The sequence below is a fragment of the Cibotium barometz genome, chromosome 56, assembly GCF_041138505.1.
Source record: "Cibotium barometz isolate CiBa-2024 chromosome 56, ASM4113850v1, whole genome shotgun sequence".
NCBI classification, from domain to species: Eukaryota; Viridiplantae; Streptophyta; class Polypodiopsida; order Cyatheales; family Cibotiaceae; genus Cibotium; species Cibotium barometz.
In genome coordinates this window covers 39,718,897-39,852,821 of record NC_141101.1, presented here as the reverse complement: position 1 = coordinate 39,852,821, position 133,925 = coordinate 39,718,897, and the positions used below count along the sequence as shown (strand labels likewise).

At 43.8% G+C, this 133,925-nt stretch overlaps 1 protein-coding gene across 1 annotated transcript; it reads left to right on the top strand.

The window, feature by feature from the left end:
- Positions 1–12,825: 12,825 nt before the first annotated feature.
- On the top strand, positions 12,826–90,205 carry LOC147607213 (Ribosomal protein S24e family protein). The gene is made up of 6 exons (XM_086791371.1): positions 12,826–13,263; positions 54,591–54,723; positions 55,158–55,254; positions 55,343–55,405; positions 89,608–89,708; positions 89,805–90,205. The coding sequence occupies exons 1-6, from the start codon at positions 12,939–12,941 to the stop codon at positions 89,959–89,961; spliced, it is 876 nt and encodes a 291-aa protein (XP_086647497.1). The 5' UTR covers positions 12,826–12,938; the 3' UTR covers positions 89,962–90,205.
- Positions 90,206–133,925: the final 43,720 nt, after the last annotated feature.

The window sequence follows — 133,925 nt, the reverse complement described above, 5'->3', positions numbered from 1 at the left end:
CTTCCATGTGCTAGGTAGAGCAACAAAAATGAAAGGAGCTATGGAAAGCTCAATCTCTACCTCAATACATTTATGTGTGCAAGGAGGGTGAGAGAGAGAGAGAGAGAGAGAGAGAGAGAGAGAGAGAGAGAGAGAGAGAGAGAGATAAAGGAGAAGGGAATGGAGAGGAGACGGAGAGCATAACCTACAAGCACACACACAATCAAGCAAGCATGCATGTATAAGCAAACAATATCACAACCAAGAGATGAGATCTCAAAGTTAAGCAAAGCACAAGACTTGATACATTGGACCCAAATGAAATTAGAGGGTCCTACGAGAGCAATCATGCTATTTCCATAAAAGATTCCTACACTAAAGCCTCTAGAGCCAATCTTAGAAGCATCTCATGAAGGTATCATCTCAAACCAAGAATCATAAAAAGGTCAACTATTAAAGGACCACTTAGGACAACAACATGAAAATAAGGAAGAGTAAAGAGCTTAGGACCAAAAAGGAAGCTAGCCTTTAGAGCTTGAAGGCACAAGAAACCTAAAAGTGCTACATGACCATATCCTGAGGGAATGGGATATTCATGAGAGATAGCTTCTGCTTAGAGTATCTACGATAGGAGAAAACATTGAAGGAAATGAATTAGAGTGGGTGTGGATGTCACACAACCAAAAGGAAACTCCTTGACCATGCATTTATACATAGGCTCAGGCGAAGAGTCACTGACCATAACCAGCATGCCTTTAATAAGGACAAAACTTAAGAAGAAACGGGAGCCTTGAGAGCAATCCTCTTTGCCCCTGTGGATGTCATGACAGTCAGGCGAAGAGTCACTGACCATAACCAGCATGCCTTTAATAAGGACAAAACTTAAGAAGAAACGGGAGCCTTGAGAGCAATCCTCTTTGCCCCTGTGGATGTCATGACAATCAAAAGGAAACTCCTTGACCATGCATTTGTACATTGACTTAGAAGAAGAGTCAATGACCATAGCCAGCATGCCTTTAATAACTTAAACAAGGAATGAGAGCCTTGAGAGCAACCCCTATGGACTACCTCTAACCTTCAAAAATTTCCCTCAAATTAATGGATGGCAATTCAGAAATGCCAATAGGAATCTTGAAAGAAGTGGAAGTAATGCCTTGTGTGGCCTAGCTTATGAGTATACATTTTTGCTATTATTGACTTTGGAAGGCCCATTAATTACATTGTAATTCATGGATAGCCTTTTATGCCATGTTGCCTAGCTTACGAGTATACATTTTTGCTATTATTGACTTCGGAAGGCCCGTTAATTACACTGTTATTCATGGAAGGCCTTTTACGTGCCAAATATAATGTTAATCATGATTGGGGAAGAGATGGCATCTACCTCTACCAAGAGGAAAGTTCCATTAAGGTAAACCTTAAGAACCATTCCTATAGAGATGTGGTCAGGATACATATCAGTGACTTAGACTTAGGTTCCAATATGATAGTGCTCTGCTAGCCTAAACTTATGTCATGTGAATTAGCACAGCTATAAAAGGTGTGAGCATGATACAAAAATTTCTATTGCTTCGCTTTTGTACCCCAAAGAGGAGGAAAATTGGATGTATGATAAGGAAACTTCTATTGCTTCACTTCCATTCCCTGAAAAGGAGGAAAATTGGATGCATCTATTAGCCATACAATGGACATGTGTCCTAGAACCATGGGAAGATGGAAAAAACATTGCTCCTATCACAACCATATCTTCTATACTCTTAAAACTAAAAGGGGTTGGACCAATTGAAAACCACAAAAGAAACAACTCCTAGAAAATGCAATGTTATACCACTCAGAGGTCTTCGTGCAAGCTTTAAACCAAGCTGGGGCCTTAAAGCCAATAGATAATGATGAACGCGATGAGGAGGTGTTAAAAGAACATTAGGCACTCCTCAAAGAATAGCAAAGAAGCTTCTTTGAGGAAGCTGAAAAAATCCCATACAAATCAAAATGAGGGACCCACCTAGCCTCAAGGATGAAGACAATTATTTGTGTTATGTTGAAGCCTTGAGAGCTATAGAGGATTTTTGTTCCAACTAGAAGGATCCAATAAAGAAACCAAGTCATGAAGTTTTGAAAGAGATCTTGAAATTTCTAAAGCTCTAACAAAAGATAATCCCATGGATTCACCCTTCGTTGATCATTGACTCCAAAAGGACTTCCAAGTCAAGACAAAGAAGATGGATCAAAACTAGATGTAAGGGAAAAATCAGGGAAGAAACTCAAGAAGTGAGTTCTAATAATAGTGACCAAGAAGAGGACTAGAGACAAGTCCCTTCACATTACAGGAACTATAATATTGAGAAGAAAGGTATGTGTACAGGAACTATAATATTGAGAAGAAAGGTGTGTGTACAAACACCAAAAAGAAAGAAACAAAAAGAAATGGGGGTGTCTTATGATGGACCAGAAGATGCCAAAACAAATTGACCTAGCACTACTAATGGAAGAGCCTAAAATGGTTTAAATCTCTAATGACTTAACCCATGAGGAGCACTACTAAAGGGAAGATCCCAAAATGGTTTGGATCTCTACTAATTTGACCCCTAAGGAGGAGACTAAATTAATGGAGTTATTCAAGTAGTACAGAGGTATATTTGCTTAGAGATATTCAGATCTCAAGGGAATCCCTCCAAAAGTCTGCCAGTATACAATTACACGAGTGGGCAATGTACGGCTAGTTAAACAAAAGCCTTACAAGTACAACGAAACCTATTCCAAGACCATACAGAAAGAAGTCGATAGACTTATTTTAGTAAGTTTCATATATGAGATTAAACATGTTGATTGGGTATCACTAGTGCTCATAGTAGGAAAAACAAACAGTAATATTCATGTATGCGTGAACTTGAAAAAGGTAAATATAGCCACCGGCGAGAGATCCTTCCACTGCCATATATTGAACATGTGCTTGAAAGGGTAGTAGAAAAAGAAGTTTATAACTTCGTAGATGGATTTTTGGGATATAGCCAAAGTATCCATAGATCCCAAAGAGACCAACATAAAACCGCCTTTGCTACTACAGAGGATGGGACCTTCACATATAAAGTAATATCATTTTGACTCACAAACATGCTAGCTACACTGCATATAAGGATTTTCTCCATAAATTCTTAGAGATATTCAAGTATTACCTTTGTGTGAACTCAAAGTTGAGAAGAGAGCATATCCCTCATCTATGGTGGCAAGTGTTCAATAGATGCTAGTACTATAGGCTATGCAGCATAAACCCAAAAAAGTGTAAGCTCATAGTTAGGCATGGTAGAATCCTAAGACATATAATGTCCAAAAATGGGATCACAACCAATGAAGGAAAGACGTGAGTTATTATAGAACTCAAGAGGCTTGAAAGCCCAAAGGTTTATGGGACACACGAGGTATTATAAAAGATTATTCATGTATATAGAAATTGCAAGAACTCTATTACCCTATTTTTCTACTTCATATTGGATAGAGGAAGCATTCCATAATCTACAACAAGCTTTTATCTCAGCTCTAATTCTGAGAGCATGAAGTTGGGATATTATCTTCCATGTGCACATTGATGCATCAGCTTATGCCATAAGATGCATATTAAGTCAACCTAGAGAAAAGAACATGGATTTCCCAGTTTTTTATGCAATAGATAGTTAAATGAGCTATAGAAGAACTATACGACCACCCAGAGAGAGGGTTTACCAATGGCTTGTGCTGTAAAGAAGTTTCACCATCATAAATAAGTTTGTATTTTATGTTGGTTGACACTCTTTCGATTAATCTTGGCATTAAGATGTTGCTATGCATCAACTATTATGCTAGATAAGCCAAAAAACACCCTGAAAAAACCAAAAACATTATTTTTTTAAAGATTCCCTTTGGAATTTTCAAGTCGTTTACCAGACTAGAAAGAGGGGATTATGTGACACACACTACTTGAGCTAAATAAAGGAGCTATCAAGGGTACAAATTCTCTTGTAAGAGGGTATAAAGTGGAGTGAAAACCCTTGCTACACCTAGAAAGTACACTAAAATCGACGCCAACTACCTTTAATGTGTTTTCAAATTGCGGATCCCGAATTCAAATCACTAATCCCTGTTAGGTTTAAATTGTTAATCCCTATTAGGTTCAAATCGCGTATCCCTATTAGGTTCAAATCATCAATCCAAGCCCACAAATTAGGATCGATTGTTGATCCCAAGACTAGATCATCCTCTAGATCGCACGATCCAAAATCCACATCACTACCTATCCCATATCGTTGACCCCAAAACCAAATCATCCACAAATCCAGATTGATCGATCCCAAATCCAAATCATCCATTTCTAGATCGTGTGATCCAAAATCCACATCATTGCCTATCCCAGATCATCAATCCAATATTCAAATCGTTCTTGGATCGGATCATCCTTGATTCGAATCATTTATTTTGGGACCATCCCAATTTTCAGATGGCCTGTGATCCGAATCATCGATCCAAGATCCAGATCGTTGTTCCAAAAAATCCAGATCTAGATCACAGATCTGATAGAGCTAAGAAACTTGTCAAAACAAAAAGTTCATACTTGCATTGTCCATATGCACCTTGCACCTTTTTCATTTGTACATCTATTTGTTTATAGTTTTGTTGTTGAAAGTTCTTTAAAAAAATACAAAACATCAAAAAACCACCGACAAAAACTTCAAAAACTCACCCCAAAAAAAGACTCAAAAAGCTAAAAACATTGAGAAAGCAATAGAAAACCCTAAGACAAAAAAACAAAAAACATTAAGAAAGCAATAGAAAACATCATGAAATTTAAAGAGAACTAACCAAGTGATTACGATGCTCAATCATGTGCTTATGCATTTATGGTCACAGGCCAAGTCATTACTCAAACCTATTTAAACCTGACCTTCCCATGTTTAGAGTTAACCTCTCTAGTTACGCCAGACACTAGCTGAAAAAAAAGCAGACCAAGAGTCCTTCAAATGGAAGAGACTAGATCAATACTCTAGAGTATAAACCTTGTAGAGCTCCCACTAGTAGGAATGGAATCAAGAGAGCATCAGCTATTCGTCTCAGTGAATCAAGAAGTACTGAAGGGCTCATGTAGTTCGCCAAACCAGAGAAAGATAATTGGTTATTGAGAATGCAAGGGTATGAGGCATAAGTTCAAATACTTGTGAAACCTATGGTGTTATAAATTATGGTCATGAGACTGCTAAAGTTCTTATCTACATTGACCATAATGAGGTACTCTTGGGAACGATGGTCACTTCCGACATTAACAGAGGTTGTAAACCAGAGATCCTTGACAACCCAAAAGTCATTTTTGCTATGTGTGATGTACATGAATTCTATGTAGATACGAAAGGAAGCATGTATATCCCCATCTAAAACTCCTCCAATATCACGTTGTTTTTGGAGTACCAACTGGAGCAGAAGGACCTCATAGAGCCCTTGAAACATTATCTAAACAATAACAAATATACAGATTAATGGAAAGATTAAGGTAGGTTTGGTAAAAATTAAAAAGAAAACTAATGTACACTAATTACCTAATTAACCTGATTAATGGCAAGATTAAGCTAGGTTTGGTAAAAATTAACAAGAATACTAATATACATTAATTACCTAATTAACCTAAGACTTATGCTCATGATAGTGATAAAAATAACCAAAGGCATAGATAACCTACCTCAATCACACTTGGGAGAGCTTGCTCTTCATTGCATCACTCCCTGAGACAAAGAATGGATCAAAATAGTAACAAAAAATAACAAAAACTTGTAAGGGTTAGTAAGAAAACCTAGTCTAATCATATAAATCCACTCATATACACTCAATAAAGCCTAGTCTAATCATGAAAATCCACTCATATACACTCAAATCATACTCAATAAACACTCTAATCAACTTAATGCACTACTTTGGAACTAATTTCCTCAACATTAACCAAGGATTTGCATCCAAGGGCATGATTAAGTGAGAATAATGGAGGACTTTTGAGAAGAAGATGGCTTTACTTCCTTCCCTCATCCAAGATTTACCCTTGTATTTGCATCCAAGGGCATGATTAAGTGAGAATAATGGAAGACTTTTGAGAAGAAGATGGCTCTACTTCCTTCCCTCCTCCAAGATTAGTCCCTCCCAATAGTACCATTTATTCGTGTCAAAGAACCTTCTTGCCCTCATGTAAGTGCCAATCCCTCTTGTTTGAAACCTTCATCTACTCTCAATCCTACATGACAACCCTTCCTATGGCAATGGTTAAGCTAGAAAGCTCAAACCACTCTCCACTCTTCTCTACCTCAATCACTCTCTCACTCAAGCTTTCTATTTACACACCGAAAGCACTCACATAAGCTTGGAAACCACCAAGAGGGTAAGAGTACAAGAGAAGAAGAAGAAAGTTTTTTACAAGTGAGAATACTTGTTCCATTCACATTAACAAAAGTCGTATACATGGGGCTCTGCCCAACCACCCAACTCAAGTGGGTGCCCTCTACTAATATATAGAAGCCTTATGGGGCTAGGCATTTGCTACATCACTTGGGCCAATGCTTATACATGATGAATCAATATTAAGCTAGAGGCAAGGAATTAAAGTACACGAAAAGTGTGAACACTCACCTTTTGGCATAAGCAAAAGGAGTTTTCTGAGGTGTGTACATAAATCTTAAGCCAAGCTTGGCTAAACGCATCCACACAAATCAATCATGTTTAATCACCATGATTGTGCGCATATGAAGTTGAAACAAGATGCTTGAACCATGCACCCCCGAGTACGCATATGAAGTCAAAATAAGGTGCTACTTCTCCCGAACCACGCACCCCCCTAGTGTGCTACTTCTCCCTAACCACGCACCCCCCAGGATTTTATGACACTTTGGAGAAGAATTACTTAAACTCAAATACAAAAATTAATAGAACATAGACTTTGCACAAATTGAAGACCAAAACCTTACGTAAACAATTCAACAAAATAGCATGAACCATGAAAGCTTGAAAATAGAGAAGAAGTCACCCCATCGACACATGGTTGGGTTCAATCTCCCCTGGATGAGTGTGGCCCATCATACCGCTCACCCATATTTGAATATATTGATACTTGCTTTTACAAAAAGCTACTCCAAATATAAAGCCTAATAGCTTTTTGAGTCTTTGAGCGTGCAAGCTCCTTCCAAAAATATTGCAAGTCTAATTATAGAATCTTGGGCCTACCAAAAGCATAAAAATACTATTTGGTATGTATAAAGATTTGAGGCCATCCAAAAATATAAATGCCAAATATGAAAACCTAAGAGGTGATCATGTGTCTTCCAAGATATCTCATTTAGGTCCAACACATGTTCCACCCGTGACTAACGTATAGTCTACCACTGAATCATCGCCAACACCAAAATAATATTAGTCAGTACACACAGTCGATTAAACACATTAATCTTGACTATAACATACCAGCGCACACAACTGATTAAGCACATTAATCCTGGAAAATGATATAAATAAAAGGTGTATCACATACACAAATACTGACCTAATCTACATACTTCACATATAAATAAAAGGCACATCCCATATATAAATATTGACCCAATCTACATACTTCACATATGGAATTAAAATAATGACATCGCCCACATTCTTATGTGAAAGCAATGATTGCATGGGCGTCCCTACTTGACCATAGAGTTCATGAATAACATTCCCTCTTGATCGGGTTACACTTGACCATAGAGTTCATGAATAACATTCCCTCTTGATCGGGTTACAATTGACCTCAATTGTGTGTATGGTATGAGTCAATGAGATTCTAGTAAGAACGGAAAAACCTTTCTGGCATCCATTTAGCATCTTCAAGGGGATGGTTCTTGAAGGTCACAAGATGCTTGACATAAGTGTTGCTAGTGCATGTAGTGGTGGTCTCATGGTCAATAATAGACTCAGGTTCCATACGTTCTCTTCATCTACTAATTTGATAGCTTCTTCTAGTCGATGGTGACTTCTTCTCTATTTTCAAGCTTTCACGGTTTGTGCTATTTTGTTGAATTATTTACATAAGGTTTTGGTCTCTTCAATTTGTGTAAAGTCTATGTTCTATTAATTTTTGTGTTTGTGTTTGAGTAATTCTTCTCCAAAGTGTCATAGAATCCCGATAGCATATGAAGCCGAAATAAGAGGCTACTTCTCTTGAACCATACAACCCCCCAATGTTACATATTTTCCCTCTAAAGGTTGACTCCCAAGCATATTTTCCCTTTAAAGGCTAATTCTTAAGCATATCCAGACACCTTGGTTAAAATCAAGGTCGTGACTTCAAGGGACACCACATAAGAGACATAGAGTTGGAGGTCCGCGTTGAAAAATTGACAACTGATGATGGTCTCAGATAATAGGGTGGATTGTAGATGCAACCAATAAAATCGTGTAGCATGTAGCAAGGCCTCTGTATCGTTTCTTTTAGTGACTTTAAGAAACACACTTTTATATTTGTACACTAGAAATACAGCTGTAGAGATAGAGAGTTGACATGAGATTTTGTCCCAACTACCAGCTTACGGGCCCCCTCTCATAACAAGCAGGAGTATTTGCTTTATCCTTCAAACATACACTATTATTCTCTTAAACAATGATCCTTTCCACTATGTCAAGTTCTTACTCCTCCTTTCAAAGCCTATGCTTCTCCACTTAAACATTAAGTAGATTTCCATGTCACTGTCACAATCCAATGCCTACACATTACCACATGTACTCCCTCCATTTAATAATATGGAGATGAAGAGAGTCCTCTCTCTCTCTCTCTAACATTACCACATGTACTCCCTCCATTTAATAATATGGAGATGAAGAGAGTCCTCTCTCTCTCTCTCTCTAACACACACACACACACATGCACACACGCACACACACACACACACATCTCTTTCTCTCTGGGGCACAACAAGAGTGGAAATTGCTCTCTCTTTGTTGTGTATAGAAGAGAGCCATCTCTCTCTCTCTCTCTCTCTCTCTCTCTCACACACACACACACACACACACACACACACACACACATGCACGCGCACACACACACACACATGCATGCATGTACACATGCACACACACACACACACACACACACACACACATAACATCTCTCTCTGTGGGGCACAACAAGAGTGACAATTTCTCTCTCTCTTTGTTGTGTGTATATAAGAGAGCCATCTCTCTCTCTCTCTCTCTCTCTCTCTCTCTCTCTCTCTCTCTCTCTCTCTCTCTCTCTCTCTCTCTCTCTCTCTGTGAAAGCCATTAAGCTTAAGGGTGCTTTGAGGAAGGTCCCAATTGTGCGATGACCAAGGGTGAGGCAAGGGGGCATCAAATCAAAGAGCAACAATTGGTAAGGCAGGATCATGGCGGTGCTTGGGAAAGTGGCGCACAAAACTAACTGAAGTACCTTATATTAATATGTGATGTCATGCAGTTTTGTGAATATGCAACCTTTAGTAGTTTTGTGAATGCATTATGACACGTAAGAAAGAGACAAAACCTAACTCCATTTAAACCATGTTTAACCTAATACATGTGCCACATAAGAAAGAGACAAAACCTAACTCCATTTAAACCCAGAGTCTAGTCTATGGGTGAGAGTGGGAACGTGGCCTTTCATTTCACTCGTGCATGCATATTGGGACACACAATTGGTGTATGTTGTGCATGCAAAGCTTGTCACCTTAGCAATGGGAGAGAAGTGGATGCAAGGGTTGGGTGAGGCCTTGGCGCTCGAGGAGGTTTGCAATTGGGGAGATTGGGACCTGCAAGATAGCGAAGCCATGAAGCATTCCCGTGAAGCTGAGGAGGAAAGTGTGGATGTGAAGAGGAGGTATATTGACTGGGTAGCGGGTAGAATGGGCCCTAGCGTCTCTGTCGACTAGTCATCTGTGAGACAAAGGTATGTACAAGGGTCCTTGTTTGCTGAACTGGTAAAAAGGCAGGTGAATGTGTTCTCAATATATAGTGTTATTCTGTTTTGTTCAGGTAGACCTCCTTCTAAGGTAGAGCTAGGAAGATGGCTACAGGAAGATGTTTTCCATGAAAAGCTGGCATTGCATATTTTTTTATCTTGGAAAGGGCTTCTTTAATGTGCTATTTTCTAAGGGACAGGCTGTATCTGATCTTTTTGTAAGGGCGCCTTTGTTTATGGGTTTTAAACTTGTGCATGATGTACTTTAGACCCTCTTTTTTATGTAAATAATAGTTTAAAAGAATCCTGCCCGGTGCGGCTTGAATTGGTTGGTCTCCCTCCCTGGCTCCGACTAGTGCTTAGGGATTTAGACAAATCTTTGGCCCCCACTTTGTATATCCCCAAAGAAGAAGAGTCTAGCTGACAAGCGAATAGAGTCTACGTTTCTTGGAACACTAGTATTAAGACTCCTAAGACTATGGAGGTTGAATTGGGAGAATTTGGGAAATTAGTATTGGCTTTAAAGTTTGGTCCCTTTCATGGTGCTTGTTTTAAGTGTGGTGCCATTGGTCACATAGGCGAATTCTATGGGAATGGGCTTTAGGAGAAAACGTACAGTGAGGGTAAAGAGGTTGTGGATTTAGAGGGAGAAATGAAAGTAGACAATGTAGAAACTGCTAATAATCAGAAGAGGATAAGGGGAAAGGTCTATCAGATCCCCAGGGAAGTAGACAAACAGAAGGGGGTGGACCAAGGTTATGGAGAAAATAAAAAATAAATCTAGTCTTAGATTAGCCAAGGAAGTAGACATACAAAAGAGGGGTGGGGACCACCTGGGGATTAGCCTACCAAAAAAGGATGGTGGCCTTGGGATTTTACACCTTCCTACTCGCACTGGCCATAATTTCTCTGCTTCTCCCCAAATGTTTACTTCAGGAGGAAGTTTGGTCTAGAATGCTCAAAGAAGTGGTGGAAGATTCTCATGTCCTCCAGAAAGGCTGCTAGTTGGGATTAAACTAGAAACAAGCTATTCTCTTTTGTTACCCTTAAGATTTCAAACTCCCCCTTTTGTAGATTTTTAAGTAGTAAATGGAAGGAAGCATTGAACTTGTCCTATTGGAATTGTTGCTTCAGAGTCATTGGCAATTATTTTCTCAGCTTGGGGATCTGGTGGTCCCATAACTTTAAGCCTCCCTTGGCCCTCCTTGATGTTCCTCTCAAATAAACTGAATAACATAGGTCTAAGAAGACTGGTTGATTGTTGGGACTGGTCCTTGGTAGGATGGAAAGAGATGGATCAGTTAGTCACAGATTTTGGGCTGCTATCCAGAGAAAGACATCTAGTTGGACAAATGTTGACAAAATTACAGAAAGTGTGGGTATCCATTGCTTTTGATGACTCTTGCTGAATAAAGGACTGGATGTGGTTTAATGGTGTGAAATTGGACAAAGGGTTAGCTAAGTTCCTTTATCTAGAATTGAGGAAAACTGAAGTGAATACTGAATATTGAATAGAGCTTGGAAAGTTAAATGGAAAGCAGGTACTTGGAGGAAGAGTTGGAAGCTTATTTGGGAGTCAAACACTCCCTTGAAATTTTAGGTTTTTCTATGGAGAGTTTGCTTGCTATCCCTTCCCATTGGGACTAAACTCCTTCAAAGAAATTTCACTTTAGGTTGATGTCCCAGGTGCTGATGAGCACTGGAGGATGGAAGGTATGCATTCTAGGAGTGCCTTACTAGGGGAACTAGGGCTAAAATTAGAAAATGGGTTGCTAAGTCCTTAGGTGTTCAAGGTCTCTGGGGGGATTGGGTTCTAGGTAGGGGAGTGGTCTCTGAAGAAGTTACTAACCTACTCTTTAATATTATTAGATATGGCTGCTTATGGGAGATATGGGTTTCTAGAAACAATATTATGTTTTAGAAGAGAGGGAATACTGGTTTTAATGTCACTGAACTGATGTATAAATGTACTCATCTATGCTGGTATGTATACTATGCTAACAAATTAAATAATGCTAACACTTTTTAGGCAATTCACTCTCTGCAGTCTGGGATCAGCTGATCTATTGACTCTTGTACATGAGGTTGCCATGTTGCCTAACATCTGGTTGTAGGATCATTCTGGACTTCATGTGAAGACTATGCCTCCCAAATTTGGGCCAAGAAAAAGATGGTATCTCAAGGTTAAACATCTTGTCTACACATTTGTGACTAACCTACTCTTTAATATTATTAGATATGGCTGCTTATGGGAGATATGGGTTTCTAGAAACAATATTATGTTTTAGAAGAGAGGGAATACTGGTTTTAATGTCACTGAACTGATGTATAAATGTACTCATCTATGCTGGTATGTATACTATGCTAACAAATTAAATAATGCTAACACTTTTTAGGCAATTCACTCTCTGCAGTCTGGGATCAGCTGATCTATTGACTCTTGTACATGAGGTTGCCATGTTGCCTAACATCTGGTTGTAGGATCATTCTGGACTTCATGTGAAGACTATGCCTCCCAAATTTGGGCCAAGAAAAAGATGGTATCTCAAGGTTAAACATCTTGTCTACACATTTGTGGCCTTCATTGAGAATCCCCTCCAGTGGTCAAGGTGTGGACTCGCAGATATGTATTGGAAAAGATGCCTCCTAAAGGCTACACTATTGAAGTAATGATGATTGCCTGCATGCAACTTCGATATCATGTATCTTGGAGCCAATCTTCTTGTGTGTGGGAAGATGATAGATGGGACATGTTATCCAATCTAGGACCCAAGGTCTTTTGAACTTTTTGTAAAGCTATAATTACCTTTCTCCCAAAAAGAAAAAATTAAACCATGTTTAACCTTACAAATTCAAAATAGACGGCCACATAAGAAAGACACAAAACCTAAGTCCATTTCAACCATGTTTAACCTTACAAATCGATGCCCATTAAAGCCCCATTTCCCTGCAGACCTATTTCTCAACAAGAAGGAGAAGACGGGTCCGACAAGTGTACAAGCAGCTGCAGCCGAGAATGTGGGCGACGAAGGCTTCGAGCCTCATTACAACCATCGTCAGCGGCAAGGGTAGCAGGCTAGGGTTACATCCTGCCATCTTGGCATCCCCATTCTCCTCGAAAGGGAGCGACGCATCTCCACCTGCTTCGGGCCCTGCCCCATTTGATCCTCACAGGCCCTGCCATGGCCAGGCTCGAAGCTTCTCCTCTGCCGCAGGCGTCCCGCCCCGACAGCCCCCCGTGAGTGCAGCCGTCCCCGCCGCTGCCCCTGGAACGGATTACCTCTCACTCTTCCAACCCACTTACGGAAACGCCCTCACTGGACTCGGCGCTTTCTCTCCGGGTAAGCTAACTTTCGTTTTCCTCCAAACGCAACGCGTTTGTTGCTCTACACCATGCTGCCGAGCTCTGCATGCTTGCCACCGTACGAAAATACATACCGTACAGTCTCACGGCAGTTGCAAAACTGTATGGCTGCAGTTTCTACATAAGTCGGGCATTTAATAGCAGTTTGTGAGGGCATCTACTTGGTACAAGTCAAATGCATGATTGAAATATCCCTTTTTTTTTTGGATGGGGGTCCACAGCATGGATCATGATCTCTTTTCTCGTACAGTGGGTGGCGATAATTTTCGCCTTCATAGGTGGGGAACTAATTTGTAAGGGACTATACACAACACTGCCGGCCCATCGGACGGGGAAGATATCCGGTCCTTGTGGGTGGCCTTGATGCCATCCTTTTGATGGGTGTGGAGCTAGTCTATAAAGCCCCTTATTGGGTTTCTGTCAAAACAAACTAGCCTAGACACTATGCGCATCAACTAGCCCAATAGGGCAACCTTGTCACGTGGTTTCTCGCATGACTCCTACCTATTCCCATTTAATCATTAGGATTCCAGGGAATATGTGGGTTAGATCTCTCTTTCTCTCTCTCTCTCTCTCTAAGTTGGTTTATTGGTTTAGCTGGCAAGTTGTAACATTGGATTAATTAGCAAGTTTCAAAGGTGGCCTGCCTGGCCATGTGTAGTGCAAACACATCCTTGGCAGCTTTGCAGCGCAATCAGGCATTGTGGCTACTGCCTGCCTGCTTTTCTGTTTGTGTCATGTGCACATATGGACATGGCAGGTTTCCATCCGGGCTAAACCCTGATTAGGCAACAGATAAAACAATAGGATTAGCATTAGCAGCCAAGGACCAGGCCAGGACCCTGTTGGGCCAGCATGAGGAGCAGTTGGCCAGATGGGAAAATTCACATGTGTGAAGGCGCGTCAGTATTGACTGGATACGCAGGTCGTGGGGCAGGCCGTTAGCGTGAAGGACTAAATCTGGCCCTGCCTTTCTATGGGCCGACAACATGCTGTTCCATCAGCCTCATTCATCTCCCCCCTTTTTTGCAGGTCAAAGGGCAAAGATAGGGTCTTTATGTTTCCCTTTTTGGAAAGCCAAAGGCCACAGATTTGTACAGCTTTTGAACTATATAATATACTGAAAATACAGCTCTCTCTCTTTGTCTTTGTTGGTGATTTGCACAGCGTGGTAATAAGGCCCTTTCTCTATCAATTGGCTTGAATTGGTTGTATTTGGTTAGTAGAGGTGAAGTGTGTCTTATTGTCCTCCTATGAGGCTACCTTTTTCCAGTTGCATAGTCTTATGAGCAATAGAACGAATGTGCTTAGTTTCCTAACATGTACACAACTAAAGAAACAGTTCTTTTGTAATCCTGGCAGTTTGTCAAACAAATTGGCCCAACTCGATGGAATTTACATTTCTTTAAAATATGCAGCCCTCATTGCACTCAATGAGGTCAGACGTGGTTGACGCCAGCGTCACCACGAAACGTTTCAAGTCCGAAACGTGGAAGTTCAACCTGAAACGTGTCACTCTGTGACGCACCAACTGAAATGCCGGACCGAAATGCCTTAAAAGTAGTATAAAAATCTCAAAATTACTCACATAATACATTACCACGAGTGATAACACAAGTATAAAAGACATCTCTACTATTAATATTTAAGCTTCAAATCTCAAAACGTTTCACTTTGAAGGTTTTAGTGGGCGTTTCATTGAAACGATTCACGCATTTCAAAGGTTTCAAGCTGCCTGAAACGTGTTTCATGGTGACCATGGTTGACGCATTCAAAGCATCTGTTAAGGCTTCTACATTTTGCCAAAGATGTGCAGCTCACCCGTCTCCCTCCCTCCAATGCCCCACACGACACACACAAAAGTATCTATGTGTAGTTGACAATGGCTATGAAGCAAAATGCAGGTATAAAGAGCCTGTTGATGTCGATGTCGAGGCACAAGACCTTTGATGTCGAGCACACCACGGGGATAACCCACAAGTATCTCTCACCGGGCTAGTACCAGATCCGATATCCAAATCCAATAAATCCCAAGTCCAATGAATCCAAATCCATGTCCAAATTCAAATCCAAATCCCAGTCCAAAATCCAAGCTCCATGTCTAAGCTCTGTGTTCCATGTTCACGTCCAAGCTTCATGCCCAAGCTCTATGTCCAAGTTCTTCATGTCTATGCTCAAGTTCAAGTTTCCATGCCCAAGCTCTATGCCCAAGTTCCATATCCAAGCTCTAAATCCACTCGCTCATCCCATGAATAATCTCCACAATTCCTATAGCCTTGTTGATGATGAAAACCCTAGAGAAGCGCTTTCTGGCAAGAAAATTGATATAAAACCTGTTTGAATGGTTTTCGGGTAATAAAAACCTCCAAAAAGCAGTTTTTAGGGTTTTTTTAGCAGTTTCAGGGTTTCTAGAATTTTCAGGGTTTCTGAAATTTTTTGTTCGTACAGCTGTACGAATCCGTACAGTCACAAAAAGATGGCGACGTGGCACTGCAGCTGCTGGAGGCGCTCTGAAATCAGTGGGGTAGCGATGAAAAACTCCATGATTTGGTTCATAGATGATGAAGAAGATAATCTCCACGCTTGAATGAAGATGGCAATGCGATGAAGAGGTTCTTCTTCAACTTGATGCTCAAGAGAGGCTCATGCTTCTTTTATACTTGGGGAAGCCTTGCTTTTTGCCAAAAAGTAATGCTTTTTCTTTGCTTTTGTCTTTTGTGCTTTTACAACTTCAGGGCCTTGCTTTTTGGCCCTAGAGTTGCTTTTAGGTTTTTGGTTCGGCTTAGTCTCCTCTTTCCAATGGTGCCCTTGGCTCGTGGTCAACCTTGTTTGACTTTTTGCTTTTTGTTGCTTTTTGACCAAGAATGGTGCTTTTTTGTAATCAAACCTTATGGACCCTGTTCCCATGTTTTCTTTCATCTGTCTGGTGTCCGAGCATGGATTTCATCATGTGAAATAGAGCTAGGAGGGCCAAATAGTTACATTCCCTCCCTCTTACATCGGAGTTGTCCTCAACTGGGGACCGCAAGTGTTCCAAGCATATCCATATCTTCTAAGTACATCCATGTCCCTGGTATATCCATATGTTCTTGGTACATCAAGTACATTCATACGTTTCAAGGTTCTAGCCCCATCTAATGAGCTTGTGTATCTGGTCTTTCCCCACATCTGTGGTGTCATCTGCTCATCTGGCAACATCTCAATGCCTTTTCTTTGATCAATAGCTTTGTTCTTGATGGTACTTCTTCATGGCTTGTCATGTGTTAGAAAAAGAAATAAACGCATACTTATCTCTTGCAAAAACTAGACACAAGCTAGTCAACAAACAAGTATGCATCATTCGCGTCTATTGGGTATTCTAGGTACTGGCCAGGTAGTTTGGAGCCCAATGGACTATCGCATGCCATAAATCCAATGTCCATACATCAAAAACAGCACACAAAGTCAAAGAAATTCAAACATACATCAGTATGCAATGCACAAGTAATGATCCTCCTGTTCAAGGATTGTCCTGTCTGGTTTCATCGAAACCGTACTGAGCCATCTGGCTACTAAGACCGCTCAGACTATCCTCAAGGCCATCTGGTGACTAGGACCGCCCGAGAGTTCATCAATAGTCATCTGGGCCATATGGTCACATTGACCGCCCAACTATGAAATCCAGTACAATCATCTGGGCCATCTGGTTGCAATGACCGCCCGACTGTGAAATCCAATAGTCATCTGGGCCATTTGGTCGCAATGACCGACCGACTGCGAAATCCAATACAGTCATCATCTGGGCCATTTGGTCGCAATGACTGCCCGACTACAAAGTCCAATATATCTGGCATCGTTGCCTCTCATATAAAAATCTCGTTTTGGCATCGTTGCCGTCCAATTGATCATCTGGCATCGTTGCCTCCCATATACAAATCTTGCTCCTTGGGCTATCGGGCATTGTTGCCACCCAAACTAGAGCATGTCCAAATAACCATTATAAGCATAATAATGATCAATTTCAGTCCAATATATATACAGTGAGTGAAGAGGGCTAGAGGTATGATCCCTCCCTCTTGAATCTGTCTTGATCGCAAGACGTCTATATCTGTACTTCAAATACATCTCGACCAACCACTTCCTCAATGCTCATAAGCTCGAAGTATATCTGGATAGTCCTAGAAGTACTCCTCTGGCATCCATTTCACGTCCAATAGCAAATAACTCTTGAATTCCAAGAAGAACTCTTTGACCACTGTCTTTTCTTCTTTTCTCACAGAATGAAACACAATTTGTTCTGGCTCTTCCACCCCTGGTGGATTCTTCAAAACAAGTTCCTTTGGGGATAACCTGTACATGGTTTCAATAAATTGTCATGGAAAACATTATATATCTTCCAATGATCTGAAAGGTCCAACTGTTAACATACATGGTTGATCTTCTTGGTATCCTAAAGGGCCATATACCATCATTCCCTGACTTTGGCAATCCAAAGATAAAATCCATAGCAATATTCTACCATAGTCATTCAATGGGTGCAATAATCTTGTTGGTGTTTGTGTCGATCAAACTTGACCTTCTGGCAAAACAAACATTCTCGAAGCATAAGGTTCAATGTCTTTCCTCATAGTAGGCCAATAGAAATAGCTCTCGAAAGCTTGAAGTGTAGTTAAGGTTTCTCTATGTCCCATGTATGAAGGAGCATGGCACTCTTCCATTACTTTGGCCTCAATTCCTTGTGTCACATAAATGGGTTTGTATCATAAGAAAACCCTTCATGATGACATAAAAAGTCACCAAAGTTCTATTCTGCAATCTGTTCCAAAACATCTTTGAAATCCTCTTTGGTAGCATAAGGATTCTTCATCAAAGTGAAATCCATATGGTAACCCATAGAAACCGCATGGCTCAAGGGTCTCCGAGATAATGCATCTGCTTCCTTGTTGGCTTTGACATTCATCGGCCACAACATGGCCTGCTTGGTTCAAGACTGCTCCAATGCAATCTTCTCATGTTCAACCACAAAAAAAAAAGTCTAGAATATCCAACATTGGTCCTTTGCAGTGACAGACTCAACCACGTGTCCAAGAGATAAAAATATAAAGAGAGAGGGGAGAGAGAAAAGGGGACGGGGATCTTGCACAATACACCACATTGAGCAGGGAACAGGCACCGCCTCCTTTCCTGAATTTATTCAGGAACAATCCATGGGCACGTTGGCCAGGATCAATACAATCAATGAATACAAAACAAACAGATATGCCGATGTAAGATATCCAAGTCGATGTCGATGTCGAGGCACAAGATCTCTGATGTCGAGCGCACAACGGGGATGACCCACAAGTATCTCTCATCGGGCTAGTACTAAATCCAATATATCCCAAGTCCAATGAATCCAAATCCAAGTCCAAATTCAAGTCCAAGTCCAAGTCCAAATCCCAGTCCAAAATCCAAGCTCCATGTCTAAGCTCTGTGTTCCATGTTCACGTCCAAGCTTCATGCCCAAGCTCTATGTCCAAGTTCTTCATGTCTATGCTCAAGTTCAAGTTTCCATGTCCAAGCTCTATCCCCAAGTTCCATGTCCAAGCTCTAAATCCACTCGCTCATCCCATGAATAATCTCCACAATTCCTATAGCCTTGTGGATGATGAAAACCCTAGAGAAGCTCTTTCTGGCAAGAAAACTGATATAAAACCTGTTTGAATGGTTTTCGGGCGATAAAAACCTCCAAAAAGCAATTTTTAGGGTTTTTGGAATTTTCAAGGTTTCTGAAATTTTCTGTCTGTACAGCTGTACGGATCCGTATAGTCACACAAAAAGATGGTGATGTGGCATTGCAGTTGCTGCAGGCGCTCTGAAATCAACGGGTAGCGATGAAAAACTCCATGATTTGGTTCATAGATGATGAAGAAGATAATCTCCACGCTTGAACGAAGATGGCAATGCGATGAAGAGGTTCTTCTTCAACTTGATGCTCAAGAGAGGCTCATGCTTCTTTTATACTTGGGGAAGCCTTGCTCTTTACCAAAAAGTAATGCTTTTGCTTTGCTTTTGTTTTTTTATTAAATATTATCAATAATAGCCAAAGTTCTTGATTTATGCTTTTACAACTTCAGGGCCTTGCTTTTTGGTCCTAGAGTTGCTTTTTGAGAAAGCGGCTTTTAGCTTTTGGATTCGGCTTAGTCTCCTCTTTCCAATGGTGCCCTTGGCTCGTGGTTAATCTTGTTTGACTTTTTGCTTTTTCTTGCTTTTTGACCAAGAATGGTGCTTTTTCGCAATCAAACCTTACGGACGCTGTCCCCATGTCTTCTTTCACCTGTCTGGTGTTTGGGTGTCAAAACCCCATAGGATCTCCTCGTAGAACGCTCTTGGTTCGAGACTCGAAACCTGCAAACAAACCAAACAAACAAGGAGGAGGGGCAAGCCTGACTCACCTCCCAACCATGACAGCCGTGGGCAAGCCCACAGACTTGGCTGTCCCCACCGAGCCACGAGTTGAGAGCCACGAGCTGAGCTAACTTGATGGACGTATCGACCAATCTCTACCTCGTGACGTCCCATTCCGCCACCAAGCTACCCTCGCGGGCCTCGAGACTGTTGCCGGCCTGGGCTACATGAAGCAGGTGCATGTCTGCACTAGATCCAGGCTCCAGACCATAGAGCTCTCACAAGTCATGCGAGACTCTATATGACTAATAACTAACCTTGGCCATCCTTTTATAGGCTCTTGGCTGGTCTTCGGGCGTCCACACTTGGGTGCCCGCCCGCCCGTCCATACTTGGGTGCTCGCCCGTTAGTCTATCCCTAACTCAGCTCGCCAATCAGCCTGCCTAGCTCCGAGCTTCCCCAAACCTCGAAGCTAGTCTTGTGTGCGTGTAGCACACGGTAGATACACACTGTGCACATGACATACTCCCCTTCCTCTAAGAGCTCACTCCTGAGATCACTAAAAAGCCAGGGTAATCTCTCTGAAGAGTAGTCAATGTCTCCCATGTAGCGTCCTCCTCAACACGATCCTTCCACTTGATCTTGTATTCCGTGATAAGTGTATTACGCAATCTTCTTTCACGAAATCCAAGAATCTTTTCAGGTTCGTGTGGAACAAATGTCATGTCCTCGACATCTATGATTTCTTGAGGAGTAACTAACCGGTCAGTTCCACCTAGTACTTCCTTAAGTCTACTGATATGAAATATGGGATGAACTTTCACAGGAGAAGGCAAATCCAATTCATATGCAATTGAACCAATTCTTGGTGTAATACGAAATGGTCCACAGTATCTAGGAGATAATTTCGGAGATTGACCTGTCCGTAAAGTCTCGAAATCTTTCGGAACTGGCAAATACACCATCGTTCCTTCAGAGAATTCTCTGGGTGAACGATGTCTATTAGAATAAAATCCATCTCGGTCTTGAGCACTTCTAATAGATTCCTTCGCAACTTGTAACATTTCTTGCATATCTTGCAAAAAATTACGTGCTGCATCATGCTGAAGTTCTGAGAATCCAACTGTAAGAGGTGATCTAGGTGGAAAACCATATATAAGCATGAAAGGACTAAAACCTGTACTCGTATGCTTAGTATTGTTATATGCAAATTCTAACATAGGAAGATAATCCTCCCATAAGCTCTGTCTTTTAGATACATATGCTCGAAGCATATCCTCCAAAATCTAATTCACTCTTTCAGTCTGGCCATCAGATTGAGGATGATCCGAGGAACTTAAATTCAAAGTTGTTTCCAACTTCTCAAAAACAAGTTTCCAAAAATCACTCGTAAACTTGAGTCCCTATCACTGACTATGTCCTGTGGTAACCCGTACAGTCTAAACAATTGCTCGATAAATTGCCGTGCTAATTGCGTAGCTGTAATAGTCTTCCGGGTCGGTAAAAATCTAGCCATTTTTGTCAAGTGATCTACCACAACCCAAATAGAATCGTGGCCTTGATGTGTTCTTGGCAATCCGGTAATAAAATCCATGGAAATACTTTCCCATTTATTACTTCGGATTTGCAAAGGATGCAACAACCCAGCCTGTCTAAAAGCGTTCAGCTTTATTTGCTTGACAAACTTGACACTTGAGAACATAATCTTCTACATACCCTTTCATCTTTGGCCAATAAAAAGTGTGTTTCACTAACGATAGTGTCTTGTGTACCCCAGGATGTCCAGCAGAAGGGGCGTCGTGACACTCCTTAAGAATGTTGGACCTAATGTCCGGGATCTGTGGTACATAAATTTTGTCATTACGGAATAGTAAACCATTCTGAATCATCCACTGGCCTCTTGTAGCCTGAATGGTAGGCTGTTCAGTAATCAAGTCTTGGTCAATCAATGAGCTCCCATCTTGGATCTTCTGCCAAAATGGACCAAAATAACTATCAGTCCTGCAAAGCCCAAATCAGTAGAAATCTCAATGAACGACAAAGTATTCACCTCTCTAATTTGACTAAGCGCATCTGAAACACTATTCATGGATCCTTTTCGATAACGAATCTCAAAATCAAAATCTTGCATTAACTCAGCCCAACGAGCTTTCCTTCCTCTCAAATCATCCGCATCACACACATACTTGATTGACTGATGATCAGTCAATACCACAAACTTGGAGCCATATAAATAATGTCTCCAAACCTTGAGAGCGTGAATCACATCATAAAGCTCCTTCTCAAGGGTTGGCCAACGAGATTGAGTGTCGTCTAGCTTTTTACTGGTCTACCATCTTGAAATAGAGCAGCCCCGATAGCATAGTCACTAGCATCAGTTTCAAGAACATAAGGCCGACTAGGATTGGGTAATGCTAAGATAGGTGCTTCCTTGACTTTATCTTTCAAAAGTTTGAAGGCCATATCCAAATTGTTATTCCAAGTGATAGACTGATTTGACTTACGTCTACGATCTTTCAACAAGTCGGTCATCGGTAGTGTGAGCTGAGAGTACTCCCGCACAGATTTCCAAAGAAAAACAACAAAACCGAGAAAAGAACAAAGTTGTTTCACTGTTTGAGGTATAGGCCAGTCCAGAATCTTCTCAACTCGGTCATAGTCAATGCTCAATCCATCTCTAGTGATCTTGTGTCCCAAGTAAATGATGTTTGTCATGAAAAACTTACATTTACTTAATCTAGCATATAGTCGATTCTGTCTTAAAATAGATAAGACAATCGTGAGGTGTCTAACATGATCCTCAAGAGTACGACTATATATCAAAATATCATCCAAGAACACAATCACAAATTTTTCCAAATGTTCACGAAAAAGATCGTTCATCATTTACTGGATGGAGCATTGGTTAACCCAAAAGGTAATACGAGAAACTCGTAATGGCCATACTTGGTCCGAGAGGCGGTTCTTTCGACATGCCTTTCATGAATACGTATCCGATGATAGTCAGTACGTAAATCTATCTTCGTGAAATATTTCGCTCTTGCTAACCGGTCAATCAGGTCATCTGATCTAGCGAGAGGATAACGGTTCTTAATTGTCAGCTTGTTCAATCTCTTGTAATCTATACACATTCTCCAGGTGTTGTCCTTCTTTCTCCTAAGCAACACAGGTGCACCCCAAGGTGTTTTACTTGGACGGATCTGGCCCATCCTCAAATAATCTTCGAGTTGTTTAGCCAACTTATATTCCTCAGCTTGGCTCATCTTGTAAGGTGGAATACTAACAGGATGAGCACCAGGGATCAGGTCAATACGATGATCTACTGCCCTTTCAGGTGGTAGGCTCTATGGCAGTTCCTCAGGAAACGAATCAAGTATCTTTTGTAATTCTTTGCTTTCAAATACACTTAATTCATTGACATCCATAGAAGGTATGAGAAATGAAGAAAGTGGGATCAATACACAATGGAAAGCGGTATACAAAGAAGAATCCATTATATTCCCAAAATCAACTGTATTTACAAGAGGTCCCTGAGAGGGATGTATACAATCACCTAAAATACTATACTGGGTGTTCCTATGTTGAAAAGAAAAAATATGACTAGACCAATCTATTTGGACTTGAAGAGTCTTAAACCACTCAATCCCTAATAACAAGTCTACATGTTCTAGGTGCATAATATAGCATTCCAGAGTATCTTTGTTGTCCTGAATCCGAATTGGTAGCATCTCCACCTTTTGATCCCATACTTGCCGACCCGCAGGTAGGCGTACCTCATAGGTATGATCGCTGGGTGTCGTATCAAGACCCAATTTCTGCACAAGTTTATAGTTAACAAAGTTGTATGAGCTGCCAAGGTCTAGAAGAATGTGGATTCTATGGCCATTCACTTCTCCATAAACTCGGAGAAGATCATGCAAGCCAAAAACTTTAGAGTTGAACAAACAATCAGAACATGTACTAGGGCGAGAAAGTACAGTAACTGACGTACTTGTCAAAGACAATTGGTTAGTTGTCTTTGGCTTGGGTCTTGCGTTGGTCTTTGCACTCTTTTGCTTCGAGCACTCGTTACGTATGTCTGTCTTTGGCTTGGGTCTTGCGTTGGTCTTTGCACCCTTTTGCTTCGAGCACTCGTTACGTATGTGTCCTTTTTCTTCACAGATGAAGCAACGCCTCTCCTTCTTGAGCTTCAAAGCTTTAAGGAGACGTTTCTTCTTCTCTGGTGTCGAAACTTGAATTCTTCGAAGGTTGGTCCGAAGACTTTCCTTCAGTCGTGTTAGCCATTGGTGCGGAGAATTTTCTTTTGTGCTTGTTCCCCTGCTCGGTAACGGGTTTAGACTTGGAAGAGACCATTGTATCATCATAGATACGAGCTGAATGAATGGCCTCGTCCAAAGTTTTGCATTTGTTATTTCAACCTGTAAACGGTATGAGTCGGGTAAACCGGCTACAAAGAGCCCCAAAAGAGTTGTGGGATCCATCTTCGTAGCTGTCAGCTGCAAGTCCCTAAATTTCTGGAGGTAGACCTCATAAGTGAGGTGCTGCGAGGTCATGGTCAAAGCTGTGAACCGGACAACATCATAATCATCCTCTTTCATGAGGAATTCTTTCTTGAAGACATTTTCGAATTGTGCCCAAGTCGTTGGCTTAGGGTTGAGTTCCTTCCACCAAAGCAAAGCTTTGCTTGAGAGGAAACCTGCTGCTAACTGGATCTTTTTCCCATCGTCATATGGATGGAACTGAAAATGGACTTGCCACTTATGTAGCCAAGTGTCCACTATCTCCTTGGTACACTGCTTTTGCTCGCTCCCGAATTGTTCCGGAGTAATGTTGGGGCCTAAAGCAGAGGCCAAGGTATCCATACCCGAAAGAGTAGATAGGGTAATGGTCAACAGAGAGATGGAGTTCTGCAAAGCCTGCATCTGCGCGGCAATTTGTGCTTGACGTTCCGAAGAAGAAGCTTCGAGAGCCACTTTAAACTCTTGGAAAACTGATTTTGACACATAATCGTCGAAAAGATTAGCATCGATGTCTTCCGTAGCCGACAGGCCTTCGCGTTCGATAAGGGGCTCCAACTCGGATTCTTGGGTCGACATCTTGAAGAGGGCTAGGGGAGAGAAAATTCGATCTTGCACAAGAAAAGTGCTAGAGAACTTGAGAGCTTGAAAACTTGAGAGATGTGTGGCAAGAAGCCCGCTTAAGGGGAATATATAGGCTTCCTCAAAAGCAATCTTGAGCTTTTGCTTTTGTGTTTATATATATATATATATATATATATTTTGTTTTCTTAAAAAAAACACCTTTAATAATTCTTTAAACCTTTTAATAAGGTTTAGTCCAAAAAAACGAAAGCAAAGCGTATGTTTTGTTTTGTTTTTTTTTTCCAAAAAGAAACAAAAACTAAATTCGAACATTGGTATGCTTTCGTGTTTTTTCTGTGCCCACCTGAAAATAGCGCCACCTGCCGCCTGCGTGGCCTGAAGTCGCTTGTGTGGGACTGAAGTCGCCGACGCCTACGCTCGTGCCTTGCCGTCTGCGCAAAGGCGTGGCTGTCTGCACACGGTTGCCTGCGCACGCTGCTGGCTTGCGCACAAGTTTTGTCGACAGTGCATAGGCATGGCTGCCTGCCTGCCTGTGCTGCGTAGGCTTGGCCGCTTGCCTGCGTACGGAGCCTGCTTGCTTGCGCACTAGAGATGCCAACCTATATGCCTGCGCCTAGTGCCTGCGTGCAAGTCCCAGCTAGCAGTACCTAGCATACAACAGCCGGCGATCCTTTCTCACTCTCTCTCTTTTTCTTACAACAATAGCCGACTGGCTTTTTTACTTTTTTTTTTCTCTCTCAACAGTTCATACGACTGCAAAACACTTCTAACCTTTTTCTTGTTAAACAAATCAACCTTACTAGACCACTTTCTCCATCATCACGGGTCTCTTCGATGAAAAAGCAACATACTAATCTGAAAAACAGAAGTATGCATAGACAAAAAACAGCAAGCTTCTTGAACTCATACCTTTTCTTCGACCTCATCTTCTCTACCTACCGACTTGCTCGTTCACGAGGCATGCTCTGATACCATTGTCCTAGCTCTTGTTTATTTGTTAATTGTCTGGACTACATTTGGATAGGTGACTGCTAGTCTACCGCACTTTGGTTTCTACACAAACAAGAAGGGGGTGCAGGCCGCCTGACTCACCTCCCAACCATGATAGCCATGGGCAAGCCCACAGACTCGGCTGTCCCCACCGAGCCACAAGCTGAGCTAACTAGATGGACGTACTGACCAATCTCTACCTCATGACGTCCCATACCGCCACGAAGCTACCCTCGCGGGCCTCAAGACTGCTGCCGGCCTCGGCTGCATGAAGCAAGTGCACGTCTGCACTAGATCCAGGCTCCAGACCATAGAGCTCTCACAAGTCACGCGAGACTCTATATGACTAATGACTAACCTTGGCCACCCTTTTATAGACTCTTGGCCGATCATCGGGTGTCCACACTTGGGTGCCCGCCCGTCCATACTTGGATGCCCGCCCGTTAGTCTATCCCTAACTCAGCTCGCCAATCAGCGTGCCTAGCTCCAAGCTTCCCCAAACCTCGAAGCTAGTCTTGTGTGCGTGCAGCACACGATAGATACACACTGTGCACATGACACTGGGCATGGATTTCATCATGTGAAATAGAGCTAGGAGGGCCAAATAGTTACACTTAATGATGTGATGTATTAGATTGTATTCTTCAATGAAAGTACAAGACCTTTATAGGCCAAATGTTCTTCTCCTGACATCAATGCTTATGTCACATCACACACAAATATCTAGATATTGTGCATGTCCCTCAAGGTGGTTCACACAGATACACACAAAAACATTTAAGTGAGTGTTTACTCCTTGTTAGAGTATGTTCACACACACACACACACACACACACACACACACACACACACACATACGACCCAAGTACATATGAGACAACTAGAGATATGGCTTTGCTTTCAACAAACCCCCTCAAGGGCTATCTCTCTTGCTATTGCAAGGATAAATCAGGACCCATAGTCCTGTTTCACATGCCTGCAGTGGTGCGCCTTGGGTAGAGCAATCAACCATGAAGAAGAACCAAACAAACCATACATTGCACAGGGCCTACATCATAAGTGACTAGAGGTGGTTACAACCAAAATAAGTACTTGATCTAGAGTACCATAGAAACAAACACACAACCAAAACACAAACACAAATAACACATAACTGGATAGAACACAACATATATCTTGGACTTTAATAAGCCTAGACACACATAGTTACTCACTTGACTTGGCGAGTGTGAGAGCCCAAGCTTACCTTCCACACATCACATGTTAGGAGTCATCTCTTGTCTGTATATTTACACGAGGGCCTCTGTTGTGGGTGTGCCCGCTTGATTTAGGTGTTTTCTCATTTTTCCCTTATTTTTTCTAGTGTGGGAGGCTGTCCTATGGCTCTTGAATGACCCAGTTATGATGGCCGACTGCTTCTGCTTCTCCACGACTCACTTTGAGTGCTAGCCGACTGCAAGTTGTTGTCCGATTGGAGATATTGCAGGTCGGGTGTCATCAGAGTGTTGTTGGTTGCTTTATGTGCTGGCCGACTGGATTGTAGGGGCCATATAAAATGGCCCCTAGCCCCCACACGCTTCATATTGTGTATTTCGGGATTCCTAGTGTATATAGTAGAGTTACACGCCTCTCTCTCTCCCTCTCTATTGCTGTATTTTTTCTGCAGTGCACTTGCTCTTGTGTTTTCAGATTTTGTCTTCATCTCCGTTGCATATTCTGACATGGTATCAGAGCTCTAGGCTCTTGATAGATCTTGGGAACTGTGAGAGCAAGAGGGGGGCTCTTTTGTTGATGATTGGTGGACTGTTTGGACCGTTCGGGAAGAGGAGAAGCAAGAGGAAGGTGGGCTGATTTGCTGGACAACCACTTGCAGGTTTAAGTTCTTCTTTTTTCCCACCCACCCACCCTTTTCAGTTACACCCCCGCAATGGCAGATTTACTTGAGATGGCTGAGAAGCATGTGAAGATCCCGACACTCCCCACGTTCCCAGTGGACCGTCAGTTGGATGGGAACAACTACGGCATATGGAAGGTAATGATGGAATCTGTTTTGGAGTCTTACAACCTTGCTGATTTCATTGTTGTTGGGGTTCCATGGCCGGAGTTAGAGGAAGGGGAGTTACCCTCGATTCGGAAGGAACGCGAGGCACATGCACAATTATGGGATCGTGTCAATGCTAGGGTTCGTTCTTTCATTTTCCTCAACTGCACACCGCAGGTAATCAATCATATCAAGCATATGATGCTGGCCAGAGGAATATGGCAGCATTTGCTAGGGTCCGTTCTTTCATTTTGCTCAACTGCACATCGTAGGTAATCAATCATATTAAGCATATGATGCTGGCCAGAGGAATATAGCAGCATTTGGCTTCTCTCTATAACAGGGTATCGCCCATGAAGAGGATCTCCTTGGAAGTACATATGCGGGTGATAAATCCTGCAAAGTCGACGATGATGCGGGAACACATCAACAAGCTGCAGGCTCTTCAGCAGAAAGTTCTCCAGGCTGGGAAAGAGATATCATCAGAGGATATGGCCATTACGTTGTTGTCGCATTTGCCCTCTCAGTACTCAGCATTTTACTCTTCTTTGATTACCAGTGGCAGGCTCAGCACCATCACATGAGAGGAGCTTGTGCCCATGGTCTTGGACCAGGAGGAAAGATTCACGAACCCTCCACAGGGCGGAGGTTCGGAGACCTTAATTGGCCAACGGTCGAAAGGCCGGAATAACAACAAGGCAAAGAGAAGGCTTCATCGGAGAAGTCTTCTGAGCAGAAGCCTGATGTAGATCGAGAGAAACTGAAGGCCGAGAGGACCTGCACTGATTGTGGCGAGAAAGGCCACTATTGGAGGAAGTGTCCTAAGCGGACTGGGAAGAGTGTTGATTCTTTAGCTTCAGTGCACAAAGACTCCAGTCTTTGTGCACTTAGAGATGATGGACTCAGATGCTTCATCTTCTTCGAGTGAGGAGGCAGTTGGCTTCACGGCAAAGGATACTCGGGAGTGGATTCTCAACAGTGGTGCTTCCAGGCACATGACTCCTTCCTGTGACTTCTTTGTGGATCTAAAACGGCAATCAGGTCGCATTTTCATTGGCGACAATTCCACAATTCCGATACATAGTGAGGGTCGGATGGAGATCATTCCTGACGGCAAGGGGGATAAGCATTCCTCTCGTGTTCTTTACGTCCCAGCACTTGGTTTTCATCTATTGTTAGTGCATGAAGTATGCAAGACTGGCTTCTGGGTGGAGTTTGAGGAGCATTTTGTTGCTCTTCGGGACGGCGAGAGTGGCCAGGTTGTTTGGGAAGGCAGTGTGGAGAATGGTATCTACAAACTCTCCGCACTCTCCTCGTTGACAGGTTCTCAAGTTGGTGACTTGTGGCACTTTTGGTTTGGCCACTTAAACGTGGATGCGCTGCGGCGAGCTTTCCGGGACCAGATGGTGGTTGGCTTGCCAGATGTTGGCAGTAGGCAAGGACGTTGTAGTTCTTGCATACGTGGTAAGCGGCACAGGGAATCCTTTACGAAGCAGGCTTCCAGGCGGGCTTCGAAACCGTTGGAGTTGGTACACACCGACTTGTGTGGACCTATGCAGACACCATCCTTGGGAGGTTCTCTATACTTCATGCTGCTTGTGGATGATTGTTCCAGATTCACATGGGTCTATTTCCTTTCTCAGAAGGACCAAGCTTTTGCTCGGTTCAAGGAGTGGCATGTGATGGTGGAGAAAGAATCTGGATTGTAGGTAAAGACTCTTTGGGCTGACAAAGGACGTGAATTCTCTTCAAATGCTTTCGTGAGATTTTGTGCGGATCATGGCATCAAGAGGGAACTGGCCAATACAGGTTCTCCATCAGAGAATGGAGTAGTAGAACGCAAGAATAGGACTGTGGTGGAGATGGCGAGGACGATGCTGGAGCATCGTGATCTTCCTCGTCCACTTTGGGGAGAGGTTGTGGCTACGGCTATCCATATCCTCAACTGGTGTCCGATGACTTCAGTACCTAACATGACTCCCTTTGAGGCATATTTTGGCAGGAAACCTGATGTCTCCCATTTCCGTGTGTTTGGGAGCAATGTGTATGTTCACATTCCGAAGAAGCGCAGGGGAAAGCTCGACTCCAAGTCCCAAAAGCTTATATTTGTGGGATATAACTCTCTTTCCAAGGGATAGAGGTTGTTTGATCTCGAGAGGAATGAGATTATTGTCAGCAGGGATGTGGTCTTTGATGAGCATGTTCCGGTTTCCATTGTTGAGGAGCCGCCACTTCTTGGAGACCCAGAGGATTCTGATGATGATTCCCAGTCTATTGTTCCAGCTGGACAACCACAGTTAGTCTAGGAGGTTGAGCCCGCAGCTGGAGTTGAGCCCCCGCCACAGCAGGAGGCTTCGCGTTGTGTTCGAGTATCCAGGTGGTCAGTGGACACCCTTCGGGAGTCCGGTGTCACGGAGCTTCCCTCCGAATGGACCATAGAGGACGGACCTCGAAGATCGCACAGAGTCCGTGATAAAAGTCATTCAGCGGAGATTTTACAAGTAAATCATGCTTTGATGGCTCGTATCATGCGGGACAAAGAGCCCACTTCCGTCAAGGAAGCCCTTGCACATGATACTTGGAGGAAAGTCATGCAGGTGTAACTGGATGCCATCGAGAAGAACAACACTTGGGAGTTGGTACCGAGGCTATCAAAACGGTCAGTCATTGGTGTCAAATGGGTCTTTAAGACCAAATATGCGTCAAATGGGTTGGTGGACAAACACAAAGCCAGACTTGTGGCTAAGGGTTATGCTCAGCGGCCAGGCATCGACTATGAGAATACCTTTGCACCGACAGCGAAGACGACCACGATTCGAACCGTTCTTGCCCTTGCTTCTTCTCAGAGGTGGCCCGTGTATCAGATGGATGTCAAATCTGCGTTCCTTAATGGTGACCTACAGGAGGAGGTGTATGTTGAGCAGCCTCCAGGCTTCGTGGTTCCAGGATCAGAAGGGATGGTATACAGGTTAAGGAAGGCCTTGTATGGTCTTAAACAGGCTCCCAGGGCTTGGAATCAGAAGATTGATTCCTTCTTTCTCCGGACTGGATTTCAGAGATCGGTTGTAGATCCCAACCTGTATCTCTTTCGGGAACGCGGCATTTTTACGTTAATCATCCTTTATGTGGATGATCTCATTCTCACTGGTGATCATGTGGAGCACATTGGAGTGGCGAAGGCTGCCTTGTCAAAGGAGTTTGAGATGACCGACTTAGGCTTACCCCACTTCTTCTTGGGATTGGAGATCTGGTAGACCCAGAGGGGGTTTTTTGTCTCTCAGCAGCGGTATGTTCATGAGTTGCTTGAGGCCTTTGGGATGGAGAATTGCAAGCCTATTACGTCGTCGATGGACCCAAACACAAAGCTGACAGTGAACGATCCTTGTGAGCCAGCTGATGCCTCTCTATACCGGAAGCTGTTTGGTTCTGGTTGCTGAACACCAGATTGGACTTGAGCTTTTCCGTGGGGTTGTTGAGCTCATTCATGCAGACGCCGTTGAAGTCTCATTGGGATGCACGATTGCGGATCTTGCGGTATCTGCAGGGTACGAAGGATCTTGGACTCTTCTACACAGGAGGGGGATTGATGGATGGAGTCAGACTCCAAGGTTGGAGTGACTCAGATTGGGGAGGAGATCCAGACATGAGGAGATCTACATCAGGCTACAGTTTTTCCCTTGGCTCAGGAGCGGTTTCATGGAGCAGTAAGAGGCAGCCAACTATTGCCTTATCATCGACAGAGGCAGAGTACCAGGTTGCTTGTGGTGCTGCTTGCGAGGTTGTGTGGTTGCGGAGGTTGCTTGGTGAGATTGGGTTTCCACAGAAGGAGCCACAGTCATCCAGTGCGATAACCAGAGCTGTATAGCTATTGCTCGGAACGTGGTCTTCCATGCCCGGACCAAGCATATAGAGATACAAAATCACTTTGTACGTGAGAAGATCTTGGTTGGTGACATCTTGCTTCTTTATTGTTTGACGGAGGACAAAGCGGCGGACCTCTTCACGAAGTCTCTACCTCAGGCTACGCTCCGGCGGCCTGGGGTTGGTTCCACATCCACAAGAGTTGAGAGGGGGTGTTAGCAGTCATCTCCTGTCTATATATTTACATCAGAGCTTCTGTTGTGGGTGTGCCCGTCCGATTTAGGTGTTTTCTCATTTTTCCCCACTCTCCATATTTTTTTCCCTATTTTTCCCTATTTTTCCTGGTGTGGGAGGCTATCTTGTGGCTCTTGGATGACCCAGTCATGATGGCCGACTGCTTCTGCTTCTCCACGACTCACTCTGAGTGTTGGCTGACTGCAAGTTGCTGGCCGACTCGAGATATTGCAGGTCGGGTGTCATCAGAGTGCTGTCGGCTGCTTTATGTGCTGGCCGACTGGATCATAGGGGCCATATAAAATGGCCCCTAGCTCCCACACTTTTCATATTCTGTATTTTGGGATTCCTAGTGTATATAGTAGAGTTACACGCCTCTCTCTCCCCCTCTCTATTGCTGTATTTTTTCTGCAGTGCACTTGCTCTTGTGTTTTCAGATTTTGTCTTCATCTCCGCTGCATATTCTGACATCACAGTGTTCACATACTCGCTTGACTTGGCGAGTGCAAGAGCCCAAGTTGACCTTCCACGCATCACATAACACTGTGTGCTCATACAGGCCGTGTACACATGGTCAATCACACACATTCTTGGTGAAAGTTTTGGTGTTGGTGAAATCTTTCTCTATGTTATTGTTGATGATGGTCTTGGCGATGTCCCTGCTGATGTAGATCTTTATGGTGTAGCCCATGAGAAACTCAAGGAAGCCCATGTCGATGAAGATCTACCTTGACTGGCTCTCAGGAGCTCTGAGAGCACGGTTAACAACACCACACAGGGAAATATACTAGCCACACTAGGAAGAATCTCCTGAACATGGTCAGCATATACATGCCATGCTCTTGCACTAAACTTAAAGCATTCTGTGAATTTAAATTAGCAAATTTCAGATTTACACAAATGAGAAAAATATGAGAGCACCTGGTACGGTGAGTACAATCCAGATACAACCGGTGCAATTTGTAGCAGGTACAATCAAGCACGTTAGGAACTTCACATGTGTGTAGGTACAGCTAGCCAATTAATATTCGGGTTCTGTACTTTGCAGCAGATACACCAAGTACATTAAATGCTTCACACGTGTAGGTACAACAGGTACTATTTGTACAGCTAGTACAGTGGGTTCAGCAGCTAGGTACAGCTGAGCAGCAGGTACACCAAGTACTACAGGCGGGTACAGCCAGGTACATCAGGGGCAGTCAGCACATCCGGTACAAGAAGGCAGCAACACTGTTTTGCAGATACACGTAGGTAGCCAGCAGGTACAACACATTCAGGTGGGCGGATACAGCTCGTACAGGGAGGTGGGTCCAGCATGGCTGCAAAGCCAGTACAGCACGGATAGATAGGGGGCAGGTACAACAGCTCCTTAGGCGGGTACAGCAGGAGCAAGGAGGCGGGTACAGCAGGGCAGTACCAAGCGTGAAGGAGAAAGGAAAAGCCACCAACCCCACACGTGGATAATTTCCAAAAAGGTTTCATGCAAAAGCCTTTATTTTTAAAGGTTATAAAACCTTAAATCAAATTAACACTTTGGGCACCCTCAAAAGAAAATGTCCAGCTCCTTTTTAAAATGTGTGTGAACACATTAGCTTATAAACATTAAAGTTAACCATAGTTTATGGATTTTACCTTTTAAAAAGGCCAAAATGAAAATACTTATCAATTGTTCACACGCCACACCATCAAGTCAGTAAATAGCATTCCACGGTACATTGGGGGCGTCCCCGTCCAGTGTACTGGCACGGCATAACAAGCAGACACACGCAAACAAGTCATGCAAAAACAAATTTATGCATGCATGCATAAATGCATGTATATAAATAATGGACGAAATCTATGAAACTTGTACAAGAGGTTCCTGTCAGGCACAAAACTGGCGCGACAAATATAAATAAATATGTCCTGGTCTTCCTATGGAGTGTCAGCCCCATAGGTAAGACACCATCCTGGCCATACACGGGTGGCACCAACAGGCTCCCGTCCATACAACACGAAGCAAATCACACATGGGTGGCACGGAGCTGGTTCCCGTCCATGTGATGTAGCACTGGTCGCACACGGATGGCACTGATCTGGCTCCCATCCATGTGACACCATAAAACTGGCCCTTTCACTTGGGACACTGGCTTGGCCCCATGTGAACATGGCACAATCTGGCTGCTCTATGGAGTGACAGTCTCATAGAAGTGGCTCCTGAAATGGAGATGGACCAAATGGTGACTCTCTCTCTCTCTCTCTCTCTCTCTCTCTCTCTCTCTCTCTTCTGCATGCATTTTTGCATCAGCATGTCCCAGGATGTGTTGAGGGCTGAAAGAAGACTCCTAGAGCTTTCGCATGTAACATTGGTATCAGAGTATCTTGCTCAGCAAGGCTAAACACTGATTCAGTCCCAGATGAAGGTGCACATATCTATCCAATTTCGCCATTTGACAGGTGATACATGCACGTACATGTGTCTCTATGTCCTTCTGCATACCTAGCCAAAAGAAATACCGCTCAATTAAGTGTGTAGTAAGCATTATGCCTCTATGACCAGCATATGGAGGAGCATGGCCTCATGTCAGACACCACACATAGGCAATTATCTTTCATAAGATATCTCTCTTTGATCACATATGAGGCATGTGCATGACCAGCCATCAAATCAGCGCAAATAGTGGCAAAATCTGTATCCGTATGATACAAATCACGCATGGTAGACAAGTCTCCACGAAAGGCAACCGAGATAGCTACTACATACGGCTTTCGTGACAATGCATCTGCCACTATATTCTTCTTTCCTGGGATGTGTAAGATGTGAAAATTAAACATAGAGAGGAAATTAGCCATCCTCATATGCTTCTTTGACAGTTTAGGTTGGGTAAGAAAATACCTTAAACTTTGGTGATCTGTCGTCATAGTGAAATCAGCCCTAAGAAGGTAATGTTTCCATATGGTTAGTGCATGAATTACAATGAAGAGCTCTTTCTCATAAATGCCAAGAGAGAGCTCTGCATCATGTAATGTATGACTCTCATAAGCCACATCACGTTCCTTTTGATTTTGTTAGCTCCTATGTAATTTCCAGATGCATCACATTCCACACTGAATGGCTTTTGCAATATGCTCCGTGCTACCACAAATAAAGAATTTCCCCTCACTCGTATACTTTTCTTTGTGCTCCATAGTGAGACCATAGTCTTTCACTTTGAAGGGATGTTTCTTAGAATCTTAGTAGACTTATTTTCAGCCTTTGGACCATTTTTATCTTGGCTTTGGTTCTTTTTAGGTGGCTATCCACTATTATGCAGGTTTTGGACAGCTCTCTCTTTGCCTTGGAATGAGGGTTTAGCATTGTTAGATTGACTCAACTCGAGCTTCAATTGCTTGGTGGCAGTGATGTTTGCGATTAGTTGCTGTTAGTTGCGACCAAGATACATTTGTAGTCCTGCTTTATGCACGGGTTGTAATCCCGATTGAAACCTTCTCTTCCTTCCTTTCCACCTCTGGAACATGCATGAATGGAGATACCTCCAAAAGCACTTTTCAAGACTTTGCACATATGCATTCACCGTTTCCCCTTCATTCAGGTTCACCCGATTCCACTTCATTGTTATCTTATTTAATGCATTGGAAGGCAAGAACTCTCCTTGAACTCTTTCCATGATCTAACATGATTTGGAGAGAGCTTCTTAGTAAGTCACCAATGAGCATCAGTTCCTTTAATGAACATGTTCATATGCCGGATCATGGATTTGCGTGAAATCCTCATCACTAAAAGCAATATCAAACTAGGCAATAAAAGCAAGTGCCTTTGACGTATCGTATACCCCATGATATGTATCAAACTTCTCCCTCAACATACATTGGTGTATTCTCACCCATAACTTCTCCTTCACGAGCCCACTTGAGGGCATGAGTAGCGTGAGAGATACACGGAATACCTGCACCAACAGCCTTGGGACATAACATACTTCCCCTCTTAAGAACCATTGATGTCCTTAGCAACGAATCCGGTGAAGCGACTCTTCAAACTACACACTGTCTCCCATGTAGCCCTTCCATTTGATCAAGTACTCATAACAAATGGTATGTCGAGACTGTCTAGTACATTGATCTAGAACCCCATAGGAATATACCTAGGCATGTCTTTGAGGTTAGGGATCTCCTCTAGTGGCACAAATCTGATCACTTTCACCTAGACATTCTTTCAAATGGCTAATGTGAAGTACAGAGTGAAATTTGATTTTAGAAGGTAGTGCTAGGCGATAAGCCACATCACTAATCTTATTTGTGACCTGATAAGGACCACAACACTGAGAAGATAACTTGTAATGCTTTCTAGTCACGATTGTTTAAGAGTATTTGAAACTTTAAGATGCATCCACATGTCCTCTCGTAAAACTCTTGGGGTTCGTAATTGGTTAACGTAATATGGTTTCACGTCGTGGCACATTGCGTTCTTTTGTATCACATGTTGTAGTTTAGAGCCCAAATCACCATGGCTATTGAAGGTCTTCCCAAGCATCTCCACCTTTTCTTTGAAGGGGGGTTTGTTGGGATTGGGAGCATTGTATGTGTGTCGACCTTGTGTATGTGATCCCTTGTTTGTGTGTCATTGCTCGTGTGTGCGCGTGTGTGTAAACATCGCCTAAAAGGGTTATTGTTCTTGTATGTGTGTAAACACTCACTTATGTGTGTAGGTGTGTGTGTGTGTGTGTGAACCCACTCTTGGAGTGATTAGAATAAATATCTAGATATTATACTTGATGATTACGTTGAGCCATGCCTGGACTTTGCAAGTGAATAGCATATGAATAAGTTACCATATACCAACGTAGAGACACAATTCTAGGGGCTAAAATATGACAATAGTGGAAATTCCATTCATGAAGAAAACATGGTGTTCTTTGTCGTTTGATTGGGCCAATGTTGTGCTATGCATTATCATGTGGTGTCATGTGCATGATAAATGCCATGGACATTCTCAGGTGTTGATCCAGAAGAGGCAGCCAGATAAAAGAGTATGAACCAGATAGAATCAGAAATTGGAGCACAGAAGGCTATGGGCAGTGTGGACTGGAGCAAGGCTTGGAGAGCAAGAGGAAAAGCCTGTCGGCTGCCCACAGATGACATAAACTGAAGATCAGAGCCTGTTGGCTGTACCAGAGAAGGTCGGCTGCAAGGAGGCGGTCGAGTACAGGGTGTGGCGCAGCACGACCAGCAAAGGAGAAGACCAAGCATCAGTTGGCTGGTCCGACTGCAGTCGGCCAGCTCCTGCATTATTCCAGAAAGACTATAAATAGCAAGCGTGGCTCTTCATTCTAGCCATTCAGTCTGCTAGGGATCGAGTCCCCTTAGGGTCCAAGTAGGGACCAGAATTTTGGTGTTCTATCACCTTTTTATGAAGACAGCCTAGGGCTGTAGCAAAGTACCTTTTTGTACTATAGTAATATACTGAATTTCCAGCATATCTCCCTCTCTCTACTCTCTCTCTATATCTGTGTTTTTGCATCAGCATGTTGCCAGGAGTGTTTAGGGCTGAAAGAAGACTCCCAGAGCTTCCGCATGTTACATTGGTATCAGAGCATCTGGCTCAGCAAAGCTAAACACTGAATCAGTTCCATATGATGGTGTACAGGTCCAAGGTACACGAAAGTACACGGATTCAAAGCCCAAGGCAAGGAGCACAAAATCGGGAAGAGCTCCCAGGAGGTTTGTTGGTGGTGTTCCACAAAGCCAGAGGGGATTTCAGTCTTGTGAGCCAGATAGGTTCCCAGGCAACGGTCCCAAGGGAGGTTTATTCTCCAAGGGTGATGTGAGAGTGCTAGACTCATTTCTCAGGAATGAAGACCAGACGGTGTTTAGAGTCAGGGAGGAATGGATGGTGGACTAGATGGAACAGATGCATAGATCTTATTCTAAGACAAAGTGGTTTTGGAGACCGGGCCGGGCTTTCAGAGAAAAGGGTTGCCCGGGATGGATGGATGACCGAGGGACTTCGGGAAAAGATTGGGATGATGACAGTCATCCAAGAGCAGGTTGGAATCCCGTCATCAAGTTTAGCAGAGGGGGATGTCATGTGCATGATAAATGCCATGGACATTCTCAGGTGCTGATCCAGAAGAGGCAGCCAGATAAAAGAGTATGAACCAGATAGAATCAAAAATTGGAGCACAGAAGGCTATGGGCAGTGTGGACTGGAGCAAGGCTTGGAGAGCAAGAGGAAAAGCCTGTCGGCTGCCCACAGATGACATAAGCTGAAGATTAGAGCCTGTTGGCTGTACCAGAGAAGGTCGGCTGCAAGGAGGCGGTCTAGTACAGGGTGTGGCGCAACACGACCAGCAAAGGAGAAGACCAAGCATCAGTCGGCTGGTCCGACTACAGTCGGCCAGCTCTTGCATTATTCCAGAAAGACTATAAATAGCAAGCGTGGCTCTTCATTCTAGTCATTCAGTCCTCTAGGGATTGAGTCCCCTTAGGGTCCAAGTAGGGACCAGAATTTTGGTGTTTATCACCTTTTTATGAAGACAGCCTAGGGCTGTAGCAAAGTACCTTTTTGTACTATAGTAATATACTGAATTTCCAGCATCTCTCTCTCTCTACTCTCTCTCTATATCTGCATTTTTGCATCAGCATGTTGCCAGGAGTGTTTAGGGCTGAAAGAAGACTCCTAGAGCTTCCACGTGTTACATGTGGGATGCCATGTTTTTAGTCACTAAATACTTATGTCCACACACTTAGGACTTGTGATATGAGATGCATATTATCTTCATATATGTATACTTTTTTACCGTTGGGACTTGAATCCAAGAGTTTCAACTTGAGGTTTTGATCTATTGCATCTCTAGTGTTGTGTAAGAACTCAGTTCAGCCATGAGAGTCCAAACTTTCTCGGAGTTCTATGAGCAAATTTTTCTTGGGTGCCGATAAGAACATAAGCTTACTATTAGCACTTTTTTGCCTTCAAGGCTCTCTTCTACACAAACATTATTAAAGGGCCATAGAACCTTTAGCCCTCTTAAATAGCAATCGTATTAAGTCGCACATATGTCAGGAGTTAGCATTAGGATGCACATGGGTGACAACACACAAAAATAAAAATCAAAGAAAGTAATAAGAGCTGAAATGGCAGATCTGATCCGAAAACAAAAAGTGTCTAGCTCTCATATCACCCTAAAATATCCCGCATATGACGTTGTAACATGGCACCCAATGTAGTAAAGCTGGGTTGGCGGGAGAAAGTCCTGTGGTGGTGGGAGATGATGGCTTTGATCCTCCTGTAGTGACGCGGGCGTGGACAGGGATCACGAGGTCGAGGGCGCCGGGCACTGCATAGCTCAATGGTTCTGTCTAGTGTCACTCCTCTCTCGGCCGAGCTCCTGCATCAACCTGAAGGTCGGGTGTAGTGGGTGAATCTGCCATCGTCACTCTGGTCTGGAAGAAGTTGGTGAGAGCTCTCTGTACTAGTTCTCTGACAGCTACCGTTGGTCTATGCTGCAAAAGGGACTCCTTGTGGTTGCGAAGCTCTAGGAGGAAAAGTCCCAAGCATCTTTGGTTTGGGAAATCCATGATCTTGGAAAGTGGTCCAAATCCATCTCGGAAGAGGCATTAGAACCTCCCCCTAATCTCATAGTATACTAGGCATCTGCATAGAGAGAGAGAAATGAAATGAAATGAAATGTTATATTAACGTCTTCAAAAGGCCAAAGTGACCTATGAGACCAAAGTTACAACCATGTGACATCTGATACACTGTCTGGAAAAGAAAAGAAAGAACTGAAGGTAAGTATCTAGCCTTACAATACATCAGTAGGGAGCATCCGGAAGCAGCAACTAGGGAGAGAGAGAGAGATTAAGCGTCTACTAAAGACCCAATGGGCCTATGAGACCAAAGTGATACAATAGTGTCCATGGCATATCTCATCATGGAATGGAAAATAAAATAGAAAGAAATCATAAACATAGCTATTGTTGGGGTAAAGGCGTTATGCCCACCCTTATAGTGTGCACTGTGTACAAGCCCATAAGTTATAGTACATAGTACACTTAGTACTTTTAATGTACTAAGTGCACTATGTGTACTAGTGCAATATACATGTGTGATAGGGGAGTCACACACACACTTGATGAGTTGACTTATCCCCACAACTCTCTCTCTCTCTCTCTCCCTTGCTTCTCTGTGTATGTCTCCCATGAATGAACTCTAACCCTAATTCTCATTCTCCCACATGCTCAATTGCAAATCCCCAAAAAAAAAATTGAGGCAAATACCTTGATTTCTGATTTTCTGTTGCAGGAAAGGGGGGTGATGAATTTGGTGCTGCTCTGCAGAAATTTGATGGGCATTGGATGAGGCCAGTTTCAGCCTTGATATGGCCTTGTATATTATCATGTACATGCTGATTTTTCTTTTCCTTTACTTAAGGGCACTTTGCCTTTAAGTGGGAGGTTGTTGGGGTAAAGGCGTTATGCCCACCCTTATAGTGTGTACAAGCCCATAAGTTATAGTACATAGTACACTTAGTACTTTTAATGTACTAAGTGCACTATGTGTACTAGTGCAATATACATGTGTGATAGAATATACATGTGTGATAGGGGAGTCACACACACACTTGATGAGTTGACTTATTCCCACAACTCTCTCTCTCTCTCTCTCTCCCTTGCTTCTCTGTGTATGTCTCCCATATAACCTAACCCTAATTCTGTTTTCTCCCCATCAGCTATTTCATAGGGGTAATACAAAAGTGTCCATGGAAACTGATCATGGAATACTAAGAACATAGAAACATGAGACAGCATCAGCTCTGAGTAGATGGTATACGGTATACCACTCTCTAAAATATCAAGCATGGGGCTAATGAGTATGGTTGAGAGGTCTCCCTTAGCTATGTCATGTGGAAAGGTAGCTCGATGGTGGTGGAGCTATCTTGGATTTGGAGATGATAAGGTGATTGTGGCTGAGGGTTGGGGGTGCTGGGCACGTTGGAGTGCGGAGGCTCGGTCCGAGGAAACTCCTCCTCGGCGAGGTAGGTCTGGAGCATCTTGTGGAGGGTCCACAAGATCCCCTATATCGGTGTCCTCCACCTCCTGGGTCTGGAAGAAATTGGTGATGGTTGGCTTGTGAGGGAGGGGGTGGGGTGGCTGGGGCCGAAGCTCTCTCAAGAAGGTGTCCTTGTGTCTGCGGAGCTCAAGCATGAAGAGGCCTAGGCAACGCTAGTCTTGGAAGTTAATGATCTTGGAGAGTGGAACAAATCCCTCACGAAATAGACAGTGGAACCTCCCGCAGATCATGAAGAGGCATAGGCAACGTTGGTCCTGGAAGTCAATGATCTTGGAGAGAGGAACAAATCCCTCACGAAATAGACAGTGAAACCTCCCGCAGATGTCATTGTATATGGGGCAGCGGCATATGTAATGCTCCTCCGTCTCAACCTCTGTGTGGCATAATCGGCAGATCCTCTCCTCTCTGGGTCCCCGTATGAGCTTCCCGGCGGAGAGAGAGAGAGAGAGAGAGAGAGAGAGAGAGAGAGAGAGAGAGAGAGAGAGAGAGAGAGAGAGAGAATGTGTTGTACGACTCAATACTCTGTTGATTGATTATTAAAGCTTACACCAAGTGGGTGCTTTTATAGGATGAATGTGTTTTCTTTCTCAATACTCTACTCATAGGGCAGTGACACTTGGCTAATTCAATGACATCATTGCTTACACACAAACACACTAGTGGCTATAAGAGGTGGTTCACATGCACTTCCATACTCACATAAGTGAGTGTTCACTCACACAAACAAGCTCACATAGACACAAGCAGGTGCACAAACAGGGGTACACACGTACACGATGGGTACACACATAAGAGTCTCCGAAATACCCAACAAAACCCCCTTTGGAGCGAAGCTGGAGATGTCCCAAGATAGATCTTCAATAACCATTGTGATTTGGGCTCAACATTGTACTCCATCTAAGACATGTTCCTTTGCTACGGGCTCGGAGGCTAATAAGCGTGGTTCAGACGCGAGTGAGCTTGGCACAAAAGGCTGAGAGGCTCAACAAGCATGACTTAGAGAATTAATAAGCATGGATGCGTTGAGACTCAGAGGTCTAGGGAACATGCGCCAAGAGAGCTTGACCACTCATGACTTTCATTTACATCAATCTCTCAGAAAGTCAACCCCTTGGCTAATCCAATGACATCATTGCTTACACACAAACACACTAGTGGCTATAAGAGATGGTTCACATGTACTTCCATACTCACATAAGTGAGTGTTCACTCACACAAACAAGGGCTGTTCACATAGACACAAGTAGGTGCACAAACAGGGGTACACACGTACATGATGGGTACACACACAGAGTCTCCGAAATACCCAACAAAACCCCCTTTGGAGCGAAGCTGGAGATGTCCCAAGATAGATCTTCAATAACCATTGTGATTTGGGCTCAACATTGTACTCCATCTAAGACATGTTCCTTTGCTACGGGCTCAGAGGCTAATTAGCGTGGTTCAGACGTGAGTGAGCTTGGCACAAAAGGCTCAGAGGCTCAACAAGCATGACTTAGAGAATTAATAAGCATGGATGCGCTGAGACTCAGAGGTCTAGGGAACATGTGCCAAGAGAGCTTGACCACTCATGACTTTCATTTACATCAATCTCTCAGAAAGTCAACCCCTTGGCTAATCCAATGACATCATTGCTTACACACAAACACACTAGTGGCTATAAGAGGTGGTTCACATGTACTTCCATACTCAGTGTGGTAGTCAACTCCTGGGGCATCATTTAGGCTCTGAGGCCAGGATAGAGAACTCGAAGTCGTACAAATAGAGAGTTGTGTAGAAGAAATGCATAGTTTTTGTCGACGCCAATTTGATGCAGAGAGCTCAATATTGGACAAGCCCCAAATTTTTGTGTGTGTAGGAGCTCCAATTTGGCGTTTTTCTCAATATTTGAAGTGGCTTCAATTTCGATGCAGGCGCTCAATTTTTGCAAAACCCCCAAATTTTTGCACATATAGGCTTTAATTTAAAGATTTTACCCCAAAATTAGATAAGCTCTAATTTTTTATGGATTGGGAAGATTTAGAGAGAGAGCTGATTTTCACAAAAAACCCCAATTTTTGTAGAAGCATTGTCTTGAATTAGATTATTTTACCATATATTTGATTATCCCAAAATTTTACTGTCCTGGCAGAGACGAATGCAGCTCAGGACGGCATGGAGGTTGTGTAGCTAGCGTAGGACATGCCAACAAAGCAGCGAGTACGCACTCCAGAGGTGATAGCACACAACAACAAAGAGTCAACAGTTTCAGTCGACAGTGGTGTGCGTGTAGAGTAGGCAGTCGATGGTGGTCAGAAGCAGGGTTGTTTCTCGTATCGGTACAAACCCATTCGTATCGTATGGTTCGTACGATATGGTACCGTACGGTATGATTTCCTCCCCGTCCCTCCACCCCCCCCCCCCAAACCTTGAGAAAAAAAATCCAAATGCTAAAAAAAAATATCAATCCTGCTCAACAAAGATCCCAAATGCCTGGAATACTTCGCAACTTTCGTGTTTCGTGTCCACTCAATATTCCATATGGGGTTGCTGAGAGACCAAAAAAAATCCGGCAAGGTAGACTGGTAGTGTACACTTGATTGGTAGGATGAGAGAATCTTGCTACATCACTTGAAGATCCTTGGTATAGGTAGGCTAGACAGTCAGATCCTCAAGTTATGTACGAGGGAGAATATTTGGACAGGGCCATTTTGATCTACAAAGGAGTCCCTAAACCTATCACCCTAGATGCACTGTCCATATTTGTGCAAGGATGGTCCCTTAGTCATAAACGCTACAGTGGGAGACCTTTGGTATCGCATTACCCATGCAGGCTCTTTTTTGGAGACAATTGGGAGATCCAGCTGGGAGAGACACATCTCCATGTTCTGGTTCCTCAAGCACTGTAGACTCCTCCCCCCCCAACCTTTCCTCACATTCAAGCTTGAAGCTTCATAGTTTGTAAGTGTTAAAAAAAAACCATATTTTATCGTATGGTATCCCAAAATTTCATATCGTACCAAAAATTCCTGTACGGTAGCGTATTTTCGTATCGTGACAACTATGGTCAAAAGGCAAAGATATTGGTGGTGGTCACAAGGGCGACAACGGGCATACACAGAGCAGAGCGGCATTGCAAGTCGTCGACACCATCGTCATTAGCATTGGCAACAGAGTTGTAGAGCGTTGTCACTGTTTCCAGTTGGTTGGTGGTGTTCGTTGCTGCAGGTGTGTATTGTTGGGGCGACGAGTAGCAATGTAGCAGGGCGCAGATGACAATAGTGCAGAGTCGACCACAGAATCCTAGAAACAAACAAAACCACAGTCGACCACAGAACCCTAGAAACAAACAAAACCCTAAAGCACAACATGGCTCTGATACCGATTGTGAGCCTTAGGGTTAGGGTTATCGAGGGCCTAGGCCAAGGCCTAAGCTAAGGAGGGTGAAAAATGTCCATCATGGTTAAGTGATAGAGAGAGATTAAAGCTCTAGAGAGAATGTGTTTCATGTTGGGTTTTATGCTGTGTATGCATGGGTTTTATGCTGTGTATGCACCCAGAGGAGTGCTAGTGATCATCAGTAGGTTACTGGGGCACTTTTTACTTCAGTTAGTGGAGGTTTTTTCCCCCAGTTTAGTTCATTTTCACTTATATGCAGTTTATAAGTGTTTTGGTCCACCCGGCACATTTATGGCCGGTCATGTGAACACTTATCCTTTAGGGGTCACTATCATGTGGCTTGTACTTGATATTTTTCTATCATTGAGATATCTACAGCAGTCGTGTTCACTCCCTGCTTGTTTTTCATGCCTGTTTTCTTTCTGTAAACCCTAACCCTAACCCTGTTTAGTCTTCAATTGGTATCAGAGCTTGAAGCTGCTCTGCCCTGCCCGTACATTGCCAGTGTTGTGCGCCGTACTGAAGTCTCAGCATCTCCAGTGTTGTGCGCCGTACTGAAGTCTCTGCTGCCCGTACAGCATCCGTACAACTAAGCTGCCTTCAGTCACACGTGCGCAATAGCTGCCCGTACATCCAGTCGCACGTCGCCTTCAATCAGGTACTACAACAAGCGTCGCCTGCAGTTACGTACGTGTACCAGCCCCGTACTGTATGCGTACGTGTACCAGCTTCGAACAGTAAGCGCCGCCACCAAGTCGCCGCCTGCTGGTATTCGCCTGCAAGTCGACACCTGTGCGCCACCTATTGTGCAAGTCGACACTACAAGTCGCCGCCTGCTGGTATTCGCCTGCAAGTCGACACCTGTGCGCCACCTATTGTGCAAGTCGACACCTGCTTCGAAGACTGTGCCTCTGTACAAACCTGCGCAGGACAGTACCTGCTCCGTACCTGCACAGTACACTCGAACAGAACCTGCAACGTCAACATTCTGCTTTTGTACATGCTTCCGTACAGCACCTCGACTGAGTTGCTGAGTACCTGCACAATACAGAAGTGGTAAGCATTACATATTTTGAATATTGGGCAGTCTTATTTTTCTCTGTGAAAAATATACAGGCACAACAAGCAGTTTTTTCTATCAAGAAAAATATACAGGCACAAAAGGCAGATTTTCTAGCAAGAAAATATACAGATTTTTGCGAAGTTTGGGTGCAGCAAATTTGGGCATTTTTGGGGCATTTTGGCATTGTGTACGCCATTTGCTGCTCTACTCAGTCATTGGTGCATTAAGCTGCACATTCAGAGGATTGAGAGTGCAGGCAAATTTGGGTAAACTGTATTCAGTGGAGTACAGTTGTTATCAGGGTTTTTGCTATTGGGGTTTTTGGTAAACAGGTACAACATTGTGCGTAAAGCATAATGGCAAATCAACAGCAAAGTGATGTATTCACATATTTGTCTAAGGAAGACAAATTGGATGGCACGAACTACTCCTTGTGGAGTTTTATGCTGAAAAATGTGCTTGTGGCAAAAGGTCTTTGGGATTTTGTTAGTGGTGATGAACCACGTCCAGGTCCATTGGCTCCAGAGACTCCTCCTCAAGGGGGTGCTCGTGGACGAGGACAACAGGTACAGGCTCCAGGACAGCCATTGCCTGTTCAGAGAACAAATGCTCAAAAGACATGGGATGCCAGGGATGCACAAGCATTGTCACTCATTGCATTGTCAGTTCAGAGGTCCATTATACCTCATATTCGTTCAGCTGGCACTTCACAGAATGCATGGGTGACTTTGGAGCAAATGTATGCTGCTCGTAATGAGGCTAGGATCTCATTTTTGAAAAGAGAGCTGGAAAATCAGAAAATGAATGAAGGAGATGATATGTCTAGCCACTTGAACAAGCTGCAGGATTTGAGAGAGCAACTCATCAATGTGGATGAGATAATTCCTGAGACACAGCTTGTGTCCACCATCTTGCACTCTTTGCCAAGATCTTACTTGGCTTTCCATACCTCTTTGAACCTCAGCATGAGGAATGCTGTTGAACCCCTCAAGTACCAGGAACTTGTTGCTCTCTTACTACAAGAGGAGCAAATGAGGAAGAATATGAATATGAACACAAATGCTGAACAAGCATTTACTACAGGTCAAAAGGGGAAAGGGAAATCTCAGCCAAAGAGTGCAAATCAAAATTCAGGTGATGGGGGTTCTTCACAGGATACCAAGAAAAGTGATGGACAGCCCAAGAAGAAGGGCAAATGTCATTACTGTAAGAAGCCAGGTCACTACATCACGGAATGTAGGAAGAGGATTGCCAAAGAGAAGGCAAAGGAAGCTGGGATGTCTGTTAATGATGCTCCTAAAGCTCCTCCAGAGACTGCTTCTTTTGTTGAGGACAGGGATTACTGTTTCTATACATGCAGCTATGATGCCTCTTGGTCTTCACAGGCACTCAGTATGACAGAGCATGCATGTACTTGGTATTTTGATAGTGGTGCCTCAAAGCATATCACATCTCGCAGGGATTTGTTTAGTCATGTTGGCCCTGCCCCTGTTGGCAAAACTGTTCAGTGTGCCAACAATGCTTCATATCCAGTGTGTGGCATTGGGGAGATTCAGCTTACAGCCATTGATGGCTCCATTCTCCGCCTTACAGATGCCTTATATGTACCAGGGATAAAGAAGAATTTGTTGTCCATTTCTTCTTTAGCACATTGTGGAATGCAAGTCCACTTTGATGATGATAAATGCATGGTCAGAGACAAAGAAAATGCCTTGACCTTGATGCTTACTGGTACATTATGTCATGGACTTTATGAGTTGGATGCATTTCAGTCAGTGGATCAGTCTGCTTATCATGCATTCACTCTTACTCCAGCTATGGTTGATGCGGAGTTATGGCATGCTCGCATGGGGCATGTAAATTTTGGTAGTCTTATGCTTATGCAGCGACATAATATGTTTACAGATCTACCTCTCATGGAGAAGCCTCCAGATCACATTTGTGAAGGATGTATTTTGGGAAAAATGCACAGGTTTTCCTTCCCACGTGATCAGGCTCTAAGAGCAACTGCAAAGTTGCAACTTATACACAGTGATCTTTGTGGTCCCATGCAGACGAAGTCATTAGGTGGTTGCTTTTATTTTGCAACATTTATTGATGACTTCTCTCGTATATGCTGGGTCTATCCTTTGACACAGAAATCACAGGTATATGATGCATTTTTGGCCTTTGTAGCACTTGCTGAGACAGAGTCAAGATGCAAAGTGAAGACTCTCCGTTCTGACCGAGGGGGGGAATATATGTCACACCTGCTGAATTCTTTTCTTGGGAGTAGAGGTATAAAACATCAGTATACTACTCCTTACACTCCACAGCAGAATGGGGTTGCAGAAAGGAAAAATCGGTCACTCATGGAGGTATGCTAAAGGCAAAAAGACTACCACATATCTTTTGGGTGGAAGCAGTAATGTGTGCTTGTCATATTTTGAATCGATGTCCCACAAAGGCATTGGTTTCTATTACTCCTTTTGAGGCTTGGCATGGCCGCAAGCCTTCTGTATCGCATTTTCGTATCTTTGGGTGCCTTGCATATGCACACATACCCAAAGAGTTGAGGAGGAAGCTTGATGATAAAGCCACAAAATGCATTTTTGTTGGGTATAGCCGTGAGAGCAAGGGCTACAGGTTATATGACCCACTATCCAGGAAGATATTTATCAGCCGGGATGTGATTTTTGATGAAAAATCAGAATTATCCATGGCTGGTTATGAGGCAAATCAGGCTGAAAATGATGTATTTGAAGGTCTTCTACCCATGGAGTTTCATTCCACAGTTGGTGATCCAACTCATGAGGGTAATGGACAGCCAGCAAATGATGTAGGTGGTGCAGAAATTCAGCAGCCAAATGAGCCAGAAGCTGAACCAAATATGGGACAGCAGGCACCACAGGTCAGACATATACCTAGATGGTATTTGAGGACATTACAGGACAGCCATTTAGAAGGTCCTCTTGCTGGTCGTACTCGTAGGGAGACAAGGACCAATGAACATGCACACATCATGGATTTGAATCTGGTTATGGCAGCCAGTTTACAGGATGATGATGAGCCTGATTCATTCGTGGATGCACGAGATAATGTGCATTGGAACAAAGCCATGCAGGATGAGATTGATTCTATTAAAAAGAATCAAACATGGGATTTGGTTGATCTGCCCAAAGGCAAGAAAGCCATTGGTACTAAATGGGTCTACAAGTTGAAAAGACATGCAGATGGATCCATTGACAGGTACAAAGCCCGTCTAGTTGCAAAGGGCTATGCACAGAAGAAGGGCATTGATTATGAGGAGACATTTGCTCCTACATCCCGTATGTCGACACTTAGGTGTGTCATTGCATTGGCTGCACATCGTGGTTGGGTTGTTCATCAGTTGGACATAAAGACTGCATTCCTACATGGGGACCTCGAGGAGGAAGTTTATGTATTTCAGCCCATGGGATTTGCAGAACATGGTCATGAGGGGAAAGTATGCAGGCTGAAAAAGGCCTTGTATGGTTTGAAACAAGCTCCACGAGCTTGGTATGCAAAAATAGATGCTTTTCTACTCACTCAGGGATTTGTGAACAGTCCATCAGAGACCACTTTGTATGTGAAGAAAGAAGAGACAGATCTGCTGGTCATCAGTCTTTATGTGGATGATCTCTTGCTCATGGGATCAAATGATGACAAAATTGCAGCATTTAAAGAGATACTGCAACAGACATTTGACATGTCTGACTTGGGCCTTGTACATTACTATTTGGGCATACAGTTTGTGCAGGATAACAGAGGCATTGGGTTGTTGCAATCACGTTATGTTGCTAAACTTCTGGAGAAGTTTAAATTTCAGGATTGCAAGCCTATTAGTACTCCTATGGAGCCTGGGATGAAACTGTCACTACAAGATGACAGTGTTTCCTTTGATGCCACTACATATGCTCAGGTTGTTGGGTGCCTCATATACTTGTGTAATACAAGGCCAGATATTCAGTATGCAGTCTCTCAGTTGAGCAGATTCATGCACAGCCCACGGTTGTCACATTGGCAAGCTGTGAAGCGTGTATTCCGTTATTTGCAGGGTACCTTGTCTCTTGGGTTGCTTTATCCTGAGGGGGGTGACATGCAATTACATGCTTACAGTGATTCAGATTGGGCTGGTGATTTTGATACCAGACATTCCACTAGTGGGAATTGTTTCTTCCTTGGCGCTTCATGCATTTCTTGGCTAAGCAAGAAACAGACCACGGTGGCCACTTCATCTTGTGAGGCAGAGTACAGAGCAGCCTACACTACTACTGTTGAGTGTGTTTGGCTGCGTCGTCTTATGACTGATATAGATATTTCAGTGGAGGAGCCTACACCTATCTATACTGATAGTCAGAGTGCCATTGCTGTGGCCAGGAATCCTGTGTTTCATGCTCGCACGAAACACATTGAGATTCACTATCATTTTGTTCGGGAGAGACTCCAGGCAGGAGATATCAGTCTGATCTACTGTCCTACAGATCAGAATGTGGCAGACATCTTCACCAAGGCATTACCACGTCCGAAATTTGAAGCATTCCGCAATGCTTTGAATTTGTTTCCTTTTGGTGGATGATGTACAGTGATCACATATCACTCCAGGGGGGTTTGTTGGGTTTTATGCTGTGTATGCATGGGTTTTATGCTGTGTATGCACCCAGAGGAGTGCTAGTGATCATCAGTAGGTTACTGGGGCACTTTTTACTTCAGTTAGTGGAGGTTTTTTCCCCCAGTTTAGTTCATTTTCACTTATATGCAGTTTATAAGTGTTTTGGTCCACCCGGCACATTTATGGCCGGTCATGTGAACACTTATCCTTTAGGGGTCACTATCATGTGGCTTGTACTTGATATTTTTCTATCATTGAGATATCTACAGCAGTCGTGTTCACTCCCTGCTTGTTTTTCATGCCTGTTTTCTTTCTGTAAACCCTAACCCTAACCCTGTTTAGTCTTCATTTCACGACTCAATACTCTGTTGATTGATTTATTAAAGCTTACACCAAGTAGGTGTTGGAAATTATTTCATCCCCAGATGGACTTTCCCATGCATATTCATGCTTGTATCTGGCTCCATATGAAGCCCTGCATTGGCATATCTTAGCAGAGATTTTTCAACATTTTTTCTACCATTTTTTTGGGTAATTTTTCATTTTTCAGCTTCTGCAGTGATAGGCAGCATATATGGGACCTCCCTCATGCTGCTCCACATGATGCACTACCTTTTCTTGTGATATTCAGCAGTGATCTTCTTTTCTCCTTTATGCTTGCTGTCCATATACAGTGTTGTACAGTTCTTGCAGCATTTTTGAGTGGGTATCTCAGCATAGTACCCATTCTTTCATGGTATCAGAGCGGGTAACATCTATAGGAACCTGCGTTTCTTTTCCCATGCTGCTGTTGACTGTTTTCAGCATATAGGAGCTGTTTACTGCTGCATTTCTTCATCAGTAACCTGCGTTTCACAGTGGAGCTGCGGGACTGCCTCAGGTGCTGCAATTTCTTGCTACTGTAGGCTGTGTTTTCTGCATAGCTTCTGCATTTTTACTGTTATTAGCTGAAACCCTCTTCATAGGTGCGGAGGATAGGATTTTCAGATTCCCACCCTCCCTTCCCTTTCTTTTTTCTTTCTCTTGCTGTGCACAGCTTGAGAGGGGGTACTTTGTTTTTTCAGCAGACATGGCTTCAGGAGACCACTTCTCTACAGCCATTCCATCTCCTATCTCTTCACCCGCTCCATCACAGCCTGGATCCCCTCCTCCCGCCGCTCCACAGGTGGTTCCTATTCCCAATCTTTCCTCTCCGAGTTTCTCTCATCCAGGTCTTGCTCCCACCCTTGCCAACATACCATCCTACAATCCTCCCCAAGTCAGTGACTCCATGAAGCTTACAGCAACCAACTATCATACTTGGTCTTTCTACACTTAGTTGTTGTTGGAAGGAGCTGGTGTGTGGATGGCTATCTCCACACCTCACTTGGTGGATCTTGCTTTGCAAAGCATATTGGATGCTCGGGCTCGTCTTATCATCATCCATTGCATGACTCCATCCATACAGGCACAGTTTGTCTCCTCTCGGAGTAATGCTCATCAGATGTGGACAGAGATCCAGAGGAGGTATGGGAGAGTTTTGACAGTGAAGATTGCCAAATTGGAGTCAGATCTGGAGAAGCTTACCATCACTGAGTCAGATAGCTTGATTGAGAAGATTGGAGAGTTCTCCCGTATCAAGCTGCAACTTGAGGAGTACGGGAGCACCATCAACAATCCCATCCATAAACTTCTTGGTAAGTTGCCTGCTTCCTTTGATTCTTTCAAGGATAATATTTATTTCCGTGATCCTCTCCCCCCTTTTGAGGAAGTCGTGAGTTATCTCCACGACAAGTGCATGCTTCGTGGAAAAGGCAAGTCGGAGTCTGCTTTTGTTGCCTCTGACAAGGGCAAGGGCAAAGGTGGAAAAGGGAACTCCAACAACAACAAGCAGAACGTCACCACAAAGTTATCTTCTGACGACGACGATTCTGACAATTCTAACAACATCAAGGGTTTCAAGACGAAGGATTCTTGTGAGTTTTGTGGCCGACTTGGTTATTCAAAGGCCAAATGTTTTACCCGACAGGCTGCTTCCCGCAAAGCTAAAGCAAAGCAGGAGTCCTCCAATGGCTAAGACACTTCACGCACGACAGATGGCTGAGATACTTCACCAACGACAGAGGAGAGTACGAAGTCTCATGCTAAGATGGCTTTTCTTGCTGTCTACGATCCCCTTGTTCTTTAATCTTCACAGGAGCAAGATGAGTCCATCTTGGTGGTCACACAGGAGACTTTTGATTCAGAAGTTAGTGCCCTAGAGGATTATTTACAGGAGTTTCTGACAGAGACCTTATCAGTTCCTCTAATCCCTTTGGATGAGTATCTTCCTTCCCTTGTGCTGTTTCATGCTGATGCTATTATTGCAGATTTTCTCTCTTCTCTTTCAGAGGAGGATAATGGTTCTTCTACAGAGCAGGTGGATGATTTTGTTGAGATATCCTCACATATTCTGGAGCTTCCTACTTTGGCGGCTTCTCTCCTGGTAGTTGCTTCTCCTTCTTGTGTTTTAGAGGAGGCATCTTCCACTATCTTGGAGCTTGTTCCTACTTCAAACCTGGCAAATTCAGCTATCGCTGATGATCAGTTTGTTCCGGTGGTTGTTTCATTTCCTTCTTCTTCTTCAGAGGAGGATTCTACTTCGGTCCTGATACTTGTTGTAGATGCAGAGGAGGTACCACATTTTTCGGAGCTATCTATGGTTCCATCTCTTGAGGGCTTCTCTCTCCAGATTGATCCTGGTGTTTCGTCTTCGATATCCCCTCGATCTTCTCGTGGCTTCTTCCGGAGACCTTCTCGGTATTCAGATGTACTATATGTTCGCGAGCTTTGTGCCTTTTATGAGGAGGTTGTTCCTTCTTTAGACTCTTTGGAGGATTTTTTTGCAGCGTGCCGGAGTTGGTCCACCCATCTGGCGCTGAAGAGGTGTTGGAAATTATTTCATCCCGAGATGGACTTTCCCATGCATATTCACAAGCAGGTATACAAATAGGGGTGCACATACATGATGGGTGTGATGATTCATTAATCCCTTTCTAATAACTATATTTGAGGAGTTGCTACTATCCCTCATGATGCAGACATATGGTGGGAGGGATGGTTATTCATCCCACAGAGTCGTTCATTCTTAAATCCTTTTAAAGAGTCCTGTAGAAGGGCGTGTCACCATCCCTTGCTCATGAAAGTGGATTCTAGATAGTGGGAGAAGTTAGGCTCTTGAGGGCATTTCAATCATGAGATTATGAATAATTGACACATTTTCTCAACCAAACAAAGAAAACAACCTTAGACGTGGCTTGAAAAATATAAATAATACTCTAAGTAGGAGATAATGCACGAGGCTTGAATTGGAGAAATGCCTATAAGCAAGCAAGAAAGATTTTTTGATATTCTTCAACTTACTACAATGCCTAACAATTAACATAACAATAAAATCAAGAGAAAGAAGGCTCACACTTGGGACCAAATGGAGGACCCCTCCTTGTTGAAGGAACATGTTGCTTTGTCAAGAGTTTCAATCATTTACACTTGTAGGAGCACCACCCCTAGGCCATGTGGTCAAGCGCTAATGGTGGTGCAAATATTGGTAACTAATGCCTACTAAGTGGAGCAAGAAGGGGTCTGATTTAGGGTTTCGAATCAGCTCAAGTTTAGGGCTGAAACAGAGCTAAGACTAAGAAGGGGTCTGATTTAGAGTCTCAAATTAGCTCAATTTTATGGTTAATATTGGGCTAAGCTTGAGCAAGCAAAGGCGTGTCAAACAAGGTCATTTTTAGGGTTGAAATAGAGATGAAGAATAAAAGTTGTAGCAAAGAAGTGGTTGGGCTAGTTGTGGATGAGAATGCCCTTGATAATGAGGTTTCCACTCTTTTGTAATGGAGTGGAGAACTCTTTCTTTACAAATGATTGTCTTATGAGAAAACTTTGGCTCAATGATTAGACCCTCACACCCAATGAGTATGATCGCTTTTAATCCTTTTCTGCCCTTAATTTAAGGCAAGCTAGGGGCTTGTCAAATTTAATATACAAGCAAGTGGTTTATCCCACATTAATACATAATACAATGCTTGAGAGTGGTTTCCTTTAACCAATTTCTCTCTTGACAAGCATGACCCTCCCATAATCAAGCACCTCTTGATGCACCCTTGTGACTTGTGTGTTGCCTGTGCACTAAGGTGAAAATCTTGTACTTGAGAATTGTTGTCCTTTGGAGTACTCATGAGACTTGTAAGCACACGTGTTGGCCCTTTTATGCATGAAATAAAAACATTAAGAATTCAATTAATGTCCAAGCTAGAGGCCAGGTTATTTATACCTAAACCATCGGTTGCTTAGTAGATATGTTTAATCACATTGAAGTAAACATAATTAATCCATTGCTTGACAATGTGAATAACATAATTGCATGTTAAAAACAAGTTCATTACTGATTAGTAAGTCATTATTTGTGATAACTTTTGTTTCAATAATGTCATGCTTTCTTTTATTGCTAAGGGACACAATGGTAAGCCATTGGGGAGGAGGGTTCTCGTGTGTCTTTAGCCTTTTTTTCGTGATTTTTGGGTTTCCCAATGGGCATGTGTTGACAGTCTATGCTAATCTTTGTATTTTTATGTGGCCTTCTTACAGGGAGTGTTTTGAAAGTTTATCCTCTTCCTCAATTTGTGCTGAAAGAGGACATTATCAATCATCTGAAAGGGAGCAATGTGCAGCCAGAGAGTATAAAGTTTGTCTACAACACCACATTCAGGCCAGATTATGTGTAAGGGACAATCATGCTGCACTATTTAGTTTCAAACCTTATGAGAAAGTGATCTATTTGTGTCAAAATAAACTTCCCAACACCTTGTGGGAGATGTGGATCTACTGCATTTTATACTTTACTAAAACTCTTGTACAAGGTATGTGTATGAAAATGGTTGCAGGGTGCAAGGTGTTGTGCTTGGGTGGTTTAAAGGTACCACACTGTGCATGTTCAGTGTAGACCAGCTGTTCAAGGGGCATGGTGGGTGTCTTATTGGGTGTCTGACAAGCATGGTGATGCCATATTTAATAGCAGAATAAATCATACTCACCTTGCAAACGTTGAAAGTGAATGGTTATACATTCCACACCGATGGAGGGAGTGGGAGGCTGGAGCATTCATGAATCGTTTGTTTAAGTTAGAGTAATTGAATTTATGCATGGAATTTGCAGGCAGTTTGATGTTGATTCAGCTTCAACGCAGAGGCAAATCATGAAGCGACTGCAAGAAAGGGGCCGTTTGGGTTGCCGGTTCCTGAAGGCAGAAGTGGTATGCTGACTGTTGTCCTGCAACCGGTCATGTTATAAGGATGGTGCTTGGAATGCTTTTTTCTAATCAGGAGTTCTTTTGAATGCAGTCACCTCCAATGCCATGGACTTTTGTTGATGCAGCTCTTAAGGATTCACCACGGGGAAGAACGGTATCAATATTTTTTTGTCTTAAACTGCTGTACTGCTACAAATGATCTGTTTGCAAACCTTGTGATTCTTTTAGGTGAGTTCTACCAAAAGTTTAGGGCTATGGGATACTCTGGGATACTGTGGCTTTGCTTGCATGGCTGTACTTTGGCAGTATCATGAATAAATTAGAATTTGTAAACCTGATTCTGGAAAGGGGGGGGGGGGTGAGGGAGGAGGGGAGGTAGATCGCAGAGGGTGTCATAGGGTGCAGCTGTGTGGAGTGCCTTTCATCTTTACATCCTTGCCTTGTGATATGCTGTAAACAATGCATGTGCTAGGACCCAACGTGGCCTACCTCGACAATGTCCAAGAGGACCTACCATTTTCATTCCTCGGGTGGAATGAAAGGTTCAGGATTCAAAAAAAAAGAGAGATTTGGGTTCTACACATCCTCAGAGAATAAAAACAGATTTTCAATGTTGAAAAGTAGGACTAGAAAAGTAGAGTTTGTCACCATTTTGGACATATCCCGGTTTTCATATGTTGACAGGCTCTGGAGGACACATGATTCCCAAAAGACCAAGAATGTACAAGCTTTGGAAATGGGAGATTTATCTAGTACAAGAACCAAGCAGCCTGAGAACCTAGATATGGTGGACATGGTGCCCAGAACAAGACTTCTGACAAAGAGCTGAACATCTGAGGTTTGGCTTTGCGTGAGAAGTACCCTTGGTGAGCCCTAGTATTGTGGGCTGGACACATGCATGTAACAAGCTCTTATTTGGCTGTACCCAGTATTTTATAATGTGGGTGGACGAGTTTGTGCAAGGGCCAGGCAAGTTACTACTTGGGCTTCCCGGTTTTCTAAGGGATTTACACTCAATTATGAAGGCTGGACAAAGTATCATTTGGGCTCTTTGTTTTTAATGGATTTTACATCCATATGTGGGCACTTCAAAGAGTTGTGACTTTTCCATCAGGGAAAGTTACCGGATGTCGCCTTACACTATTATATGGCAAGACTTTTTATATTTAGCAAACCTTAGCCTAAGGTTTATAAAAATCAAATAGGAGCTTTCGTTTATCTTCTTGTGCACTCCTCCGTTTGCAAAACGATTGCCCAGTGATTGCACAACCATGCTAGAGGCCAATCAAATGAAGCTCCGACTCCTCCTTTTTACGAGTTGTCACGAGCCTCCCTCTGGCTTCAGGGTCTTCAAATGTGTAAGAATCCCTCAAAGATGAGAGAGAGATTCTCTCAACAGCTGCTGCAAAATTTGAGACGACCTGGAATACCCAACAACTTCCTCCACTCTTTCCTTCTTCACTTCAAAGATGACCCTTCAGAATATCAATTGCAGTAGGATTCAATAGTCTACACACATCATATTCAAAGCAACAATTCATTATTCAATACAACCACTCCTCGCAGAGATCGCCTACACACATACAATGAAACGTGGCAAAGTTTCGGTCCGTCTACCCATCTCTTCCCAAGAGTTCCTTTTATAGTTTCCAGTCGGCTGTGTGTGCAGTCACTGATTGCCCACCATTCTTTTTCCCCAGCATGTCGCGCTGTCAAGGCCTCACAATTCTCCAACCTTATCATGACTGCCTGTCACCTCTGTTCCGCATTATGCCATCACGATCTGATCTTTTCTTGACCATCTATCTTTGCATGCTGTCTCGTGATCGCTCTCCCACCCTTACTTTTGTCGACTGCAGCCCGTTATTCTTGTAAGCGTCCACATACGTGGCATGGCTTGCTATCACGGCATGCTGCCACGTGAAATCTCCTCCACTTCTGCATGCGCCATATTCACCAGCCAATGATGCACCGTCTTCACCATCTGCTTTTTAAAAGCTTAAAGCTTAGAGTTTTTTTTAAGGTGATCGCAAATGTTTACAGGACCCATAAGGCAATAGCACAACTAAGCACCTCACTTAGATAGGAGTAAGTTCACACACACACACACACACACCGTGCTATATGTACAAAGATGTAAGTTATTGACACTACATCCTAGTGTTATTTCATCCACTTTGGGGTTGTCAAAATCCTCTTAACATATTTTGACCATCCCTTAGCGTGCGGACATTCATGTCTCGCAGTCTTCAAATAGCTGATGCATTGAGTACATGGACTCGTCCTCTTCTTGGTTACATACTTCTTTAGCCGATACCCATTGACTTTTCTCTGGTACAGGGTTCCATCCAAATCCTCTAGTGGGTACATGCCATTGAAGAATCTTTGCTGCACTTTGAAAGGACCTTCCCACCTTGTTTGGAACTTAGTTTGGAAAGTATTGCTTGCTATTATATCGAAGCACAAGATCAACCTTACCAATGCCTTTGTCTTTGATGTTCTTGTTGGCTCTCCGTTGATTTTGCTCTTGAGTCTATTGGTAGTGTTCCAAGGCATGCATCCTGTCTGCTCCTTGTAGTGCAAGGAGCCTGTTCTTGAAATAGGGTTATAGTTCCTCATTTTCTTTTAACAAGAACTTCAAAGTTGGCACTTCCGCCTCGATAGGCAACAATGCTTCAGCACCATAAAGAAGATGGAAAGGAGAGAAGCGAGTACCCTCCTTCACTGCAATTGTGTAAGTCCAGAGTGTACTAGAGAGCTCCAAATTCCAAGTCCTCTCATGAGACTGTGTCATTTTGCTTAACATGCGTATCAATTCCCCATTAAATCTTTCATTCATCCCATTACATTGAGGATAGTATGGAGTGGCATACCAGTGCTGGATTTTTAGCTTCTCGCATAAACGGTCCATCAACTCATTTCTAAAACCAGGTCCCCTATCAGTGTTACATGCACCAAGGTTGATCGTGATAACGCACAACAGGGCCTTTATGTGGTGAGAATACGTAGCATCAACTTTAGAGAATAGGGAGAGAGTAGAGGATGTAGAATGTAGAAGACGACACCAGATTGGGTCCCAATACCCACTGAAGGCCCCCCCCCCCCGCCCCCCCCCCCTTGCAAGGAGTATTTGCTTATATTATTCTTTGGAGAAATGTTGTACAATGCTGAGTACAAATGATATGAATGCCCAACGCAAGGACGAGGAAGCCCAAACGTCGGCGGAGTATCCAGCCATCCCGAGGCTCTGCTGAAGACTCTCCTTGGCCACTGATGCAAGTCCAGATGACTGAAGGACTGCACATATGCTGGCTGAGATGTAGAGTACCTTCCTTGTTGCTGCCTGGAGATGAGCAGGATGCTACAAACTGTAGTCGCTTTCTGCTGAATTCCTGAATGTGCTTTGGCGAAATAAGTCCATGCTTTTTATACCCCTTGAGACAGCAGTCGGCTGGTGCAAGAACCCTCCACGATTGGGAAAACCTAGTCGGCTGCTGTAAATATTCCTCACGACTGTGAAAAGCCAGTCAGCTGCCGAAAAGTATCCTCACGACTGTGAAAAGCCAGTCGGCCGGCATTAAATGCTGGTCGGGTACTGTACCTCAAGTCGGCTGGCTCATTAAATGCTTCTGACTGCCCATATGCACGGTCGGCTGCCCACAATACCTGGTCGGGTGCTGCCTGACTGTGAGGAAGGCCATGGCTGCCTTTGCAAGGCTAGCCAAACTGGGGGACTGCCTTGGGGCTGGCCCCCTTCTATTTGAATGCACCTAAAATGTTTTATATGCAACTACTGCTAAGGCTGACACATACATGCTCCTGAATGATGCTTTCTCCAAGTGGGTTAAGAGTACTGACAACAGACTGACCTCTAAAACTTAGAGACTGACCTACGTAGCTCATGCCTGACTGTCCCTAGACTGAGGGCTTACAATGGGGTCACAACGTACGACAAATAATCCTAGAAAAGGTTCTACTTCTGTACAAATGCTTCACTGAAGATCATGTTAGTGTGTCACTGTGTACCCCAGTGCAGGGTGCACGTGACATTCCCTTTTGCTTAACTTGGTGGCAGGTTCAGAGCTTCCAAGTAGTCCGCCAACAATTGGGGGTACTCCTGAAAGAACTCTTCATCGAGCCAAACTGCTTCATGGATTCGGCGGTTCTTAAACTTCGTTTAGAATTGTTGTATTCTTCGATCGGATCCATGCTTCCATATGTGGAGGAGAATCTGTTCTGGTGTTATAACTTTAGCTTCATCAATCATATCTCGTTGTTGCTCTTCTGAGATATCCTACAATGCTGGACCTGCATATGGCTTCAACCAAGAAACATGAAAGACATTGTGCATAGTCCGACTTTTCGGCAACTTTAACTTTAAAGAGACATCACTTAACTTCTGAATGACTGGAAATGGGCCGAAACTTCGGAATGAGAGTTTAGGACAAGGCTTCCCCACTTGCTTTCGTGATGCGGAGATATGCCCAATTCCTTCCTTAAAGTGCACATCTCACCTCGATTTGTTGGCTTGTCGGGTATATGCTTCTTGAGCCTTGGCAAGGCGTTCCTTAATTGACTCCATGATTTCCAAGAATGTCTTGGTGGTCTTATTGGCCTCAAGAGATGGTGACACTTGTCTTGTCAAAAGAGATGAGAAACGGCGTCCAAATGCTGTCTCATATGACGTCCGGCCAATACTCGATGAGTGAGTATCATTTAGGATTGCCTGCACCAAAGAAAGATATTGTTCCCATTTCGACTGCTTGTCATGGCAATATGATTTGAGAACGCCAAAGGCCAGTTGATTGTAAATTTTTGTTTGGCCATTTGTTTGAGGATGAAATGCACTATGAAATGCACTGGACAGATGCAACTTAGTCCCAAAATTGTCAAACAATGCTCTCCAAAAGTGAGATGTAAATTTTGGATCTCTATCTGATGTGATAGTCCGTGGCAAATCACCAATGGGGTACCAAAACCGAATGAACAAGCAAGCTATGTCCTCGGTTGTGGTGGTCTGCTTGCATGGAATGAGCATGTAAAACTTACTGAATCTATCAACAATGGTCATATATGTAGGCATATGCTCACTTATAGTAGTGCTATGTGTGAACAGGGCTTAACCAAGGGCACTTTTTCCCATGTGGTTTTTCCCCTTGGACATCAAGTGTGAAAGGACACATATAATATTTTGTAGTTCTATATTATATGGATGTGGCACACATGCAAGGGTTGACTTGCATTTTGTGGATACCACACTTTTGGCTCTCTCTCTCTCTCTCTCTCATTTCTGTGTGTGAGCTTCTCAACCTTGCACCTAACCCTAATGTGCAGGTTTGTGTGTGTGAGTGTGTGAGTCCAACACCCAACATTTGGTATCAGAGCTGGGAGCTGGCCCTGGAGTGGTGGCTGTGCAGAAACTGCAAAAAAAAAAACTGTGAAATTCCGTCGACGTTGTGTTTTTCCGTCGACTGCGAATTTCCGTCGCATTCCGTCAGTGATTTCCGTCCGCCGGTTCCGTCGTTGCTCCACCATCCGGCCACCAGGAACGGGCGGCACTAGTGGGGAGCCCACCACCACCGCCCAGCTCGCGGGCGGCGCCGCCATCTACAGCCGCGGTTCTTCCACCTCCACCTGGCGCCTGCTTCTGCCAGGCCCGCCTGCGCTCCGTCACACAGTCGCCGGCCGACGTGTTGGTCCTGCGGTTCCGGCGTCTCGGTTCAGGTCGTCTCGACCCGCTTTCCAGCCCGTCGTCAGCATCGTTCCGTTCCGGCGCTACTCCAACGGTGTGTTCCGTGCACACGGCGTTGCCCTCCGTCCTGTTCACGTCCGTCCTTGCTCGACGTTCCGTTCCGGCTCGCTCCCGCCAGCGACTACAGCGGTTTCCGCTTCGGACCTGCTCGCCCGACACCACCGTGCCCAGCAGCGCCCAGCGCTCCCTAAGCCCTCCGTGCTCGCCTTGCTCTGAGCGCCCGACTCCGCCTGCCAGGTCGCCTCTGCTGTTCGCACTAGCCGCCTAGCCAGCGCCCATCTGCTTTTCTCCTCGTCGATTGCCCACAGCCAACCGCCGCCCTGCAACACTCCCTCTAACGCCTCCACCTGCAACGACTGCAACCGTCTACAGCTCTGCTCTCCTCGACACCTGCAGCTCTGCACAGCTCCACCGGCTCCCGCCGTCAACTCTATTTGATTGTCTGCTCCAAGCCTGCTGCCCCTGCAGGAAGGTATTTCTCTGTCAAAATTTTTTATCAAACCCAAATACAAAATCTGCAGCCATTGCAATGCAGGTCATATGCCGATTTTGCAGACAATAAATACTGTGCAATCAGATTGAAAAGAAAATTGCAGATGAAATTTGGGGGTTTTTGAAATTGAGGTCAAAATCAGCAAATTGAACCTCTCTTATTTGCAGAAATTTGGGGGTTTTCAAAATTGAGGTCAAAATTGGCAAATTGAAGCTCTTACATTTGCAAAAATTTGGGGCTTTTGTGAAAATTGGCCAATTAGATGCACATTGAAGCGATTGGAGTGCATACAAATTGGGGATTTTCTGATTGGAGCATGTAATTGGGCATTACAGCTGCGATCTGTCGCGTATGTATACACATTGAGTGTAATTGGACAATTTGGTGCAGGTTTACACTTGAATTGGTTTGCAGGCATACATTTGCGCAGGACATTTGGTTGCCTGGCAGTGCACATTGGTGCTTGGTTTGCTTGCAGATATATTTTGTTGACATGGCACAGAATGCTACAGATGTATTTGGTGTGCTCACCCAGGAGGACAAGCTGGATGGATCTAACTACTCTCTCTGGAGTTTTATGATCCGTAATTTGCTGGTAGCCAAAGGGCTTTGGGGCATCGTGTGTGGTGATGACACACGCCCACATACCATTCAGCCAGCCACGCCTCAAAGGGGAGGTGCTCAAAGAGCTCCTGATGTAGATCCCGCTCCCACACAAGAGCAGAAAAGATGGGACTCTAGAGATGCACAGGCCATGTCATTGATAGCCCTTTCAGTGAAAAGGACTATTATTCCGCACATTCGTTCATGCAAGACATCGAAGCTTGCATGGGACACATTGGAAGCAATGTATCAGGTACGCAACGAGGCAAGAGTTGCCTACTTGAAGAGGCAATTGGATCTTCTTTCTATGGATGAGGGTGACTCCATGGCAGATCATCTCACCAAAGTGAAAGATTTGCAGGAACAATTGCTCAACATTGATGAGGTTATCCCAGACAGACAGATGGTCACCAACACTCTTCATTCTTTACCGCCTTCCTACTTGGGCTTTCACACCTCTCTCAACCTCTCGATGAGAGGAGGTGGTGATCCCGTCACTTTTGAAGAGCTCGTGGGTTTACTCTTGCAGGAAGAGCAAACAAGAGCAAACATATCGAGCAACCGTGGTGGAGAAAAGGCATTTACAGCCAAGGATAAGGGTAAAGCAAAGAGCTTTAAGCATGGGGGACAACAGTCTAGCAAGGCTGGTCATGGACAGCCCTCTTCTAGTAGTGAAAAGTCTGACAAAGGGGATGCAAACAAGCCCAAAAAGAAGGGCAAATGTCACTACTGCCATAAGCCTGGACACTACATCAGTGAATGTAGGAAAAGGATTGCAAAAGAGAAAAAGAAAGAAGCAGGCAATGCAGTAGCAGACTCTTCGGATGACAAAGCAAAGCAATCAGCTAATGTAATCCAGGAAGAGTACACTTTTTTGGTCACATGCACTAGTGACACACCAGGTGCTTCAGACACTGATATGTCTTGCATTGCATCTGACAGACAGAATGCATCATGGTATTTTGATAGTGGTGCTTCGAGCCACATCACTTCATGCAAAGATGTATTTCAGCACTTGGTTTATGCTTCAAATGGCCGCACTGTATCATGTGCAGATCTTACCACATATCCAGTAAAGGGAATTGGTAATGTCATACTTATTGCAGCCAATGGTGCCAATATATGTATGAAAAATGTATTGTATGTTCCAGGAATAAAGAAAAATCTGCTCTCCGTCTCAGCCATAAACGATCAAGGTTTAAAGGTTGAATTTGAAGATGGGAAGTGTTTGGTAAAAGACCCATCAAAGGGTTATGAAATAGTCACTTCTGGAACACGATACAAAGGCTTGTATAAGCTGGACAGCTATGACAAGCACCCTTATGATGCAAATACAGTGGCTGCCCACACTCCTGCTATGCATGATGCAGAGCTATGGCATGCTCGTTTTGGGCATGTAAATTTTCAGAGTTTGATGCTTTTGCAGAAGCATCATATGGTTGATAATATGCCGCCTCTTGAGTCTCCGCCAAGACATGTATGTGAGGGGTGTATTTTGGGAAAGATGCATCGGAAACCATTCCCCAAAGATGGAGCTGTTAGAGCTGAAAGTAAATTACAGCTCATACATAGTGATGTATGTGGTCCAATGCGGACACCATCCATAGGGGGGCATCTTTACTTCGTCACATTCATTGATGACTACTCCTGGTTTGCTTGGGCTTACCCTTTGAAAGCAAAAGAAGATGTGTTTACATGCTTTCGACACTTTGTAGCAATGGCTGAAAATATGTGTGCATGTAAAGTCCAAACACTCCGCTCAGATAGAGGTGGAGAATACATGTCAAATGCATTCAAGGATTATATGCTTCAAAAGGGCATCAAACACCAATGTACTGTGCCTTATACACCGCAGCAGAATGGTGTAGCTGAGAGGAAAAATAGATCTCTCATGGAGATGGCAAGATGCATGGTGAAAGCACAAAAGTTGCCTCACAAATTCTGGATGGAAGCTATAATGTGTGCAACTCATGTGTTGAACAGGTGTCCAACAAAAGCTTTGAAAACCATAACACCATTTGAGGCTTGGTATAGCCGAAAGCCAACAGTGGATTATATGCGTACATTTGGGTGTTTGGCATATGCACATGTGCCAGAACAACTCCGAACAAAGCTTGATGACAAAGCAATTAAATGCATTTTTGTGGGCTACAGCAATGAAAGCAAAGGATACCGTCTTTATAATCCAACTACACGAAGGATTTTTGTGAGTAGAGATGTGGTATTTGCTGAAAATTCAGAACAGCCCATGGTCAGCTTGTATAAAAGCAATGATACAGGCATACAGGACATGTTTGATGGACTTTTACCCATTGCAATTAGGGGGGATTCAGATCAGCCAGCCCCTACACAAGAAAATCCACATGTAGAACATGTGGAACAGCCAGCCATTCAGTCCCCTTCTGTGGAAGAAGTGGAAGATCTTGTCAGGGAAGAGCAAACAGCCATAGACACAGCCAAGTCAGTGCCAAGATGGTTGTTGAAAACTTTGCAAGAAAGCAAACTTGCAGCTCCACTCACAGGTAGAACAAGGGCTAGTTCCAGCCATGTCTTGAATGTACATCGTGGGGAGTCTGCATTCGCAATGGGTGGTCTCTTTGATTCAGAAGAGCCTTCTTCTTATGAAGAAGCACATGAAAATGAGCATTGGTTGCAAGCTATGCAAGCTGAAATTTCTTCTATCATGAAGAATAATACATGGGATCTTGTGGAATTGCCTAAAGGCAAGCATGTAATTGGCACAAAGTGGGTGTACAAAGTCAAAAGAAAGTCTGATGGTACTATTGACAGGTACAAAGCAAGACTTGTGGCTAAAGGCTACTCCCAGAAAAAGGGAATAGATTATGAAGAGACTTTTGCTCCTACTTCGAGAATGACCACAATAAGATCAGTGATTGCATTGGCTGCCCATAAAGGATGGAAAGTGCATCAGTTGGATATCAAAACTGCATTCTTGAATGGGGATTTACAGGAGGAAGTATATGTAAATCAGCCCATTGGTTTTGTAGTTCCTGGTGAGGAACATAAAGTATGCAGGTTGCACAAAGCATTGTATGGGTTAAAACAAGCTCCAAGAGCTTGGTATGATAAGATACATGCTCATCTAACCAGCCAAGGTTTTGAGAATAGTTCAGCTGAAAGCACATTGTATGTGAAGAAAACCGATGCCGATATTCTCATAGTCATCTTGTATGTAGATGACATGCTCATTGCAGGTACAAGCAAAGCACAAATTTCAGATTTCAAAGCTGATTTGAAAGCTGAATTTGATATGTCAGATTTGGGGCCTTTACACTACTATCTCGGCATACAGTTTATGCATACAGATGATGGCATTGTTATGCAGCAAACTAAGTACATAAAAAGTTTGCTAAAAAGGTTTCACATGGATGAATGTAAGCCCATTTCTACTCCGGTAGAACCAGGTGTACGGCTTACTATGCATGATATTGGAGAGCCTTTTGAGGCTGGCCTTTATAGCCAGGCAGTGGGATGCCTCATTTACTTGTGTAACACGAGGCCAGACATATCTTTTGGGGTGTCTTTGTTGAGCAAATTCATGCACAGCCCAGGCACAAAGCATTGGCAAGCAGTCAAACGCATTTTTCGTTATCTTAAGGGTACCCTGGATCTTGGTTTGTTTTATCACAGGGGGGGCAGCTTGCAGCTTTATGCATACAGTGATTCAGATTGGGCTGGTGATTACGATACCAGGCAATCCACCAGTGGGAATTGTTTTTTTCTTGGCAGCTCATGCATATCTTGGTTGAGTAAAAAGCAACCCACTGTTGCTACATCTACTTGTGAGGCTGAGTACAGGGCAGTCTTTACAGCTACAGTAGATTGTGTATGGTTGAGGAGACTATTGGCTGATCTTCGTGAGTGTCAGCAGACACCCACCACCATTTTCACTGATAGCCAGAGTGCTATGGCTGTGGCACGAAATCCAGTATTTCATGCACGTACCAAGCACATAGAGATTCATTATCACTATGTCAGAGAGAGGCTACATGCAGGGGAGATCAGTTTATCTTATTGCCCTACACAGGATAATGTTGCAGATCTATTCACAAAGGCTTTACCTCGAGAAAAGTTTGAAGCTTTCCGCAAAGCTTTGGGCTTACTCTCATACAGAGAGTGATCTGCTACCCTTGTACAGGTTCACACTTCCACTACAGGGGGGATTTGTAGGCATATGCTCACTTATAGTAGTGCTATGTGTGAACAGGGCTTAACCAAGGGCACTTTTTCCCATGTGGTTTTTCCCCTTGGACATCAAGTGTGAAAGGACACATATAATATTTTGTAGTTCTATATTATATGGATGTGGCACACATGCAAGGGTTGACTTGCATTTTGTGGATACCACACTTTTGGCTCTCTCTCTCTCTCTCTCTCTCTCATTTCTGTGTGTGAGCTTCTCAACCTTGCACCTAACCCTAATGTGCAGGTTTGTGTGTGTGAGTGTGTGAGTCCAACACCCAACAATATACTGTGTGTTTCTAGATCCAGCTGAGGCGAGAAGAGGGCCTACAAAGTCCATACTGATGTCATGAAAGGGTCCCTCAGGAATAGGCAAAGACTGTAGCATCCCGTCTTGTTTGGTACGAGGTACTTTCACTTTTTGACATATGTGGCTTAGGCCAATAGAATGACCTCTCTAACTTTTCCAAGGTACTGTTGATACCCCTATGACCCCCAACCAGAGAGTCATGGGTATCATGGAGAAGGACTTGACGCTTGTCTTTGAGTACACAAAGGCGGTTCTTGAAAAACAACCAACCATCCTGTATACTGTAATGGCCTGGGTTGGAGCTGAGGGCCAATTGATATTGAGTCCCGAACTGTGCCGAATCCGGATACTATGCCTTCATATTGTCTAAGTCTTTGCCGTGAATTTCAATCACAGTGGACTCTTGCAATGTCTGAATAGTTGCCTTCTGACTAAGCATCGGCAACGGGGTTATGGTTTCCTGGAATGTATTCAATCATTCCTCCAAACTGTTGTAACAATTGACTCCATTGGGACTGCCTGTCACTCCATTGAGCACTAGGCATGGTTTGTGTCATGACCCTGTGTTTTTCTCTGGACAAGATGCAGATGTGCACGGGGACATGGTGGACAGTGTGAATGGCATCAGGTGGGAGTGAAGATGGAAGCCCATGTGTGGATAACCCCATGTGTGAAAGGGGGCAAAGGAATTTTAACTTAAAAGGTTTTAAAAAACCTTAGTAATTTTTAATGCCATTTATGAAGAAAACGTGGCCCATAAGCTATTTTTGGGGCCACGTGTGCTTTTTGGGAAAGAGGAGGGGCTGGCAGGCAAGGAGGCGCCTAACTCTTGTGGAGGGCTGTGCTTTTTCGCTGAGAAGGGCTGGTCGCCTATAGACCCATGTGCTGGCTTTTTCGTTGGAAAGCGGGCTGCTTATCTGGATATACAGGCGCCTATCACTCTTGAGGAAACGTGTGCTTTTCTGGGGAGAGGTGGACTGCATGCTGGCTGCGCATGGATGGGCCTGTGCAGGTAGTGTACGGCTGCTGTCTGCAGGTACAGCCCACCTGGCAGGTCTGACTGCTGCAGGTGCAGATTCAGGCGATGCAGGTACAGGTGGCGCAGTCAGGTACAGCTACAGGAAGTCTGCGCTGCTGGTCATATCATGCTTTTTGGAAGGACTGCAGGCGGGCTATGCTACAGAAGCTACAGGCGCAAGTGAATAGCTCATTAGGCATGCTTTTTGGAGACTAAAGGGCTGGCTGCTGTGCTGTGCTTCAGAACAGAGACACAGGCCTCCTTTCTCTCTCTCTCTCTCTCTCCCTCTGCTGAAAAGTAGACAGGGGCTGTTTTCTTTGGACACAAAGGTGAACAGGGGCTGGATTTCCATGAACATAGACATCATGTCGATGGCGTTCATCTGATGGAATTTTCAGTTTCTCTTTGCTTTTGGTTCGGGACTGTTTTGGGACAGTTTACGGGCTGTTTTTGCTTGGCTGCAAATTCAGCTATGTGCTTGGGTTTTTGACTGCAAGTACAAGGTCATTTGGTTATGTTTCTTGGCATGGGAGTGATGCAAGCTCGCATGGCTGCGTGCTCATGGAGCAGATTGTTTTCTTCCTGCTAGAAAGGAACAGTGGGACCTACAGTTATGGGCATCTCTATGTTGCCAGATGTTTCATGAGGGAACAGGTAACTAGATGTATGCCGTTGTTGGCGAGGAAACATGTTTGTGGGTTTCTCCAGGAGATAGGTCACATGCAGGCAGAAGGTACAGGAATGGACACATGTTTGGTACAGCCTTGCTACTGATAGGACAGGGGACAGGGAATCCATGACAGAGATGGATAGTACCCTTGGAAGGTAGAGAGGGTTTGTACAGGTGTGTCAACTGTATAGTATGCTGTGCTGTGATGCGAGTTCTCTTCTGAGAGACAGTTTGGGAGTTTGTGTTGTGATGCAGAAGCACTGGATGTGTCAGGGTGTGATGCTGTTCATAGTGTGAGAGGCTATGGATGGTTGTGGCAGCCTTGATCATGGGAGAGAGCTTCTGTATGCAGACTCAATGTGAGAAGAGTCTTTCGATATGAACAATGGCTGGACTTGTTTGTGGATGCCGTGTGGACAAGAAGCCAGATGCAGGTTCTTTGCAGGCTTCAGGAGTTCTACTGGGACGGCTGAATTACCAGCCTTATATTGTAATCAAAGCTCTTATATTCAATTAAAGAAATACTGCAAGGGACGCCACTGCGATTTGGGGCCAATCGGTGTCCGTGTACTATTTGCAGGAGCACTCTAGCTCCCCCTGTTGTTTTCCTTTTCTAGGTCCTCAATGGTGTTGAAGTGTTTTATGTGCGAGTGTTTGTTTCACCGCCCTTTGCTTTCTGAAGGCCGGTTTACAGTTTGCAACCATTTAAGTGCTTGGTGATCTGGCTTAACTGTGAAGTCCCTCCTGTAAAGGAAGTACTTCCAATGTTTAAGAGCGGTCATCACCCCCGAGAGCTCTTTGTCATACACCGAATAATTCTTCTTAGCGTTATTTAACTTGCAGCTATAATAAGCCACCGGCCTACCATCTTGCTGTAAAACAGCTCAAATGGCAAGATTACTGGCATCGGTAATCACCTCGAAAGGATCATCCCATGACGCTAACTTCAAAACTGGAGACTCAGAGGCAACTTTATTTATGGCCTGGAATGCCTCTAGAGCCTTGCCCGTGGCGGACACTTTCTGACGACGAGTCTTCATGCCCTTGAGCAAGTCAGTAAGAGGTACTGCAAGGTCAGAAAACTTGTGCGCTGTAGGTCTGACAAAGGCCCACAAATGAGGGAATTTCCTGGGCTGTAGTGGGAATATCCCAACTGAGAATGGCCTGTACCTTTTCAGGGTCGAGGCTAATACTTGAAGAACTGATGATGTATCCCAGGTAATGGATTTCTTGTACTCCAAACTCACTCTTCTTGGCATTGATAAACAACTCATTGTCTTGCAAGAGTTGCAAAACCTGTGCCAAATCTTGCTCATGTTGCTTTGTACTCCCTGAGAAGATAAGAATGTCATCCAAGAAGATGAAGACGCATTTACCAATGAGATCTCGAAAAACCCGAGACATCATTTTGTTGAACGTCGCTGGTGCATTGGTGAGACTGAAGGGCATCACCACAAATTCGTAGTAGCAACGCTCGGTCCTAAAGGCCGTTTTTGGAATGTCGGCCTCGAAGATCCGAACCTGATGGTAGCCACTCTTAAGATCTATCTTAGGAAAAACCTTTGCACCATTGAGTCATTCAAGGATGTACTCTATTGTGGGAATTGGGAACCTATTCTTCACTGTTAGCTTATTGAGCGCCCTGTAATTCACACATAATTGTGCAGACTTATCTTTCTTCTGGACAAACAGAATGGGAGCGGCAAATGGTGAGGAGGATGGTCGGATAAAACTGGACCGGAGTGATTGAGCTAACTGCTGTTCCAGCTCGCTCTCCAATGCCTTAGAAAGGCCGTAGGGAAACTTGCTGGGAGGTTCTGAATGAGGAACCAACTCTATGCAATGGTCCTCAGGTCTACTAGGTGGGAGAGTGGGCGGGAGGTTGTCGCGCAACATGATGTTGCTGTATTGAGACAAAAGACTAGTCATCCGTTGCCCCCCTATGGGTGCTACTTGAACTGGATTAGATCGAGAGTGGACGTACAGTAACGCACACTCTGCTCCTTTTCTAATCGCTCTTTGGGCCTGAATGTGGGAAATGAGTGGAATGCTAGGAATGCTCCGATCCCCGCGAATCATGAGAGGCTCAAGAAAGCCTTCAATGATGGTGAAAGTGTTCTGCCTCCAATCAGGAATGGGTGCATACTGTCTAAACCCATGGATCCTGAGGATCATGTCACACCCTAAGAGAGGGGAGACAATGAAATCCCGCTGAAATGTGGCCCGATGAACCTAAACTCAAATTGTAGAGCTTTATGAGTAATGTGCGTACGCAGACTAGGGGTAAACCCGTCCATATCCAAATGATAAGGAACCAAGGTATAGCTTATCTTGGTAGCCAACTGCAGAGAGATGGCATCCTTAGAACTGCCCATGTCGAAGAGGACAATGAACTGCTGTGCCTTTGAAGTGCCATAGGCACGGATGAGAGCCTTTGTCTTGCCCTCAACCTCACCCTCTTGCATATCATCAAATACCACTGGTGGCACTGAGTTCAAAAAGGGTAAAAGCTGAACGGCATTCGAGGTTGATGGCGGAGGTGTGGATGATGCTACGGTGGCTACTGTGGAAGTGGATGCCTTAGCAGACTTTTCAGCTTGGAATTTAGGACAATATTTCTTCCCGTGTCCCACAATGTGACAGAAGAAACAACGGTTCTCTGTCCGGTACCGCGTTGTTTCTTGTGTCCGGTATCGTGTTTGTTCATCAGGCTGGAGATAACCTCTAGTTATGCCCTCAGCTTTTTCCTCAGGAGTCTTCTTGGGCGTAGAATCTTTCTTATGGCCCGATTGACCTGAAGAATATTTCTTTTGGTCCTTTTGGTCTTTGCTGTTCTGAGCCCCCTTACCTTGGGTAGATGACTGTTGGGTGGATGACTGTTGTTGGGAGACTGTACTTGCGTGGGCTTACCTCCGTTTAGCATCAGCTCTTGATTCTGAGCGAGGGTTAGTGCCCGTGCATAAGTCAGAGGCTCAAAATTCCGTACTGGGTACCTAATGGTAGTGTCTAGACCTCGAATAAACTCCTTGAGCTCATCTTCTTCCGATACACCCAATGACCTTGTTTGAATAGGTCAAAATAGGGGAACCACCCTAAGTGAGTTTGTAAAACTCATCCTCAAGATTGGTCATGTACTGTGGTGGAAGAAAACGGGCTTTGAGATCCCATGAAGGTGTTCCAATGAAAACGGACTTGGCCTGTGATGGGGTTTGTGTGAAGTTGTGACCAATGTTGCCACCAAGTAATAGCTTCCCTAGTGAGTTGGGGGGCGGCCACATGGACTTTGTCTTGTGGATCTGTGATTTTCGCTAATGGAAAATGTGCTTCAAATTGATGAATAAATTGAATAATTGCAGCATGATCACACTTACCATCATACTCACTAAAATTTGGAGAGGCTCGTATGACGGTGGTGGTAGGCGAGGTGGAGGACGAGGAAGGTGTTGCATGATGAGGGAGAGCCGCTAGAATTTGTGCCATGTTGTTTTGATTCTGGATTTGCACAGCCTCCTAGTCGAGTCTTTGTTGGAACTCTCGGCCGACCTCCTCTCTGCAGCGTTGGTCTTCCTCAAATTTGCGTGTGGCTTCCCTATCCCTCTGTTCCTCTGCACGTGTCAATTCTCTTTCTTCATCTGCTTTTTGTTTTGCTTCGTCGTCTTTCTTCGTTGTTCTTCAATATGTAGTAGGACCTGTGCTAGATTTGAGATGCCTTCTTTGGGTTTCTCCTTTTCGGCTGCAAGTTGCATCTTCAGAGAATTTATTTGCTCCATCATCGTTTTTAGGAGCTCTTCTGTGCTTGGCGGAAGCGCTTTTTTTGTTTTGGAAGCTCTGTGCCTCCATCCTAGTGTTATTTCATCCACTTTGGGGTTCTCAAAATCCTCTTAACATCGTATGTTGTCTTTAGGTTGTTCCAAGGCATAGGACATATGCAAGGTTCAGGATTTGTCATGAAGGTGGTGGTCAAGGTTAAGTGGTATAGTTCGAGAACAATTTGTAGTAGAATGCAAGGCAAAGTGGTAGGAAGATTTGGGGAGCTTGGACAAGCACCTTGTCGAGGCGGTATGGAAAGTGATAGGCAATGTAGAGGCTCTTCATGTTAGGTCCTTGTTGGTTGTAGCAGTGGCTTGGACACTTCATCATGAGGTAGTTGTTAAAAGTGGTTCACACCTTGGAAAGGGCGAAATGAGTGTCAAGACTACCATGGAATGATTTGCATGGGTAGATGGCCATTTGAGATGTCTTGGTGTAATAGGATATTATGCTCGAATCTCATAGTGTGATGCTTAAAAGATTGGGTTTCTTTGTAGCAAATACATCGGCGGACAGGGCGAGGTTTTGTTGGTGTTGAATTGGAGTCAAAGCAAAGGATACATGTATGAAATCTCGTTGGAGGTACCTGTAAGGTGAGGGGTTCTCTGAGCGATGGGTTGTACCATGGGCCAGGCTTGCGCCCGCCATGGTCTCCCCAATCTAGAGATGTACCTGGAAGGTTGGCGTTGATGAGGCCAGTTGCAAGTGCAAGTGTTTGTGTGTCTCGTGATGAAGGTGAAATATGATGTCCATAGTGAAATATGCAGGTGGCGTGCATGAGCAATGTGCGGAAGGTGTGCTTGTGTGGGAACACTTCTCCAACATGAAGACTTTTCGAACTCAACTGCTTTCTCCTTTTCTTAAGGAGTCAAGATCAGTAGCTTGTTAGAGGCATGGCAACAGACTTGTGCATGGCTGGTCCACTGCTACAATGGAGATAGGCGGCTTTGGTGGCTTGATGGATTTGGCATTGTGAAGTACTTGGGATGGAGGCAGTGTGGATCACTGGGTGGAGTGGTCGAAGATGAGGCTATAGAAGATTCTTGCTGATTGTAGGACGGTCCAAGTGATGGGTCATACCATGGGCCAGGCTTGTGCCTGCCATTGTCCCCCTATCCATAAATGTGTTTGGACGATTGTCGGTGATGATGCTCAATGCAAGTTCGTGAAAGAATAATGTGTGTATTACATGCAAAGCCGGTGGATATTGTAGGTGATGTGCATGGGCATTGGAAAAAAGGTGGGTCTGTGGATTCTGTGAGTGATGTGCATGAACATTGGACAAAAGATGATCCGTGTAGAAGCTTCTTTTGGTGAAAACTTCAACACTCTCCTTTCTTGGATGCTTACACATGGTTTGAGATAGGAAATTGGTGGTTGATATGTAACGATTGTCGCCAATAAGGCGAGTGGGAATGTCACAAATCCCTATATTCTAGGGACATGCGGATGCGTGTCAGGCCTAGAAACATGCGGATGCATGTATGTATTATACCTGGGCATGTGTATGGATCATATGAGTGGATGCATATGAGTCCAAGGACATGGCAGGACATTTGTGGACTTTCGGGCGGTGCCCGTGTGGATTCCGGCCATGCACACATGGTGTGTTATGATGGCAGGCGGAATATTTTCAAGTACAAGAATGATGATAGGTGGTTCTCCAAGTTTTCATGTGCACAATGCATAAATGATGCATGCCATAACTTTATTTTACTTTGTGTGACATTGTCTTGCTGCCTGGACAATGCTTGTTATTTTGGCTTGTGAAGTCCGAGGGACCGGGGACGCCCGGGCACCTTGTGGACGCGTGTGTGCACTCCTGTTTGGGCCTAAAACTGTGGGCTTATGGGTTTTGCAGGTGGTAAGTGCGTCCACACTCAATTTACAGCTTATTTCATTTACTACTAAAGTTTATTGGTTTGCAAGTCCACACTCATTAATAAGTGGCCGGACAACTTATAATGCGTTCGCATTTGGTTGGACCAAAATTAATGAAGTCCGGACAGCTTATGGCCATTTCCCATTTGGTTGGACCTAAACTTATAGAAACAGGACAAATGGAGCACTATGGGCTGGACACCTACCTGGACACCTTATGGGGACACTTGTCAGCCTGAATGTGTACCCACCAAGCCCCTTAGGTGGCACTGGAGAAAGGCGCCTCCTTCAAGAGGCCATTTGGGCTGTTTTATTCATAATTCAACACATTGGAGAGCTGATTGAAGCTTTGGGAGTTGCTACAGGGCTGGTTGCTTGCTTCCCGGACTCACACAAGCTTGGATAATGATCCCCACACTCTTCTAAAGGGCTGGTTGGTAAATTTCAGACCTGTATTTTCTGGTTATTGCGAGTTTTGGGCTGGTTACAGGTGTCCAAAGTCAACTTGGACAATACAGGACAGCTCTAGGGACCTCCACAGGGCTGTAGGACCCTTTACAGGTGGAATTCTCGCGATAGAAAGTTGCTGTTTTGGACTGGTTATTGCACAAAACAGGCCGGACAGCAATGGAATATGTGAGCATGGATGTGTCTCAAGGTTTCCTGGTATAACAGGTGCTTAGGGCAAGCATTGGGAACACTTGCTCGCGGAGAACACAGGTTTCTGGATCAGTTTCTCGCGTGGAAACAGGGCCTAAAGATCCATTTACATCCTGTGCAGGGCGGAGTACCTGTGAGGATTGTGATACTCTTGTGCAGGGCGGATGTACCTGTGAAGAGGCTTATGCAGGGCGGATGTACCTGTGTGTAGGGCGGATGTACCTACAGATTCTCTTGTTTGAGATGTATTCATACATGATGTATTTGGTAGAATCAGGTGCAGGCTGGTGGTGAATCCCCAGGCACCCATAATCTTGTACTTTGCAGACTCTTTTGGTAATATAACCTAAAGGGGGGGGGTCAGCCTATCATCGGCCCCTTTATGTGGTGTACTGTCAATTTCAGCTTTGTGGTTGTAATGCTCAATTGTTAAGTGCTCAGAATCTTGTTCACATTTATACGATTCCAATTCACGCTTCCGCCTCCCGTTACATTGGTATCAGAGCTCAGTTTTTCCCCTCATTGGAAAACGGTCTGAGGCTTGGAATCATAAGTGGTGACCTGATTTGAGTATCATGGACAGCCACATTTCTGACAGTGTGGAGAACACACAGGACCGTGAATTTCATGGTACAAAGGATGCAAGAGATGCTGCAGGCAATGATGTCTATGGAGATGCAGGTACTCATGACACTATGCATTCTGATTTGGAATCTTTGAGGCGTCAAGTGCGACGCTATAGGGCTGAAACCGAAGAGCTTAGGTCATTGAAAAATGACCCGGATATACAAAAGGTGTTGGCTGCGAAGGCAAAGGCTTCGGTCCATGAAGTCACTTTTGAAGCAATTGCAAAGGAAATGGATGTTGAGAAACCCCGAGAGCTTGCACTTGCATACCTAATGGTTAAGGGTGATGTATACACTGAAGCAGATGGTAGTTTGGCTTTCAAGAAGCCACCCCTCATGGCTGCCCATGGTGATGCACATGATGCACAACAAGCAGAAAGAGCACAGCAAGTGCCAAATGCTGAAAGGACAAGAGTCCCTGGTGCTAGGCTTGATGCAGGTCAAGAGAAGAGTAAGGATGAGGGATCCTCTACTCATTCCCGCTTTGCTCCAAGAAGACATGTCCGTTCTCGTGTTGAGCTTTCTACTCATTTGGAGAGTGTGACTCAAGAGAGAATGAAGAGGGATCGTGAATCTTCATCGCGGCATCATCATCATGCAGATGAACAGGATGTACATAGGGATGCATATAGAAGGAAGAAGCCTCGAGAGTTCAAGTCCGGTGACAAGGATGTAAAGTTTGAAAACTTTCAGGGACGGATGGACTCTACCAAAGCACTTGCTTTCATTAGACAGTTTGAGATAGCTTTTTGCAATGAAGACTTTTCGGAAAAGTCTATGCTCAGGCATGTGGGAATGCATCTCAAGGATACGGCAAGTGATTGGTGGCTTGCAAAAATACTTGATGGAAGTGCTGCCCCAACTTGGTCTTCTTTCAAAATTCAGTTTTATGATCAATTCTTACCACCAAACTTTGCAAAGGATGTACGCAAGGAGTGGGATTGGCTATCCCAAGATGAGGGAGAGTCCGTTGCTTCATACATAGCAAAGTTTTGGAAAGTCCTCCTCAAGGTTACTCCCTTCATGAAGATTGGAGAGGACGAGAAGAAGAGAAAGTTTGAATCGGGGCTCCATCACATCATCCAACAAAGCTTGGGAGTGTACCCAAATAAGACCATACAAGAGCTTATACACTCAGCCATGATTGCGGAGAACTTGCACATAAAAGCACCCACAAATAAGCCATTTGCAGGTCAAAACAAGAGCAAATTCAGGGCTGGTTATGACCAGAAAAAGGGTGGACAGCCACCTAAGAATGCTCCCAAAGATGGCCGAGATGCAAAGGATGACTCCGAAAAGAAGCCGGGGGGTAAACGCCACAATTTTGGGCTCTCAAAACAGCAATTGGAAGAGTACAGGAAGGCTGGAAAATGCTTTAAGTGTGGCAGTAAAGATCATATATATCCTAAATGCCCACAGAATCCTAAGAATGCTGAGCCTAATGTGCAAAAGCCTCTTGTGAATGTTGTACCCGATGTGCAGGGTAATACAGGGCATGAGCCCAAGAGTAGAGTCATATGTAAGGCATGGGGCAAATTGAAGGATCAGCCCGCTTTGTTTCTTTTTGATGATGCTTCCACAGATAACTTTATATCCGTACAGATGGCTGCCGCCATAGGTCTCAATGTGGAAGACATGGGAATGCAAATGAATGCAGATGCCGCCTTTGAGGGCAAACATGTTGATGTAACTCCGGTCATTGGTAAGCTCCGTGTACATATACAGGACTACCTCGACTATGAGAGCTTTCTAGTGGCTCCTCTTACAGGTTGTGATGTTTTGTTGGGGATGCCCTGGCATCACCGTTTAGAGCCTGTTAAGGCCTACAAAGAGAAGAAAATCAGCTTTGTACATAGAGGCCGTGAGCACTCTATAGATGCTGGTACTACTGGAAGTACCATACCTCTTGTAAGCCATGTACAAATTAATAAGGCAATAAAGAAATCAGCTTGTTCTTACTTGGTTTTTGTACGTGATACCATTGAACATTCTAGTGTTGATGTTAGTACATTAGATCAAGACAAGCTTAACTTTTTGAATGAGTTCAAAGATTGTTTTGCAAATGCTTTGCCAGCAAGGTTGCCACCTGAGAGACCGGAAGATCATTGTATAGATCTAATTCCCGGTAGCTCTCCACCTAATAGGCCACCATACAGGGTGAGTGCTAGTCAACAAGAAGAGATTATGGCACAGGTGAATGAACTTTTGGAAAAGGGTTTGATTCGGCCTAGTTCCTCGCCATATTGCTCGCCGGTACTTCTTGTTCAAAAGAAGGATGGTACTTACAGGATGTGTGTTGATTATCGTGCCCTCAATAAGATAACCATCAAGAATCGATTTCCGATTCCGCGCATTGATGACATCTTGGACAAGCTTGAAGGTTCGGCATGTTTCAGCCGAATAGACCTCAAGAGTGGGTATCATCAAGTGAGAGTGGCACCTCAAGATGTACACAAGACTGCATTCAGGACAGCCTTTGGTCTTTATGAGTTTTTGGTGGTGCCTTTTGGCCTTACAAATGCTCCCGCTACCTTCAACAGGATGATGGACAGGGTGTTCAGAAAGCATAGAAAGTTCACAGGTATATTCTTTGATGACATTATTGTATTCTCAAAGAATGAAGCCCAACATCGTGAGCACCTGGCTATTGTGTTTAAAGAGCTTAAGGAAAATCAGCTCTACATAAATGCAAAAAAGAGTGAATTCTTCCTCCCAGAGATTCACTATCTTGGTCACATTGTATCAAAGGATGGTGTGCGCATGGATCCCGCAAAGATACAAACCATGCAAGAATGGCCAGAGCTGAAATCAGTCCATGAAGTGAGGAGCTTCCTTGGTTTATGTGCTTACTACAGGAGGTTCGTCAAGCATTTTGCTTTCATTGCCGCTCCGTTACATGATTTAACGAAGAAGAAAGCAATCTTTAAATGGACACAAGAAGAGAGAGATGCCTTTCAAAAGTTGAAGAGTGCAATCATCTCGGGACCGGTACTCATTATTCCGGATTTGCACAAACCTTTTGTTGTGGAATGTGATGCAAGTGGGGACTGCATAGGGGCTGTTTTGAACCAAGAAGGACATGCCATTGCCTATGAGAGCAGACGCTTGCAACATGCAGAGCTTCACTTACAGGTTTATGAGAAGGAGTTGTTGGCTGTAATTCATGCCCTTACTATTTGGAAACACTATCTTTTAGGGGCTGATTTTATGGTCAAAACTGATCATCAAAGTTTGAGATACTTTTTGACTCAAAGTAAGCTCTCAGAGAAGCATATGAGATGGGCAAACTTCCTCTCAATGTTTCATTTTCAGATTTTACACACTCCAGGGAAAAAGAATGTGGTGGCAGATGCCTTATCTAGACGACCACAGGTTCATGCTATTACAGTTGCATACCATGAGGACTTATCGGATATGCGTAATACTTATCATCTGGATGAGGATTTTGCACATGTATGGGCTGATTTGCAAGAGGGTATTGCTGTCCCATCTTATGTCATAAGAGATGGATATCTCATGATGCAAAATCGTATGTGTGTGGTAAAGAACCTTCGCCATAAGGTTATGGATGAGTGCCATGCTCCTCCATATGCAGGTCATAGAGGCATTTTGGCCACAGCACAAGCTTTGGAGAGGTATTTCTTTTGGCCACATATTCGCAAGGATATTGAAGCATATGTACGTGAATGTATGGTATGTCAAAAGGTCAAATTTGACAGACATAAAGCACCTGGATTGCTTCAACCTTTGCCTATACCAAATGAACCATGGGAAAGCATTGCTATGGATTTCATTATGGATTTGCCAAGGACGCCACAGGGAAATGATGCTATTTGGACCATTATTGACAGGTTTAGCAAGCAGGCACATTTCATTCCCGTGCGCAAGACAATAAAGCCAGATCATATGGCTAGGATGTTTGTGGCACAGATATTCAAACACCATGGCATGCCTAAATCTATTGTGGGGGATAGAGATCCTAGAACCACAAGTTTATTTTGGCGCGCATTGTTTGACAATATGGGTACAAAGCTGAACTTCTCATCAGCTTACCATCCACAGACAGATGGGCAAAGTGAAATAGCAAATTCAGCCGTCCTCGACTTGCTGAAATCTTATGTATCCGACCGCAAATCGGATTGGGAGAAGTATTTGCCACTTGTGGAGTTTGCCTACAACAATACGGTACATACTTCTACGGGCAAGGCGCCCTTTGAGATTATCTATGGCAAGGTGGTACTACCACCCATCCTTCGTACAAAGGATGAGATTTTTGCAGCAGATGAATATGTCAGAGACTTGGATATTGCATTTGCACAGGTACGGACAGCCATAGAGAGGTCTCAAACCAAGAATAAAAAGGCAGCTGATAAGCATAGAAGGGATGTACAATTCAAACAAGGTGATTGGGTCTTGCTGAAATTTGAAAAGGCACGCCTTCGGAAGAGGCCAGGAAAAGAGGGAAAGTATCCTAAACTTTCCAACAGGTACTATGGACCTTTTCAGATCTTGGAGAAGATCAATGATGTTGCATTTCGGCTTGTACTCCCAGATCATTGGAACATGCATAATGCTTTTCATGTGAGCCTATTGAGGCCTTATGTGGGACCGACACCGTTTGAGCCGGTTTTGGAAGACCCACCCGAGGTGGATGAGCTGGAAGAGATTCTTCAACCTGAACAAATTGTTTTTCACAAGGAACGAAAGCTTGCGGGAGGCAAACTTATTCGTAGGTACCTTGTGAAGTTCAAGAATTATTCAGCTTTGGATGCGAAATGGATGGATGAGGCCTACTTCGAGGATTACCCAGATCTTTTGAAGGCCTATCTGGAGGCTTTTCAGTTGCGGTCAACTGATTAGAAGCCGGGGGGATGTCACAAATCCCTATATTCTAGGGACATGCGGATGCGTGTCAGGTCTAGAAACATGCGGATGCATGTATGTATTATACCTGGGCATGTGTATGGATCATATGAGTGGATGCATATGAGTCCAAGGACATGGCAGGACATTTGTGGACTTTCGGGCGGTGCCCGTGTGGATTTCGGCCATGCACACATGGTGTGTTATGATGGCAGGCGGAATATTTTCAAGTACAAGAATGATGATAGGTGGTTCTCCAAGTTTTCATGTGCACAATGCATAAATGATGCATGCCATAACTTTATTTTACTTTGTGTGACATTGTCTTGCTGCCTGGACAATGCTTGTTATTTTGGCTTGTGAAGTCCGAGGGACCGGGGACGCCCGGGCACCTTGTGGACGCGTGTGTGCACTCCTGTTTGGGCCTAAAACTGTGGGCTTATGGGTTTTGCAGGTGGTAAGTGCGTCCACACTCAATTTACAGCTTATTTCATTTACTACTAAAGTTTATTGGTTTGCAGGTCCACACTCATTAATAAGTGGCCGGACAACTTATAATGCGTTCGCATTTGGTTGGACCAAAATTAATGAAGTCCGGACAGCTTATGGCCATTTCCCATTTGGTTGGACCTAAACTTATAGAAACAGGACAAATGGAGCACTATGGGCTGGACACCTACCTGGACACCTTATGGGGACACTTGTCAGCCTGAATGTGTACCCACCAAGCCCCTTAGGTGGCACTGGAGAAAGGCGCCTCCTTCAAGAGGCCATTTGGGCTGTTTTATTCATAATTCAACACATTGGAGAGCTGATTGAAGCTTTGGGAGTTGCTACAGGGCTGGTTGCTTGCTTCCCGGACTCACACAAGCTTGGATAATGATCCCCACACTCTTCTAAAGGGCTGGTTGGTAAATTTCAGACCTGTATTTTCTGGTTATTGCGAGTTTTGGGCTGGTTACAGGTGTCCAAAGTCAACTTGGACAATACAGGACAGCTCTAGGGACCTCCACAGGGCTGTAGGACCCTTTACAGGTGGAATTCTCGCGATAGAAAGTTGCTGTTTTGGACTGGTTATTGCACAAAACAGGCCGGACAGCAATGGAATATGTGAGCATGGATGTGTCTCAAGGTTTCCTGGTATAACAGGTGCTTAGGGCAAGCATTGGGAACACTTGCTCGCGGAGAACACAGGTTTCTGGATCAGTTTCTCGCGTGGAAACAGGGCCTAAAGATCCATTTACATCCTGTGCAGGGCGGAGTACCTGTGAGGATTGTGATACTCTTGTGCAGGGCGGATGTACCTGTGAAGAGGCTTATGCAGGGCGGATGTACCTGTGTGTAGGGCGGATGTACCTACAGATTCTCTTGTTTGAGATGTATTCATACATGATGTATTTGGTAGAATCAGGTGCAGGCTGGTGGTGAATCCCCAGGCACCCATAATCTTGTACTTTGCAGACTCTTTTGGTAATATAACCTAAAGGGGGGGGGTCAGCCTATCATCGGCCCCTTTATGTGGTGTACTGTCAATTTCAGCTTTGTGGTTGTAATGCTCAATTGTTAAGTGCTCAGAATCTTGTTCACATTTATACGATTCCAATTCACGCTTCCGCCTCCCGTTACAGGGAATGAGATTGGGATGTCCATGAGAATGAAGGAATTTAGGACACCTAGGTACATTGGTAAACCACACTATGGGTGGCATGCTGGACATGGCCGAATAGATCCGGGTGCTTCTTGAGCCTCTTTGTGGGGAAGTGTTGGTGGCTCTTCGGCCTGCTTGGAGGAGGACAATGGAGATCTTGTGGTTGGAATATTGTACTAGAAGTACATGGCACTAGGACTTGTTTGTGCATTAAGTGGACTAGTGTTTGCGGACAACTAATGCAGGAGTCCATTTAGTGTGACATTTAAGTTGTGTTGTGGATCTGTGCTAGGTTTGTTAGTATGGTAGAGCTTTTGTACTTTAAGATTGGATGTCCTATTGGGATTCATCTCTTGGATGAGAGGATTGATAGTAATCAATTTGATCTTTGTAGCAGTGTCTACAAGTGGAGTCTTACTCTGGATTGGGTAAGAGGCAATAGACTTGAGTAGATGCTATGAGCGAATGTACGGATCCGGGGATTTGCTTTTGTAGGCTTGTTTCCTTACGTATTTATGGGGACATGAATTAAACATGGGAGGGAAGTATGTTATGTCCCGATAGGCCTGGAGTTAGGGCTAGAGACGTGGACTAATCCAAGTGAGGTTTAGGGCTTAGCTTGGGCATGGAAACCTGTAGGGTTCACATGCATTGTCATGTGGGCTAAGGGTGCTAGTAGCCTAGTAGGAGGAAGCTAGATTGGCTAAAAACTTATAATTAATAGCCTAAGGCTAATAATGGCTACAAGCTTGTAAATAAAGTAGGAAAGCTTATAAATAAAGCTAGGGCCAATTTTAGCCAGGTTATTGCTATATAAGTGACCTTGGGGACACACTCACCTAGTTGAAGGTCTAAAGTTGCAAACTATGGTCTGCTTTACACGATCCTAGTCTTTAGAAACAAGGTGGTCTTGACTCTTGAAAATGCTCCTCGTTGAGTGGATCCCCTTGCTCCTCTGGATGAAGTGACATTATGCCAGTTGGGGCTGGAGGTTGTTGGAGCCTCGATTGGTCTTGTGGTCAATGGTGGTCATTAATGTTGGGTTTTATGCTGTGTATGCACCCAGAGGAGTGCTAGTGATCATCAGTAGGTTACTGGGGCACTTTTTACTTCAGTTAGTGGAGGTTTTTTCCCCCAGTTTAGTTCATTTTCACTTATATGCAGTTTATAAGTGTTTTGGTCCACCCGGCACATTTATGGCCGGTCATGTGAACACTTATCCTTTAGGGGTCACTATCATGTGGCTTGTACTTCACTTTTCTATCATTGAGATATCTACAGCAGTCGTGTTCACTCTCCACATTGGTTTTCACGCCTGTTTTCTTTCTGTAAACCCTAACCCTAACCCTGTTAAGTCTTCAATTGGTATCAGAGCCATTGAAGCTTTGCCCTTGTTCATTGCCCGTACACATCCAAGTTTTTTTGTTGCTGCTGCCGTACAGCACCCGTACATCACTGCCTGTACACCTGAGCGCCGCCTGCAGTATTCGTACAGCTGCTCGTCTGCAGCAGCTTCCGTATCAGTTCGTCGCTGTCAGCACACGTACCTGTTCCGTACAGTCAGCACCGCCCTCCGCTTCAGTTCCAGTCAGCGCACGTGCATCAGCTTTGAAAGACTGCGCCTGTCATCAGCGCTGTTGTACCTACTACGTACGCACGTGTACAGCGCACGTGTACCAGCAACTGTACGCCTACGCCTTCAGCGCCTACAGTACTACAAGGCGCCGCCTGCAAATCTGTACCTGTCAGCGCTGCTGTACCTGCTACGTACGTGAGTGTACAGTCAAGCGCTGCCTTCAAGAGTTCTGTACCTGGTCGCCTCAACGCTGCAGCACCCTGTACAGCTTCCGTACCTGTCAGAGCCGACTATAGTACTGTGTAGTACAAGTCGACTGTACCTGCACAGGGACTGCACCTGCACGAGTACAACAATCAACTCAAATCTAAGCTGGTAAGCATTACAGGTTTTGAATTTTGGGCAGTCTTATTTTTCTCTGTGAAAAATATACAGGCACAACAAGCAGTTTTTTCTATCAAGAAAAATATACAGGCACAACAGGCAGATTTTCTAGCAAGAAAATATACAGATTTTTGCACAGTTTGGGTGCAGCAAATTTGGGCATTTTTGGGGCATTTTGGCATTGTGTACGCCATTTGCTGCTCTACTCAGTCATTGGTGCATTGAGCTGCACATTCTAAGGATTGAGAGTGCAGGCAGATTTGGGTAAACTGTATTCAGTGGAGTACAGTTGTTATCAGGGTTTTTGCTATTGGGTTTTTTGGTAAACAGGTACAACATTGTGCGTAAAGCATAATGGCAAATCAACAGCAAAGTGATGTATTCACATATTTGTCTAAGGAAGACAAATTGGATGGCACGAACTACTCCTTGTGGAGTTTTATGCTGAAAAATGTGCTTGTGGCAAAAGGTCTTTGGGATTTTGTTAGTGGTGATGAACCACGTCCAGGTCCATTGGCTCCAGAGACTCCTCCCCAAGGGGGTGCTCGTGGACGAGGACAACAGGTACAGGCTCCAGGACAGCCATTGCCTGTTCAGAGAACAAATGCTCAAAAGACATGGGATGCCAGGGATGCACAAGCTTTGTCACTCATTGCATTGTCAGTTCAGAGGTCCATTATACCTCATATTCGTTCAGCTGGCACTTCACAGAATGCATGGGTGACTTTGGAGCAAATGTATGCTGCTCGTAATGAGGCTAGGATCTCATTTTTGAAAAGAGAGCTGGAAAATCAGAAAATGAATGAAGGAGATGATATGTCTAGCCACTTGAACAAGCTGCAGGATTTGAGAGAGCAACTCATCAATGTGGATGAGATTATTCCTGAGACACAGCTTGTGTCCACCATCTTGCACTCTTTGCCAAGATCTTACTTGGCTTTCCATACCTCTTTGAACCTCAGCATGAGGAATGCTGTTGAACCCCTCAAGTATCAGGAACTTGTTGCTCTCTTACTACAAGAGGAGCAAATGAGGAAGAATATGAATATGAACACAAATGCTGAACAAGCATTTACTACAGGTCAAAAGGGGAAAGGGAAATCTCAGCCAAAGAGTGCAAATCAAAATTCAGGTGATGGTGGTTCTTCACAGGATACCAAGAAAAGTGATGGACAGCCCAAGAAGAAGGGCAAATGTCATTACTGTAAGAAGCCAGGTCACTACATCACGGAATGTAGGAAGAGGATTGCCAAAGAGAAGGCAAAGGAAGCTGGGATGTCTGTAAATGATGCTCCTAAAGCTCCTCCAGAGACTGCTTCTTTTGTTGAGGACAGGGATTACTGTTTCTATACATGCAGCTATGATGCCTCTTGGTCTTCACAGGCACTCAGTATGACAGAGCATGCATGTACTTGGTATTTTGATAGTGGTGCCTCAAAGCATATCACATCTCGCAGGGATTTGTTTAGTCATGTTGGCCCTGCCCCTGTTGGCAAAACTGTTCAGTGCGCCAACAATGCTTCATATCCAGTGTGTGGCATTGGGGAGATTCAGCTTACAGCCATTGATGGCTCCATTCTCCGCCTTACAGATGCCTTATATGTACCAGGGATAAAGAAGAATTTGTTGTCCATTTCTTCTTTAGCACATTGTGGAATGCAGGTCTACTTTGATGATGATAAATGCATGGTCAGAGACAAAGCAAATGCCTTGACCTTGATGCTTACTGGTACATTATGTCATGGACTTTATGAGTTGGATGCATTTCAGCCAGTGGATCAGTCTGCTTATCATGCATTCACTCTTACTCCAGCTATGGTGGATGCGGAGTTATGGCATGCTCGCATGGGGCATGTAAATTTTGGTAGTCTTATGCTTATGCAGCGACATAATATGTTTACAGATCTACCTCTCATGGAGAAGCCTCCAGATCACATTTGTGAAGGATGTATTTTGGGAAAAATGCACAAGTTTTCCTTCCCACGTGATCAGGCTCTAAGAGCAACTGCAAAGTTGCAACTTATACACAGTGATCTTTGTGGTCCCATGCAGACGAAGTCATTAGGTGGTTGCTTTTATTTTGCAACATTTATTGATGACTTCTCTCGTATTTGCTGGGTCTATCCTTTGACACAGAAATCACAGGTATATGATGCATTTTTGGCCTTTGTAGCACTTGCTGAGACAGAGTCAGGATGCAAAGTGAAGACTCTCCGTTCTGACCGAGGGGGGGAATATATGTCACATGTGCTGAATTCCTTTCTTGGGAGTAGAGGTATAAAACATCAGTATACTACTCCTTACACTCCACAGCAGAATGGGGTTGCAGAAAGGAAAAATCGGTCACTCATGGAGGTATGCTAAAGGCAAAAAGACTACCACATATCTTTTGGGTGGAAGCAGTAATGTGTGCTTGTCATATTTTGAATCGATGTCCCACAAAGGCATTGGTTTCTATTACTCCTTTTGAGGCTTGGCATGGCCGCAAGCCTTCTGTATCGCATTTTCGTATCTTTGGGTGCCTTGCATATGCACACATACCCAAAGAGTTGAGGAGGAAGCTTGATGATAAAGCCACAAAATGCATTTTTGTTGGGTATAGCCGTGAGAGCAAGGGCTACAGGTTATATGACCCACTATCCAGGAAGATATTCATCAGTCGGGATGTGATTTTTGATGAAAAATCAGAATTATCCATGGCTGGTTATGAGGCAAATCAGGCTGAAAATGATGTGTTTGAAGGTCTACTACCCATGGAGTTTCATTCCACAGTTGGTGATCCAACTCATGAGGGTACTGGACAGCCAGCAAATGATGTAGGTGGTGCAGAAATTCAGCAGCCAAATCAGCCAGAAGCTGAACCAAATATGGGACAGCAGGCACCACAGGTTAGACATATACCTAGATGGTATTTGAGGACATTACAGGACAGCCATTTAGAAGGTCCTCTTGCTGGTCGTACTCGTAGGGAGACAAGGACCAATGAGCATGCACACATCATGGATTTGAATCTGGTTATGGCAGCCAGTTTACAGGATGATGATGAGCCTGATTCATTCGTGGATGCACGAGATAATGTGCATTGGAACAAAGCCATGCAGGATGAGATTGATTCTATTAAAAAGAATCAAACATGGGATTTGGTTGATCTCCCCAAAGGCAAGAAAGCCATTGGTACTAAATGGGTCTACAAGTTGAAAAGACATGCAGATGGATCCATTGACAGGTACAAAGCCCGTCTAGTTGCAAAGGGCTATGCACAGAAGAAGGGCATTGATTATGAGGAGACATTTGCTCCTACATCCCGTATGTCGACACTTAGGTGTGTCATTGCATTGGCTGCACATCGTGGTTGGGTTGTTCATCAGTTGGACATAAAGACTGCATTCCTACATGGGGACCTCGAGGAGGAAGTTTATGTATTTCAGCCCATGGGATTTGCAGAACATGGTCATGAGGGGAAAGTATGCAGGCTGAAAAAGGCCTTGTATGGTTTGAAACAAGCTCCACGAGCTTGGTATGCAAAAATAGATGCTTTTCTACTCACTCAGGGATTTGTGAACAGTCCATCAGAGACCACTTTGTATGTGAAGAAAGAAGAGACAGATCTGCTGGTCATCAGTCTTTATGTGGATGATCTCTTGCTCATGGGATCAAATGATGACAAAATTGCAGCATTTAAAGAGATACTGCAACAGACATTTGACATGTCTGACTTGGGCCTTGTACATTACTATTTGGGCATACAGTTTGTGCAGGATAACAGAGGCATTGGGTTGTTGCAATCACGTTATGTTGCTAAACTTCTGGAGAAGTTTAAATTTCAGGATTGCAAGCCTATTAGTACTCCTATGGAGCCTGGGATGAAACTGTCACTACAAGATGACAGTGTTTCCTTTGATGCCACTACATATGCTCAGGCTGTTGGGTGCCTCATATACTTGTGTAATACAAGGCCAGATATTCAGTATGCAGTCTCTCAGTTGAGCAGATTCATGCACAGCCCACGGTTGTCACATTGGCAAGCTGTGAAGCGTGTATTCCGTTATTTGCAGGGTACCTTGTCTCTTGGGTTGCTTTATCCTGAGGGGGGTGACATGCAGTTACATGCTTACAGTGATTCAGATTGGGCTGGTGATTTTGATACCAGACATTCCACTAGTGGGAATTGTTTCTTCCTTGGCGCTTCATGCATTTCTTGGCTAAGCAAGAAACAGACCACAGTGGCGACTTCATCTTGTGAGGCAGAGTACAGAGCAGCCTACACTACTACTGTTGAGTGTGTTTGGCTGCGTCGTCTTATGACTGATATGGATATTTCAGTGGAGGAGCCTACACCTATCTATACTGATAGTCAGAGTGCCATTGCTGTGGCCAGGAATCCTGTGTTTCATGCTCGCACGAAACACATTGAGATTCACTATCATTTTGTTCGGGAGAGACTCCAGGCAGGAGATATCAGTCTGATCTACTGTCCTACAGATCAGAATGTGGCAGACATCTTCACCAAGGCATTACCACGTCCGAAATTTGAAGCATTCCGCAATGCTTTGAATTTGTTTCCTTTTGGTGGATGATGTACAGTGATCACATATCACTCCAGGGGGTTTGTTGGGTTTTATGCTGTGTATGCACCCAGAGGAGTGCTAGTGATCATCAGTAGGTTACTGGGGCACTTTTTACTTCAGTTAGTGGAGGTTTTTTCCCCCAGTTTAGTTCATTTTCACTTATATGCAGTTTATAAGTGTTTTGGTCCACCCGGCACATTTATGGCCGGTCATGTGAACACTTATCCTTTAGGGGTCACTATCATGTGGCTTGTACTTCACTTTTCTATCATTGAGATATCTACAGCAGTCGTGTTCACTCTCCACATTGGTTTTCACGCCTGTTTTCTTTCTGTAAACCCTAACCCTAACCCTGTTAAGTCTTCAATTAATTCCAACTGATAGGTTCTGGATGGAGTTGGAAAGGCAAGCAAAAGCCCCACCCACTGCTCCACAGCTGGTATGATGAGTCTGGAACATAGAAACAAAAGAAGCGCTATCTTTAACTTTTGTTTTCAAACACGATTCTAGCCTGAACTATGCTTTGGTATCAAATGGAAGGCCATTTGTATTTTAGTTTGAGAGAGAAGAGAGGTGATAGGGGTAGACTCAATCTATTCACTTAAAACTCAACAAATATGTGAACTACTTCATGGTTATTAGGAAGAAGAAATTTCCTACAAGAGAAAATAAACCTGCTGCAACCAATGTGCAGGCTGACATCAGCAAAAACACTGGTTGAACTGTGTCCAAGTTGCATGTTTGAGAGCCTACCACTGATCGCTGGGTTGCTTAGGATGGATTGGCCAAAACATGGCTGTTTAAGAACCCCACGACAACCTTGCATGTCAACCTTGTTAGGCTACATACAACCAGGTTGGCCAAAAAAAAAATAAAATTTAAGGAGTTCGCTTTATGTTTGACTAGCCCATGTCCACACCCAATTGCCTGCCTCTACAGTCCATGCACCCAATTCTTCTGTTTGGCATCTACCTCAAGCCTGCCCTTCGCAGAGGCTGGTCCCCCTGCCTTGTTTCCAGGCTATGCTCATGATGGTTCTAATGGTTCGTGCTTATGTGGATCATCTTTGAAGGAACTGAGAATGACTTACTTAGTCCAGCTAATACAAGGAATTTGAGATCAGTGATTGTGGTGTGCTGCATAGGCTATTTATGAAGCTTTTCTTAATGTGTTGCTTATCTGCCCTGATTTGTTTTACTTTTCAAATATCTATACAAGATTTGCTTCTTAAATTAGATCCCTCTCAGCCATATCCAAGCAAGATAATAACATGAATAATATGTCCTGACAGCTGGTCATGTACAATGTGAGTGCAAACACAGACTTTGAAGATGTGGAGCGCTTCTTCATGGGATACAACTACGATGCAAGCTGCATCCGTTTCATAAGAGTGTATGGATTTGGTTGCTTCTTTTGAAGTTGTCTTCTAATGGAAACCAAGTGCTGTGCGGTTTGAGCTTTTGAAAGCCTTTGCTGTGTCTTTTGCAGGTCCAATGAGCAAGTTCAAACTACAGGGCAGAGGCGGCCGATTTTCCATCATGTGGCGGTGGGTTTTACTTCAAAACTCGAGGCATTGCGCGCGATGAGAGAGAAGATGGGAGATTTCTGCGCAAATGTGGCAGTGAACTTAAGACTGATTCAGTAGATATGATATGGCCTCTCTCTTTAGTTAGACTTGTGATGAGGGTTTAGACTTTTTTGGCGATGGGCCGTTCTCTTTGAGATTTTGGCCAGTGGAGGAATACACACCTGGTCTCTTTTCAATACTTGATAGGGGTACGGTTATTGATCTACATGATCAATGTGTCTATAGCTCCAACTTTTACTTTTGGTTTTAACATCAATCGTTGATTTCAAGGGTATAGTGCAATAAACCAATTTTGAAATGCGTGATTGTCTTCCTACTGGGAAGGGATAGAAGTAAAACATCATGTGTTAGCAAACTTGTGTTCTTAAATAGGATCAACACTTTACACTGGTGTATTCTTAGTCAAACTTGTTCTTTACTAGGATCAGCATTTTACTGGATCTAGTGAGGCACAAGAATCACAACCACACCCATACTCTTTGCTTGTGCATGACTAGTAAGGGGTTGTGCTTGTCCGTTTTGGCAAACCTATGGTTACCCTGATGAAGTAGGCCCAAGCTTATGCACGGCGTCAAGTGTATTGAATTGCTTTATCTTTACTTCCAACACTAGTTGATATCTTGAACTATACTTTGATACCTGTTTTGATATGCTTAATTTTCTTGTATTTTATGGATTGGGCTGTTGTGACTGGATTCATGAATGTACATGATGAGAAAGATGATTGGCTATTCATTTTTGTTGCAACCTTCATCTTGGTGGAGCCTTCAATGGAGTTGCAGATACTTAGGGCGGTTGTTTCTGAAAAGTTGTTTCAACTTTGTGCATCCCGTATGAAGAGAAGGATGTTTTAGCCTAAGTCTTGCTATGCATGTTGGACTAAAGCATGTATCAACCAAAAACAGTTTAATGCCACGACTGACTTTCTTGATATGGCCAAGTCTGTTTCAAGTCTAAACAGGCAGGCTAGACTTCTCCAATAGAAAATCACAGATATTGCAAGACGATTCTCTTTCGGCTTGTATGTTGCTTGGAAAGTAATAGGGCGCTTTAGGTAGAGAGCCGGGCAAACTGTGGCTAGCCTTCCTGAAGAGGGCCAATAAAAGGTCAAGTGTGTGCATGTTTACCACAAGGAGGGTCTGATGGTATTTAGCAGAATGATAGATGAAGGGGCTTTTTAACCTTGGAGACAAAGAGGTTTCTTTGAATACTGTGTAAGTTTCCTATTTTTATAACCTAACAAACTAGTTTAATATAATCAACTTGTTATTTAATTTATTCTCTCTCTCTCTCTCCCTCCCACTTGGCACGTGCTCTTCGTAGACTGCTCTCTTGCCACCCAGTCTACTGCTCTGGCTACCCAACCCACTCCTTCCATTTCCTTGCCTTTGCTCTCCCTCCATGCATCTGCCTCGTGTTGCATCTTCTCTTGTACTGCGTGTCCTTTCCTATTCTGTTGGTCTTCTTCTATTGTGTTCTCTTTTTCTTTTTTCTTTTCTTCGCATTTTCCTTTCTTTCATTTTAGCAATTTCTATTTTGTTATCTTGTCTTGGTCACCTTACTCTCTTATAACATTGCCCATTGAGTCTAATTGTTGCAATATAAGACTCCATAGTGAGCTCTTACAACATGTTTAAGCCTAAAAGTTTACCTTAGCTGTTGAAGCATATGGTGTTAGGTCTTGCTTTCAAGCTGCAAAAGCAATTTTCCATTGTGGGTGTGTTAGCTTGTCCGTTGTGTCCTCACTCCGTTGTCGCATTGGAATTGCCAAATGAGTGGAGAGAGCCCTCGACGATTAGATAGAGGTAAGAAGAGGTGGTGGTTCTCTCTCACCAAAGGAAGGGGAAGAAGTTAAATGGAGGAGAGTAATGTACATTCAAACTTACTTACGTAAGCATCTATCTAGCAAGCATGAATTCAAAAGCATAGAAACGAGTAGGTAGAGGGAAAAAGGAGAGCTCATAAGAAATTATTGCAAAGGATTGATTATGTATTGTGTATTGTAAAAAATGATTTTATATACAAGTGGCTAGTTTTCACACTAGTTCGATTAAACTTAAAAAAAACGGTTTGCTCTCTATTGCTAGTCTTAAGCAACTATATACACTAAGTCCATAAACTTTTTTTATTCGACATTAAGTATATAGTAAGGTTGCTTTATATGTTTTAGCGCCATCTTACACAAGTGAAGTGCTTTTTTGCCCAACTAAGATGATGAAGCGTTTTATGGTAGGTCGCGCAAGCGAAACCACGTTAACCAACAAAGTGGTTAACATAGTCCCCTTCTTAATGAGTGACTGTGTTCTCGTGGTTACCAAGTCGGTGGGGTGAAGCTTTGTTGAGAAGTGGATGGTTCAGGAGTTGTCATGAAGGTGGTGGTCAAGGTTAAGTGGTATAGTTTGAGAACAATCTGTAGTCGAATGCAAGGCAAAGTGGTAGAAAGATTTGGGGAGCTTGGATAAGCACCTTGTCGAGGCGGTATGGAAAGTGATAGGCAATGTAGAGGCTCTTCATGTTAGGTCCTTGTTGGTTGTGGCAGTGGCTTGGACACTTCATCATAAGGTAGTTGTTAAAAGTGGTTCACACCTTGGAAAGGGCGAAATGAGTGTCAAGACTACCATGGAATGAGCTGCATGGCCATTTGAGATGTCTTGGTGTAATAGGATATTATGCTCGAATCTCACAGTGTGATGCTTAAACATTGGGTTTCTTTGTAGCAAATACATCGGCGGACAGGGCGAGGTTTTGTTGGTGCTGAATTGGAGTCAAAGCAAAGGATACATGTATGAAAGCTCGTTGGAGGTACCTCTAAGGTGAGGGGTTCTTTGAGCGATGGGTTGTACCATGGGCTAGGCTTGCGCCCGCCATGGTCTCCCCAATCTAGAGATGTACCTGGAAGGTTGGCATTGACAAGGCTAGTTGCAAGTGCAAGTGTTTGTGTGTCTCGTGATGCGAGAAGAAAAAAATTATGATGTCCATAGTGAAATATGCAGGTGATGTGCAGAAGGTGTGCTTGTGTGGGAACACTTCTCCAACATGAAGACTCTTCCAACTCAATTGCTTTCTCCTTTTCTTAGGGAGTCAAGATCAGTAGCTTGTTAGAGGCATGGCAACAGACTTGTGCATGGGTGTGCCCATCACTACAATGGAGATGGGTGGCTTTAATGGCTTGATGGATTTGGCATTGTCAAGCACTTGGGATAGAGGCAATCTGGATCACTGGGTGGAGTGGTCGAAGATGAGGCTATAGAAGATTCTTGCTGATTGTAGGACAGTCCAAGTAATGGGTCATACCATGGGCCAGGCTTGCGCCCGCCATTGCCTCCCTATCCATAGGCGTGTGGACGATTGTCGGCAGTGATGATGCTCAATGCAAGTTCGTGAAAGAATAATGTTTGTATTACATGCAAAGCCGGTGGATATTGTAGGTGATGTGCATGGGCATTGGAAAAAAGGTGGGTCCATGGATTTTGCAAGTGATGTGCATGAACATTGGACAAAAGATGATCTGTGTAGAAGTTTCTTCTGGTGAAAACTTCAACACTCTCCTTTCTTGGATGCTTACACATGGTTTGAGATAGGAAATTGGTGGTTGATATGTAACGATGCTGGCCAATAAGACGAGTGGGAATGAGATTGGGATGTCCATGAGAATGAAGGAATTTAGGACACCTAGGTACATTGGTAAACCACACACTATGGGTGGTATGCTGGACATGGCCGAATAGATCCGGGTGCTTCTTGAGCCTCTTTGTGGTGAAGTGTTGATGGCTCTTCAGCCGACTTACTTGAAGCACGGCGATGTTGATGGAAAGAAGTGAAACATTATAGAGCTTTCACGGCTTGGGGGTGAAATTTTGGATTGTCATACAATGCTTATCTAGCAGATGCAGTGTTGCATTGACCTTTTGGACATCTCGTCCTCGCTGGATTAGTATGGATGGATTAGTGCCTAAGGAGGGAGATGCAAAGCATGGTGGATTAGTACGCATGGATTAGTGCTCACATGTAAAGGTGCAAATGTGAGTAGTGTGTGTAGGTGCACTTGCGAGGTGAATGTGTGAGAACTAAAGGGTTGAATGTGTGTGCACGTGTGCGTGAGAATGCAAAGTGAATGGGAAATTGTGTAAGAGTGCATGCACGTGTGTGTGTAATGTGGAAATGTGGGGTGCATGTGCATGAACAATTGAGGGCACATGTGTGTGGGGTGGCCAGGCATGGGTGGAAATGTGGTTACATTTGCTAAGGTGAGTGGGTGAACAATGGTGCGTGCACAAAGTGCAAAGGGGTGTACACATGCAAATGGGAATGTGTAAATGTGCACATGTAGACAAACACGTGTGCAGGTACATGTTTTTAGTTATTTTTTTGAGTGTTTTTGTATGTTTTTGGGTTTTGATGTATTTTTATCATTCATGGTGAAGGTTGTAATTCTATATGTGAGTGGGGAGGCTACATTACATATATGCACGTGGACTTAGGGTTTCCTATGCATGCAGTTAGCAGGTGAGGGTAGAGAATTACTTGCTCATCCATGAGGAAAGCTCGGACACCACTTGGTTGGTGTGCTTATCTAAACTTTGGCCTTTCAGTTGGTGAGTTGATGTTGTGCCGAGGTGCATGAGGGTGTCATGGGACCATGGGGATTCCTCTAGGACTGGGGCATAACTCTGGCGCAAAGTGGAACACTTGGCACCCTGGGTGGCTCATTAGAATTCGGAATCGTCTTAGATGTAACCGTACAGGCTTGATGGCACGACCAAGGATACTTTCGCTTGCTTGATTGGCGGTTCTGGCACGTACATCAGGGATGCTGCCTACTCACCATTCTTGCTTCGACTTTGGGTGTGGCATCGGAGATAAGACATTGGGTCTCCACACCCACTTGGATTTAATGTTCATGGGTGTGTTTTGTTGGGGTATGGCACACATTTCTTCGAGTTTGGCACCCATATGTGGGGGTTTCCTTCGTAGAATCTTTGTACTTCTAGGAGTTTGATAGGGGATCCAACAAGATATCGTTTTTTGGGGTGTTATTGGGTGTTACAACCATCGGTTTGATATTTTTGGCTTCAAGGTTTGAGCATATGGTAAGGTTTTAGGGACCCAAATTGGCCAGGTCTCGTTCGTAGAATCCTTGGGATTCTAGCAACTTGGTGAGGATCCAACAGGGCTTGGGGTTTGGATAGAACACTATTGCATGGGTTTCTTGCTTGGTAGTTCTCTACTCGTGGTTGGGATTCAGGACAAATGATGTGTATTAGGGTTTTGCAAGGGCGTCATACTTTCCTTGGCTAGTCTACCATTCCTTCTTGGTGACCTCCTCGAAGGGTTGCTGAGGTTGAGCTTTGGGGGATGGTCTTCATCTTTGTTGGTGAGGTTTTGGTTCTCCCATAGGGTTAGTGTTAAAAGACATGGTGTGAGCTTAGCTATTGAATGAATCAAGTAATGCACAAGATCATCACATAAACAATCTCACACCATTAAAGCTACACATGCCACCACTTAGATGTTAATTAAGTGTAACCAATGAGCAATGGAGTATACTCAAGGTCACCACAAATGCATCACATAGACAAATACCAATGAAGAGAGCAAAGAGAGAGTATTTCCACAAAGGACCACTTAGTATATTGATCACTAAGCAAGTACACAAAGTATGGGTACTATACTCTCCACTTAGCTATCAGTAGCTCTCTAATGTGTGAGTAGTAACCTCTGAATTTATAGGCTCATGAGAGGGAGGCGCCTAAAGCCCTTGATTCTCTCCACCTCCCTATGATTTCTCACCTAACTCACCTAAAAGGTGATTCCCCAATTAAAGGGATATAACTACTAGACCTACACCCAGTTACTGTAGTAATTGAGCCTTCTAACCTTAGAACAAACCACTCTAAGGTATCACTAAGGAAATACCCTAAGAATGGATGCTAGATCACATATTTCTAACACCCTCCCTTGATCAAACATCCATACCACAGAGGGTGTGCTTGGATCAACTCTATCACTAAGATAAGAAATTGCTAAGATATCACTAAGATAACAAATTTGCCCCACGAGCTATAAGATGTCAGAACAATGAGTTGGAGAAGTTTTCCTCCTCCTTCTCTGGTTGCTTGGCTTTGTCCTCTTTCTCTTCTTCATCCTTCTTCCTCTTGTAGCAATCCTTGATGATGTGGCCCTTCTTTTTGCAATAGTAGCATGTTCAAGGAGCCTTGGTCTTCTTTTCTTTGACTGAAGCTAAGTAGGCATGCTCCACTGGAATTGAAGGAGCTGAAGCTTTGGAAGCCTCCATGCGAGTTTCCTCTAGAATGAGGGCAAAAGTTACTGAGGTTAATGTATGATTGTTTTGATTGGCTATGACGGAGACACACTACTCATAGCAAGGAGGCATGCTGGAAAGCAACACATAGATGGCCTCCTTCTCATCAAGTCACACCTGCACCACTGAGTTGCTCAATCATACAACGGATGTCATTTACATGAGCAACTATACTGGTTTTATCATCCTTTTCCATTCTATAAAGCTTCTTCTTTAAGAAGAATCTAGCAGATGCAATTGTTTGTGCTTCATTAAAAGTCTTTGTGCAGAATTGACTTGATGAATCTGGCTATCACCAAGCCCACAAACGATGAGGGACAATGCCTTTGAGTCTAAAGTGGTCCACTTAGAGATAAGATCTGGATGTTAACTTGGTCTTTTCTCAGTTCCATTTACCATTCCCCACGTCTTTCTCAATCAGACACATTTGTATTTTGATGCACCAACTGTGGTACGTGGAGCCATCAAATTTGTCGGTTTTGTCAAACATTTTTCCCACCATGGTTGCCATGGTACTCAACTTAGCACTCACACACACAGTGTTACACAAACAAGGAAGTCCTTTATAGATCTAGGACTTTACAATGGAACTCGGATTTTCACCTAGAAATGCTTTTACTCAAGTATCCCTTCACCAAATAAGTGAAGATGTGTACATTCTTTTAGCAAGACACACATTCCAACAAAAACTTCTTGACATCTCTCCACATGCCTTTCCAATAGAAGCTCTTGCTCACTTTGTCAAAAGTTTTAAGCACACCAAGATGGCCCAAAAGTGGTGGTGAAGAATGCATCTCATAAATCACCTTGGGAATGTAGGATGAGGTAGGAACCAAGTACACCTTATCCTTGTGCCATAGGAGACCATTACAAAACTTGTAAATAATGAGGGAATTCTCCATCATCTCCTTGCTGTAATTTGCTCTAAATATAGATAGCACCTTCATTGATAAGATATTTATCTTGAATCCCTTTGATCCATTCACTATACACTTCCATAATTGAAGTCATAGTGCAAGCCCACATTCTTGACAATGTATCCGTAGCTACATTGTCCTTCCTGGGTGTGTAGGATATCTCAAAATCCTATCCTTTAAGGGTAGCCAACCATCTCTTTTGTTTGGGAGAAAGATTGGGTTGGGAGAGGAAAAAATTCAGCACCCTATGATCACTTCTCACCTTGAAATGTGCACCATAAAGATAGTGGTGCCATTTCTTAATTGCATGAAGTATGGCGAGAATTTCTTACTCATAAACATGCAACCCCATCTCCTTCTTGGAGAGCTTTCTACTCTTTAATGTAATGACACCATGCTCTTGGTATAAAACTTTCCCAAGCCCTCTTCCACACTTGCATCCGCTCTTACATAAAATGTCTTTGAGAAATCGGGGAAAACAAGAATAGGAGCCAATGTGAGCAAGGTTTTGAGTTCATTGAAACTCTTTTCGGCAATAGCATCCCAAAAGAAAGCTTCCCTCGAGTAGATCGGTAACAGGTGCCGCAATAGATGCATAGTGCTCAATAAATCTTCTATAGTAGAAAGAAGATAGTCCCAAAAATCCTCTCAATTGAGTTTTATTGCTAGGGGTTGGCCATTCTTCTTTCTTTGGATCAGCCCTAATGCCCTTCTCTCCCACCAAGTGTCCAAGATACTCCACTTCATTGACCACCATGAATGCACATTTGCTCTCCTTTGCATAAAGCTTGTGCTTCCTCATTATCTCAAATACTTGTTGCACATGATATAAGTGTCTTTTCTTGCTCTTGCTATAAATCAAGATATCATCAAAGAACACTAGCACAAACTTGAATAGAAAGGGAGCCAATATCATCAAAGATTGGAAAGTGGTTGGGAAATTTGTAAGGCCAAAGGGCATACCATAAAGTGAAACAATCCCCTTTCGGTCCTAAATGCCGTCTTCTCCTCATCACCCTCTTTCATTCGTATTTGATGGTAACCTGATCTTAAATTAATATTAGCAAAGAAATTTGCACCTTTGAGCTTATTAATACGGGGTATTGGGTACCTATTCTTGATAGTCACTTTGTTTAAGTCATGGTAATCAATACACCTATGAAAGCACCTATCCTTATTCTTCACCAATAGAACAGGTGATGCAAATGGAGATTGTGAGGGTTGGATAAGACCCATGGTAAGCAATTCTTATACTTTCTTTGCCACTTCCTCTCCTTAGTCAAACGGTAAGGAGGCTTGTTTACAACCTTTGCATTTGGTTCAAGTATAATAGCATGGTCAATCTCCCTCTTGGGTGGCAAACTCTTTGGCACCTGAAAAATTTCCTCATACTCTTTGTTCATTTGCTCTATGTGTTGTCCAATACCATCCATCCTCTCTTGAACAACATGTAACACATAGATAGTGCCAAGAGTCTTGATTTCCTTCTTGAGCTACTTTGGAGTGATCAAAGAGAGCCCTTTTGATGCATTTCAAGCCAATACCACACTTGCTGTCCATTATTTGAAAGCTCATAACACCTTATTGAAGGTTCATGTGGAAATCACCAAGAGAAGCTAACCAATCACACCCCCCATAATCATATCAATGGAACCCATGTCCAAGACAACCAAATCACCTTTCCAAGTGCATGAAGAAGATAATGTCACTTATGTAGAAGGGAAAACCAATGTAGTTTTCTCATTTTCCCCATTTGCCACTTGCACTTGGAAGGTTATGGGTAGCTCCGTTGGAGATAGCTTGAGAGAGTTTTGGATTTAGAGTTGATGAAGCTATGTGTACTCCCCCGGAATCCACCAAAATGTGTAAAACTCTCCCATTAATACTTGGGCTCTTGCAACCTACCAAATGATCTTGAGACATAGAGCATACGCAAGTTGCATTTACTGCACTTTTGGATGTATCACCTCCCAAAATACTTGCATGACTCCCCCCACCGAGGTCAAATGGAAACTCACCCTCTTCTTGGATGAAAGAGTGATCGTCCAAGGTATCATCATCAATGCAATCTTCATATTCCTCTACCTCATGAGATTTCTTTGAATCATCTTCTTCATCCATAAGAATCATAGTTGGCGTCACCTTCTTTGACTTGTAAACATGCCCGGGTGACCACTTCTCTTTGCATTTGAAGCATAAACCCTTGCTCCTCAACTCTTTAATCTTTGGATCATCCATCCTTTGTGTCTTCTTCTTGAAGGGTTGAAAAGTCTACTTGAAAAACCCATTGCTTTTCTTTGCATCATTTTGAACGCTACTCTTAGGTTGTCCACCTCTAAATGATGATGAAAACCTAGAGGTAAAAGTGGGTGTTGTGGAAAGAAAACTTTTACCAACATTTGAAGAAGTATTGGATGGTTTTTGAGAGGGTATGATGGGCTGATATTTCCTATACTTAGGCTCATAAAGCTCCTCTATCCTCATAGCCTTCTTGATGGTGCTAGGTCTTTGTGCTGACACATCCGCCTTGATGTAGGAATCCAACCCATGAATAAACTTCTTCATTTTATCATGATGTAGGAATCCAACCCATGATGTAGGAATCCAACCCATGAATAAACTTCTTCATCTTCATTTTATCACATTAAGCCCTTCCACATACATGGATAACTTCATAAAGCTTTTTATGTACTCCCTTACTACCATGCCCTTTTTGAGAAAGCTCATACCATTGCTCATGGTATCTTTCAAGCACCAAAGGTGAGATAAAAGTCAAGTTCATCTCCCTTTTTAAATCATCGTATGAGTGTGGTACATTCCCATGATTAACCATGTCTCCACCATTGGTGAGCATAATCTTCCAAATGTAAAGAGGAAAATTGCACTTTATCTTGCTCACTCTTAGGTAAGAGATGGAAATAAATGTCTAGCTTGGTCATCCATTCCTCTAGCTCATGCAAAGCATAGAACCATCACCCTTGAACTTGGACAAGGACACCTTGTCCTCCTTGAACTTGGACAAGGACACCTTGTCCTCCTTGAGATATTTTTAGAAGCATTGGAAGTAGGATTATCTTGGCGTGGCTTGCCCTTTTGTGATAGCATATAAGAATTGGCAAATCGAGCAAAGTCTTTATACTCCTTAATTAAAGAAGGAGCAAAGTCTTTGTACTCCTTAATTAAAGAAGGCATTTCCATCCAACTATCTTGAGCTTCCACTTGTCTTTGTGCAAAAGACATGTGCTCCCAATCATGATCAGCCCCATCCTTATCCCCAAGCATCTCCTCATCTACCATGATGGACTGATTTGCTTTTGAATAAGATGGTATCCTCTTGGCATCTCCATAGCATGAATCCATAGGCTTGAATAAATCTTGTGGTGGTTTGCTATTCACTTGAGAAGTACCGAGCTGAAATGAAGTAGGCCTCAAATCCTTTATGAAAGGTTTCCTAGCATCATAAATCCACATGAAGAAGCCTTCATAGAAGCCTCTTACATAGCTTGTTTACCTCCCTTGTGACCACCATAATGAAATTCATGTATAGGCTTCGTGATCTCATGAATCCCACCAATTATATCCACATTAGCTTCTTCATGGTGTTGATTCATAGATTGCCCCAAACAATTGATCTTCAATGACTCCCATTTTGGGATAGTCACATCGACTCAAACTTTGAATTCAAGGTTTGGTTGATGATATCCAATCTATCCGTGAGTGGCTTAAAATCAAGTCTATTCACAAGCAATTCCAAGAGTGTATCATTTGAAATGGCTTGCGAACTTTGAGAGGTGTGCTTATGGGCACTTCCCACATTAGTATACGCTTCAATTTCCTTTCAAGTTTGACCCATGGATTGGGAGACATTTTTATGAGTGCTTCCCCCAACCATTTTCTCTTCAAGCTGTTCCATTGTATCCATAGTTCCCTATTCCATCAACTCCTCCCCTTCCATATCCTCCATTACCAATGAAAGCTTTTTAGGTCTACCTCTCGGCTTACCAGCCACATAGTAGGACTGTTTTGGCAAATTTACAATAGGATGATATAGGAGTGTCCGATTTGGGTGTTCTAGGGCTCTATTGAAAGATATTAGAATAAGGAGTAAGCCTATGATGACACTTTTGGTTCAATCAACCCTTTACATGCCTTTGTTTTGACTTTTGCGCCTGCAAGTCAAATGGTGATAGTTTGGCCCACGGCTTGCACTTCAATGCTCCAGATGAGTTGAAACTTGGTGGTTAAGGTCTTTGGAAAGTGAAGAACACAATGGTGAAGCCAAATTTATGATCCAAGACTTGGTTCAATTTTATCCAAACAGGGTATGCAGTAGAGAAATGGGTGTAACTCCTTAACTCAAAAACCAAACAGGGTGGTCGAGGGCTCTATGGGAAGCCCCAACGATGTGGAATAACCCCTAATATTCAATTTAGGTTCAATCAAAAATCCCTAAAACTTAATCACACTTTTCTGAAAATTGTAGATTATGTCAAATTATCACCGCCCGCAAGTAACCATCTTGCAAATCAATGCATGCTTGCATCCCACCATAACCAAGGCATTAATATGCATCCAATCAAGGCATTTTGACTAGATTTTGGTAAAATTTTAGCATGAACTTGATGTATTTAGGAGCCAATCTCAATCTTTGTATAAATACTGATGTGCCAAATAATGCCAACTATGCGTCCTTGCAAAATCCCATTGATTTGTCAATTGCATTTGATCCGATGTAGAAAGTGGATGGAGAGCTATTTCTTTTCGATCTCCTAGCCAAGCCTTCTCACCCTCTTACTAAATTTTTCAATCCGATAGCAAGAGTTGAGGCCATGTCTTCATGCCGTGTACCTAATCCTCTAATGTACCGCTTTTCCAAGGTAATCATGGCACACCAGATTCAAGACATTCTCCCCTTGGCCTCTCCACCAATTTCCAAGGTACTCTCACCACATAACTAGCTTTCTAATAGTGCAAGAATAAATGAAAATTATAGAAATAGATGAAAGCATGAGACACATACCAATGACATTTATAGAAACATGCCAAATCATTACAGCTCATTGATCCAATAGCCTTTTGCTTTTCCCAAATGGTTTCGGTACAAATCCCCCCTCACCATGGGCTCAAGAATATAAATAAAATAATCCACATTGAGCATAAGCATGAGCCATATCCATCATAATGCATCCATTACCCAATGCAATCCCCTTTTCCATAATGCATTTAATCAAGCCAATCTAATAACCATAATGTGGCTTCCATGATTTTCTTAGGAAGTTAATTAGCATGTAATCAAGGTTTAATGAATGAAGCATTCAAGTCTTGCTTATGGCTCTCGAACCCCATTCCATCAAGAAACCCCCAAAAGCATGAAGAAAATCAAGATTTGGACCAATTTGATGCATAGTGTGATTGCATATGATCATCCTTGAACAAGGATTCCAATATGTGTGAATGGCATGAGGAATTGCAATTAAATGAAATTAGGTTTTCTATTATGAAAGCCCCAAATGCAACACTTGAGAAATGGAGAGATGGAGGAATTAGCTAATGTAATGACTTGATTAGGAGCTTAATGATACTAATTAACCTCTATATGGAGTCTCATATCCATGGAAGTTTAGATAAAGAAAACGCAGCCATTTCGTCCCCTATTTGCAAGCCTATATCTTAAGTAAACTTGCTTTAAATTGCTATGGGAGATTTCAAGACTCAAATACCATGACTAATGGCTTCAAAGAAGACCTTCAGAGGTGGTGCTGCGCACAGTAGGCCGTGGACTACAGTTTGTGAATCGATCGTTTCTCTCCATTGAGTCAGTACTTCAAGCCAAATGCCTTCCCTAAGCCATACCAAGCTTCAATGGTGAAGTTTAAGCTCCAATGGTGGGAGAAAATTGACCAAACATTTAGCGCCCCGGGTAGAAATCAACCATGAAAATCCCCCTTGAATGGCTCTTAATGATGCTTATGACATGCTGAGTGGAAACCCTAAGCTATGGCCAGGTTTTAGCAGAGGATTGAGGCACCAAATCACTCCAGTATCAAGCAAGAAGAGGAAAACGTTTTGATTAAGGACACTAATCAAGATTAGTGAAATCTCCCCCAATTTTGGTCCAGGAATTCAAATTTTTGGTGCAGTTCCCCCAGAATTCGGTCCTAATCAAACCCATGGCCCCAAAAGCTTAGAAACACACAAAGACAAAGAGATTCAACCATCCAAAGTCCCCATACCCATCTTCTTGATAAAGAAAATCAAGAAAACTCAAAATATTTTCAAGACAATTCAAGAAAGTGGATCAAAATCAAAGCTCTGATACCAATTGAAATGGATCTAGACCAAAGATCAAGAAATCAACACATAAAGTCCAAATCTAGCATCCATTTAGGCATCAAACACACATGAGAAATACATAAGATTATGATGAAAATAGAAGAAATCCATATGCACATGTAGCAAAGAAGGTATGTGCATAAGGCCTAAGTGATTTAACATCTCACCTTGAGGATGGTGATCAAGCTTGCCACGAGCCCTAGACCATGAAAGACCATCTCCCAGAAAGGAGCCAAGAGTACATGTAGATGTCCAAGATATGAATGACTAAAAGATCCCTAAAATGAACCCAAGGCCCTATTTATAGTAGCCTTGCCCATGGCCCATTATTTACATATTTTGGACCTTAGCTTATGCTTCATTACAAATAGTGATATGCCTTGTTGTGCATGGTTTGTTCACATGATAGAATAAGCTTTGATGGTCAACATAGAATACAAATTTAGGTAATGGAAAAATTTCTTTACTTCATAGACCATCATCGATAACTCTTCTATGGTCGTATAGTTCTTTTTGGTTTCATTCACCCCACCATGAAGACCTCTAAATTTTTTTGCAAAAGAAATCCTTGTATACGATGATGGACATCAGTCGTGTGGAACATAGTTGGCATGTTTGTGAGTCCAAATAGCATTACTCTATATATGAAAATGTTCCCCACTCTATTATGAATGTAGTCCTATGATGATCTTTTGGGTCGATACTTGATTATATCTTGACAATCCATCTAGGAAACTATAGGTCTCTTTTCTTGCTACTCTTTTGAGCACATGCTCTATGTATGTTAGAGGGTAATGGTCTCTCATCGTGGTAACATTTACCTTCTTCAAGTTCACACATACGTGGATCTTAGCATTCTTGTTTGGTACAAGGACCATTGTCTGGTTTAATACCCAATCTGTGTGTTCAATCTCATATACAAAACTTGTAGAAATGAGTTTGACTTCTTTCTTAATAGTCTTGGAATAGGTTTCATTATACATGTACAGCCTTTGTTTGATTAGCTTGGCACCATCTATAAGCTAACTTGTGTGTTGGTAAATTTTCAAAGGGTTCTGGATGGACACCCTTTAAATTTTATTAGTTCCAAGCAAACACATCTATGTATCCCTTAAGTAGATCCATTTGGTCTCCTCTTTAGGGGGTTAAATCTATTGAGATCCAAACATTTTTAGGTTCTTCACGAGGTTGTGCTAGATAAATTTATGTAGCATCCTCAAGTCCATCATAGGATACATCTAGCTCCTATGGTCTCTCCCTTTTTGGTATTGGGGCACATACCTTACGGTTTTCAATCTATAGTTCTTGAGATGTAAGGGGACTTGTCTCCAATCCTCTTCTTGATCATTCTCCTCAAAACTAGCCTCTTGAGAATCTTCCTTGGTTCATCCCTCTTGTATTTTATCTTCTTCATCTTGAATTAGATGTTTGTTTGGAGACGACTAAGGTCTAATTGATGAAATCCTCCTTTGCTAAGGTTCTAGAAATATCCGAATCTACTTTCAAGACTTTGTGATATGGTTTCCTCATTATATCCTTCCAATTTGAGTAGAACTCCTTTGTAACTCTCAAGGTTTTGATATAAGTGTAAATAATGATCTTCATCCCTGAGGCTAGGTGGGTCCCTTGCTCTATTATGCATTAGGTTTTAGCTTCTTTAAAGAAGCTTCTCAACTTTTAAGGAACTCTCAAAGGAGTGCTTAGTGTTCTTCTAACAGTCATCCTTTTCATTGTCATCAAACCAACTTTGAGGTGCAGCTCAACTCAAAGCTTGCAATGAAACCTTTAAGATTGTTCCACATATGTGACCACCAATGTGTCCACAACTAGCTTAAACATAAACATATAATAATCAATGAGTTAGTGTGTTCACAACTACCCCATAAGAGTGCTATTATGCGCACACCTAACTTATTTACACGTACATTTAAAAAAATTAATATCGTATATTAAACCAACTTTTAAATTTAAAGATAATGTTAATAAACATAATTTAAATTGTACATATATATATATATATATATATATATATATATATATATATATATATATATATATATATAGGTTTTCCACACCATATATAGAGGTTTTTTATATATGGATAATTTAGTGAAAATCCTCCCTAAACATTAAGCTTACCCCTCACTATCTCTTAAGTGCAACTAGGTACTTCCTAAGTGATTTGCAGGAACTCATCTACCTATAATAACAATAAACTAATGAAATCCATGGTTTCCTCTCTTGGATCGATGCGCTCCACATTACTCATGGCTATCCAATGCAAAGTAATGCACATTACAAGCCACTAAACAAAGTAAATATGAGAAGCCTTCTCTCCGAGCCTCTCAATTACATTGTTATCTTGGTTTTTCAAATGAAAAAAATGTCAAGAAAAGTAGTAAAGAGTTAAAGAAAGCACAAAGTGCTAGGGCTTGAAGAAAGAAAGAAAAAATATGAAGAAAGAGTGTTGACGTAAAGCTAGAGTTATCCTTTGCGGCGGTTAGTCTCAATTGGATTGTTACAAAAACCATTTGTAACCAACTATGCATTTATGAAGCTCCTCTTTATATAGAGGGTACTCTCAGTTGGATTTTTGTAAAAAACCATTTGCAACCAAGAACACATTTATCTTCTCATACCGTGATATGGGAGCTTGCTTAAGGTCATATAAAGCCTTTCTTAACCTGCATACTTTAGACTCGTGTGAGCATAAGTAATAATGTCCTTTATAAATATGTACTATGATCAAAATTCTTTGTAAATGCTACTATGGTCAAGTTGTGGGTGGTGCTATAGGTCATTTTGAGTACCAACATGTTTATATTTTAATAAAATTTGAGCAAGATATGGCCATTTAATACACATTGGATTATAGTCATATGAGACTTGATTGTTAATTACTTTGGGAATGAAATTTTCAATGAAGTTTTATGTGACTTGAGTAGGTATAATGGATGAAATAATCCTCCTTATACGAGAATAAATCTCTACCATTAATTACATCACATGTCACATCCTTATTGGACCAAATCTAGTGCTCTTAGATTGCTCTCAAATTGGTGGCTCATGTGTGGATCCTTTAGTTTGTGCTTCTTAGTTGATATATCCATTAGGGAGTGTAGCTCCGAGGCATCTCCCAGCTTTAAGAAATATCTTCCATACACCCGTGACCTCCTCACACGATCTTGTGATAATCTTTGCATCCCCGTGGTGTCAGTGATGTCCAATCAGCTCCTATAGTCTAATAGGGTTGTCTAGATTGAGTAGTGGGACATGTTGATGACTCCCCATCCTGGCATTTAAGTCCTCAACCAAGAGGAATTTCCCCAAATGTGAAACTCCATAATATTGGTAGAGATTTATTCTCATCTAAGGAGGATGATTTTATCCATTGTACATACTCGGGTCACATACAACGTACACAAAATTTAGTTTCAATGAAATGGACTAGTGAGGTCCACACCTCCCATGAAATCAAGTTATAATTGGCATTGATATCAACCATGGTTAGCAACATGGCGCATGGTCTTTCTAGGGAAAATCTATCTCAAGACAAGCAGGTTTCACAATGGTTTTTAATTTGGTTGAACCATGAAGGTCATATTTGTGTATATTTATATCTCATCCTTGTGGCCTCCTTTGGTTCATTTTTTTATCATACAATCACCTCAAGGCAAGCCTTTTGTTATGACTAATAGAGCATATCCTAGGTGACAGGACCATAGTAGCATTTATATTTTCTACCATTAAATTACCCTTCTTACCCTTCCACCTCAATCTCATCTAGTTCTCTGTAGCTCAAAAGTGGCCAAGGACTTTGTACTTAAGTTTTGATATGTCCTTATCCTTGAGATATCTTATACATATTTGTAAGTGTTCATATATTATTATCTTATGGACTATACATTAAAAAACTCTCTTAAGAATATTTTTATTATCTAATTGACTCACTTTTTCATAAAATGAGTTCATTTAATACATAGGTTTTCCACAAACAAATAACATACGCTTCCACAAACAAACAACACATATGCATCACACGAATATAGTATCTAAACAGTAATTTCGAGACATAGATTCAACCAACATGCACCATATATTTCATCCATTGTACCTACTTGGGTCATGGATGATATTCCTTGAATCCTCTAGTTTTGAAGTTCTCTTTAGATAATTGATAATGTAATTACTGGTAGAGATTTATTCTTGTCTAAGGAGGATGGTTTCGTCCATTGTACCTACACACAAGTTGTACCTACCTAGATCACATATAACTTGCACAAAATTGGCTTAGTTTCAATGAAAATTTCATTAAAAGATGCCAGTCCTTGATTGTTAATTACTTTGTGAATGAAATTTGTATTAAAATTAAGCCAATTTTATGCAAGTTGTATGTGACCCAAGTAGGTATAATTTGGATGAAAGCATCATTCTTAGACGAGAACAAATAACCAATTTTAAATTTAGATTTTGCTCTTGATTGGTGCTCATCTCCTCTTATCTACAACTTGTCCTTCCATGGCTTAAGGATACATGCTTAATCTCATAATACATGTATGAATTATATTCAGGGAATGCATTCTATCGGACCATTCTTGAGTGCCCATTGTAGATTAGAGTATAATGGCATCAACTTCCATTATTACAAGAGTATAATGGCATTAACTACAATCAGATTGGGAACCCTTCCTAATGAGTCAATGGGGATATTATGGAGTTCTCACTTGGGGGAAGTCCTCTTCCTTGAGGTCTTCAATGCTAGGACGGGGAGTTAGTAGGTCCCACTACTCGATTTGGACAACCCTATCCGACTATAGGAGCTAGACATAATCACTAACGTGGGGTTACAAAGATTAGCACAAGACCGTGTGGAGGTCATGGTGTACTTTTGAGCTATAGAGATCATAGATGGGAGTGTGGTGGAAGAGGAAGGAGGGTAATTTAATGGTAGAAAACGTAAATGCTACTATGGTCTAGTCAACTAGGATATGCTCTATTAGAAATAACAAAAGTCTTACCTTAAGGTGATTGCTTGACAAAAAATGAACCAAAGAAGGCTATTAGCCCATGTGTGCATGCACTCCATGTGCACACACCCTTAGTAGGAGGGTATCATCCACTTATATTAGCACTAAGATAGAGTGGGATTATTTCATTATTAGGGGTAATTGTTCATTCAAGAAAAGGGGTTACATGCATGAGGAGTGGTTGGAGGTTACATAGGAGAGTGGGGAACACCCATGGAGGTTACAGAGGAGACTAGGGAACACCCACATGCTTGGGGGGTTACACTAGAGAGAGTGGGCTAGTGGGGAAGCCCAAGAGTCACTCAAGGCTTGTCACATTTTGTCACACAGTGCCTCAAATTATATAAATGCGCCTATTTAGATTGTCCAAATGTATGCAGTGAAGGATATTTGGGTGTTTCCTTCTTCTTTGTTGCTGATTTTGCAGCTGTTGCATTTGCTGTGCAAAACTTGCAGGAGCTTATTAGCTGTGGCAGATTCCAAAATCTGATGCTGGTTCCGATTGCTTCACATAGAAAGAACCCAATTCAATTTCCATTTCCAGTGCAGACTAGGTATATCAGTGGCCTTCTTGGCCAACAATCTTCTTGCGTGCATAGCTCTCCCCTCCTAACTCCACCAGCATCAAAAGTCTCCGTGCTTGCGAAGTCTGGAGCCCTTTGGCAGCACACACTGAATCCGCCCACTGCAAAGCTGCGGGCGGATATCGTCCAGAGCTCTTAAGAGCCACCAGTCCGAGACACTCATCGTCGGATTTCAAACTCCTGTTGAAAAGAATAGAAGGATGTTCTCAAATAAATTTTTTTTTGCTTTCACACAGGTGTTGAGCATTGGGTTTGGGGGCACCACACCTTGGTTATCCTATTCAGTTTTTCTGTGGGAATTGCCCAATTTATTTGTGAAAAGAAAAAGAAAAAGAAAGTAAGCCATGGTGGATCAATTGTAAGCAAAATTAATAGGCCATTGGCCAAAAGAAGCAAAAAACCATGGATGGCCCATCAACCGCCGTCGGGGGAGAGTGGCGGATGGTTGGCCCTCACCCCGCCGGCCAAGCACCAAAGCTAAGCATCACTATAGTGCACACACTTGGCTCGTAGCCTGCAGGAGGATTCGGTTCTATCGGAGAACCATTTCGAGCACTTATCACAGCACCCGCCCGCAAATGGCGGGCCACCTCCAGTCACGGAAAGGGTCCCCCCTCTCCCCCCCCAATGTGGCCGCTGATTCCTTGTCATGACTTCTCCTCTGCCCCTCAGTGCCCAGTGGGGCAGGTTGACCCCACCCTCTCTTCATCTTAGCAGCTTTTCTCTCCAATGGATACCTCTCAGCAGCATCCCTCTCTAGCCTCTCCGCCTTCCTGCTCCCCCTCGCCTCCTCTCTCGCCTCCTCCCCCCCCCTCCCCCACCCTTGCGTCTGACTCTACCGCTTACAATTGCTCCATTTTCGCCCTCTTCTTCCTCTGTGCCTACCATCCCCCCCCTCTGCCTCTCCAAAGCATTCCCGTCAGCCCCTTGCAAACCTTGATCCAAAGAGAAGATAGCCGGCGAGTGCCGTTTGATCGTTGCTTGATTCATTGTTTCTCAAAGCCGGTGGAGATGACCATTGTGGCCTCCCTAGTGAGGGCTCTCCCACCCGAGTCTCCAGGTGGGTCCCCCAGGATCTTGGGGTAGCCTGTGGATTATAGTTTCTTCTGGTGTCTTCCGATGGAAGGGACAGAAAGGTTCAAGGAGACCGTAGCCCCTATTCGGGTATGTGTGGTCTTTCACCACTCTAGACCCTCTATGCTAGAGAATGGTCTAGAGTGGTCTTCCACCACTGTAGACCCTCTATGCTAGAGAATGGCGTGATGATCTTCTCTTTCCCCCCTTGAGCGTAACTCCCGAGACAATGGGATCCAGAGTCGGTGGCCGCTACCATTCAGGAACAGGTAGTTGAGCTATCGCATCATCTACAGGATCTCCGCATCACCGACGTTCTTACTCATCTATGGCCTTTGGCTAGGATGGAGCTTGGTGGATTAGCCCATAGAGACCAGGGAGGGGAGATGGTGACCTCCAGCCTGGAGGTGCTGCTTTTTGTGTTCATGCATACCTCTCTCGCAGTACCTCTCCCCCCTTCTTATAGACATCTCCATTATGATTGATGGAGCACGGAGTATGCATACTCTTGCGCTCGGGCAAAGTGGCAGTACATGGAGGGTAGGATCCACACCCACTTAGCGTGCGACTTCGCACCAGGATAGATTGTGACTATTCCCCATCTAAGCCCGCGCCCAAGAGACTCTTCGAGTGGAGGGAAGTCTTGGTAGTTTCGCCTCTTATAGAGATTGATATGAGGATTGTCTCATGGAACATTTAGGGCTTAGGGGGGCCTCAGTGCTTTAAGGATAGATTGTGACTATTCCCCATCTAAGCCCGCGCCCAAGAGACTCTTCGAGTGGAGGGAAGTCTTGGTAGTTTCGCCTCTTATAGAGATTGATATGAGGATTGTCTCATGGAACATTTAGGGCTTAGGGGGGCCTCAGTGCTTTAAGGGATGAGGCATCCTTAGAGGAGAGCTGCATCGAGCTATGGTGGGGGGACCTATGGACATTCTTTTCCTCCAAGAGCACCATCTTACTGAGGGGTGTACCTGTCGTGGGAAGATTCTACCAGATAGGAGTCATACTTTTTGGTCTCCATCTTTTGTCCCTTCAGAGACGCAGGGAGGAGTGTGTCTCTGTGTCATCAGTGAGCACCTTCAGCACCTTCTGCCGTCTGTGAGACGAGATCATGAGTCATAGTTCCAGGACATGCTCAGTGGGTTACCATTTTGATTGGAGAGGATAGTGTTGGCTTCCTCAACATTTATGCCCCCAATGTGGCTACAGATAGAGCTATCTTTTGGAGCACCGTCTGACAGGCCTTGCCCCAGGCTGATTTTTAGTGCATGGGCGGTGACTTCAACATGATAGAGGCAGCACAACGGATAGACTTGGAGGTGGCACGGCCATAGTCTCAAGAGCGGAGTACTCTGCATGGGAGGATATGATTCTGTTTCTTAGGGGACAGGACCCTTGGCATCTCCGAGAGTTTGGGCATTGCCTTGGGAGTCATAGCTTGTCTCAATCGAATAGGCGGAGCACTGGCCCCAACCTCCCTCGGCTGGATAGGTTTTATGTTGATGAGTGGGCTTGTAGCTGTGGAGGCATGGTTGGTATTATGTGGCAAAAGCACTACATTTTTAGATCATGCCCCAGTTATTCTGTCCCTAGAGGACCCATGGAGGCATGACAGACATGTGAGCTCTAGGATTCCAGACAGCCTCATTCAGAACCTCAAGATTTGTAGCAGGATAGAGCAGATATGGACGGGGCTGGACTTTTCCTCGAGATTTGCACCATGCACTTTGGATGATGGCCTTGGGGAGGTCAATACTTTCTTACAAGAGGCAATTGAGAGTAGATTGGAGGGATTTTGGGAGTAGGAGAGGAGTTTGAGGAGGAGGGGCAAGCCTCTTTACAGCGTCTTTAGGAGAGTTCCCCAGATAGCCCGTGGATTGAGAGTCAGATCGTTGCCACCCGCATGGAGATTTGGTCCATTGAGGAGAGGAGGGTGGAGTATAGATACCATGCTAGGGCTTCATTCTGGACTGAGGCTGGTGACAGAGTTATTGGAGACATCTTTGAGATAGCCGGCCCACACAGGAGGAGAGACAATGTTTGTAGGCTATGTGGCCAGGATGGAGCTACCATTTCTAATCCCTCGCAAGTGAGAGCCATCGCCCCACGGATTTCGTCCAAACTCTTCTCACTAGTGCCCCATTATCCCCCTAGGTGATGGATGCATGCAAGAGAGTTTGAAGGCACACGAGAGAGGTGGTTCCCCCCTCTCTTCGGTCTTTATTATTGACCCCTTTCAATGCAGAGGAGCTGGCAGAGGCGATGAAGACATTACCTAGGGGAAAATGCCCGAGGGCAGACGGGCTTCCTGTTTATTTCTTTCTTTACCATTGGGACCTCATGGAAGGTGGCCTTCGCGTTGCCTTCAGCGAGATTATGCTCACAGGTGCCATGCCAAAGAGGCTCATAGGGGGCTTGATACATTTAATTCCCAAGGAGCGTGGTGATAGATTGGAGATTTGACAGTGGAGACTCATCACCCTTCTAGAGATGACCTACAAGATTTTGGCCAAGGCCATTAGTAAAGGCGACTTCAACCTTCCCTCCCAGACTTGATCCATGACACTCAGATTGGTTGTGTTCAAGATCGGAGTATTCTGGACAACATCTTTACCTTTTGGGAGGCAACAGCTTCGGCCAGGATGCAACATCAGGACCTCATTGTGCTACTCCTAGACTTTGAGAAAGCTTATGATAGGGTGGATTCAAGCTTTCTGGAGGGAACTATGAGCCGGATGGGATTCCCCATGGAGTGGATTCATAGAGTCTCGGGACCTTATTCATCAGCATCTCACAACCATGTTCTCATTCAGGGAGATCGAGGCGACAGATTCCCCCTTTCCCACTCGGTTCGATAGGGCTGTCCTTTGGCACCGAACCTCTTTCTATTTGTTGTCGAGGCTATGAGTAGTTTTCTCTCCGGCTAGGAGACCGGACTTTAGGGATTGTGCCTTCCCCTCCGCACGTAGGAGGAGGTGCTAGACTTAGAGTTTATAGACGACACAACAGCCTACCTTGCTAGAGATGTTGGGAATCTCTAGAGATTCACGGAGCGATAGAGATTTTCTATTGTGCACTAGGAGCACAGAAGATTAACTCGCACAACTCATGTGGTTTTTGGGTAGGCTCAGCACCCACCTTGACTTGGCGACCAGTTGAGGCTTTCTAGTGGATCTTAAGGGACACTATAGTCCAATACCTTGGTTGCCAGGTTGGCATTGATATCTCCCGTGAGCAGGAGCTTGCTCTGCTTCTTTAGAGTATTCGAAAGAAGAAGCTTCTATATTGGAGCTCAATGAGGCTATCCCTAGCAAGCAGAGTGGTGGTGGCGAACTAGGTACTGCTTGATACCATGTGGTACATCACCTCGTGTTGGGCCTTTTCTTGGGCTTGTATTCGCTAGGTACAATGTTTGATCCAGAACTTCTTGTGGGCCGAAAGTGATGGGAGGTAAGCCAGGCCAAGGTGGCATGGAGAGTGATCATTTAGCCATGTAGCAGAGGGGGGCTTAGCCTCATTGATCCAGCTATATAGAGTCATGCCCTGCTGGGCAAGTTGATTGTCAGAGGACTCCTACTCGGTGGTGAGCCCCTTGGAAGGATTTCCTCTTGGCCCAAATTTCAGCCTGCACTCTGGGCCTATGGCAGTAGTGTACAAGATGGATCTTCACAGAGATGCGAGCCCGTGGTTTTAGTCCTACCTTTGAGGATAGATTCACAGCCAGTCTACTTCATGCTTGGGATCATCTCAGGCCCTCAGACAGATTGTCCCAGTGGACTGTGGCAGTAGTGTACAAGATGGATCTTCACAGAGATGCGAGCCCGTGGTTTTAGTCCTACCTTTGAGGACAGATTCACAGCCAGTCTACTTCGTGCTTGGGATCATCTCAGGCCAGCCCTCAGACAGATTTTTCTAGTGGCCTCATAGGAGTAGCTTCACAACCTTTGATTTGGAAACCCCTGATCCATTTACCTAGTGGCCACATGCTATGGGCCCGCCGACCGCACATATCCTTGGGTGCCTTGAGCATGGGACCAGCTAGGTCTCTTGGAGATTGGGTTGCACACATGCAGTTATCTTAGGAGGAGTAGGAGAGAGGCTTGACAGGGATCCGGGGTAGATATAGGCTTAGCATCGACATTGACTCAGCTATTCCTCCGAAGTGGCTGACTCCTAGGCATGTTCACCAGACACTATCCTCATGGTGGTCCATGGAGAAAATGAGGGCAGTGGTTTGCTCACTTTTTCTATTAGATTACATGGCAGATTAGAGAGATCAGAGCACCCCTTGGAGGATTTTAGTGGCTACACCTTGCAAGGGGTGAGGGTGATTGCTTTTCGGGCACGGACATGGCACATAGATCCAGCACCTCCGCCGAGGTCGCCTGGGAGAGATTTTGGCGGTTATGGATTTGGGAGTGCCGACCTCTCACGCAGTTGTAGTGGGACCCTAGAGAGTGGACTTGGCATGATCCCACAGATCGGGTGGAGACTATGGATGCCCCTTTCTTTGCATATATAGCGTAGCTTGGCCCATAGGATCCAGATGCAGGAGATAGATGGCATATTGGCAGTCTTAGGGCCTATCACAGTGCTTCCTTTTAGATTTCTAGAAGAGGCTTTGGGACAGCTTTCGACTAAGGAATATCACTCTCTTCCTTTGGCTGATGGTGCATGGGAATTTGGTGGTGGGTACTTGGCTGCTGGCAGTTAGAGGTTGGTCAGCACAACAGGTTGCCCAAGGTGCGGCCACCCCCATGAGTCTTAGCAGCAGCGACATTGCCTTTGGGATTGCCCGAAGGCTCAACAGATTTGGCAGCAAATTCTCCTCATCTCCGCTTGAACATGGCATCGACCCATCAGCACTTGGGGTACTGTTGCTTGGGCCACCAAAGTTAGAGTGGTCAGGACTTACGAGGAGGATGGGGGAGGCCTTGCCGTTCAGGTCACCCACCATAGTATTGCAGTAGTACTAGTCAGAGCCCCACTTGGGGTACTGTTGCTTGGGCCACCAAAGTTAGAGTGGTCAGGACTTACGAGGAGGATGGGGGAGGCCTTGCCGTTCAGGTCACCCACCATAGTATTGCAGTAGTACTAGTCAGAGCCCCACTTGTTGCAGGTGTATGGCAACTAGGTTCATGCAAGCAATGGGAGATTTGCAATAGCATAGCAGCATGGCACATTTGGCGTGCTAGATGTAGCAAGGCCATCGAGAGTACCCACACTCCGCTTGTGGCTGAGACCATCAGGAGCATATGGCTCGACATCATTCACACCCTCCACGGTCAGTGGGGGAAGTTGCAGGGAGGTTTTGGCCGCATGTAAAAGTGGTGAGAACCCTTCTTGAGACTTTGGAGGCCTTGCCCTTTCCTCACAGCAGATAGAGGCGGTGACCCCATTTGGCATTACAGATCACCTGTGTGGTTGTTTCCCCCCCTCCCCCTGTATGAGAAAGCCTTCTCCTCATAGAGTGGCCAGCCGGAGGAGAAGCATCTCTTCCCCTTATGATCACTTGTTTCTCGACTTAAATGAGGTGAGTGTGTATTTAGCCCTTCGTGGTGGCTGTTTTTTCTTTAACTAATTGAAGGATCTTTTCGTGAAAAAAAATTAAATCAAGACGGGTTCAATGGAGTCTGAGGGAGCATGGGAGGACAAGAAGAGCTAGGAGAGATGGGTCCCAGTGGGTGGGCAGATGGTCTAGATGATGGTTCAGATTTGATTCTTGCTCATGATTGTTCTTGTGCTGGATGTCTGACTCCAACTGCTGATATGTTAGATCTTTAGGAGCTCACTGTTTTGCTGATTTACTAGATTCAGATGATTCATGTGTGTTGATTCCTCTTTCCTATCCCTCTTTATGGTATTGTAGGATGCTAATGATAATGTTTTGCATATGGATATCTCTGTTCTTGATGATCCAGAGGAGCTAGCTTTGGCTAGCAATGATACGTATGTGAGGGCTCTCTTTGAGCCTATTTTCCAAGTTCCTGATACTCATGTTCAAGTTCCTGATACATATGTGAGGGCTCTCTTTGAGTCTATTTTCCAAGTTCCTGATACTCATGTGGAGGACCCATTTCTTGGGTCTACTATGCATGCTTGTGATGACATTCCATGCGCACATGATGGTCATATTTATACCGAGTTCCAGTTTGTGACCCACATGCAGCTATCTATGCATGGACTGACATTATGGAGGATCCCTTGGTGTAGTCCATCGTTATGTCTGACGGCCGAGTTTTCACCTATTCAGATTGCTTCTCAACCATCTCATTTTTGGCATCGACATATCCGTCTACTTTCCAACTATTGACATCTGGATCCGAGGCCAATGCTTCATGCAGAGTAGCAGCATATACTCCATATTCCTGGAGTCTGGATCTTCTTGTGGAGACATGGTTTTATGTTTTCGTTTTATATGATCATGTGTGGATGGCATTGTATTTGATGGGTTCCCAACCCTGGCATGTTGCCATAAAATGTTTGCACTGTAATTACACTGACATATGTTATGTGCACAACACTGGCATGGACCTATGCTTGTGGGTTCGAGTCGTCAAATTCGAAATCCGACCCACCGTTAGAAAACCATTAAATGGAATAAAGAAAAAGTAGGATTTCTAGGTTACATGAATTTTTGTGAGCTTTCCTTTGGCTTGATGGTTTGAGGGATCTACTCTTGTTTGCAACAAGAGTGGCCACCAATTCTTTTGAAGAGGAAATGGTCAAAAACTAATGAATTATCAATAAATTCACTGTTTTTGGCTTTGGGGAGGAGTAGAGTAACAGTGCATAAAACACTATTAACCATTTACAAAGGGGGAGGCTTCATTTATAATAAAAAGTGAGCCTCTAACCAAGCAAACTGATTCTAGAATTTTTCAGATCAGTTTGGTCAAATTTTGACCATTTTTAGGTCAGTTTAGCTTACTTTTTGGATCTAGTTGAAGCAGGAGAGAGGAGAAATGAAAATATCTCATTATTTGTGAGTTTAAAACTCAACCACACATGTGAAATAGGCACCTTCTTCATGAGGGAAATTCCCCCACAATGAGGTATAAAAAATGCATCATTTCTTCTAAATATCTCTTCTTTTTTAACTAATAACCTTGTCCCTCATCTTATGTGAGTATTTACTCATTTTTGGGGGGGATTTCCTTTTATTCTTCAATTTATCTCCTCCTTACATTTGGATTAATCTAATTGGTCCATAGGAACCTTAATTTAAAAATTTCAGAAAATCTGGACCCTTAGGCTAAGGTCCTTTTTACCTGATTTCAATTTATTCCAATTGCACATTGGAAATTTCTTTTTGAATATATGTTTCAGGGGAAGCCATTTTAGACACTAGGAGGATTTTTATATCCAAAAATATCTTAATTTTGAATTACCTCCCTCTAGACATTTTCTCTCTCTAGGCCAAAACAGGGTAAAACATGATCTTTCTTTTATTTCAAAGAGGGGAATAATTATAAGATCAAAAGGGGAGGTTTTTACACTTGCACACCTCAAAAGCCGGAGGGAGGAATCTTACAAAAATTGAAGTGGTTTTTGGTGGCTTGTATGTGCTTCTTTCCCATCACAAAGGTAGCCATCACAATATCTCTTATAGAAGTCGGGGACTTCTATAAGAAAGAAGGGCGCAGGAAGTTGAGCTAGTCCTTATGGTATCTATATGTTGCCCATTAGACAAGAAGCATGTGACAAAAATGGTGAATTGGTATATTGGTCGTGAAGATAATCTTTCATCTTGTGCATACTTGTGTAAGAGGATTGACAAAAAGGGAGGGAAGCCATTGATTGAAGCAAAGGTGGTAAACGAAAGGTAAAGGATTACGATCATTGGTGGATCATAGATAGCCAACATTCCATTTATGATGCCACGGTCTTGTTAAGGAATCAAATGCTTTACTTGAGGCAAATCAAAAGGCTCGTATTATGGTTGATGTACCTTTAAAAGCCTGCATGGCTATCTCAAAGATGGAAAATCAAGAGCCCCAAGCAATATTTAAGCAACAATACTACAATGATATACTCAAGAAGTTAAGGATCCAATGGGATTTCTACCACAAACCCTCAAGGCCAACACCTAGAGTTGTAAAGGGACATACATCTTGCTCACATTGGTGGATGTAAGTCATTATTTCTTATGTTTCCTTGCTTATTTGAATACTTTAAGATACATTAGACTTTGAACTTTCTTGTTTTTTCCTTTATGTTTATTCGTATTTGTAGAAATTTATTGCACATCTATGGGTGCCTACTTTGTACGGAAACAATCACATATGGTTGCATGTCCAGATGAGGTCTTCATTACTTGTTTGGGTAGAAATTATATAAGTATTGAAAAAGGAAAAATTGAAGGAAGAAAACCCAACCCTTTCTCTTTTTAGATGCTTGTGCAGGCTAGAAAATGAGGAGGTAAATATCATATAGTCAAAACTTAAGTCGGGAGCCATTTTGCTTTCCAAGGGTACTAATGACAAGGACAAAATTGACATGGTCAAGCATGTAATGTTAATGAAGTAAGCAAGATAAGGTTATCCAAGAGGAGCTACTCATCGAGTCCAATAAATTGGATGATTCAAGGAAATGTCAAAACTGGGAAGAGTTAACGTCAATGATAATATCTATTGTTGTGTGCTACAACAACGTAAGTGTGATCCATGGATAAAGGCTAAGTTGTAGGTTGGAAAGGAAATCATAGAGTTTCAATTTGATGTAAAGAATTACATACAATGGATTATCACTATCAACAAAGAGGAGTAGACTACTAATGATTATCCTTGGCGTGTTCCTATGGGTGTGCTTGGTGATGAAGGGCAAGTTCTTTTTGGCTCGATACTTAGGAATCCAATCGCGACTGAATTATGTGTTTTGGATATTACAGAGGGTTCTACAAGAGATGCAATTGAGCATGGAGAGGCTTTCCCAACTGTTGAATGACATCATGGCTATGACTGATGGTACATGTCTTTCACAATATGTTTTTCTTGCATTCTTGAGGTTTACATATGTTGTGCATCTGCAAGATGTGTTGTGCATCTTTAAGATGCCTTGCACAAGGTACATGGATGGCACAAAAATTTCTTGGCACAATAGATTTTATGAGGGATACACCACGCATTAGTGCAATCCAGCTCTTTAGTGTGCTTGTTTACTTGAGCAAGAAAGAAAATTTTGAAGACCAATGACATTAGGAATTTTTTGAGGTCATTTTTAGGCCTTGTAAGGAAGTCTGACCGGAATATTCCCTCGAAAAAGGGACACCGGATAAATTTTTTGTAAACAAACTCCAAATTTGTCGGACCTCACATATTTAGATTCTACTCTTCAAAAGCTATCCATTGATATATAACACGATAGGGTTCGGAGAAGGGACAAGATAGATACCTAGAAGATTCGTGAATCTTCCCCAGGCAAAAAAGGAATCTTCTAGGTATCTATCTTGTCCCTTCTCCGAACCCTATCGTGTTATATATCAATGGATAGCTTTTGAAGAGTAGAATCTAAATATGTGAGGTCCGACAAATTTGGAGTTCGTTTGCAAAAATTTTATTCGGTGCCCCTTTTTGTTGGAGGGAATATTCCGGTCAAACTTCCTTACAAGGCCCAAAAATGACCTCAAAAAATTCCTAATGGTTTGTTGGATCAGGGGGTCATTTCTTGAATGCGATAGTGAAAGATTTGGATACCAAAAGTTTTTTACAATACAAGAAGGCCATTTTCATCAATCAGTGTATTAGATTATATTATATGTAGGTCTCATGTTGATTGGTGCTTTTAGTAATGGCTTTGTGTCAAGATAAGCACTCAAAGAAAGAAGAGATGTAATATGCTTAGTTGAGAGTGCTCAAGAAAGTAAAGAGGTGCAATCAGAGCTTCTAAAATTTGAAAAGTTTAACAATGGTATTAGACAGTGGGTGAGAATACCAAAGGAACAACCACAACCCTACAAAGCTTCGACCTCCAAAGCATCTAGTTCTCAACCAATTGTAACATGCCTTCAACAAATTGTAACAAAGTTTGACCCCACAACATGGGTGACTACAAGGCTTTTAAACTTAGAGGAGGAAGAGGATTGATCTATGTTTCTATGTTTCTAGATTGTTATAAAAAGTTTTTTATGCTAAGAATTGCCATGATTATGCTTTTTATATTGATGTTAAATTGACAAGTATTTTGTTTTTTATTTGTACAATTTAGAATTGTTGATTTTTTTATGTGCATGGTAGAGTTAAAAGCCTTGAAAAGCACAAGATGGTATAGAATTCTTCCATGCACATTGTTATAACAAGAGGGAATTTGCTTAATTTGAATGTTCTAGCGTAGCACAAGATTGTGTAGAATGGCCCTAGAATGTTCTAGGGCCATTCTACTATGTGCCATATTCTTTTGTATCACAGAACTGTATAGAATGGCCCTATAGCCATTCTACCATCCATAGAAATGTTTTATAGCACAAGAGGCTATAGTTGCATGGCCCTAGGACCATGCAACTATGTGCACTTTCCTTCTATTCTAGCGCAAGAGGGTCTAGAATGGCCCTAGGGCCATTCTACCATGCAAAATGTTGTTCTAGTGCATCACTAAGGTTATCCCAAGGCCATTCTACCATATACCCCAATATTCTAGTCTAGCACTAGAGGTTTTAGAATGGCCCTAGGGCCATTCTACCATGCACTCTATCATTTTAATACACAATAAGGTGATCTAGAATGGCCTTAGAGCCATTCTACCATTCACCCTATTGTTCTATAGCACAATTGTATCTAGAATGACCCCAGGGCCATTCTAGAATGCACAAGAATTGTAGACTGGGCCCTTGGCCATTTTACCATGCAAAATGTTGTACTAGTGTAGCACAAGGGGTCTAGAATGGCATTAGAGCCATTCTACCATGCATTTTATTGTTCTATATCAAAAGAGGGTATAGAATAGCCCTAGGGACATTCTACATGCACACTATCACAAGAGGCTATAGAATGGACCTAGGCCATTCTATCATGGTGGGGACAATGCTGTTCTAGTGTAGCATAAAGGTTATAGAATGGCCCTAGGGAAATTCTATCATACACCCTAGGATTCTAGTCTAGCACTAGAGGTTCTATCATGTACCCTAGTATTCTAGTCTAACATCAGAGGTTCTAGAATGACCCTAGGGCCATTCTACCATGCACAATGTTGTTCTAGTACAACAAGAGGGGATCTAGAATGGCCCTAGGGCCATTCTACCATTCACCTTATTTTTTTATAGCACAAGAGTGTATAGAATGGTCCTAGTGCCATTCTAGCATGCACCCTATTTTTCTAGTCTAGTACAAGGGTTCTAGGGCTAATAGCACTACAGGTTCTAGAATGGTTGTAGGGCTATTCTACCATGCACCTTAGTATTCTAGTCTAGTACAAGGGTTCTAGGGCTAATAGCACTACAAGTTCTAGAATGGTTGTAGGGCTATTCTACCATGCACCTTAGTATTCTAGTCTAGCAAAAATTTTATAGAATGGCACTAGAGCTATAGCACTAAAGGTTCTAGAATGGATGTAGGGATGTTCTACCATGTACCCTAGTATTAAAGTCTAGCACTAGAGGTTCTAGAATGGCCCTAGGGCCATTCTACCATGCACATTGTTGTTCTAGTGGAGCACAAAGGGGTCTAGAATGGACCTAGGGCCATTCTACCATTCACCCCTATTTTTCTATAGCACAAGAGTGTATAGAATGGTCCCAGTGCCATTCTAGCATGCACCCTATTTTTATGGTCTAGCATAAGACTACTATAGCACAAGGGTTGTAGAATGGCCCTAGGGCCATTCTATCATGCACAATGTTGAACTAATGAAGCACAAGGGGTCTAGAAATGGCTCGACTCATTATACCATGCATGCTATTATTCTATATCTCAAGAGGTCATAGAATGCCCTTAGGGTATACCTACCATGCATCCTATTGTTCTATAGCATAAGAGGGTGTAGAATGGAACTAGGATCATTCTATGTTTCTAGCATACTTTTAAATATGTTTTTATTTTGATTTAATAGCATTAGTAGCTAGGGTGGCATGATCTTCGTGTTGATTTTTAACTTGTACTAGTTGCACACTTAGACAATCAATTGATGAGATGTTTGAGATAAGTAATGTAGCATTTATGGTCCAGGCCTCAACTATACAAGGAGCAGATCTTGGGCTTTTTCTACACTCCTCTTACAAGAGGTGTAACTATTCTCCACTATGGGGAGAACGAGATAAGTATTGTCTCGATGATTGGAAGGAGTTATGCAAGGTATATCCAAGGGATTTGAAGTACTCATTTCAAGAGGACCCAACGGTAGATTGTGCATATGATTTGGTGTATATTGTTGGTGATGTAGAATATGGAAATGTCACAGGATATATAAACAATTATCATTTCATGAACATGAGACCAAACATATGTTACACTCTTGTCCCATACTTGCCACCTTGGCATACAATAGACACAAATGTCAATTTAGTCGAGGATGGCTACATACATGCTAAAACCTTATGTGACATTCATGTTATGGGGAAGAGCTGTTTGCCAACTACGAGTTTCTTTGACACTATGTACATTCTATATTGATGATTGAAATATTACTCTTCTATGTTGTCGTATTAAGTCTTGCCATTTATTCACTAATTTATAATAAGAATGCATATTTCATTGAGAAAATGTTTCCACAAATTAAGAATCATCTTAGGGCCATGTCTTATATGTTTACTGTGCCATAAGGGTATAGAATGGCCCTAAGGCCATTCTTCCATGCAAATTGTTTCAATGTGGTGTTACTAGAGTTTTTTGCAAGAATGTAGTGTCACTAGAGTTTTAATGTTGTAATTGATATGAACATTATAAAGATTTTAATTGAGAACAGGAACGCTTGATATTCATGAGGAAAGTGCATTAGTAAAAAGCTTCATCGATATTCTTACAAATGAAAATGCTACTAAAGTTATGGAGGAGTTACAGGGGACAATGAGAGTTGTATAAGTCAAAACACATCTAGGAAAGCAATGTTAACTGTGGTGTTGGATTTGAATGGATTACTATTGAAGCGTGGTATTCAACCATCACCGCTGCATCAATCCACTGTGTATGCTCCAAATAGATATCTTATATTACAACTTGGATGTATAAATTTTTTGTAAACTTTTTTAGAAAGATTTAATGTTGGGATTTGGTCAAATGCAATGGATGATAATGTTCTCAAATGGTAAGAGGTTTGCTAAAGAAAGCTAGGAAAATACTTCCTTTTTTTTGTCATTTGGGTCAAAAGGCTTATTACACTTTTATGAGAAGAAGAAACTGTTTAGGCTAGATAGCATAGGTGCCGAGGCAATGTTTAAGCCATTGGAGAGAATGTTTAAAGCCTTTGAATGTGATCCTAGGAAGTTAGTTCTTGTTGATGACTCTCCATATAAAGGTTGTTTTACTCCTACTAACTGCACCTTCCCATCTAAAGTTTGATTTAGATAAGAAGGATGACAACATTATTATGGGGGAATTACTACCTTACTTGATGCTGCTTAATGATGCTAAGGATGTACGTTGTGTCATTGACTCTAACCGTTATGACCAGCTCTTAGTGTTAAATGACTGTGAATTCTTTAACCTTGCTAGTGATGTTGAGACAAGGAATGGTCACAAAAGAGGTTCAGCACAGGTAGACTTCCTCTTGCAAAGGAATGGTCACAAAAGAGGTTCAGCACAGGTAGACTTCCTCTTGCAAAGCAATTATAGGGAATTTATAAGGGTAATACAGAAGCATTGGTTGATACAAGTGGTAGGAGAGGTGATAAAGGAGCATCTGTTGGGTGCAAGAAGTATGCAAATCCTTAGTTGTAGTTCATCTCAACACAAAGGAGATGAGATTTGCGATATCCTGATGAAAGAAGGTCCACACGTTTCTAGCATGAAGCTAACACAATTGATTTCATTAGCTAAAAGATTGGGTTGCAAAGGAGGAAGTAACTTAAAGGCTCAGTCTGCGAAGGCATTTGTAAATAAATTTCTAAACAATCATGGTCTCTTGAATATCAATAAGTAACACAAAAGGTACCACTCCATATAAAAATTTTACCATAATAATACATAATTGTTTATAATGAATTTTCATTCTAACGGAAGCAACTTGTTTCATGGAGGTTTTTCTAGGCTGTATGAATTGTCTAAAGAGTTGTTATCAAAATGATCATGTTATGCACTAGATTGAGAACTTTGAACCAATATAACACTTGGAAGTTGCATGCAAAGAAATATGTAGATGTGAACACTCTTTGACAATGTTTGTAAGGTGTTTTTCCATAGGGAGGAAATCCTTGTGTACTCCTAATATGAGAACATAGTTTTTAATATAACTTTTTTTTTTTTTGGAAAAACGATCCTTCTATTAGTTAATGAGAAAACGCCATAAGGCTACAAAGCTCACCTCACAAGGAGGGATAAAAAACACAGTGAACACCTGAGCTACACCCTCGTGTGGCTGGCCGCTCTCTGGGGGGGGCTACCTAGTAGTACATGTGTATAGTGCCAAGTGACATCCTCGCCCCTCGTGAGGAGGAAAGGGCCAGGCTGCCAAGTGCGGAGGAAAGCCTTTCGGCGACCTCTCATGCGATCCGAGTCGCCCTGATTTCCCCCAGTGTCCTTTCAGTCAAGGTGTGAATGATGTCCACCCAGAGGGCCTGTATGACCTCCGCCGGTGGAGTCGCCTGGCGGTCAATGGCCTCCCTGCATCGGGTTCTCCATATGTGCCAAGCCGTCATGCTGCTGATCATCTCCCATCTGTGCCCGTCCCCCTCCTGGGAGACTGCCGAAGAGAAGTCTGGCATCGGAACCATCGCCATCGCCCTGTCAGAGACCTGGATGGTCGCACTGCCAGGGACGTCCTCATGTCCAAGGGCCGGGCCGCTGTCCGTGGCCCAAGCCACCGCACCCCACGTCACCATCATCTCACCTGGCGAGCCTGCAAAAACCATCCTGAGAGCGCGCTGCCAGACCTGCTGTGCCTATGGGCAATCCCATAAGCAGTGCCGCTGTGACTCCTGTGCATGGCCGCACCGAGGGCAGGATGCTGTTGGGTGTCTACCAAAAGCTAGCCAGGCCCCCACAGCCAGCAGTCCTCTATGCGCTGTAAGCCAGAGAAAAAGCATCACCTTCCGGGGCCGGAAGCTAGCCCAAAGACACTACCAGAAGTCCCTAAGGAAGGAGGGGAGAGCCCCTGTCGCTGCCAATGCTCGGACGCCGCCGGGGTGCCCGCTATCCTGTGCCTCTGGATCCGCCACCCCAGCCTCGCTGTGTACTGAAAAAAGGGGATTCCTGGGTTGGTAGGGGCCGATTAGGGATCTCGCCAAAACCACTCACCTGGATCCCACTGATGAAGGCGAATAAGAGGCCTGCTGTCCCAAGCCCATAATCTCCAAGAAAAGTCCTCCCCTATCGAGGCCGGTGAGGGGTCTACATGCCACTGTCTCTGATGAAAGCCGACCACCTGCACCCTCTGAAAAATACAACCCTGCAGCTCATCCAAATCTAGTCGTGTCCTCTGAAGCTGGCCACCCTCTCCCACCTCGAAAGTGAGTGGGGCAACTCTCTCTGCTGAGCCGCATACCGCTAGAAGGATCTCATGCTGAGTAAAGATGCCCATCCACTGTGGAGGTGGAGGATCCTGTACTGGGGTCCGCCACTCCCGGGGGATGGCCGCCTCAATGTCCTGTACTGGGGTCCGCCACTCCCGGGGGAGGGCCGCCTCAATGTCTTGCCTCATCAACTCTCTGCCCCTCATCCCGCTGAGTCTCCTCTCCTGAGCCTTTAGAGGCAGCTGCTGAAAACATATCCAGTCGTCTAGGGACTGGGCTGGGCCGGAGCTCAACGGGCCCCACGACACGTGAGACCGCGATCCAACCATATGACCACTGGGAAGTCAGATCAAGGGGTTCCAGATCAATGGCTGCCCTCCTCAGGCGCTCCTCATCGGTGCCCAGGGGAGTCTGGAAGAGTGACGGCCTCAGATGCACCCAGGCCCTCAGAAGGCTAGCTGCAAAACGCTCCTCGAAGCCAAGGCCCACTCCTCTGGATCGCTGCTCTGTAAAGATCCACCTGATGCTGGGGGTCCAGGGGCTGCTAAGAGAAGGAGTGCGGCTAGAAACAAGAAACTCCTTCCACGGCTCAGCGCCTGGTAGGAGGCCACGAACCACCAACTTGCCAAGCAAAGCTCGGCTTTGGCAAATAGGATCAACAATGCCCAGGCTGCCTCTCTCCCTTAGCTGAGTGATCACAGCCCATGCCACCTTGGCCCTGGCGGGCCGCCCGTCGCCACCGGACCAAAGAAAGTTCCTGATGAGCCTCTGCACCTGGCCAATGCACGCCCGAGAGAAGGCCCAGCAAGAAGTGATGTACCACATGGTAGCAAGCAGAACCTGGTTGGCCACAACCACTCGGCCAGCCAAAGATAAACGAGCGGTACTCCAATACTACAGAAGCTTATTCCGAATGCTCAGAAGAAGGGGAGCTATCTGCTGCTCCGGAGATATGTCAATGCCCACATAGCATCCCAAATAGTGCATTGTAGTGCCCGGGGGCAGCCACTGGAAACCATCAACTGGCCTCCAAGTCGGGGGGGGCACAGAACTGACCCACAACCCACATGACTTGTGCCAGTTGATCAAAGCGCCCGAAGCTCTGCAAAACCTGTCCATGGGGCTGAGGCGAAGCGGCGGAGGTTCTCCTCTCCTCCCTGAAGATAGACAACAGTGTCATCCACAAACTCCGAGTCTAGGAGCTCCTCCGAGGTGCAGATGGGGAGCTGGAGGCCCCGCAAACCTGTATCCTGTGCCGTCAAAAAAGTGCTCATGGCCTCCGCCACAAAAAGAAAAAGAAAGGGCGCCAAGGGGCACCCCTGCCGCACTGAGCGCGAGAGCTGGAACCTCTCTCTGCGCACACCCTGTATCAGCACCTAGCTAGCCGATGTGTAGAGTGCAGGGGGGAAGCCCATCCTCTCCGTAGTGCCTTCCAAGAAGGCCCAGTCCACCCGATCATATGCCTTCTCAAAGTCGAGAAGGAGCACTGCCAGATCCTCCTGCCGAAATCTAGCCAAAGCCGTAGCCTCCCAGAAAGAGAAGATGTTATCCAGGATGCTCCTATCCTGGATGAAGCCTGTCTGCATGGAGTGGATGATGTCCGGAAGGTGAGGCTGAAGCCACCTGCTGATCGCCTTAGCTAGGACCTTGTAGGCCGTGCCTAGCAAGGTGATCGGTCTCCACTGTCTAATCTCCAGTCTGTCTCCTCCCTCTTTGGGGATCAAGTGAATCAACCCCTCTGCCATGCTGTCCGGCATGTCTCCCGACTCCATAATCTCCTGGTATGCCAATCTGAAACCCCTATGCAAGAGACCCCAGTACCTCTGGAAGAAAGCCACTGAGAGACCGTCCTCTCTTGGGCATTTGCCCCGAGGAAGTGCCTGAAGAGCCTCCTCCAGTTCCGTATCCGAGAAGGGGGAGAGAAGGGAGTGCTGCAAATGGGCCGGCACAACCGGTCTCGTGAAGCTCCAGACTGCCTCCCGAGCCTCTCTCACCCTGTCATCTGTTGGCTCAGCAGAGAGCAGATCCCTGTAAAAATCTGTGGCTATCGCCCGAACCCTGGGGGGATCCACCACAACCTGGCCATCAGCCTGCCGAAGACGCCTGAGACCCTCTCATCTGAAGCGAGGCCCTGTCGCCTCAAAGAAATCTCGAGTCACTCTGTCTCCAGCATGTGTCCAAAAAGAAGCCCGAGCATGGAATCAAAACTCCACCCTCCTCTCCTCGATGGATCTGATCTCTGTGCGAGCTGACTCCATCTGCTGTGAAATCCAAGGGCTCGTAGGATCCCTCTCTTGGAGTCTCTGAAGGGACGCTAGACTCCTCCGCAGGCTCCTCTCCTGCTCTCTGAAGGCCTCCAGACGGTCCAGGGCAGCCTGTCTGAGCATCCTACTGATCTCCTGCAAGCCCCTGGCAAGATCGCTGGCTGCCAATCCTCTCCTGAACTGCAGCTCCTGCCAGACCTGCTGAACTCTGTTCGCAATCTCGGGCTCCTCTATGAGACAATCTGGAATCCGGACGCTCTGGCCTCGCTCTCCTCTCATAGGGTCCTCGATCTGGAGAAGCACTGGAAAGTGGTCTGAAAACGAGGAGCCTGCAAGTATGCCCACAGTGCCAACTCTATCACAAGCCCACTCATCAATGTAAAACCTGTCGATGCAGGAAAGGTTAACTCCTGTGGCCCGTCTATCCGAGTGCGAGAAAGATAAACTCCCCTGCAACCTGCCAAACTCCAAGAGAGTCCACGGATCCTGGCCTCTCACCTGCAGCACTAGTTCCTCCCAGGCAGCGAGCTCCAGCCCATGAATGGTCTCCTGGCTGCCCCCCATCCTGTCCTCTGCATCCTCCAGCATGTTGCCATCCCCCCCTAGGCACCAATGGTCTGCCATGGGGAGGGACTGCCTAATGGTGCTCCAGAACTCGGCTCTCCCGGTCGCCCCATTAGGGGCGTAGAAGTTGAGGAAGTCAATGCGGTCTTCCCCAACCCGAAGGATGATCCACTGCGCTCGACCCTGGACCAGAGTGCCAGAATCCACAACCTCGGATAGAAGCTGCTCGTTTCGCTGACTGAGATGCATACTCCACCCTGGTTCCTGGGGGCCATATGCCAGTGACCAAAAAGTGTGACTCCTGCCTGGCAAGATCTTCCCGCAGGGCAGGTGTGGGTACGCCCGACAGAAAGGTGGTGTTCCTGGATGAAAAGGATATCTATGGGTCCTCAAACAAGAGCCCTCTGGATCTCCTGTTAGGCTTCCCAAGCAGTCACAATCTGCTTCCCAAGTCTCAGGAAGGAATACCTTCCTCTTCTCTTGGTAATCAATGGAGCCATTGGGAGAGTGATGGAACCCCCCCATTGCCTCCTTGTCCCCCACACAGGTGATTGGGATTCCATCCCTTTGCATATACATTACCTCATCGGAGATAGTGCCTCATGTCATATCTATTCCATGCCTTCGAGGTAACCCACTCATTCAGTGCGGCGAGTGGAGTACTCAGACCTTCCCGGTCAGTGTTTTGCACGCAGATGGGCCACCTCGCCAGAGCTTACCCTTGGTGCCACCAAGAGACCGCCTCTGGTGGTTCCCCCCATTCAGATCTTCACGAGGGGGTAGAGCAAGAGATAGGCTCTCAGGACTAGCATAAGTCGTGTGGTTTCTGGGTAGGCTCTGCACCCATTCCGACTTGGTAGCCAGTTAAGGATTTCCAATAGATCACGAGGGGTACTCCGTTCCACTATTTTGGATGCTAGGTGGGCATCAATATCTCTGTAGAGCAACAGCTCTCCCCTCTTCTTCTAAGCATTCAGAAAGAAGCTTTTGAAATGGAGCTTTGCGAGGCTATCTTTAGCTGGTTGAGTGTGGTGGTGGCAAACTAGGTCCTTCTTGCCACCATGTGGTACATTACTTCCTATGGAGCCTTCTCCAAAGCATGCATTGGTCAGGTACAGCGGTTGATCCAGAACTTCTTGTGGGTTGGTAGTGATGGGAGGCCTACCCAGGCCAAGGTGGCCTGGAGAGTGATCATTCAACCACGACATAGAGGGGGCCTAGGCATCATTGACCCTGCCATTTAGAGCCGTGCCCTATTGAGCAAACTAATTGTTAGAGGACTCCTTCTCGGTGTGGTGAGCCTTGGAAGGACTTCCTCTTGGCTCAAATTGGCGAGAATACTGGAATCACCTTGGAGAGAGCACCCACCAACCTGTTTCCTCAAAACAAGATGCCACCATGAACAACAAGGAACTTTACTTGGCCACGAATTCCTACAGAAGTGTGTAGTGAACTCCAAAAATAGATGATGAGCTGCTAGATACCATGCTCATAATCCCCAAAGCCTCAAACAATGAACTTGGAACAGATCTAGTTCATAATCTCTAATATACCAAAGATAAACATGTCCCGCCAGATGTCTAATACTTGGAACTCCGAATCATGGTCCCCATGCACCAGTAGGTGGAGCTGGAATCAGCCCCCTCTCTCGTCCACAAGCCTCTTCTGGCTGGAAGCACATGGTGGGAAACTGCATGTATACTAGAGAAGCACACCATCTGGGGTCTCTTGAGCCGAAAGCACCCTGGGAGCCCTAGAAGTGGTACTAGAATTTGTATCACTATCCTATGTCGTATCTTTGACTTTTCTCTAAGATGAACCCTTGCCCTTGGTCTTGTCCTTCTTCTTGGATAAACAATCCTTGGACAGATGTCCTCTTTTCCCACAAGAGAAGCAGCGACTCCAACCTTTCTTTTGAACAACTGAGGAAAGTGCCTAGTCAGAACTGTTGAGACTGACACCTTCAACTTACCTTGTGAGATGAGAACGAACTCCTCCTCCAAAAGTAGGGAGCTAAGATCATCAAAATCCAACTAACTGGATGTGACCTAGCACCGCAAAGATCAAGAAATAACATCATAGTCCGAAGGAATCTTGGTGAGGATAAGAGCAGCCAGCTGAGCCTTCATGAGAAAAGACTGCATGGAATTGTCTTCAAGAAATAACAAGCCGTAGAGCTTCCCTTGCAAGGTAACTGCCCTCATTGATAAATCTTGTGCAAAGAGATCCTCCAACTTTGACCATACTTGATGAGCATGGGTGAGGGTTTGCACTGCCGGTGAGACCTCCTCGGTGATGGTCCGCACAAGCACAGAATGCGCCTTCGAGTCCCAATTCTCCCAGTCTTGTAATTCCACAGCAAATTCATCCTCCTGATCCTTAGTCCACCTCCTAGAGTTTTGAGGATGCTCGGGCTTCCTTTCAGTGCAAACAATGTCCCATAAACCCTTGTGGATGAACCAGACCCGCATCTGAAGCTTCCAATGACATAGTTGGGTCTTTTCAACTTGTCATCTTTGTTCATAACAGGGGGGAACCATATCTAGCAAAGAACAAATCTCAGCTCTCAAACACTTCTCTCAAGTTCTTTCCAATGAAGCAAGGCACCAGGAACAATCAGCCCCCTCTCAAACCGTAGACAGAAGGAGGCGAGACAGCAGCAAAATAGTCCAAGATCCACCAGGAACCTCCTACCAGAAGGGCAAGGACTCGTGGAGGAAGAAGAAAATGTACAGCCACTTGTTAGGCAACTCCACGTGCAAGAGCTCTCAACAAATCTGATGTCGGTGTAGAAAACACAGACACAACTCCACCGTTTTCCTCTATAGAAGAAAACGTAGCCACTGGCTGGATAGCCTCTGTAGGAGAAAACATAGCCACTAAAAGTGGCTGGATAGCCTCTGTAGTAGGAGAAAACACAGCCACTAAAACACTTTAAGATCTGCCTTTGAAGAGCAAAACACAGCCTGTAGGGCTGGCTGATAGCAACCAAAAGAGGGTTGGGGACCAGAAACACAAGGTACTGAAAATGCAGCAACTATATGGACTAATCTACAATCGGAGAAGTGATGGAGGTAAAACACACAGCAAAAGTGGGAAGATTTGCAAGGTTTGGAGCAGCTTGGACCTAAGCATATGATACCATGAAGGACAAAGCACAGGCGAAAGCATAAACAATAAACATATGAGAGAGTGCAAAGGAGATAGAGAGAGTTGGATAAGATCACCTTTTATAATAGCAGTAAAGCTTTACAATGGCAATGGCCAGCAACAACTGAGTGTTGAACTATGTGCAAGGGAATTGGTTGAAGGAGTGAATAGTGGGGAACTCCTTATATAGTACATCAGTGAGCTAGCTGACTGCCTCTAGGGCTGGTCGACTGCTCACAGAACAAATATAAATAGGAGAAATACAATAAAATGCCCAAATAAATGGTAGAAGCCCCAGAACACTGCGATGCACAATTCTAACACTCTCACAGCGTTTTCTCTCAAATTTTTGGAAGAGGCTATGGGATAATTTTTGGCCTCGAAGATCACCCTATTTCTTTGGTTGACGGCACACATGAGCTTAGAGGTTGGCACGTGGTCAATGAGTAGCTTGTTTGAGGGGTGCAGCCACCATTAAGAGTCTTAACAATGACACTATCTTTGGGATTGCTCGAAGGCTCAGTAGGTTTGGTAGCATACCATCTGCATCTTCACAATGGACAAGACCTCAACCCGTATCATTACATGGGGCACTGTCACTTGGGCCACAGAGGTTAAGGTTGCTAGGGCTTATGAGGAGGAAGGTGGGGGGCTAGCCGTTTAGGTCTCTCACCTTCATATTTCAGCAATACCAGTCCCAGTCCCATCTACTCATCACTCGAGACTAGGCTCATGCCAAAGATGGGAGATTTACAATAGCATTGCAACCTAGCACATATGGAGAGCTAGAAGCAATGAAGCCATCGAGGGTACCCACGCTCTACTTGCAGAGTCCATCAAGAGCATTTGGCTTGACATCATCCATACCCTCCACGATCAATGGGGGAAGTTGCAAGGTGGCTCTGACCACATGCAAAAGAGGTGGGAAGCTTTCTTGAGGCTCTGGCGGCCTGCTGGCCCTTTTCTCACCGATAGAGGTGGTGATCCCAGTTGGCATTACAGACCACCTATGTGATTATTCCCCCCTTCCCCTTGTATGAGATATTCTTCTCCTCTTATAGCAGCCAACCGGAGGGGAAGTGCATCTTTCTCCACTCTTCTGATTATTTGATCCCCACTCTTCTGATTATTTGATCCCCACCTCATACATGGAGGTGAGTTTGTATCTAGCCCTTTGTGGTTATACTTAGCCCTTCATGGCCATTTTTCATTAACTAATAGAAGGATCTTTTCCCGGAAAAAAAAGATATATGATAACCCAACTGCATACATGCCACAAGCAAAGAGTCAGTAGTGCAACCCTTTGGAGTCTGCTCCTCCATATAGTCCTCCTTAGTCCATATCTTCACATCAAGTATCATGCCAATAGGGTTCTAAATCAAGGCCAAAAATATATAGATAGCCTACTTCTCCTTTAAATACGATCTTCTAGTTTTAGGTCCAAACTTTGGGCAACTTATGCTTGTGTAACCCTGCAAAACATGTCAGAGTTTGCTAGGTTAAGTTGATTTCAGGCTATATATGTCATTTTTTACATTAAATACGTATTCATTCCCTTGTAATAGAATACTTGTAAGACCTCCCTCTTCTCTCTACCCTATTGCTTATTTTCAATTGAATCTTGTTGTCTTAGATAGGTTTGATTATAGGATCTCTATTGCATGAGCTTCTCCTTTCTATCGATCCACCTCTTGCATGATGAGCTTCTCCTCTCTATCCACCTCTTGTGTGATTGATCCATATAGTGTAAGCAACCTTCTCCTCATGTTCATAAAGGTGATACATATAGTGTAAGCAACCTTCTCCTCATGTCCATCAAGGTAATTGAAACTCTATTTTCACCACCTTAGAATAGGAATAATTTTGGTGAGAATGTGATAGATGAGAGTTAGCATACCCACATCGAGAAGTTACAGCTCTAAGAGGCAAGAACAAAGACCACTTATTTTGGTGAGAATGTGATAGATGAGAGTTAGCATACCCACATCGAGAAGTTACAGCTCTAAGAGGCAAGAACAAAGACCACTTATTTTTTTGACAAAGGATAAGGTAAGCTCTTGTCTTGAACATATTTGGCATCGATGATTGATCCATAGTGTAAGCAACCTTCTCCTCATGTCCATCAAGGTGATTGAAATTCTATCTTCATTGCCTTAGAAAAGGAATGATTTTGGTGTGAAATGAGCTAA

Coding starts and splice junctions, on each gene's coding strand:
- LOC147607213 (XM_086791371.1), top strand. CDS start 12,939: ATGTGGGCGACGAAGGCTTCGAGCCTCATTACAACCATCGTCAGCGGC. Junction 13,264..54,590: donor ACTCGGCGCTTTCTCTCCGG/GTAAGCTAACTT, acceptor GCCTTCTTACAG/GGAGTGTTTTGAAAGTTTAT. Junction 55,406..89,607: donor ATTCACCACGGGGAAGAACG/GTATCAATATTT, acceptor ATGTCCTGACAG/CTGGTCATGTACAATGTGAG.